At 40.7% G+C, this 144,179-nt stretch overlaps 2 protein-coding genes across 3 annotated transcripts in view; one reads left to right on the top strand and one right to left on the bottom strand.

The window, feature by feature from the left end:
- Window positions 1-24,816: 24,816 nt before the first annotated feature.
- Window positions 24,817-118,311, top strand: MTMR7 (myotubularin related protein 7). Its single transcript, XM_024760009.1, has 14 exons — window positions 24,817-24,977; window positions 62,716-62,838; window positions 64,049-64,211; window positions 71,256-71,413; window positions 79,704-79,832; window positions 86,184-86,318; window positions 95,218-95,350; window positions 107,890-107,999; window positions 109,078-109,203; window positions 111,020-111,069; window positions 113,076-113,276; window positions 114,910-115,050; window positions 116,401-116,527; window positions 117,244-118,311. The coding sequence occupies exons 1-14, from the start codon at window positions 24,954-24,956 to the stop codon at window positions 117,604-117,606; spliced, it is 1,983 nt and encodes a 660-aa protein (XP_024615777.1). The 5' UTR covers window positions 24,817-24,953; the 3' UTR covers window positions 117,607-118,311.
- A 7,540-nt stretch (window positions 118,312-125,851) lies between these two features.
- Window positions 125,852-144,179, bottom strand: part of VPS37A (VPS37A subunit of ESCRT-I) — a 38,493-nt gene continuing 20,165 nt past the window's right edge. For both annotated transcript variants that reach the window (XM_024759987.1, XM_024759988.1), the window contains exons 5-12: window positions 137,957-138,182; window positions 136,431-136,501; window positions 133,763-133,890; window positions 133,624-133,682; window positions 133,477-133,545; window positions 129,679-129,822; window positions 127,982-128,062; window positions 125,852-126,445 (exon numbers count right to left, since the gene is read on the bottom strand). In XM_024759987.1, coding sequence (XP_024615755.1) covers window positions 127,982-128,062; window positions 129,679-129,822; window positions 133,477-133,545; window positions 133,624-133,682; window positions 133,763-133,890; window positions 136,431-136,501; window positions 137,957-138,182 — 778 coding nt within the window. In that variant the 3' untranslated portion in view covers window positions 125,852-126,445. The remainder of the gene's footprint in view (window positions 126,446-127,981; window positions 128,063-129,678; window positions 129,823-133,476; window positions 133,546-133,623; window positions 133,683-133,762; window positions 133,891-136,430; window positions 136,502-137,956; window positions 138,183-144,179) is intronic.

Below are 144,179 nucleotides of genomic sequence, written 5' to 3' on the forward strand. Positions count from 1 at the left end.
AATCTGTATCTGTATCTCCTTCTCTTACTCAGATAATTTGGAAAATATTTAATTGCTATTGCCCACTGTGGTAGCCTGAGTTAAGGGAGCTAGAGCAGCAGAAGGCTAGGGATCTGACGTAGATAATACAGAGCCTGGTTCCCGGTGTTTTCCCTCAGCCCTGGTGTTCTGTCCTGGAGAGAAAATAAATCAGTGCTCTAATAATAAAAGCAATTCCCCAAAGAGCTGAATTCATAACGACATAATATTTGAAAACGAGGGTTTACATTCTGAAAGCTTTAGAAAGTGATCTGGTGCCTTTCTTTGGTGGTTTAGAGAGAAGGTGAGGAGATCGACGGGAGGGTGTTGGTTAAGGGTTTTGCTGGGGTAACAGACCCCCCGACCCCCTCCCCCGCACTTTTTTAAGTTCAAGGTATGAAGACACATCATCTCAGATCTTAGTGGGTGGGGGTGGGGAGGCATGAAATAACGGTGAGTCCATGCTTAGTGTCAGGGTTCAGATAATATTTAAAAGTTTATGGTAAGTTCATAAACATCTGGAATCTCCCAAACTGGCCTGGCTTGGTCACAAGAAAGGCTCTCACGAGATTTTTCAGAGTTACTTCCTGCTCTAATCAGGACGTACATGTATAAATATCTTTTCCCAGTACGTCATCACGTTTCCAGGTGAAATGGGATGTGTAGATGTGATCAGAATGCAAAATGAGAAAACATATTTCACATATTTTATTAATGGAGGATTGTTTCCATAGCTTCTATCGTAGGTCTTTAGTAGTCAATAAGGTCTCTCTGGTAATTTGTTTAAAATGTAATTTTAATCTCGCTACTTATGTCTACATTTGTACCTATATATGTATGTGTGTATTTATACACAAAAATATATATATATATACATATATAAACACACATATATACATATACACACAAACACACACATATTTACTTGTTTGTTTATGAAAAATAAGAGAGCAAGACATGGCGTTCTGGTGTTCAGAGACATAGATACACAAGTGCTACAATCCTTTTTTGTGTTTCAGGAGAAAATTGTGGTAGCACAATGTATGAGGAAATATGATTTTATCTTTAGTAAAATTCTCTGTAGGAAATTATAAGGCAAATTTTAGAGACTATTTTTCCTCTGTACCCAAAACCCAAATATATCAACTGGCTTAATAGAGGAAAATGTAGATAAAAATAACATTTTAAATTTCTGTATTTTTCTGTAGTAACATTTTAAATTTCTGTATTTTTCTGTAGTAGGGAGCAAATGCTTAGAACTATAGAAAATTGCAAATACTAATATTTGCAGTTTACAGGGAAAGTTCGAAACTTATACTAGAAGTTTCAAAGCCCAACTTCTGAGTGCTGAGCCTTTGCCAATATACAACATTTATTTTTGGCTCCATGCTTACAGAGTTTGCTTATACCAAGTTTTATGTAGCCTTTGATTTTTATCCAAAAGATTTGTTCAACACCCCTAATGAGCTTCCTTTTCAGGCAGGTTAGTGGCCTTTCTATAGGGGCTGAAATGTTTGCACCAATTTGGCTCATTTTAAATAAACATATAAAACCAATGATGGTAATGGAGAGAATACACAGGAACCCAGTGCTGGGACCTCATGTCACAGCAGGAATGATTCATCAGTAAGGCAGTCAGAGTTCCCAGGGTAAATGATTTCCATTTTACCACTGGACTAGAAGATAAGGATAGAGCTGTCTTTAAAAAAAAATTAAGTTTAAAATTTCTGACATCTTTTATTTGGTAATATCTTAGAAATACATATATATTAAACTTTATTCTTCCTAGTCCCTAAAATACTTGGGGTAGGGAGAGATCTTACGAGTAAAAGAAAACTCCCCAGGGCCAAGCATGAGGATAAGAGATTACAAAAACTTGATTATGAAGCCTAATCATATCTAGTTAATGGAGGACAAAGAAATTTCTTACGAAAAGGCAAAAATAATCAAGCTCTAATTTTATTTTATTTTAAATTTGCTGAGTCCAGTGATTCAATTTTTCTAGGGAGAAGTCTAAAAGACCCTTTACTTCTTGAATTCAATGAATAGTATGTTGTGGTTAATAATTTATTCAACAAACATATCAAAGAAGTTTGAAAACAAGCAACCATGCTAATTTAGTTTATTATCCAAAAAGTGTGGGGTTCAGTATTCAAGTAATGCTTTCAATTTAGCTAAGAATCAGATCTGAGAATGTGTAACCCATCTACTAGAGGTGAAGGGAGCTGCACAGAAGTTCTGGCCAATCATTCGATCATCAGCTATTAGTTATCTATTTCTATGGCAAGTACCATGCTAGGCAATGGATATATAGAAATGAAGAATCAAAACTGAGTCACTAAAAAAAAAAAAAAAAAACCTGAGTCACTGATGGTCCAGTGAGTATCTGAATGTGTAATAGATTATTGTAATATACCATGACAAGGGCCATGTCACTCTAAGTGCCATGTCACTCTAAGTGCTGGGTGCTCTAAGAAAACATGGGGGTCATAAGACAGCGATTGCCTCAAAGAACTGGGAAAGGCTTCAAGGATGAGGTGACCTCTGAGTTGGGTCTTGAAGGATGAGCAAGTGTGTTTCTGACGTGGGAGGAGCTGGTCATTCCAGGCAAGGGAACTGCCTGTACCAAGATGCAGAGTCTTAAATTTAGCAGATCTTTTAAGAAAGCTGAATGTTGCTAGAGTGTTTTCAGCTTGTACATGAGTACAAGGGCAGGGTATAGGATACATGGGTAAATTCTCCCATGGCTTTCCTGTATCATCCTTGCCTGTTCACTCACTTTATAAAATAAGACTGAATGATCCTTAAGGTTCAAAATTTTATGATCCTATGAAAGGGAAAAAATTCTGATCTGAGTTGGAAAAAAGAGCTTGGGGGTGAACAAGGGTGTGGGATTGTTTCTATGAAAGTGAAGATTTGCAGATGCTTCACACAAGTTACACTGAGTAAAGAGAAAAAAGAAAAAAAAAGACTTTTTTCTATTCTTAGTACGTTTTGACATGTGCCTCTAGCACTATTTGGAAAGAAGATGACAATTTTTCTTCCCAATAACAAATACTTCTTTTTTCATTTTCTTTTATTAGACTCCCTCGCCAAACGGAAAGTTTTTGTCCTGGTCTTGTTCTTAGACAGAAAAGTATGTATTTTAAAACTAGGCAATCTATGTCTAAGAACCAGTTTGTTGTCATTTACAGATAGGCACATGTGCAGGGAACCAGGGTCTAAGTTCTGGGCAGAGCTGCCCTGTAACGGTGTTCTTTGCAGACTTCAGACACCAAAACTGAACCTCAGGTTACTGGGATGAGAGAAACAACCTGTAAACCTGATAGGCTGTTGACAAATGAAAGAGAAACAGAAAACTATTTCCCATGTGGTACATAATCTCAATTAAAAACATAGAAGTTGAAAAAATAAGGTGTCTTATAAAAGACAAAGACATGGAATTTTTCTCACACATTCTATTGAAAATTACCATAAGCATTTATATTCATGGGGAAAGAAATGAATGTGTTGTTTATTTAAATAACTGAAATTTAACTCAAGAACACAGAGACTTAGTTTAAATTTAAACACTAGGAAAGGATAATTACTTTTCCAAATGATACTCTCTGAGAGTGTAGTTTTTACAAGTAAAGGAAATCAGAAAAAAATTTTCTGATTTTTTTAAAGCTTGAATTTTAGCTAATTTCTTTTATTTTAATATCCAAAGTCCTAAAGAGTACTTGAGGTGTTTTGCTACTTTGAGATTGGTAGTTAAAGACTACTGATTGCTCTGACATAAGTAGCTTGGCCCCAATACGCTTGTACTCTCAGACAGGAAACCTTTGAGTTTCCCTGTTCTCATGCCTTTCAGAGAAGCCTTCCTTCACATCTTCATCCACCCAAAGCTTCGCCACTTTTAAGATCAAATTCAAACCATCTCCCCTGTAAAATGTCCATTTGATCATCTCTGTTTGAATAGTTGCTTTCTGCTCAGAAAATCTTCACAACCTATTATCCATCACTTAACTGACAATTAATCCCGTGCTAGCTAAACAAGCAACCATGCTAATTTAGGATAATCCCGTTATTATCCTGAATCTTGTATTATTGACTCTCAGTAGGAGCAGGTGTTTGTGCCTAAACTCCTCGACAAGATCATTGCTCCTTGAGGACAGAGACCTTTTCTTCTTGGCGTCTTTACAGAGTTGAGTTCGGTAAATATTTGGTGATTTGTGTAATTGGTTAATTCAACAAACATTTACGAGGCAGCCACCATGTGAAATGAACTAACATAGACCCCGCGTCACAAAGGCTAACAGTAAATCTAGAGGAAATAAAATGTAAAAATCTTCAGCCCATCTTTAGGTGAGTCGCTAATTTCTGTAAGTTATTAAGTCAGGGGTCCAGACTTCTTTTTCGTTGGTGACTCCCTTGGGCCTCGCATGGACCCTCCAGGTTCACATTATTCTAATTTCCCAGCAGTCCTGCTGACGTTAGCAGTCTTTTCTCTACAGTCCCCACAAAAATCTCATTTCACTTGGTTGGTTCTGATTGGATGATGAGAAAGTTTCTACTCCCCCACCCAACCTCCGGCCCCATGTATGAGTGACGGGACAGGATGAAAGTGGATGGGTTAGGGTGGTGTTGACAGAAAAACAAGCCATTGTTCTGTTACCAGGACAAAAGTAAGTGAATGTTGAGTAACAAAAGAACATATATCGGCTGTAACTTTCTTGCTCACTATATAAAAGTTGATAGAAACGAATCTCTAATGTAATGAAATTAATTGATTTCCTTTAAAAAAGAATTTTCTTTTCTAAATTTTTGTCTTAGTCCTCACCAAAAAATCCCACAACAGGAATAAAAAAAAATGTGCCAGTTTTGAGATGCTCTCAAATACAGAATACAAAAATATTGGTGCTTCTTTTTGTAGCAATTTAATTTGTTTCTTAAACTTCACTCAGGGCAAAACGCTACCACCAATGGAAATGCAGATTGTTTCAAGATAGGTTAAAAAAATTTTGATACCATAGCCATTAGCCACATGTTACTATTCGAAGTAAAATTAAATACAGTTAAAAGTTCAATAACATTCACATTTGTCACAGTGCAGGTGTTCAGTGGTCACGTGTGGCTAACAGGTTGGACAGTGCAGATGAAGACTATTTCCATGGTGGCAGGACATTCTATGTGCAGCAATGATTTAAACTATGATATTTATTTCCAGAATTTTATCACAGATCAGATTTTGGAAACCATCTCACGCAGGACAACTTAATTAGACAGGTAAAAGCAAATTCTGAGGGAGTTACAAAGAACGCCTCATGCTTTGCACCTTTCTGTCCTTAATGTCTAGATGACTCCCAGTTTTATGAGGTTGGCTGGATGCCCTTCAGTGGCTGTTGTTAACTGTCCCATCCCAGTGCGGCAGTTGAGTCCTTCGTGGCTAGACCCTAGAGTCTCCAGTGAGCAGTCAGTATTCAGTCAGCTCCGTCTCCTACTGGAGTAGAACATGCCCTCAGCCTCAGCGCAGTTACTCATCTGCTGGCTGCAGCCGCCCTCTTGCACATGTCTGGCTGGAGCCAAAGCAGTTTGCTCCTTCCCACTGACCCCATGGCCAACCTTCCCATTGAATCTTTTTCTTTTTTATTGAGATATAATTTACATACAACATTGTGTAAGTTTAAGGTGTTCAATGTGATGGTTCGCTCCACGCCTATATTGTGAAATGCTTACCAATATAAGGACAGTTAACATATTCTTTACCTCACATAATTACCATCTTCTTGTCACGGTGAGAATATTAAAGCTCTCCTCCCACAGCAACTTTCAAGTATACAATACAGTGCTGTTAGCTGTAGCTACCAAGCTGTAACTTAGACACACAGAACTTGCTCGTCTTATAACCAGAAGTATGTGCCGTTTGACTAACATCTCCCCATTTCTCCACCCTTCAGCTCCTGGCAACTACTCTGTGTTTCTATGAGTTTGATGTTTTTGATTTCACAAAGAAGTGAGATCATACAGTATTTGTCTTTTTCTGTCTGACTTATTTCACTTACTATAATGCCCTCAAGGTCCATCTATGTTGTCTCAAATGGCAGGATTTCCTTCTTTATTATGGATGAGTAATATTCTACTGTGTCTATGTACCACGTTTTCTTTACCTATTCATTTATGAATGGACATTTAGGTTGTTTCCATGTCTTGTTTGCCCATTTTAAAACATTGCTTTCATAATACTGAGTTTTGAGAGTGTCATATAGAAGTCCTAGATACAAATCCCTTATCAGATATGTGATTTGTAAATATTTTCTTCCAGTCAGTGGCTTGTCTTTTCACCCTCTTGAGATGTCTTTCAATGAGCAGAAGTTTCTTGATTTTTGATAAAGTCCAATTTATGTTTGTTTTTTTTTAATGGATTGTTGTGCTTTTGGTGTTATATGTAAGAAAACTTCCGCTCAACCTGAGGTCACAAAGATTTTCTCCTATGTTTTCTACTAGAAGTTTTATAGTTTTACGTTTTACATTTAAATCTATAATCCATTTTCAGGTGAATGATGTGAAATATGAATCACAGTTTATTTTTGCATCTGGATATCCAATTTTTCTAGCACCGTTTGTGATTATCCTTTCGCCACAGAATTGCTTTTGTTCTTTTGTTGAAAATCAACTGACTATATATGTGTGGGTCTATTTCTCGATCCTGTATTTTGTTTACTCTTTTTGTCTATTCTTAAACTGATACATTGTTTTGATTATTTGCGGTTTTACAATTTTGAAGTTAAATACTATAAATCCTCCAAACTGGTTCTTATTTTTTAAAATTGTTTTGGCTGCTCTAGGTCCTTTGCATTTCCATGTGAATTGTAAAAGCAGTTTGTGAATTATACGAAAACAACCTGCTAGAATTTTGACTGGGATTGCTGTGAATCTATAAATACATTTGGGGAGAAACATTATAATAATATCAAGTCCTCCAATCCATGAAGACAGTATAACCCTCCATTTATCTAGGTCTTCTTTAATTTCCTTCGGCAATGTTTATAGTTCACAGTGTACAGGGGTTGCACATTTTTTTGGTTAGATTTATCCCTATTTAACATTTTAAATGTATTTTAAATGGTATTATTTTTAATTTCCAATTATTGGTTGCTAGCATGTAGAAATACAATTGATTTTTGTATTGATCTTCTATCCTTGCTAAGGATACTTGTACCAAGTACCCTTAGCATAATTGCTAAGCTTACTTGTTAGTTCTTATAGTTTTTTGTAGGTTCCATAGGATTTTCTGTGTATAAAATCATGTTGGTTGCAAATAAATAAGTTAACTTCTTCCTTTTCAATCTGGGCATCTTTTTTTTTGCGTTATGCGGGCCTCTCACTGTTGTGGCCTCTCCTGTTGCGGAGCACAGGCTCCGGAGGTGCAGGCTCAGCGGCCATGGCTCACGGGCCCAGCCGCTCCGCGGCATGTGGCATCTTCCTGGACCGGGGCACGAACCCGTGTCCCCTGCATTGGCAGGTGGACTCTCAACCACTGCGCCACCAGGGGAGCCCTAAATCTGGGCATCTTTGAATTCTTCTCCTTGCCTTATTGCACTGGCTAGAATCTCTAATACAATGGTGAACAACAGTGGTGAGAGTGCACATCCTTGACTTGCTTCTGATCTTAGGGAGAAAGCTTTCAGTCTTTCATCATCAAGTATGACATTAGCTGTAGTTTTTTGTAGACGCTCTTTGTCAAATGGAGGAAGTTCCCTTCCATTTCCAGTTTGCTGAGAGTTTTGTTGTTTTTAAATCAGGAATGGATGTTGGTTTCTGTCAAATGATTTTTCTGTATCTATTGAGATGACTATATGTGTTTTTTTCTAATAATACGATAAATTACATTGATCTTTCATTTAAAAAGAACTTGACTACCTGGGGAAAATAGAGTTTTTATTTATTTTTAATTTAATTTTTATTTTCTATTCGAGTATAGTTGATAAATAGGGTTTTTAAAACAGAGAAATCAAGTTGGATTTGAGTTTAATCTACTTGACTGCCTAGTTATCATAGCACAGTTTATTAACTTATGAAAGATTATTTTTCTAACTATGATTGTTTTCAAAAACTCTCAAAAGTTGTTAATTTTCAGAGTGAAATGATATTGAAATAGATAAAATTTGTAGTGATAATTGGATTACTAAGGTTAAATGCAATGTATTCTATTCTTTAGTCTTTTTATTTTTAAAATTATTTTTATTTATCTATTTATTTATTTTTTGTGGTACGCGGGCCTCTCACTGCTGTGGCCTCTCCCGTCGTGGAGCACAGGCTCCGGACGTGCAGGCTCGGTGGCCATGGCTCACGGGCCCAGCCACTCCGCGGCATGTGGGATCTTCCTGAACTGGGGCACGAACCCATGTCCCCTGCATCGGCAGGCGGACTCTCAACCAGTTTGCCACCAGGGAAGCCCTCTTTAGTCTTTTTAGTCTTTAGTCTTTATGATTGTGTTCAAAAACTCTCAAAAATTGTTAATTTTCAGAGTGAAATGATCTTGAAATAGATAAAATTTGTAATGCTAATTGGATTACCAAGGTTAAATGCAATGTGTTCTATTCTTTAGTCTTTTTAGAAATGAGAAAATATTTGATGTGTCTACTTTTCATGAGCTGTTAGGCATTTCCAAACACATTATTTTTCAGTGTAGGGTGAAGTGTTTTGTGTGGTTCCATCCATTTTCACAACTCTCTTTCCCCCTCTCTATTTTGTGAGAACATTGGTTGGGAACTATCATAAATCAACTCCCTGTTGGAGTCATTTTCCTCAGAGGAGGTTGCAGGAACACTGCTCCGGGTGACCCTGGTAGTCCACAAAGGGGGAACATGAAAGAATTAAACAATAATACCACCCATCAGCTACTGCTCCCAGAGAGATGCACAGGAAATGTTCCTGATCAAATTTCACTTGAAACTCAGAGCAGGAAATGACTGTTCCCATTAGAGGGGAATTAAAAGATTCCCTCAGGCCTCAAAGGCAGTGAGGTTGATTGTACCACTGAGCAAGTTACCAAATGACAAGGCAGATAATGAGCTCTCTGGCTGGAGACACAGAGCCCATCTGCCTTTTCATTAACCAGTAAATCAGGTGGAGCAGGCTGGAAGGAATCCAAGCCTTTGGAAGAAATGGCTGTGATCAAGACTTCATCCTCAAGGAAGTTAAGCAACTTCTTAAGCAAAGACTAGGAATATTGGCAATACAATGGCAGGATTTCAGAACAGGGAAGCAGGGTGCAAATATTGCCCGTACAATTTCCGACCTGTTTCCTTCTATTTTCTTTCTGAGCCTCCTTCAGTTTTCTTGTGTTATGGTTAGGTGACATCCATAAGGCAACTAGCTCGTTACTGGTACGTAGTTGTAAAAGGAGAAAGATGCCTTTCATAACCTGAGTGACTTCTAGGGATGGATTTTGCTCCGTGGAAAGATGCTTCATGTTACCTGAGACTTAACTGGCTTGTGTGTGATGGGATTAGGAGCTGGTGTTGACTTGCTCTGCATGTTGCAGAAGCAGAACTTGGAGTTCCCGAGGCAAACTGGGTGGAAAGGAACAGAGAAGTGAATGTGAGTAGAGAAATCCAGAAGGAAGAAGAAAGGCTGGGTGAAGGGCCAGTGAGAACCCCCAGAGTGAATGCCATGGTACTTCAACAGCAGGAATGCCTGTTCTGAGTAAAACTTGTATACACCTTCCTCATATAGTGCACAGATACGCGAAATTGGAACTTTCTTCATTTCTCTATACCTGAACTAAATTTTGAGTCCCCTTTTTAATGGGTAGCGACAAGATAATCTTCTGATTCAGTGTTAGCTCAGGTACTTAGGGTTGAAACTCCATAGATTATGGCTGTCACTTCAATCATTTCCTATTCTTCCTCAACTCTTTCCTCCTTTCTGCCCAGGAGGTAAGCTAAGTTCCAGAATGAAGTGACTTTAACAATCATCCAGGTCAGGGGAAGAGGATGTCTGGTCCTCAATCATCCCGTATCCATCTCTGGCAGCCCCTGAGCTGCACCTTCTCCCACCAGCCTCCGGATGCACCTTCTACTGCTTGTGCTGAAGTGACCACTGTCCTCCCAATAACCCTTCTGATGATCTGTTCAATGCAGGCCACTTCGGGTCCTGCTCACTGGGGCATAGATCCCAGATTCCTTCACACCCCCTGGCCTGAGTGTCACTCCCACCCCCCTTTCAGGGGCCACAATAAATTTGTGTTGCTGTCCCCATATCACCCTGGCGGCCCCTGAGGCTGCCCTTGGGCCAGCTGTCTGGGCAATTTTCAGATTTTGCTGGTGCCAGTTTCTCTAAGAGACTCGCAGACTTCCCATATTATGCTTTGAGAGGGAAGGTCTAGTCCTTTCCTGACTTGGGTTCTCTAAACCCATCTTGGATTTCCAGTTGTCTTCTCCACCTGGACTCAGCCTAGGCAGGGAGTGAGGCCAGGGTCCAGGAGCACCAAATACTCACAAACTCACACTCCCGCTCTTCTCTCCCCTTTGAAGTTCTTTCCCTCGACAAGAAAAGTCTTTCATCCTCTTCTTGTGTGGCTGAATATGGACTCTTCATCTTTCTCCTCCCCATATATTGTTTGAGGGTAAACTTTATGTCTTCCTCCCTCAGGCTTTGGATCTTAACAATTAAAGCTAAGTTTTTGGAATTGAGAAAACATTTTTTTCCAGGTATTGTGGCTCTCAGCTCTACTCTCTGCTACGCAAGGGCTTTTGGGGGTCTAGCTTTGATCTGACCTCCTCTTAAGAGCACATAAAGGATGTTATAGCTGCCTGAGTAGTCGGAAGAAAGATAATGGTAAAAGGAAATGTAAGGAAAGGGAACTTCAATTCATATTTCAAATAATATTCACTACAGTAATAGGTGTTTTCAAATTGGTAGTACTGTGCTGGGTGATGTGACATAAACAATCCTAAAAATTTAAAAAAATGTATCTTCAGTATTATCTACATATTCTCAAATATTTGGTTTGAGCTGTTTTATGTAGAAATACGGGAAAAACTGAGTTGTAAGTCTAAGATGACAAACCATGGAAGAGAGGCAACAGGACCCTAGAACCTGTGTTGACCTTCCTCCTCATGTAAAACTCTGCAGAAATGTGGATTTCATGGGGCCTGGACTGTGGGTTTAAGCTAATTTCATCTCAGAGTGAGTATGTCCCAGCTGACATCTGGGTGAAAGAGGAAACCGTCAGTAAAGGTTAGCTAATTACAGTTGTGGTGGAATTAGAAATCATGGTGGTAGGAATGTTCTTGAAGAAGCAGATACCCCTGTGCCAGTTGGGTGGGGAAAGAACAACACGGTGGAAGGTCAAAGCAGTTGGTATCCCCTTAGCTTGTTTAGAGTCCTAGGTGAGAGAAACCGAGACTAATACCCTAACCCACCTTGTATCTCCTACAAATCATTACCTACCACATAAAATAGTGTTCCAGAGGACCTTAGCATGGTCATCGATCCATGCTGGTTTGCTGACCTTGCAAGCAGGTGCTGTCTCTCTCTGAGCATCTGTTTAAGTTGCTATGATCAAGTACTTTTTGGTTGTCTGTAAGCTGCTAAGTGTATTAGTCATGGTTCTTCAGAGAAACAGAATCAATAGGAGATATATACAGAAAATATATAGAAGACATCATAGGCTATATATATCTATAATTATATATTTATTTTATCATCCTAATATCCTATATATATATTCTATTATCCTCTATCCTATTATCCTGTTAGGACATTCTATGATCCTCTATGTATTCTATGTATCTTTCATATCTATATCTATCTTCTCTCTATTTTTAGATCTAGATATGGATTGATTTATTTTGAGGAATTGGCTCATGTGATCATGGGGGCTAGAAGTCCAAAATCTGCAGGGCAGGCCAGCAGGCTGTAAATTCCAGCAGGAGTCGTTGCAGTCTTGAGTTCAAAGACAGCCTGGAGGCAGAATTCCTTCCTCTTTAGGGACCTCAGTCTTTCCTCTGAAGGCTTTCAATTAATTGGATGGATCCACCCACATTACGGAGAGTAATCTGCTTTACTCAAAGTCTACTGTAAACCACAGCTAAAAAAAAAAATTGCCTTCACAGCTCGTGTTTGACCTCACAACTGGGCAACTTAGCCTGGTCAAGCTGACACATAAAGTTAACTACCAAAATAAGGGTGTTTGCTTTTGTTTTCCCTAGAGGCAAGGACGGTGGAAATCATGACTGACACATTGTTTCATCACACAGGTTTGAGCACCAGTGGAAAGATGGGTGAGCCACTAACTAAAGGAGTTCATGAGAAATTCTGTGGACTCTGGACTCAAACAGAGCTGCTTTGCAATTCAGAAAAATGTGACCCAGAGCTGGGGAGAGAGGCATCCTGCCCACCTCTGTGAGAAACCCAGCATGGTTCCTGCCCTTCAAAATGGTCAGCCTGGAAGTGCCAGGAAACAACCCCCTTGGCATGACGTTAACCTTCTCATTGACGGTAGCAGTGGTGATGAGGACGTATCCGCTAGGTGGGGTTTTCATAAGACAGAAGCAGGAGTGGAGCTTGAGGAGAACAGGTGTTCCTGGGTGTATCCAGTAAGCCTCTAGGAATGTCTAGACATGCCTGGGGGTAACATTTCTGGAGACAGGAATCTCTGTCTGGGCAAATGGAGACAGTGAGCCCATGGAAGTCGCATCCACAGGCTAGGAAGACCCAGAGACTTCTGGCTTATATTCTTTTTACTTTACAGACTGAGAATTCAATTAGTCTTGATACACTTTTTGTGAATTCCATAGGAATTCTTACAGGTATTGTTATCTATATCTATCTACAAACTGTTTGAACTCTACCTGACCATTAAAGTCAAGAGTCCAGGGCTCAAGATGAGCAAAACCATCTCTGTTCAAGGTCTACCGTATAGACATAAAGATGAGTGTGTTAACGTTGCATAAAATCTGGTCTTTGGTCAAACTTATGGCGCTCTCTGAGGGTCAGCTGACTTAGTTGACTTAAAGCTGTAAGCTATCTAGCTGTTGAACAAGAGCACAAGATACGGGGTAAGAGAACCATGAATTCAAATTCTGATATCACCTTGACACGTCTGTGACCCAGATTAGTTATTTAATGATTAAATCTTCATTCCTTCCTCTCCTCATGGATCTGTTATAAGCTTTAGCGCATAATAAGGACTCAACAAATTGTAGTTGTTAATGTTACCATTGTCAGTTTCATCTACCATCCTTTCCATATTTTCCCCTTAAACTTCAGCTGACATCTGTGAAAGTAACTGGTAAGTATCTACTGTGGTTCTCAACCCAGGTGGGCATTTGGAACGAAGGGGCATTTGTAAATATTGCCGGGGAGGGGCACTGTGTTTGGATGTCACGATGACTGGGCATTCCGTGGGCATTTGGTGCCCAGGGATCAAGGACAACAAACGCTCTGTGGGTCAGTCTTGCACCATGAATTAATTGTCCCACTCCAAATACCCCTATAGTGCCCATTAGTGAGAAATGCTGTGTTTTCCTTTCTGCCTATTTTGAGTTAAAAAAGAGAAATGAAGTGGAAGAGGAGCTGGCCCCAAGAAGAGGGGTTCTCGAGGGCATAAGGTGAGAGGCACTGCTCCAATTGCTTTGAATTCACCACTCCCTGATTCCTTACAACAACCCAGTCATTAATTCCCATTTTACAGGTGAGCAAACTGAGGCACAGAGAGGTTAAGCATAGGAAGTGCTTATGCCCCTGGTAAGTGGAGAGCCTGAATTCAAGCCCAGGAGGGCTGGCCCTAGTGGCCCATGCTCTTAAGCACCCCATTATCATGCCTCTCAAGAAGGTAAAAGAAAGCAAAATCAAATTCAGCAAAAATAATCAAACAATACAAAACACTAGTGGTGCGTATAATTGGTTTTAGAGTTTTCTCTGCTAACTGAAAATTCTTTCTCTTTTAAGCTCAAAAAGATTCAAATGAAGTGATTTTCTTGGGTAGTGCCTCCCATCATGTTGTAGGAGAAACAATTTGAGGAAAGTATTAATAATCTCAGTGGCACCAAATGCACTTCTCTACAATTGGAAGTGAGCTCTCTTTTGGTGCAGAGAACACGTGTGTGCGTGCGTGTGTGTGTGTGTACATATATTTTTCTATCTTCTATTTATAGAGATAAATTTATATTGAGGTATTATTCACTCTCCATAGTATTCGAATGAAAAGTTTGATATTAAAATTTTTTCAGAAAATAGAATTATACTTTGTTACTTAAAGGATGAGGTGAAGGAGTGAAGAGAATACCTTGACTTACAAATAACCTACATGACTTTAAACAACCTGCGCTTTTGTATATTCCGTAACGATGACCCCAAGTTGCAGATTGTCAACTTTTCCTTAATGAGTGATGAACACACACTTAGAGGTGTCTCATGCTGACCCTGCTGGCCAGTTGGCATAGTATTTTATTTTACTTTTATTATTATTATTTTTTTTGTGGTACACAGGCCTCTCCCTGTTGTGGCCTCTCCCGTTGCGGAGCACAGGCTCCGGACGCGCAGGCTCAGCGGCCATGGCTCACGGGCCCAGCCACTCCGCGTCATGTGGGATCCTCCCGGACCGGGGCACGAACCCGCGTCCCCTGCATCGGCAGGCAGACTCTCAACCACTGCACCACCAGGGAAGCCCGGCATAGTATTTTAAACTGTGTTGTTTTCTTGGTTTGTCCAGGAGAGTTTGTACAATTATTTGAATATTTAATACATTTTGCCATTATTTTAAATAAGTAGTAGTAGAAAAATAATACTAGTGATATGACAATTGCAGCAGATGTAAGTAACTAGTCATGGTCAGGTGTTTAGCTGAGTTAGAAACATGGACTTTTGAAGTTAAGCCTATCAAGTATGTATTAAATAGTGAGTGAAAATGTAAAGAAATAAAATGTACAAAATGCTAGAAATAGGTTGTTGAAGCTCAGGACCGACAGTTGAAGGGCACTAATGGTAGAAATGGAAAATCTTTAAAATTAAAGATTGGAAATTAGATTGGAGACACTCCAGAGATCCGAAGGCCTAGGGAAGTTCCCAGAGCTTCTGCCAGCTGTTTCCTCCTTCAAAGCACAAAGAAGTCAGGTGTTCAGTTTTCACACAATAAATACTTCAGTAGAGTCAACGAACATCGTCACATTCTCTTGTTCAATCCTATGTGGTTTTTTTCCTAGTAAGCTTCTCTTCCTAAGAGTAAAAGAAATTGCTTTTGTTCCATGCTGATGCCACTTCAAGTAACTCGAGCAAACTAGAATTGAGATAAGAAATTACTTAAAAATTTTTTTTTGTCTCTATGTACTTGTCCTGCTTTTTGGTGTTTAGCATATGCGTTATGTATCCTGAAAAGAGACGAATGATAATTCATTTACACCACTATTAGGGAATTTTGTGATTTTTAAAACTTTCTAGTCAGGGAAGCTCTATTGTTTAGTCAATTGTGAGTCTGTGTCCTGCTTTGGTTTTCAGGGATCCTGGGCATACAAAGGTGGTCATTAATATAAGGTCATGGGAAATCATTGTTGCGTCAGTCCCTACCTCTCTCAACTCTCCTTTGTTCTTTAATTCAGACTTTTAGAGTTTAAACAGCGCTTTCAAAAGTTGGACCAGGATGCCATCAGTTAAAATAGAATAAGATCAATCTTTCTCAATTTTCAGGAAAAGGAATTATCTCTTTAAATTTTTTCTTCTATAAATGTTCTTAAAATCTTTTGTGTTTGCTATTCCCAAGACCAAAATGAATGAACAAATTGCTAACAAATATGACCATAAAATTTGGGAGCATTCTACAAAGCAGATCTTTTATTGACACATTATTGTGGTTGAGATATTCTATATATGACTGCAAAAATAGTCACACATAGAGTTATATATATGTAATCCTCTATCTATCCTGGTGGAATACTGTTTCATAGTCTGCAAAGACCACAGAACCTAAAGAGCTTTATGACTTCCAGGTGCTTGCTAACCTAATAATGTAAAGAGGAAAGAGTTGAGATATTGCTCTTCAAGAGAAGTCACTTCCATTGGCACCCCATCACTTAAGGCTGCTCTGGGGCTTGTGGAAGTAGCCCCTCCTGCTTCTAAGGTGGAGGGAGGAGGTCTATTCCTAAAATGCAATGTTCCTTATGCATTTTGATGTAAAGTCATACGTGGGAATTCAGTACAGTGTAAGTAACAGGACAACTAGTACCATTGTTTGCAGACCCTTCAGAGGAATGGCCCAGAAATTGTCATCGTTTGTGAAATCTGAGAACCAAACAACCTTCTTACAATGCGACTCTTGGACTATAATTCATTCCTAAGTTGGCGATTATTCATGCAGACTCCCTGAAAAATGACCAAACGATCAGGAACAAAACACTGAAAATAAATGTGATCTGTTCTACCTGCAGATGGTGGGGTTCCTATCTTGTGCCGTGTTCAAGCTCTCTAGGCTTGTCTTTGCCGTGGCAAGACAGTCAATCACATCTGCCAAATCCAAATGCAAACATAGGTGGTTCTCAGCAAGTTAGAGCCAGATCGAATCCGTGTTTAGTTCACCATCTTGCACAAATCTTGTTCACTGATTTTGTTTACAAAAATATCCTCTCTGCCAAAGAAGAGATGGAAAAATTCCCTTGCAGAGCCAGCATTCAAAATTAATCATTATCTCCACAAGAAACCCTAATGTAACCCAAGAACAACTTTTACATCTGTTTATGAAGAGTCTCAAATTGTCCCGGCTATGAGATTTATGTTCATATGTATTTTGCCAATACTTAGCATCTGCATCTAAATTTTAAAAAGAAGGGGATTAAGATAAAGTTTTATTAATTACGTATGACCCAAACACCAAAGATACATCTCAGAGTTTTTACTAAAAGTTAAAGTCAGTTAAGTAATTTTTTTATAGAACATTGGCTTTTAAGCACAGAACATTCCTCCAAGCTTGATTGTACTTCATAGAAAAATCTTTGGGGCTTTTTTTTTTTTTTTTTGGTTGTAAAAACAGCATTGCTAAAATCCTTACAAGTCAGGAGGGAGCACCCTCCTCTTTTCTTTTTCCAGCTATTGTTACACACTTGGGATATTGTTTTTATTGCTTCCTTATGGAAAATAATCTGGATTTTATGCTGAAAAATGATTACTTTTCAGAAAGATTATTTTTGACCTGAAATTTTAGGAAGTATACACTTAAAATTCTCTCAACTCTTCAGTAGTCTTTTTAAAAAAACAAATTCTTTCTCCACAAAAATATTTGCTTTGACTCTTGACACTATGATGCGATTATTATTACTTGTTTCTATTTGAAATTACGCATTCTTTGTAATTATTAAAATGTGCAATGTAAATATTTGTAAAATATAAAAAAACAAAATTATAATCACCACAAATCTACACCCAGATGTAATTGTTATGCCTGTGTTTTTTTCTTCTATTTTTTCTCTCTTTACTTTCACACGTACACATACACATTTTGAAACACAACTCAGATCGCACTGTATATACAGTTTAGTATCTGGCTTTTTGGCTTAAAATTTTGTTATGAGCATCTTTCTATGTCATTAAGTATCCTTTGGGAAAAAAACTTTCAAGCTCATACAGTATTTCACATACAGCCACGCCACATTTTATTTAAAAATTCTATTTATTTTAAAAGTTAATTAATTAATTTATTTTTGGCTGCGTTGGGTCTTTGTTGCTGCGCGCAGTCTTTCTCTAGTTGCAGCGAGCGGGGGCTACTCTTTGTTGCGGTGCACGGGCTTCTCAGTGTGGTGGCTTCTCTTGTCGTGGAGCACCGGCTCTAGGGGCACGGGCTTCAGTAGTTGTGGCACAGGGGCTCAGTAGTGTGGTGTGCTGGCTTAGTTGCTCCGTGGCATGTGGTATCTTCCCGGGCCAGGGCTTGAACCTGTGCCTCCTCCACTGGCAGGTGGATTCTTAACCACTGCACCACCAGGGAAGTCCAAAATTCTATTTATTTTTGATATTTATTGCTTCTAATGTTTCACCAACCAAAACGTGACAGGGAGTCTTGGGTGGACTGGAGCTAGAGCTCAGATGCTTCCAGATTGTTGGATTAGGCAGAATCCTGTCCCCTAGGGGTCCGTTGGAATACTGTTATTTTCACGGGAGCTGAAGAACATCCTGAATTTACAAAAACTTGAATGCTGCACAGATATTGGCGAAAATCTGAAGAATTAGGGAGCCTGTGATGATATCAACCTGCCCCACAAAACCTAACTCCATCCAAAGAGAGAGAAATTCATCACGACTGAAAACGGGATCAAAATAAAAGGTACGTCCTAGCATCAGGGCTTGATGTCGGAAAGGGAGTGTGGTGGTTCTGCGTCCAAGGTTCTGACTGATCTCAGAAACATTCCATTTCGGCGCCTGGTGGGAAACGGCAGTGTCCACGTATTGACAGATTGTGAACTCTGACACTTGGCAACCCAGGAGCTCTGCTTTGGACAAACCCTAAATGAGCTTCATAAGAAGGTCTTACCTTTCTTTCATTTCACAAGAATATCTGCCGTGGGCAGAGGTCCCGCGCTGGAGTGCGATAGCGGCTTCACAATCTCACAAACTTTGAGAAGAGCCTGTTTTCAGCAGTGTAGGTGTCGATGACCACAGAGTAGCAGTGTTGACAATGGCAGTGACGGACTACAAGAGGACGAAGTCTCAGTTGAGTATTGGCACTGAATGAAGCTGTCGAAGACCCAGAGTGGAACAATGGTGGGGAAAGGAAAAAACTCTTATACTCTGGAATACTGAACATCTTTGATGTGAGAAATCCTCCAAACTGAGTGCAAGTTTGATTTTTGAATCAGAAGATAGAGGCAGCATGACAGCTTCCCTGGCATCGAGAACAGCAGATTCCTGGCAGCAAGGGCAGCAGCATCTTTTGCCTCTCACTGCGTCTGCTGCAGCAGGATCCCGCCCTGGCTAGCAATGCAGCAGGGAGCCACCAGGACTGGCTGTGCATACACATTGGTTCCTCTGCAAGTATTAGGAAGAAGAGGACTCTATATAATGAAGATGGAGGCTTAGGGCTGTTGAGATTTTAGGTATTAATATTCATGTGATTGCCTTTATATTCCTAAGTTTCTGAAGCCTGAAATATTTACATTTCATAAATTATGTTGTTCTAAATATCTGTGGCAAGTTGGGATCAGTGCAAACCACTCTATGTATTTGTATTCATCAGCTTGAGTTGCCATAACAAAATACTACAGACTGAGTGGCTTGAACAACAGAAATTTATTTTTCATAGTTCTGGAGGCTGGAGAGTCCAAGATCAAGGTCCCCCAAGTTTTTGGTGAGAGCTCTCCTTCCTGGCTTGCAGATGACTGCTTTCTTGCTGTATCCTCATATGATAGAGAGGGAGAGAGAGAGAGAGAGAGAGAGAGAGAGAGAGAGAGAGAGAGAGAGAGCGATCTCTTCCGCTTCTTATAATGGCACCAGTTCTATTGGACTAGAGCCCTACCCTTATGACCTCATTTAATGTTTATCACCTCCTCGTATTTGGATCTGCTGGGGTCAAAAAGCCACTGTCATAGATCTGTTTCCACCACAACTCAAATCAGCTAGAGACCCTTTTCTTACCCAAGGCCCCAGTCAGAGCTGGTGGGCCTGATGGCCAACTCTGTAATAGGCTAGAGGGCCGCAAAGCAAAGCAACTTGCCTTTCATGCTGGAGAAGCTATTTCACCACTGCAGATCGTAGAAACTTCACTGAGATGGCAGGACCCTGAATTTCCCCAGAATGTATCTCCCATCCTCTGACACATGTGTGTTTTTCTTGGACATCTTGGACCCCTGCAACTTTCTGTTCATTCCATCCGACCAGCATGACATTGTCAGTGTAGTGACCCAGCGTGATTCTTGGAACAGGGGACTGATTAAGGTCCCCTGTGGATAAGTTGTGACAGAGATGCATAAAATTACACTTCCAGATGAAAATAAACTGCTTATGACCATCTCTGCTTATTGGAATGAACAGACAAGAGTTATTTTGGAAGAACTGCATTTGGAGGGAATGTTGAAGTGAATCTTGAAATGAACCTAGGGGATTTGATACACAGGAATAGTGTGAACAAAGACATAAAGGTAAGTAAATGCAGGATATAGAAAGTGATTGGTTGACTAAGTGATACATTCAAAAAATATTTATTGAGCACCTACTAAGTGCCAGTGACTTAACTTTGCTGAGTTTGTAAAAGAGAAAGAGAAAGGTAGGATGTGACTGGGCCTTAAATGACAGAATAAGGAGATGGTACTTAATTAAAAGGCAATTGTAAACCACCTGAAGGTGTTTAAGATGGAGAGTGATGATTAGAGTTGCTTTTCATGAGGATTGATCTAGCAGCAGAGGCTAATATTCCAGCCAGGAAGAAGCAATGAGGATCTTAGAGCAATGGCAGTGAGAAAGGAAGGGGAAGGATCAGCTGAGGAAAAGTTGTGGATGAGGAATCCGCATCTGTCTGGGTATGGGGGCCAGTGAGGGACATGAGCCAGAAACAACTCAAAGGCTCTGAACTTGAGTGATTGAGATTAACAAAAGAAATAATGACGTCAACAGGAGGTTTGGTATCAGGTAGAAGATAATGATAATAATAATAGTAGCTGATATTATTAGACAGAAGCACCTTGAGGGCAGGACTGTGATTGCTTTGGTTCACACTTTATCCTCGGTGCTTGGCTCACAGAGAACACTCAATAAATATTAGTCACAAAATATATGCTCGATCTCACTGAATTGTCACGTCCATCCCAAGAAGGAGGTGTAATTATGCCCCATTTTTTGCTATCAATTTTATTTTTTATTTTGGACTACCTCAGGCATATACAAATAAACAGGAAATAATGTAATAAACATCCATATACATATAGATAGATATCTCTCTCTCTATATATAGATATCTACTCCTCAGCTTGAGACAAAGAAAGTAATACAGATATTATCATTATCTCCCTTTTACAGGTAAGAAACCTGAGGCTGAGAGGGGTCAAAAACTTGTTCAAGGTCACACAGCTAGCCCATGCTGCAGCTGTGACTTGAATATAGGCCTGTCTGTTATACCTAGTTTGTGACATTGATGGGACATCCATGTGGAGGTACTCAACAGGTGGATGGAAATATCATATGTGAGGTATGGAGAGAATTTAGGATTAGAAATATTGACATGGGAATTGTCTGCATCAAAATGATGGCTGAAGGGACAGCAGTGGGAAGGGAATAAACAGTAAGTGCTCTGAGGATACAGACTTGTGTCTGAGTGATGTGCCTTCTTGGAGGGAGAACAAAATATGAGAGTCTGTTTTAAAACCTTGCCTGTTCATAGAGTAAGAGCTCCTTTTATGCTGGTCCAGAGTGTCCCCTTTGGTTTCTAGAAAAAGGGCAGAGCTGCCTGCAATCCACAGAGTGCTTATTCTCTCTGTCTGGCATAGGGCGAGGCCAAAGAAGACATTGGTATTTGGCATAATTGGCTTCATAAAAATCCTGGAGGTGAGGATGTTATTTTTTCTAGGCAGAACCCCAAATGCAGCTCTAACCCTATCCTATTGGGTAGCTAGCCTGCTTCTAGCTGAGGCTCGGCTTGTATAGAGACGGGTGCCCTCCTCCACTCATATCCTCGTGGACCGCTGAGGCTTAGCAGTGCTGAATAGGATTTTACTGAGTCTGTAATCGTTAGCAATACTACCCTCCTGAGGAAAGAGTTCTTGGCTTCACTCCAAATCAGAAGTTTTAGTTGCCTCAGGAGAAATGTAAGAATTCTAGAAAAAGTCTTGCAAGTGTTTGATCAGCATCCACATCTCCTCACGCCACTGAAGATCACAGCATTTGGGAACGTTCCCAGTGAATATCAAGTTTGGATATAAAAATTCCTATAGTAATATTATTTGCAACTAGACTATCTGTGTGATAAAAATTTCTTAAGGAGAGGTTCTGCAGAAGAAGTTTGGTAACACACAATAAAGTTGAGGTCTTGGCAGATGACGTGTCATCAGACCTCTTTAATGACATTATCAACCCCCTTGAGAAAAGATCAGAGACACAGGAGGTATATTATTTTGACTCTCAGAGTCCCTTCTTTAGAATGTCAGCATAGGCGAGGGTAGGTACAAAACTTAAACTCTAAACCTCAGTGGCTTCATGCAACGATCACCGCTACAAAAAGCTGTTCTTTTCACTCAAAAGAATCTGCTGTGACACTTCAGAGTAGCTCCCTTCCAAGTAATGACTTGGAGAAACAGCCTGTTTTTCTCTTCATGTCAATCTAATGCTGAATAGTTTGTGGCCACAGTCACGTTATATACTCAGAGTGAATTTATCATCATTATTTTCTCTATAATTTCAAGATAAGATCTCCAAAGAACAAGACAAGGGAAGAGAAAGCTGGAGGGCCACAGAGGTTTTGTAGAACTTTGGCTTCAAAATGACACAGGTCACTTTCCACAGCCCTGGTCCACGGTCCCACCCAACAGTAATAGAGTGGGGAAGCATAGTCTCCTGTGTGCCCATGAGGGAAAGGAGAATTAAATATCTACCATTTTCACAGAGGTAGAAAAGCACTGAAGCATGAGCACTAAAGATAAAGTGAGGGCAACTATATTGTGTGCTGTCAAGGGAAGAAGTAGTTTGACGAACATGCAGGTAACTAGGTCTTAACCTTATTGTCTGATGTTTTGCTTGATGGTGAAAATAGTTTTGTTGAATTTTCCATCCAGGATTCACAAATGCTAGCTTAAAAAACAAACAGCCATCTTCCAACCCACTGGGCAAAGTGACTCTGTAGTGTAAAAAGTAAATTGATGCAGTATAAATCTGGATGTGGATCCCTCTGCAAATTTTGTAGTGTTAGAAGAATACATTTTTTTCTACCCTTCTTACTTCTTGGTTCTGGTGCCAGATGGAGAGATTTCTGCTCTGTGAACACTCAGAGGTGCAACATTTATCCACATGACCCTTGGTTCATAACAAATGCAACAGCAGCAAACTTTAGGCATTAGGTATATGATCCCGAGTTCACCTATTATTTTCCATATAATTAACATGGAAAATGTAGGAAGCAGGTCAATCTCCTTGAGGCTACTTTTGGCATTTCCACATGCTCTGTTGCCATCTCACTGGTCTACTTTTCACTTCCTTGGTGTTATCCGTATCACTGTTATGGAACTTGGTATCCTCCTCCTCTGGGTCTCCCTTCCATTTCCCAGCATTTGCCATGGTACCTTGTGCATGACCGTCAGTAAATTAATATCAGTGATTCTTAACTAAGTGAATGGCTGGTTTCACTTTCTGCCCTACTTAGGATCACGTGTATTCTAGCTTCTCTCACTCCACTGCCCACCAGCTCTTGCTGCTTTGTTCAATCTCTTCTGCCCCACTGGGTGGTGGTTCAGAGAAGCAGTGAAACATGGGGGCATGAGGCAGTGCAGAGAAAGTGAGAAAGAGCAGAGTGGCTGTCTGGGGTCAACACAGCTTGCGATCTAATAAGCTGGATAGCGATCGGGGCTGGGGGTCAAGCCAAGGAGGATTCCTCAGAGAACTGTTAGATCAAACCCAAATGTTTACTTATAGAGATTTCTTTCCCTACTGTTATTTTATTTCTAGCTTATTCTATGTTAACTTATCCTAATAAGTGGAATGAGGTCAGAGGCTGAATTGGAACCAGAGTGCTCCTGACGCTATTCCTGGTGTTTTTTAGTAACAAGAAATTATACTCTGGGTCAGTTTTGCCATATGCAAACATCAGTTTACTGAACTTGTCCTAATTGCCTCCCAGAGTGGAAGGAGGATGAAATGATAAAAGATATGTGAAGGGGACCTGGAAATTAAAAAAATGCAATACTGTATTGATTAAATAAACATTTATTTGGAAGGTTGCAATGTGCCTACCATGGACTGGACAAAAAGAGATAAAAAAACCCCCAATGTCTACAGCCAAAGAATTTACAATCCAGGTAAAAGAGAGATGAGTAAGAGCTAGGAAAAAATTGGAGAGATATTATTCTAAGAACTACGAACAGTTTTATGAAATAATTAGTTATGGTAAACCTTTACACACAGGTTTGCAAGAAAAAAAGGCGGGGGTGGGTGGCGCGCATTTCTTCCCTTTGGCTTTTCCAAATGGCTTAGTACTAACAGTGGCAACAACTACTCTTAATATCATAAATGGAAGAATGATGCTTTATAATGGATGCTTTGTTATCTATATCTTCCAGTTCAGTTAGAGCTAAGTGAAGATGTCAAATGAGCATCCAGTACTGCGCAAGGGAAAGTGTCTCTTCCAACGGTAAAGTCACAGGTTGATGCGAGATGCCTGCCTTAACAGCACTTTCTCGGGCGCTAACACTGTTGCTATTTCCATCTTCATCCCAAATGCTCTGCCGCCTGTGGTGAAATATACAGACAGGGCCCAAGAGGCCACACTGGATCTGGAGTGTTTGTGGCAGCCTTTTTCCTGCCCCACCCTGAAGTCCCACCTATCCTGGGACGCTCTGGAAGGAAGCCCATGGGCGGTGTGGAGCAGCGCTTGGTCCCATCTCTCCTCCAAGAGGCCACACCCACCGCAAGGCCCCCATTGTGTCTCGGGGAACAGTAACCCGACAGTCTTACGCTGGCTGCCCTTCTTCAGAGGAAGCGAGCGGCTCTGGCTCCCGCGACCCCAGCCAGGCAGCCAGGCAAGGGGCGGGGCGGCAACAGGCGGTACAGGTGGCAGTGGCGCAGAGACGCGCGCTCTAGGGCCGCGCGGGCGCCCCGGGCCCCGCACGCCTGCCTCGCGCGGGCGCCGCCGCACCTGAGGGCGGAGCTAAGCCCGAGACCCGCCCGCTCCCGGGCGCGAAGCCCCCTCCCCGCATCCCTCCCGCCGCGCTGCAGACGCGCGCAGGTACGTGAGGCCTCACCCGCCCGGAACCAGCAGAGGCGGGCTCGCCATGGAGCACATCCGCACGCCTAAGGTTGGTGCTACGGGCGCGGGCGGAGGAGGGAGAGCGGGAGCAAGAGGAAGGATGCTGAGCCGGCTGGAGGCCCGGCTTCCCTGTCCGGCGCAGACCGAACTGGCACCGCGAGCGAGCGAGGGAGGAGGCGGCGCCGGAGCCTCTCCCGCTTCGCCGGGAGGCTGGGCTTCCTCTTGCTGCCTCACAGGCCTAGCCTGGGCTGCTGCTGGATCTAACCTCTTGTCCTTGGGGATGCTCAGTGGACAGAGGGCAGGACGGGAGGGAAGCCTAACTGCCAGTAGAGTAATGGGGCTGCTGATAGGCTGATAAACGCTCCCTTCTGGTCTAGCACTAGGTTGCTGCTTTAAAAAAATTTGTTTTTCTGTTGGCTGCTCTGAGCAGTTGAAAGAGAAACGAGCCTTCCTAATAACAGGTGCAAGGAAACGAGTTACGTGCAGGTGCGTTGAATGCACTCGGGAAGCTTGTTGAATCTAAGGGTTCGGACCCGCCCAACTGGCCCTTCTGCTTCTTGGTTCTCAGGCTATCAGCTGCAGTGGACCTTGCACCGAGCAGATGATCAGTGTTCGCTGTAGACTGAATATTATCAATCCTTCCATCTTCTTGCCTTTTCCAGTGGGTTGCAGCTTACAGATTCGTCCACTGGTCTGTTTTAAACAACACCAGATCTTGCCAACTCAACAAAAGCGTCTGGTCCCAGATCATTTCAGTTAAATAACACTGGAAACGTTGACCCCTGTACCAAACCTTACTGTTCATGGTTGTACTAGTAATAAAATTTAGAGCGAAAAAGGTGATCGACATTCCTGATAAAAACCCTAAATTAGTGACAAAACCTATTTCGGCAACCTATTGGCTGTCTCTTGTTACTACCACTATAGCGCCTTGCGTTTCCGGGATGATCTCCTGTTCAAAATCTAGGTCCTGACAGTGAAGTCAAAGCTGGGCCTGAGTGGGCGGAACTTAGGAGGCCCCAGGGATCGTATTCACCTTATGGGGCCATTGCTGTGCAGTAAGTCCAGTAAGAAAAATTCATTCCTAAATTCCGGAATGGTTTCTCTTAATAAAGGCAGCTTTACGATTGTCTTATGTCAGTGGAAGAATAAAATCTTTCAGTTTGCCACATAATGTGAGTTCCAACAGTAAAGTTAAGTTGTATTGATTTTGCACTATGGAATTAAATTGTTTCTTCACAATCGGGAAATTGTAAACTTAGAGGAGAGTGCCATAAACCGCAAGATAGGTGGCTCAGAGCTTTCAGGGTTTAAGTGGTGCTAAATAATTTATTCTGGAATGAGGAATTTAACTCATGAACTCCCTCTGCCCTTGCCAGGGGCATCCTTTCTTTGTCATGATGAAGGGGGCTCTTGATAAAAGTGATGTCTGATGTGAATGTCAGTAGTGATAGGGTGACATGACACTGAGTGCTTTTCTTCCTATGGAATATGAATTTGGGGAGTAAAGGCCTTTTCTCATCCTTATTCAAACTCATTCTCTACAAAGCTATGTGTGCAAACCTGAACATCAAGCAATATTCTCACTTGTTCTTAAAACCCGTTTTCATAAACACCCTGTACCATAAATCTTCTGTCAGGAAACAGAAGGAAATGGGGGGAAATGGATAATTGTCTGAAATTTCATTGAGTTGAGAGTCATGAACATTTAGGATAATGCAGGTGGAAAAAAATTAAAAGCTACAGAGATTGGGGGGGATCCAGTCCATTTATTCATTCATTTCATTCCACAAGCATTGGAGAACCTTTCCTGTGAGAAGCTCCTGTGTGAGCTCTGTGAAGCTCCAGACCAGGGAGCTCCTGGTCTGGAATGGAGGCAGTTGTAAATCTGGAGAGAGATGTGTACAAGGGACAGTGGGCAGAGAGGGCAATGGATGGAGGATCAGCTCTACCATAAAGGGTGAGGGAAGGCTTCTTAGAAGAGCTGAGTCTTTTTTTTTTTTAATTTTTTTTTTTTTGTGGCACATGGGCCTCTCACTGTTGCGGCCTCTCCCATTGCGGAGCACAGGCTCCGGACGCGCAGGCTCAGCGGCCATGGCTCACGGGCCCAGCCGCTCCGCGGCATGTGGGATCTTCCCGGACTGGGGCACGAACCCGTGTTCCCTGCATCAGCAGGCGAACTCCCAACCTCTGCGCCACCAGGGAAGCCCGAAGAGCTGAGTCTTAACACGCAGGAGCATTGGAGATGCTGTCAGGCAGTTGTGTAAATATGGTATATTGTAATAAATCATTACTCCCTCAAAGATGCTGAAAGCCTTAACAGCGATAAAGATAGAATTGATGACATGACATGATTCCTTGAGGTTAAACAATATAATTTTATTTTACATTTTTAAAACAATTAACAATTTTTTATTTTTCACTTCCAGTTTTATTGAGATAGAATCGACATACAGCTCTGGATAAGTTTAAGGTGTACAGCATAATGATTTGACTTACATACATCATAAAATGATTGCCACGATAAATTAATGACCATCCATCATCATTTAGATAGAAAATTAAAGAAATAGAAAAAAATTTTTTCTTGTGATGGGAACTCTTAGAATTTATTATCTTAACTTTCATGTATAACATACAGCAGTATAAATTATATGTATCATGTTATCCATTCCATCTCTAGTACTGATTTATCTTATAACTGGAAGTTTGTACCTTTTGACCACCTTCCTTCAGCCTGCCCCCCTGGTAACCACAAATTGGGTCTCTCTTTCTATGAGTTTGTTTGTTTTGATGTGTAATTGCCCTACATCACCGTGTTAGTTCTTGTTACACAACATAGTGATTCGATATTTTAAACAATTTCATTTTACATTTTTAAGTGCAATACTAATTTTCACAGTATAAATGAAAAGGGACCATACTACTTACAGAGCTTGTGTTGTAAAATGTATAATTTTTGATGGTCATATTCGTCTTTGTTTTGGGCTTCCATTATATTCTGGGGGTGCTGAGTAGATAGCTTGTCTTATATTGTACGATTTCATGTCTTAGGTGGCTTGTGAGGGGTATACACTCAAGTTTGAAGTGTATTTACCATGTGGCTGGCAGGGGTTTATTTTAAGAGGAAGGGAAATGCATGTGTAATGTACAGTTGTTTTCCTATTACAGTGAAGTCATTCATTTACTCTTTGTAAGCTGTGCGATATCCATCGCAGCCTCTGTACTCTGCTTCAGTCTCTGGAGTGCAGTGTAAGGAGGTAGATACCCATGTATAATCTGGATGCTTTGCACATCTTTCTTGCTGGTGTGTGTTGTGTGTGTGTGTGTGTGTGTGTGTGTGTGTGTGTGTGTGTGTTTAACAGAAGCGCCTTTAACAGAGCGTATACTAAGCAAGGTGTTTCTCTCCCGGAATGGTTCCCGTATAAGAAAAAGAAAATGTTCCAAGGAGGAGCTAGTTTGCAGTTGGGTTTAAGTTAGGACACCAAGCATTACCTGTATTGCATCACAGAGAACTTTTTGTTTCTACTTTTCTCTGTCTGGTTTTCTCTGCCACGCTGAAGACTTGCTGGTAAGAAAAAACCCTGCAAGAAGCTTAGGGATAATTTGGGTTCACGTGTTACTTAGTTATATATAAAGCCTTCAGGGCTTTTAGAAGTAACTTGAAGTGTTTTGTAGGGTTTGGGTTAGTATCGGATAGATGCTAATGTGTCTAGGAACTTGGTGAAGTAATCTCTACTTTTTATGTTTTGGTCTTTCTGGAAGACTTTTTTTCCCCACACATGTAAATTTGAGTTGTAAAAAAGAATATGTGATGACCTCCAAAACTCCAAATAGACCTTGAAAATGTCTTTTGTTCCTTTCCACCCCCATCCCTGGTCTGAGCCGTTACTCTCACAGCCGTTACTCTCACAGCCTCCTCTTTGCTTTTCTCCAATCCCTCCTCCACAGAGGGAGCCTGGGTGATGCTTTTATGACACAAATTGGTCATGTTACTTCCCTGCTGAAATTCTTGGGTGGCTTCCCTTTGTACCCAGGATATAGAGTGAGAATCCCCAGAGTGGCCTGCCTGGACAGACCCATGTTTACTTCTGAGCCTCATTCTGTGACAGTCGTCTTCTCACTCACCACCCTCTGATCACAGCTAGCCCTCGTGGGTTTCTCACATGTGACAGGTTCTTTTCTGCCTCAGGACTTCTGCACCTGCTGTTCCATCCGGAGGAGACTCTTATCCCCGCTCTTCACCTGCCTAAATCTCTCATCTTCATAGTTTCAGATTAAATATAATTTCCTCAGGAAGGAATTGCCCAATTCTCCATCTAAATCAGGGCTGCCTGTTACTGATATATTCTGTCATGGAACCCATATTTCACCTTATGCCCCTTGTTACATACATGTTTTATATATATGCAAGTGATTATTTGTTTCATGTCAAGCTCCCCTTTTAGGCCAGGAGCCCTGTGAAGGTGAGGGTCACATCTTGATCACCCCTGTATCCACAGCACCTAACATAGTTTCTGGCACCAAGTAAGCACACAGTAAATAAATTAATAATTGGATAATAGAAGGAATGAGTGATTCTTAATTTCAGCCCTTCAGTTTTTAATATTTTCTTTAGTAATCCAGGCCTTTTGTGCATTGTACCCATGCTAGGTACCATATTGTCAGTCTTCTAATAGTATTAAGTACTTGTGGATGTCAATATATTTTATAAAATATGTAGCATATATATAATGATATGTCTTTTGTCATTATATATTGTTTTAATGAGACAGAATTAAAATAACATAAAATTCACCATTTAGCCATTTTAAAGTGTACATTTCAGTGTTTGTGGCCTCTCCTGTTGCGGAGCACAGGCTCAGTGGCCATGGCTCACGGGCCCAGCCGCTCCGCGGCATGTGGGATCTTCCCAGACCGGGGCACGAACCCGTGTCCTCTGCATTGGCAGGCGGATTCTCAACCACTGTGCCACCAGGGAAGCCCCATTTCAGTGTTTTTTGGTATATTTGTATGTTGTGTACCTCTTACCACTATCTAACTGGGAACATTTTCATCACTCCCAAAGAAACCTAGTACCTATTAGTAGTCAGTCCTCATTCCCTACTCCAGCCCTTGGCAGCCACTAGTCTACTTCCTGTCTCTATTAGATTTGCCTATTCTGGACATCTCATATAGATGAGTAATATAATTTGTGGCCGTTTGTGACTTGCTTCATTTAGCATAACCCTTCCTAGGTTCATCCGACTTGTAGTAGGTGTTGGTGCTTCATTCCTTTTTTATTGCAGAATAATATTCCGTTTTGTGGATATACCACATTCTGTTTATCCTTTCATCGGTGGATGGGCATTTGGGTTATTTCCACTTTTTTGTTTATTATGAATAGCACTGCACATGAACACTCACTTGGTTTTTGGGAGAACATAACTTTCCATTTCTCTTGGGTGTATCTCTAGAAGTGGAATTACTGGGTCATATAGTAACTTTAATTTTTGAGGAAACTATGAGTACATCTTACATATTATACAACTAAATCTTTTTTCTTTATATATACATCTAATAATCTAGAATGATTTATGTAGTATTCAGAACCTAGGCACTTTAGGACTAATGGTTTAAATGGGTGAAGAGATAGGTTTACATCAAAAGGGAGTATAGGGCTTCCCTGGTGGCGCAGTGGTTGAGAGTCTGCCTGCTGATGCAGGGGACACAGGTTCGTGCCCTGGTCCGGGAAGATCCCACATGCTGCGGAGCGGCTGGGCCCGTGAGCCATGGCCGCTGAGCCTGCGCGTCCGGAGCCTGTGCTCCGCAACGGGAGAGGCCACAACAGGGAGAGGCCCGCGTACCGCAAAAAAAAAAAAAAGGGGAGTATAGATTTTTATTTTTATACATTTAAACAATTTCTTAGAAAAACAACCTAATGAGATGAAGTTATATTTACATCACTCCAAATTCAGTTCTAATTTGTGATAATATGCCCTTTTTATATAGTTGAAAATAGCATGCTTTATCTCTCTTATTGAATTTTTTGCCCACCATTATTTTGTATATATATTTTCTATTCAGATGTCATCTCCCTATTTATTGTTTTAATGGTTGCATATTATTCATTTGAGTAGGGTTTGCTTAAACTGTATCCACTCATAGGGATGTGGGTTTTGTGCCCCTAGGAAAATACCTGGTGCAGTTTTCTTAATTAATTATTGCCCAGAGTGGAATGATGAGAGTAGGAACACTCTTTATAAGGATTCTCATTACGTGATATCTTTCAGTATTGGAAAGCTTCTTTATGGTCCAGGGTTTAGAAAAACTCTTTATAGTCCCAGCGAGCAGAAGTGAAGGGACTGTGGAAGAGAAGGTCTTGGCTCCGTATAGAGAAGTTCTTTACCACAATTATACCTGTTATAGAAGAGAAATTAGTTTATCTCTTGAAGGATTACAGGTGTCTTAAGCAGAGTCTGGATGACTCTCGTTAGCAAAGACATGAACGTGTTTCAGGCATGTGAGGGGAGAATAGACTAGAATCCTGTTTGAATTTCCTCTGAGCGCAGTGCCCAGCTGGCCCGAGCTCCCTACTTCTGATGCTGAGAACTTGCTGTGTCCCTTGGCAATCCACGATGACCATGGACAGCTCTAGCCATTAGGAAGTTTTCCTTATATTGAGTCAAAATCTGGCTCACTGTAGTTTTTAGTAATTGTGTCTAGCTCTGTCCCCTGGAATGTTCCCCAATACATCAACCCTCCTTCCAGGAAATGGCCCTTCGAGGATTTCCTAGGATGCCACCACCTCCATAATCCTTCCCTCTCACCGAAGTAGTTGGGTTAGCCCTGCTTTTCTGGCAACCAACCAGTGGCTTGGTTTTAAGTCCCTTTATATCCTGGTTACTTTACTCAATGAGTTAAAAAAAGTATATGATTACTTCAGGTTTTGTTGAACTGGGAGAGAGTAAAGTTTGCTAACTATTTTTTAAATTTAAATATCCTCGAGCCACAGCTCAGTGGCCTTCTGGTGAGCTGACTGTGGAAGAGAGCCCTGAAGTGGTCTCCACACACTGAGCTGTGAAGTCAAGTCTCCCCTGCCTTTTCCTTGAATGATAGTATCTTACACTTAGCTTTTTTGAATGTTATCTCATTGGATTTAGCTTCTTGCTTAATCCCTAACACTGTTTTTGGATCCTGATATACATCTGCTATTCCTCTCAGTCGGGTACCATCCACTATTTAACAGCCTTGCCCTCTATTATTACCTCATCCATGATCTTATCCAGGGAAGAAACTAAGTTAGGCAGATGTGACTTCTTAGTAGCTTAAGTTCACTCTCTCTCTCAGGTTCTCCATCCTGATAACAGATACACGAGTTCCCTCAGCTTGGTGCCATTTACCGTTTAATAAACTTGGCTTCCATCACCTCTCCAAATAGCTCGTCAAAGAAAAAACTGAAGTAGCCTGCGAATGATTGAGTGAATCCTCCTGCTGACTGATAGTTTCCTTTTCTAGGTTCATACAAAATTCCATTAAAGAAGCCATTTTAGAATCTTGCCTAGATTTAATGTCAAACTCACCAGCTTATAATTCAAAATTCCATACCCCCATTTGAAAATAGTGATGTCATTTGCAAGATCTCTTTGTGATAGAGATCAATAGAGTCATGAGAAGATGGGCTTTCTCTGTGTCATTCACTGTCATTATACCATCGGCACTGTTATCTCTTTCATCTTTGTTTTAAAAAGTATACATTTTCAGGTTATAAAAGTATATTTACTTTTAATTCCTTAATAGGAAAAATATGGAAATTAACCACTGTTAATATGTGAGTATATTTCCTTCTGATTTTTTTTTCTTTGCATGAATACTCACACTTTTTATTTGCTTGTTTAGAAATTTAGGATCACCCAATTCAATTTTGTAGTGTGCTTCTTTTCACTTACCTTATTGTGGTCTTTGAAAACATGCTTTTAGAAGACTATGTGATTTTTTTATCCTATGGAAATGTCATTATCACATTAACCATTTCCCCATAAGGCTGTTCCAATAATATAATGAAGAATATCTTATTTATTAATTATTATTTGCATATAGGCTAGAGCCCTAGATGGAATTACTGTGTCATGGAAGATGAACAATTTTATGGTTGATAAATGTTGCCTAATGACTTTCCAAAAATATTACATCAATTTTCAGAAATAGGGCATAGTGTCTTTCTCACTGTACCATTGCTTAATTATTTGAAAAATATTTGTTAAAGGGGGGATAGCACTGTGTTATTTCATGGTACTTTTTTTTAATTTCTAGTGAGGTTGAAGCATTTTCAAAAATATGTTTATTGACTATTTTATTACTTTCCTCAATTATCTATTTATATCTTTCTCCATTTCAATAATTGTTTTTGTGTGTGTGTATAGTATGTATATATATTTGTATATATATTTAACTGCCAGACTGTTTTCTGGAAGTGACTATACTATTTTAAGATCCCACCAACAATGTGTGAAGGTTCCAGTTTTTTAGTATCCCTGCCAACACTTGTTATTGTCTGTCCTTTTTATTCATCCTAGTGGGTGTGAAGTGGTATTGATCATGCTTTTGGTTTGCATTTCCTTAATGACTGATTATTTTGAGCATCTTTTCATATGCTTAATGACCATTTGTATATTTTCTTTGGAGAGCTCTCTATTCAGATCCTTTGTTCATTTTTTAATTGGATTATTTGTCTTTTTAAATTATCGAGTTGCAAAAGTTCTTCATATATTATGGATATAAGTCCCTAATCAGATATATGACTTACAAATGTCTTCTCCCGTTCTGTCAGGTTTTTTTTCACTGTCTTCATGGTGTCCTTTGAAACACAAAAGTTTTGAATTTTGATGAAGTCCACCTTACCCAGTTTTTCTTTTGTCACTTGTGCTTTTGATGTCATATCCATGTATATTTTTTTAAAAGCCCTTTTTTTCTGATTAAAAAGGTAATGCATTACAGAAAATTTAGTTCAAAAAAGCAGAAAGAAAATAAAAGCCATACACAATCTCAATACCCAAGAAGAACTGCTGTTAACTTTGTATATTGTGAGCCCTTTTCTTTGTATAAAAATGGAAAAGTGTTATAAAACAAAATTACATTTGTTTTCCCTCTCTCTTTCTGTCTCTCTGTGCCTGTGTGTGTGTGTAATTTGGGGAGTGAGAGTCTGTGTTTTGTATGTCATAGTATACCATAAACATTTTTCTCACCTTATTAAACATTCTTCTGAAAAGTGATTCATTGTAACTACGTGGTCTCACATTGCGTGGATGCATTATAAGTTATTTAGTGTTGGAAGGCAGTTAATTCTCCGTGGGTCGTAAACATTTCTGTTCTTTTGTTCTGAAATTATCTTTTCAAGGGTGATTTTATAGTAAACAGCCTTGGAAGAGAGAAATAGTTTCTCCCTTGGGCAAAGGGCAGATTTGTTTGCTGTCCGGGTAATAAAGACAACATTTTCCTCGGGGCCAAAGGTTGGTCAGGGTTGCTAGCAGCCCTCTTATAAGATTGGCGTGTATGATGCTCTGAGCTCTGAGTTTCCTCATCTGGGACACAGAGCTGCTCTGAGTGCAGCATCCATTGGGCTGCTGTTTCCCCTCAGACTGGGGAGGTGGGGAGGGGTGGGTGTAGGCACCTGATGCAGACATGGAGCTCCTGCTTCCTGGTGTGCAGAGAGTAATGAAGTCCTTTGTTTCTGACCCAGGAGTCTTGTGTCTTCCCTCAGCAACCATGAAACTGCGGCAGGCTAACTTGTTAGGTTGCAAGCAGACTAAAATTTCAGGCATTTCACAGCTTTTAACCAAGTTTATTATGACTTACTATTTGATAGTTAATTTGCTTCCATTTCGTCACTAGAACAAATAACTGTGATAAACACCAGTGAATTTAAATTGTTGGGCAGATCTCTCTGTTGCCTCAGATTAAATTTCTAAAGTGTGATTTTGGGTTCCATTTCTATATATATCTTAAAGATTTTTGATATCTTCTGCTAGATTTTCCTCTAGAGTTGTGTCTGCTTTGCCAGTGTAGCAGAGGAACTTTTTTCCTTTATTCTTATGAGAATGATACGTGAAGTGTGGTTTCTCATTAATTTATATACTATAGCTTTGCTTATTGGTGAGATTGAATATACTTTTGGTGCCTGTTTGTAACAGTAGCAATATAATAATAGTACTGGTGAAAGAAAATCCTTCAGTAGCACTTGCTGTGTGCTAGGCACTCATTTCATTAGTCCTTGAAATAACTCTATTAGGTGTAAGTATTATTATTATCCCCATTTTGCAAATGAGGAAATGGAGGTGAAATAACTTAAAAGGGGCAGAGTGAGGTTGCAGAACCAGACAGTGTAGCTGCAAAGTTTGTTTTCTCAGCAGCTACGCCATCTTGTGTTTGGATGTTGAGAGTGGGAGAGAACGTGGTCTGGGTTCTCACTCCGGTCTGGCTTTACACTCCCAGGGCGAGGCCTTCTGCAGCCCTGCTCACATTCTTGCCTTGAGGCTGCCTCTGGATTATTAAACATGCCCCTTGTTTTTTCTTATTATTGCAGTTTGGTTTTATCGAAAGAACCAAGGTCAGCATTTTGTTTTGATTTAAGACAGATTATTGCCCAATTGTTAAAGTCTCTTCCGTTGCCCAATATTTGACAGTATTGGGGAGGTAGTCTGTGTAATCAAATACACTATCTCACTTCAAAAGCAAGGCTGATAAGTTCGTTACAGTGAAACACGCCACTAGCGTGTAACAGCGGCAGTTACCTTTTCTTTAGTTTTCCAAGTTGTGGTTAAGCAGGAGTTTTTTAAGCATTCCTCAAAGCCACCTGCATTTCTTGAAATCCTCACTTCTAGTAGGTTTAGCAAAAGTTTAGTTGAAGTCTGGTTGTTCGGGTGCGAGTTGGGTGTGGGTACAGAACACATGGTGTGTCACAGACCTTAAGAATCCCTATTCATTGTATACTGTGTAAATGCAGGTAGCTGCCAGGTAGCTTTCTAATTAGGGGATAGACACTGTGTGTGTGTGTGTGTGTGTGTGTGTGTGTGTGTGTGTGTGTGTGTGTGTGTGTGAGAGAGAGAGATGGAGAAAATTCTATGAAGAAAAATAGCAAAATTCAAGGAGAGGGATGTTGGTGGGAGTGAGTTAGGGTGGTTATTGATATATGCTGATAATACAGCCTTCCTGATAAAATGACACTTGAGCAGAGACCTAGAAGTGAGGGAGCAAGGCATCCGCTCACCTAAGGACAGCAGAGGGTCTGGAAGTAGGAATGTGCTTGGAGTCTTAAAGGAGGAACAGGAAGACAGGGTGGGTGAGGGGCAGGGATGGGGCAGTCGTGGGCAATGAGCTTTGAGGGGGACCAGGGACAGAGAACGTGCGGACTTTCACCTGGCTGTGAGGAGATCCCCAGGAGGAATCCGAGCTCGGAGTTAACATTTAGCAGGCTCTTGGGCACAAATAAACTGGGTGGAGGTAGGAGGGTAGGCAAAGCTGGAAAGAGTGGGTGGTGGGTAGCAGTGGAAGTGGAAATAAACAATGTATTTACAAGTAGAGTGCTAAGGATTTACTGACAGAGTAGAGATGAGAGGAGAGAAAAAGAGGAGTTAAGAACAGCGCCAAGGTTGTTTGCCCCCCGCCCTGGAAGGGTGGATTGCTGAGACAGGAACAGCTACAGGAGGGGAAGATGGGAAGCGAGGTGAGAGGGAACCCAGGCCTCAGTTTTGGACACACTGAGTTTGAGATGCCTGTTAAGACATACAAGCGATTTCCTTAATAGGATCAGGGAACCTCCTTAAGGAACTACAGAATGGCAATACAAGAGTGGCATACTTTTTTAATAGGACTTTCTTTTTTATCACTTTATAAAGGTCTCAAATCCTTTTGAAAATAGTCTGATGTAAATAAATTCAATCAATAAATATATATTCTGGAAAATTTTCTCATAAGCCATATGCTTGTAGTTAGGTCAGAGTTTCCTATGGATCTCGTTTTTAAGGAATAATTAACACTGAATTATTTTCAGTTGAATATTGAATTTTCTATCTTGTACATAAATAATATATTTACTCCCAATAGTTTAATTTTTGTTCTTTTCCACCTTGGCCTATCATGTATCAAGATGGACAGTAAACAAATACATTTCTCAGCATGAGAGGAATATAATATTTAAAGGTATGCTAGATTGTTCCTTTGTAATATGAAAGATTCTGCTTTGCTTTCTCTGGTTTCATCTGTTTTCACAAAGCAAACTAATACACTTATAACTCAACAATAACAAAAAAATCAAGGAGCTCAATTAAAAAGTGGGCAAAGGACTTGAGTAGGCATTTCTCCAAAGAAGATATACAAATGAAAGCATATGAAAAGATGTCCAACATCACTAGCTGTTAGGGAAATGCAAATCAAAACCACTCTGGACTACCACTTCATACCCATTAGGATAGCTCTTGTTAAATAAATAAATAAATAAATAAATAAATAAAAATAACAAGTGTTGGCAAGGATGTAGAGAAATTGGAACTCTCGGACGTGGCTGGTGGGAATGTTAGATGGTGCAGCTGCTATGGAAAACAGTTTGGCAGTCCCTCAACAACTTAAACATAGAATTACTGTATGATCTAGCAATTCTGCTCCTAGATACATGCCCAAAAGTATTAAAAACGGGGACACAAACAGATACTTGTATTCCTGTGTTCATAACTGCATTACTCACAATAGACAAAGAATGGAAACAATCCAAGTGTCCAGCGATAGAAGAATGGATAAACAAAATGTGGTATATACATATAATGGAATATTATGTAGCCATTAAAAGGAACAAAGTTCTGATATATACCACAGCATGCGTGAACCCTTGAGACATTTTGCTGAGTGAAATAAGTCAGACAAAAAGCTTCAAATATTGGGTGATTCCACTTCTATGAGATGTCTAGAATGGGCAGCTTCTTAGAGACAGAGGTAGAATAAAGGTTAACAGGGGCTAGGGTAAGGGAAAATGAAAGTTATTACTTAATAGATGTAAAGTTTCCATTTCAAGTGATGAAAAAGTTTGGGGATAACGGTGGTGGTTACACAGCACTTTGAATGTACTTAAAATGGTAAATTTTATGTTATGTGTATTTTGCCACAATAAAAAAAAAAAAAACAAGCAAAAACATTCCCTAACACATAACCAGTGCCGAATAAATAGTGAGTGAATTTGTTGAATGAATGAATGAATTCCACCTATGCTTAATTTGACAAATGAACATCAGCTGTTAGCGTGGTAGTGTGGGGGGGGTGACAGTGTGGCTCTGAAGTCAAGTGACCACAGTTTAAATTCTTACTCTGCCACTTCCTATGACTTTTTAAACTTTTGGCATAATTTTTAAAAATGAGAAGTAATTCACATAACCATAAAAGTCACACTTTTAAAGCGTACAGTTCAGTGGTTTTTGTTATATTCACAGTGTTGTGTAACCATCATTACTGTCTATCTAATTTCAGAACATTTTCATCACCCCCAAGAGGAACTTCATACCCATTATGAATACCCAGCTTCATACCCATCAATTCCAGTTTCTGTCTCCCCACACTCCTGCAAACACGAATGTACTTTTTCTTTCTACAGATTTGCCTATTCTGGACATTGTATATAAATGGAATGTTATAGTATATAGTCCATTATGACTGGCTTCTTTCACTTAGCATAACATTTTCAAGATTCATCCATATTGTAGCCTGTATCAGTGTGTCATTCCTTTTTATTGCTGAATAATATTCCATTGTGTATATTCACCCACATTTATTTATCCATTCATCAGTTGATAAATATTTGGGTTGTTTCCACTTGTTTATTATGAATAATGCTGCTATGAACACTTATATACAGGTTTTTTTTTTTTTTTTACCTGCATCGGCAGGCGGACTCTTAACCACTGCGGCACCAGGGAAGCCCTATATGTTTAATCTTTTGAGACTGTTTTCCAGAGAGGCTGCACCATTTTATAGTCCCAGCAGCGTTGTGTGAGGGTTCCAGTTTCTTTGCATCCTCACCAGCACTTGTTATTGTCTGTCTTTTTGATTATAGCTATCCTAGTGGGTGTGACATGGTCTCATATTGTTGTTTGATTTGCATTTCCTTGATGGCTAATGATGTTGAACATCTTTTTATGTGCTTATTGGCTATTTGTGTATCTTCCTTGGAGCAATATCTATTCAAATTCTTTCCTTTTTTAAAATACTTTTTTTTTTTTGGTGCAGTTTTAGGTTCACAGCAATATTGAGCAGAAAGTACAGAGATTTTTCATATACCCCTCCCCACCACATGCATAGCCTCCCCCGTAATCAGTATCCCTCACCAGAGTGGTCCATTTGTTATAATTGATAAACCTACATTGACACATCATTATCATCCAAAGCCCATAGGTTATTAGGGTTCAGTCTTGGTGTTGTACATTCTATGGGTTTGCACAGATTTATAATGACATGTATCCCTCAATGTAGTATCATCCAGAGTACCTTCACTGCCCTAGAAGTCCTCCGTGTCCCACGTATCCGTCCCTCCCTTCCCAACCCTTGGCAACCTCTGTTATTTTTGTGTCTCCATAATTTTATCTTTCAGAATGTCATATGGTTGAAATCATACATTATGTAGCCTTTTGAGATTGGCTTCTTTCACTTATAATATGCATTTAAGTTTCCTCCGTATCTTTTCATGGCTTGCTAGCTCATTTCTCTTTAGTGCCTGAATAATATGCCATTGTGTGGCTGTATCAGAGTTTATTCACTCACTTACTGAAGGACATCTTAGTTGCTTCCAAGTTTTGGCAATTAGGAATAAAGCTGTTATAGACACTTGTGTACAGGTTTTCAGCTCCTTTGAATAAATCCCAAAGAAAGTAATTGCTGGATTACATACTAAAATTGTATTTAGTTTTGCAAGAAGCTGCCACACTGACTTCCAAAGCGACTGTACCATTTTGCATTCCCACCAGCAATGAATGAGAGTTCCAGTTGCTTCACATCCCTGTCAGCATTTGGTGTTGTCAGTGTTTGGATTTTGGCTGTCCTTGTCAGTGTGTAGTGGTAACTCATCGTTGTTTTAATTTGCATTTCCCTGATGACACATGATGTAGAGCATATGCTTATTTTGCCATCTGTATGTTTTTGGTGAGGTGTCTCTGTTAACATCTTTGGCTCATTTTTTAATCGAGTTGTTTTTATCAGAAATGTCTTTTGCAAATGTTTTCTCCCAATCCGTGGCTTGTCTTTTCATTTTTTTGGCTGTGTTTTGCAAAGCAGAAGTTTTTAATTTTAATTAAGTCTGGCTAATCAGTTCTTTCTTTTGTAGATCACGCCTTCGCTGTTGTATTTAAAAAGTCATTGCCAAACCCATGATCATCAAGATTTTCTTCTGTGTTATATTATAGGTCTTTGTTCATTTTTAATTGTGCCATCTATAAGGGACCTCCTTCGTGGTCCAGTGGTTAAGACTCCGCACTTCCACTGCAGGGGGCATGGGTTTGATCCCTGGCTGGGGAGCTAAGATCCTGCATGCCTGGTGCCGTGTGGCCAAAAAAAAAAAAGCATACGTGCCATCTATATTTTTATTGTTGAGTTGTAAGTCTTTGTATATTCTGAATACCAGATCTTTCTCAGATATATGACTTGCAGATATTTGCTTCCATTCTGTGGGTCTTTTTTTCATTTTCTTGTTGTTCTTAGAAGCACAAAAGTTTTTAACTGTGATGAAGTCCAATTTATCTATTTTTTCTTTGGTTGCTTGTAGATCAGGTGCTATATCTAAGAAACCATCGCCTAATCCAAGATCACAAAGATTTTCACTGTGTAGGTCTTTGATCCATTTTGAATTAATTTTTGTATATGGTGTGAGAGAGCGGTCTACATTCATTCTTTTGCATGTGGGATTCCAGTTGTCCCAGCATCCTTTATCGAAGGACCTATACCCTTTAATTATCTCCACAACCTTGTGGAAAATTAATTCACTATAGTTGCACGGACCATAGATGCCTGGGTTTCTTACTGGCCTCTCAGTTCTATTCCTTTGATCTCCATATTTATCCTTAATTAGTACCACACAATCTTGATTACTGTAGCTACGTATATGGTCTTGAATGAGTCACTTGAGGTCTCCCAAAGCCTTGATTTTCTCATCTGTAACTCATTAGGAGACTAAATGAGAGAATACATTTAAAACACTTAATAATGTGGTATTTAGTAAACTTTAGCTGTTTTTCTTAATTTTATTACCATCATCATTGCAAAAGGAGGTGGTCACCAGTTTGTATGCTGGAAGAACTTCTATGAAATCTGAGAATAAAAATTTTTCTCTTTATCCAAACATTTCATTTGATTTACTCATCCATTTCCTCACTTTACAGTGGGGTTGACTAGTTTTTCCCCTGAGGGCACTCTACAAAGAGTCCCTTCCTGTCACCCAACTCTAGTTCACACCCATACTTGAGAGCATGTTTTTCTTTTATAAAAATGTTAATTTCATCCACTGCGTGAATTTTAGGTAAGGTGTCAAGTTTTGCTCAGGAAGCCTCTGTCGTGGCCTCCGTTCCCTGGAGAAGAAGCCTCCATGACATCATCCAGGATTCCAGAGGGAGAATCTTTTTGGAGTGGATGTGTGGGGAAGAAACTGAGAAAACGGTCTGATTTTTTTTTTTTTTTTCTTTTAGTGGATGAAAGTAACATGGTAACATTGGTGTCTGCATTAAAACTTTCAAAAGGGATACCATTAAGACATTTCATACCTTGAAATATTTGAATGCTTGTGAGGAATGATCAAGACATGAACGTGTAACCTCCTGCATATGTCCACTCTGGACATTTATTTATTTATTCGTGAATTTCAACATTTCTCACTTGAACTCACATTATTGACTGATTTGGTTTAGCTATCACTTCTGTCGTATCTCCACAGGCACACAGTGTCTGGAATGCTTGTTTTCACAGAACAGATGTGCATGTATTTTCTTATCCTTATTTAAAGTTTATTTTTATTGGTTTTTCCATTCTGAATGGGACAAGCTGTGAAGTATGCATGAAATTAAACCTCTTGACCACACACCCAGGGTTCCGTGACTCTGTCCCGTGTGATGGTTCCGTTTGTATTCTTCTGTTACACTCAGAGGGAGGCCGAGAACCTCATTTTGTACCATATTTCTTAGGCCAGGAACAGTGTAAACTGTTTTCTGGTGCCCTTTCCCCTGGTGGACAGCTAGTGGACAGCTAGTTGAAGCCTTTGGGAGTTAAAGTACTTCCCAGGACATAGGCCCAACCCTTCCTCCCTCAGCCATTTAAAATAGTTTAAAAATAACCCCACTTAACGTTTTGTGGCAGGCTGTGACAACTTTATAAAAATTGTGTGTTTACTTTTCTCCTCTTTTTCATGTATTAAAACACTGTTTATCACAGATTCCCGGAGAAAGAAATTTACTGCCAAGCTCTGAAAGAATTTCATTCCTCGGGGCATGTAGCAAAGCACAGATTATTTCGAGTGGTCAAGGTGGAGTTGACTTCCACATGGAAGCGAGCTGCTCAGCCTGCATGAGTAGTGGTGGTGTACCAAAGGGGTTCTGCCTTCTTGAGCTAAGCGGATCGATTCAAAGACCCTATTCGTGCATGTATTCTTTCACTTGGACCTTCAACAGCTCTTCCTTGAGTGCTTTCTGTAGGCCAGGTGCTGTTTTAGGCCTTGGAGATCCATCCAGTGGTGAACAAGACAGGCTCTTTAGTGGAACCTCTAATGGAACTTACGTTGTAGGGAAGAATCTAGCAAACAAAATATTCCAATATTGCAATATAGATATAATCACTGTAAGTCAAGACCTTGGAAAATCGTCCACTTTTAGAAGGTTTATCTGCCAAATCCTGCTACCTTTCTTCCCCTGTACACCTTCCAGTGTGGGCTTCTCAGCCCACTCAGAGTGAAAGGCAGTGAGTGTCCTAGCATCCTCTTGGAAGGCCTGACAGATGGCCCCAGCTGCCTGTGGCAACTCGTCCCCACTCTACACCAACTCTGGTCCAGACGTCCCACCTCCTTGTAGCCCCTTGAATTATTCAAAGATCTTCCTGTGCAAGGTCTTGCAATGGTTCCTTTGGGCCGGAATGCTGTTTTCCCAGATTGCCTTGTGGCCGGCTCTCTCAATTCCTTTGGTCTCTACTGAAATGTCCAGTCATTTAGTAGGAGAGGAAGTCCCTGGACATGTTGATGCCCCTCCCCACCCAACTGCTTATCTTGCTTCCGTTTCCTCCCTAGCACCTTCTGGCATGCATGCATATATGCTTGTTTGTTTGCTTTGCTTGTTTATTTGTCATTGCCTGTTCCCTTGCCCCCGCAGACAATGCCAGCTCCCCGTGGGCAGTGACGTTGTCTTGTCCACTGCTGTAGCCGCGGCATCCAGAGCACTCTGTGCCTGGCACAGAGGAGAGGTGCACAGTGAAGATTCCTTGAAGGAATGAATCAAGGAAATGGTTTAATGTGACTGGGTCCAAGCTTCACTATCTTTCAACAGCCTTCTTTCTTCTTCTTTTTTTTTGTGAAAAAATTTTTAATTGAGGAGTAAGAGACATATAGCAGTATTATTAGTTTCAGGTATACAACATAGCGATTCAGTATTTGTATACATAGTAAAATGATCACAATAAGTCTAGTTAACATCTGTCTTATTTTTTAACACAATTAAGCCAGTGTTCCCTGGTACTCTAGTGGTTCGGGTTCAGTGCTCTCACATGTATGCTAATATTTTATTAATTCAAAAGTACTTTACAAGAAAATATAAATATGGCTTCCAAAAAAATGTTATACCTGGATTTAGTACCAAGTTCACAGATTTTCGTCAGGCTCTAAAAAGTGAAGCAACATTGTAACCAAAACTTTAACCCCAAGGATTCTCGCAAAACATTACAAATGACAGCACGAAAAAAAATCTTGCCTGGTAACTCCAAATTTAGTTCTACAGTGTACCCAGAAACTGGCAAGACATGGTGTCTTGCACAGTCTCAACTTTTCAAATAAAGAATGTTACAAAGAGCTATATAGGGCTTCCCTGGTGGCGCAGTGGTTGACAGTCCGCCTGCCGATGCAGGGGACGCGGGTTCGTGCCGCGGTCTGGGAAGATCCCACATGCCGCGGAGTGGCTGGGCCCGTGAGCCATGGCCGCTGAGCCTGCGCGTCCGGAGCCTGTGCTCCGCAACGGGAGAGGCCACAGCAGTGAGAGGCCTGTGTACCGGAAAAAAAAAAAAAAAGATCTATATAATCACAGCAATCACATGAAGAGTTTATGACCTAAAGTTTCTTGAAACTTGTCAGCTTCTATACCACCTGGGTAACGTCTTCTCAGTGTGAAGACGAGTTTTATTTTGTTTTTTAAAAAATCTCTTATCTAGTTTAATGGTGCAGCTTTTGTTTTTACCTGCTGGCTTGTGTTCACAGCAGCTTTTGGAGACTGCTTGTTCAACCACAGCTGCATCCTGTACCCCAGCTATGGAGAAGAAGGTGAAACCTCTTAGTCCCACGGCACTTAGTTTTAGTTTTCACCTTTGCAGATGAAGTTTGGTGTTTTGTTTTGTTTTTTTGTTTGTCTTTATTCCTTGTTTCTTGTCCTTGCAACATCTTCCATCACTGAGTATTACTTACCTTGTCTGAAAATTCAAATTCAAAAATAGAGCATTCCTGGTTAATCATACCTGAATCTACCTATAAGCCCTCACATACTTTGTTTTTACCATAGTGCTGTTAACTTTCAGTCACTGGACGAATATTTTAGCACATGCGTGTGCTAAGCATTAGGGCACAAAGATGAAAAACACATAGTGCCCGTCCTCAAGGAGCTTCTCGTCGAGGGGTTGCCATGTTGCTCTGATATCATTGTAATGGTCCATCATTTCAGGATGCCAGTAAGCCAAGGACTGCATCTCCTTTTTCCTTCTTCCCACAGTTCTAATGTAAGTGTGGGCCTGCATTGTTCATGGTGTTGCAGGGAATATTGGAAATAAAAGAACCTTCTTTGAGAATATGCATTCTGGGAAACAATTAGAACGGTTCAGTAAAAATAGCATGTAATGGGGCTTCCCTGGTGGCGCAGTGGTTGGGAGTCTGCCTGCCAATGCAGGGGTCGCGGGTTCGTGCCCCATTCCGGGAAGATCCCACATGCCGCGGAGCGGCTGGGCCCGTGAGCCATGGCTGCTGGGCCTGCGTGTCCGGAGCCTGTGTTCCGCAACGGGAGAGCCCACAACAGCGAGAGGCCCGTGTACCGAAAAAAAAAAAAAAAAAAAAAGCATGTAATAAGGCAGTGCAGAATAAATGGGAAATAAATAGTAATGACCAGAAGTGCCACAGCAATTCCCAGTCCACAGAGAGGATGATCTCTGTGGACTGGGATGGTCAAAGGGAGGCAGTATTGAGGAGGCGGGTCTTGGGTATTAGGCTGGAGGGGATATGCTGTGCTGGGTGAGTGGTGTCCTCACGCTCCTGGGGACCTCAGAGCTCTTTGTGACAGGACAGTTGTGCAGTCTTTCTAATTGGGCCTCAGAAGAGGCTTCCACATCTTTGTGTCTGCACGGCATTCTGCTGTAAACTCATTTCCCAGAATGGGAATGATGGGCTCCCAAGGGGTGTCCTGTAAGATGAGAAAGGGGAAAATGTGGTGCCGATTATAGAGTTTGTCCTTGGGGGCTCGGAGCCCAGGGTGAGGCATGGGAATGTGTAAATGGGCTGGAAACTGGCCTTGCCCGCGTGGACAGGCTGTACCCCTTTGCCCTCTGGCACCGATACTTGCCAGGACACGGTGGGAGGGGCAGGGGGGTATACCACTCGGTTCTCTCTGTGCCCAGGCTGTCTCCTCTCTTTGGACCAGCAATGAGTTCCATTTGGCACAATTTGCCCTTGGAAAACTGGTTTCCCATAGTTTCCAAAGAGCTATGTAAGTAGACGGTTTAATCCTTTGCTCGTGGTGCCTTTGTCAAAAATATGTCAACTTCAGAAGCGTTTTAGAATTTTAGAAATATTTTTAGAGGAAAATCATCATCATAAGACAAGCCTTTGCCTTCTATATTGCCTCCTAGCTAGGTCTTATTCTCCCAATATTATTCTAGTTTTCAAAATACTATTGTTTTGAAGCCAGCTATCTTTAATAGGTTGTTCCATAGGTTTATTCTTTGAGTCACAATGGGCCCAGCATCTGTTCTTCATTTATTTTCCTCTTAATCTCTTTCTTCCTCTTTTTCTCTTATTTATGCTTGTTGAAAATGGTATTTTTGGTTGAGGTTATTTTAAGGTGGTGTTGAAATAAATCCTGAGACTGTCCTCTTGTCCAACAGCGCATGTTCTTTTAAGCCTACACATCCAGGGTCATCCTACCAAAATAAATTATATGGGCCCTGTGCAGAGCTCTCAACTGCCTGACTTTATTTATGAGCTTGGCTGCTGGCATAACGTTTATAGTTTCCCCTGAGCAAAAATGGGCTCCCTTTTCTTTTCTCTGTCTTTTCCAAGAATTGCTAGCAATCTTATTTCTTAAGTAGCTGTATAGGTCTGTGTCACTTACTATTTTAGCTTTATTGTCCCCCTCAGGGAATTTTAAAAATTTAGTTGAATGTCAGTCAAATCAACTGTTTTATTTATTTATTTGTTTATTTATTTATCTTCGGCTGCATTGGGTCTTCGTTGCTGTGCATGGGCTTTCTCTAGTTGTGGCGAGCGGGGGCTGCTCTTCATTGCGGTGCGTGGGCTCTAGGCGCGTGGGCTTCAGTAGTTGTGGCACATGGGCTCAGTAGTTGTGGCTTGCAGGCTGTAGAGCGCAGGCTCAGTAGTTGTGGTGCACGGGCTTAGTTGTTTCGCAGCATGTGTGATCTTCCCGGACCAGGGCTCAAACCCATGTCCCCCTGCACTGGCAGGCAGATTCTTAACCACTGCACCACCAGGGAAGTCCCAAATCAACTGTTTGAACAATTGTATAGGCAGATGGAACTCAACATTGTGCCCATTTATAGGCATTCAGGGCTATCTGAAATCATCAAGAGATTTCCTTTACGTTGGCTTAAGCTGGATAAAAATATCCTTTTGTTTTTATTTTTTTTAATCAAAAAATTCTTTTAATTTTGGCCGTGTCGCGTGGCTTGTGGCATCTTAGTTCCCAGGGATCGAACCTGGCCATGGCAGTGAAAGCGCCGAGTCCTAACCACTGGACCACCAGGGGATTCCCCAAAACATCCTTTTATATATAGGAAAGTTGACTGACTTTTTTCTTCTTTTAAAAGCAAATTTCCCACAACTTATATTTTTCAGAGTATAACCTTATTTATTGGAATTATTTGGAGATTTGTAGATCTGTACAAATCAGTGTGTCAAGTACCTATTTCTTGTGTGGAGAAAGGTCTTAAATTTTCCAGCCAATTGGGGAAATACGTAGATTCTTCACTTTGAAAGCTGACACACTAAACATCCTTATAACATGCATACAATTCAGAATCTTTATTTTCATTGTCCTTTTGTGCAACTAGCATAACAGAATATTCTGGATAAACCCATTCATTCTTTTACCTCTTACTTTTGAAAATTAGATCAAGGTTATCGGAATGAACTTTTCTACCAATAGCTACCCATGGGTGTGTCTAACTTCCTTGGATTATGAGTCTGTTTCAAACTGGGTTTTAGTCTTTCCAGATCTGAACCCTCCCACTTCAGTTAACCTGCCTGATACTGGCCCTGTCCGGACAGAAGTTGATGCTTGAGGGGGTAAGATTGAGGAGGTGGGCTCTGTAGGCTAGTAGATGCTGTCGGAGGAAGCAGCAGCATGGGGATTATCTGCGCATGTGCAGATTATGGTAGCTCAGTCTGTCTTTGGAGAATAATCAGTGGCCTCTATTATATGATGTTGGCGATGGTTTTAGGTATTAAGAAAGGAACCTGCTGAAAAGGTAAGGTGCTGCCAGGCTGTGGGAGGCCCTGATCAGTAGTACTGGGAGCACTGAGGCTTTGAACAGCGAGTGATGTGACAAAGGCGTGAAGTAGGATGACAAGCTGGGAACAGAGGGCGTGGTAGCCGTGGGCCGGGCTCTGGCTGCTCACTGTGCATTCTCCCGGGCTCACTGAGGGCCCACGCCTGCTCTGCCCACAGTTTGTGTGCTTTTGTGTGGCTCAAACCGGGCCACTCATCAGGTCATTCCTGTGACCACTGTGACTGGCTTAAGTGTAGGCGTAGGACCCAGTGAAATGCAGCGAGGCTGCATGGGCTGCGGGGAACGCATCCGGTGAGGCTGGGTTTCTGGAGCCATTGTGAGCAGAGAGCTGAGAGCCAGCAGAGCCGGAGGGACCCCTGCTGAGAGATGGGGGGGGCGGGGGGGGGTTGGGGGCTTTGAACCCCTGGCCAGTCTGATCGTTATGGTTAAATGCTTCATTAAAATCCCTTTTGGCTGCAGCCGTATGAAGTTGAGACTTCTGTCTCTTGCTCCTGGAAGAGTCCTGACAGAGGTGGAGTCACATAATCTGCGGGCAGTGTTACTAATTAGGAATCTCTGGGTAACCGGTCTGGGTCTCTGGCACAGAATAGACACTCAACAAATGAATAACATGAATTAATACATTAATTACATTAACAAAGGTTAAACTGATGGGTGGCAGCCATCTCAGGGATTTTTAATAGGTGCCTTGCTTTGTAGTATATCTGACTATTGACTAAGTTTTAGAGAATAATTTAGCTTCCTAGCGGGATACATTTTTAAAAGACTTAATTTTTCAGGCAGCTTGAAAATAGGATTATTTTCATGCAGTCTGAATGTGTGTATCCTACCCGCATCTCTCTCTGTGTTGTGTCAAAGATATTTTATAAATTTTATGAAGGGCAGGATGTCTTAAGTATTTCTTCTGGTTACATGCCATATATTTTCTTGGATTGTGTTTTGTGATTTTTGCCTTTCCCTCATTTCTTCTCCAATATCTGACCTCTGAATAAAATGGTCCTGGGAAAAGACTTTCATTAGTTTTATAGTTTTAAACAGATTAAATCTGCCTTTTGGGAGAAGGATTGGTGTTTCTGATTTTTCTACCAAACGGCTGGATTAGAAAACTCCTGAAGCTTCCTGACTACCCCCGTTTTTTTTTTTTAATAAATTTATTTATTTACTTATTTTTGGCTGCGTTGGGTCTTCGTTGCTGCACGCGGGCTTTCCCTAGTTGCAGTGAGAGGGGGCTACTCTTCATTGTGGTGCGCGGGCTTCTCATTGCGGTGGCTTCTCTCATTGCGGAGCATGGGCTCTAGGCTCGCGGGCTTCAGTAGTTGGCGCGAGGGCTCAGTAGTTGTGGCTCACGGGCTTAGTTGCTCCGCGGCATGTGGGATCTTCCCGGACCAGGGCTCGAACCCATGTCCCCTGCATTGGCAGGCGGATTCTTAACCACTGCGTCACCAGGGAAGTCCCTGACTACCCCCTTTTATGAGTTCAAGCAACTTTATGCAACTAGGAAAAATGTGTATCTCTTAATTTCTTTAATTAAATTTTTTTTTGCAAACGAGTTTATTATATGACATTTCACCATGCGATTTTATTTTATTTTTTTGATGTGGATCATTTTTAAAGTATTGAATTTGTTACAGTATTGCGTCTGTTTTATGTTTTGGTTTTTTTGGCCGCGAGGCACGTGGGATCTTGGCTCCCTGACCAGGGATCCAACCACACCCCCTGCATTGGAAGGCGAAGTCTTTACCGCTAGATCGCCAGGGAAGTCCCTACCATGTGATTTTATTTTTCCAGTTTTATTGAGATGTAATTGACATAGAACATTGTATTGGTTTAAGGTATGCAGTATAATGATTTGATATATGTGTATATTGCAAAATGATTACCACAGTGTTATTAGCACTCATCACTTCATATAGTTAACAATTTTTTTCTCGTGATGAGAATTTTTAAGATATACTCGCTTAGCAACTTTCAAATATACAATACAGTATTGAAAGTACTTTTTTTTTTTTCTGCAGTACACAGGCCTCTCACTGTTGTGGCCTCTCCCGTTGCGGAGCACAGGCTCTGGACGCGCAGGCTCCGTGGCATGTGGGATCCTCCTGGCCCGGGGCACAAACCCGTGTCCCCTGCATCAGCAGGCGGACTCCCAACCACTGCGCCACCAGGGAAGCCTGAAAGTACTTCTTTTTAAATTGGAAAAATCAGATGCTTGTTTTCCCTATTATAAGAGATTATGACAATTCCAAGTGGTCTGAAGAATGTTTTATTGCTTTACTTTTTCTTCATCTATGTCAAAATATTCTGCAACTATCATTGAGTAGCCCATCTTTTTTGCAAACTCTGTCATTACCACTACTGTAACAGGGGAAATGGAATCACAGACACGAGGTGAGCATTCAGTGAGAGCAAGAATGAAATCTCCGAAGTCCCTGTTATGAACTTGTTTGTCAGTAATTACAGTTTATTCATAACTACAGAGATGGACGCCTTTCCTCTTTCTCTCTCTCACACATGTAGTTACTCGCAGGTGGAATCATTCATTGTCCAGGAGCTCTGGGTTCAAAGTTAAAACATCCTACTTGGCTTTCCCTGGTGGTGCAGTGGTTAAGAATCCACCTGCCAATGCAGGGGACACGGGTTCGATCCCTGGTCTGGGAAGATCCCACATGCCATGGAGCAGCTAAGCCCACAAGCCACAGCTACTGAGCTCTCGTGCCACAACTACTAAAGCCTGTGCGCCTAGAGCCTGTGCTCCACAACAAGAGAAGCCACTGCAATGAGAAGCCCATGTACCGCAATGAAGAGTAGCCCCCGCTCGCCGCAACAAGAGAAAGCCCGCTTGCAGCAACGAAGACCCAATGCAGCCAAAAATAAATAAATAAAATAAATAAATTTATTAAAAAATAATCCTACTTAGTGCCACAGGGACATCTACCATAAATGAAACATTTCTAAAATTGATGCGTGGCTGGTGAGAAGTGCACCTCGATTCCTGACGTGGTTCTCCTGCTGCCAGAATGTCGTGGCACCTTATGATGTGAAACAGGCCAGAGCACCTGTCATGACTCTGGCCAGCTGATCTTGGGACTGATCACGTGGGAGCCAGGCTCCCCAGGCCTCCTCAGTGCCATGGCGGGCATGCACCCCTCCAGACCAGTGAAGTGACTAGACGGCGTTAACGTGGCCATTTTAACTTAATGCTCTACACCGAGTTATCAGTGCTTTAGCTTTAGTCAGAACTTTTTTTTTTTTTTTTTTTTTTTACATGGGCCTCTCACTGTTGTGGCGTCTCCCGCTGTGGAGCACAGGCTCCAGATGCGCAGGCTCAGCGGCCATGGCTCACGGGCCCAGCCGTTCCATGGCACGCGGGATCCTCCCGGACCGGGGCACGAACCCGTGTCCGCTGCACTGGCAGGCGGACTCCCAACTGCTGTGCCACTAGGGAAGCCCTAGTCAGAACTTTTTACGTGTTAACCGTGTAACTCTGTCATTGAAATTTTAGGGAAAATGGAGGATTTACAGTGTTAGGCTTGGACCGAGGGGGTAAAGTATGGGGGCACATCTAGGGAACAGGTGTGGGCGTCAGACACTTCTGGTCTGAAATCTGGCTCTGCTGCTTTCTAGCTGTGGGGCCCTGGGCAGTAGGTCTACGGGCTGCATGTGTATTTTATCATTTGTTCGGTGGGACCACTATGTCTAGTTTTCAGCCAGGGTTAGAAATAGTGTGCGGACAACACTTCGTACGACGCCTGACACTCAGCAGTTGCTCAGTTAATGTGAGTAGTGTTTTTGTAATTATTATTACCCTTCTTTCGTCCCTTCTGCTCAAGGGAGAAGTTGAGAGGAATCTTCCTCAATGGTGCTTCCTTCTTTACCTTCAGCTTTTCTAGAAGAGTCCTGGATTGGCCTGATTGTGATTCTCAGCAGTTCGTGAGTGAGTGAGGAGTGAGTGAGCAGGTAGTGGGCACCGCTTGAAGCCAGCACAGCCTCTGCACCCAAGACGGTGGATACCTGAGGCCGGGCTCTGCCCTCGGGGGCTTCTCTTCGTTGGGCCCCGAATGCTGGGCTGCAGTGCAGCCCCTGGGCCACTTTCAGAGAGTGTTGTGGCATCTGCCGTGGCCGAGGCTGGTGCTTCCTTTCCTTGGGAAATCGCGAGAGCTTTGTTGGCCAACCACGTTACCGAGGGGCTAAATTTCTTGAGATTTAATATTGAGTCATTATCCTGTGTATTTTCACAACTGCTGTTTTCTGGGTTTTCTAACGTCTCTCTGAAGCACCTCTGAGTTAACCTGTGCAAGTGTGGGAAAGCATTAAATACCTGTAGGTCCTTTACAGGAGTCAGAACCCAGACGGAGTCGCTCAGCTGCCTGCACCCAACGGTTCCCTTTCAAAACCAGAACCGGAACCAGAACCAGAGTCGAGGCCTCCTGCCTTGCAGACAAATATTTTACTTTTCATGTTGCTGGTCTTAGAAAATGTCATGATACCAAATTTAGCACGACAAACTGTTTATCTAGTTGCTTTTCTTAGATTAGAACATAAACTTGTCTTTGGTTTTGGCCGCTGCAGACATTTTGATTTTTCCCTGTTCGGCAGCCTCTGGATCTCTTCCCCCAGCTGACTGGCCGTGACCCTCAGCCTGCTTTATATGGGTTAGAGGACTCATCTTCAGCCCAAGCAAAACCGGTGGCCAGTGCCATTCATTTTCCTTTCTTTCATTAAAAGGTAACCCTACACTGCACTTTGGACTCCCTGTCCTACAGAGCAGCTTTTCTTTTCCAGATAGTCAGAGATGATTCTAGAATCCCAAAATGTTCAGTAGTCCAGTATTCAACCTGTAGGGTAGAAAGTAAAGACTTCTGTTCTATTTAGATTGAAATTAGAAGGTGGTGCAATGGAGAATGGCTGAGGAGAGGCTGTGTCTCCCTGTGATGGATGGGGGAAGGATGCAGCCATACTTGTGTCCTGTTTCAGGCCTGGCAGTGCCGTGCAGGGGCCCCATGTTTTCACTGAGGCTTTTCAGCCTCGGCCTAGAAAAGCTGATGAAAGCTTTTTTTCCTCTCAATCTAACCTCAGCAGAGCAAGGATGGGAATGAAAAGGCTGTTAAACTGGGGCACAGCCTTCTCCATTGAGTCTGTAAGATTCTTCAGGATGAGACAAAGACTCCATCCTATTCAGCCTTTTGTTCTTCCCAGAACCTAACACCGTGCTACACAAAGGCATTTTGTTGAGTGGAATTGGATGTTTACTGTTCTTTCTTTTGGTTCTGAGAATCCCGAACATGTCCTCGTGCCAACATTTGGGTTCCCGTAGCCCATTCCCAGACCTTTTGTCTTTGGGTTTATCTCAAAGAAGAATGTTCTCATAGCGGTTTGTGAATATAGTTTTACAATATAATTTTCTCTTAAATCATTCTGTTTTTTAAAAATTAATTAATTAATTTTTGGCTGCATTGGGTCTATCGTTGCTGCGCGTGGGCTTTCTCTAGTTGCGCCTAGCAGGGGTACTCTTCCTTGCGGTGCGCGGGCTTCTCATTGCAGTGGCTTCTCTTGTTGTGGAGCACGGGCTGTAGGTGTGCGGGTGCAGTAGTTGTGGGTCACGAGCTCTAGAGCGCAGGCTCAGTAGTTGTGGTGCACGGGCTTAGTTGCTCCGCGGCATGTGGGATCTTCCCGGACTAGGGCTCGAACCCGTGTCCCCTGCATTGGCAGGCGGACTCTTAACCACTGCGCCACCAGGGAAGTCCCAGCATTCTGTTTTCAAATACTAATTTCATGTATAAAGTTGCTTAAAATAATTGTTAACTGGTTATCCTAAACATATTAATTTTGGGTAACAGAACTAGAATGACCTCATAGGCATTCACCAGGGATCCACAGCCTCCATGACCTGTGAGCTTGGCCTTTGGAGCTGGATAGACCTTAGCTCCAAGCTGAGCCTTCCCATGTACTGCTCGTGTGACCTGGGAAGATTTGTCGGGTCTCTAAACGTAACAGTGAAATGAAGATTATGTGAGGACCTAACTCATGGGGTTATTGTGGGGATTAACTGAGGTCAGATATGCAGTGACAGCACAGTGCATGGCAGAGAGTAAGTACTCCAAAAATGTTTAATTGTTGTTTTTATTATTATTATTTTGGTAACTTTTACATGAGCCAACTGACGGCTGGGATTGGCCTGACCCATGCCATGTTGGTAGTTATTTTGAACACCTCCATTCTATTCCCTTCAGAATTCCAAAGCTCTTCCCAGAATTTCTGCCAGTTCCCTTGGATGTTTGCACTTTCACAGTCTCCTCTAGCATAATCTTCTGCTTCCACTGAATTAGTTCAGGTTATAGATTGTTTCACCATCCATTTAGGCACCTCTGGTCCATGACTCAGCTGTGTTGTATTAAAACCCGCCTCTTACTTAATTACACAGCCCTTGTCCAACCCATCAAGGCAGTACAGTATACAACCTACTCTCCTGAAGATTTGGAGCAAAGGAAAGGTTCAGTAAAGCAACGGCAGAGATTAGATTTTTCCTCCCCATCCCTGGGTTTCTTTCCCCTGGCACTTTGCCACGTAATCAAAAAAATGCTTAAATTAAGGTATAAATATTTTCTAAAATACACCGAAAGATTCACAGTGCTTGTGGTTTTTTTTTTTTGTTTTTTTTTGTTTTTTTTTTGTTTTTTTTTGTTTTTTTACGGTGCGTGGGCCTCTCACTGTTGTGGCCTCTTCCGTTGCGGAGCAGAGGCTCCGGACGTGCAGGCTCAGCGGCCATGGCTCACGGGCCCAGCTGCTCCGCGGCATGTGGGATCTTCCCGGACCGGGGCACGAACCCGTGTCCCCTGCATCGGCAGGCGGACTCTCAACCACTGCGCCACCAGGGAAGCCCGTGCTTTTGGTTTTTAAAAATATTTATTTATTTGTTTTTGGCTGAGTTGGGTCTTCGTTGTGGTGAGTGGGCTTCTCATTGCGGTGGCTTCTCTTGTTGCAGAGCATGGGCTCTAGGCGCATGGGCTTCAGGTGCTGTGGCACGTGGGCTCAGTAGTTGCGGCTCGCGGGCTCTAGAGTGTGGGCTCAGTAGTTGTGGCCCACGGGCTTAGTTGTTCCGCAGCATGTGGGATCTTCCTGGACTAGGGATTGAACCCGTGTCCCCTGCATTGGCAAGTGGATTCTTAACCACTGCGCCCAGGGAAGTCCCAGTGCTTGTGTTTCAATTATGGGCCTAGGGTGAGTTTCTTTCCCTCTTCTGTATTTCTGAATTTTTAAACATTGCATACATAAGCATGTTTCTTAATTTTTAAAAAGACCAGTTTTAAAAGCTGGAGGAGAAGCTTTGTAGGACTGGGGAGACTTCAGTACAAGCAGGATAAACAAATCCTTGCCCAGTGATCCTCATCTCCTTTTTCTAATCCTTTAAAACGTATTTCTCACAGTTTCCTCCGAATGGGAGTTACTTTATTTCCTGTGTGCATCACAGTGTGAGACGCCCCCTGGTTGGCAACCCTCATAGGCTGCTTTGTCTTGACCTGCCTGTTGCTTCTGGAAAGCTCTTTGCGTGCTTTGGTCTTTTGCTGCTCCGGGATGGAGTTTGAATGGTCAGGTTCCCAGCTCTGGCTTCTGCCCTCACTTCCACAAAGAGTAGAATCTCCACTTTCTCGGCTCTAATGAGTTCACTCCTCCAGCCGTTGTGTTACGGCTTCTGATCCCAGGGCTCCCACGACCCCTTCTGCATCTTCCGTGATGCTGAGTCCAATGGGCATTTTACGGTTCTTGGCCTTACTTGATTTCTCAGCAGCAATCGGCATAAACATTCTCCTTTTAAACCACTCCCTCTGCACCCTCTCCCCTGACAGCACGCTCTCCTGATTTTCCTCCTAACTGGCCATGCCTCCAAGTTTGCTTTTCTGATTCCTCCTCTTCCTTCAGAGCTTTAAGTGTTGGATGCCCTCAGGTCTTTCCTCTTGTCACTTTGCATGCTCTCCCGAGGTAACCTCTTTCAGTCCCATGATTTCCAATATAATTTATATGCCAGTGACTAATAACTGCATTTCAGCAAACCTAAGACATCAGTGATTGTAAAATGCACTGAGATTTTATTTACCACAGAGAAAGAAAAAGTGCTGCCAGTTAAATGCCACAGTGGCTTCTTACCACATTAATCATAAGATACATCCCATTTTTGGAAATGTCAGAAAGTGAAAAATGTACACTCAAGAGTTAATGATAATCGTGTAATATCTTTTGCATAGATGAATTGCCATTTGCAGAGCACGAATGCCAAGTGTGTCTTAAGCGTGGTGTTCCCAGGAACGTGCAAATGAATTGCAATAACTTTGTCTTAAGAAGTTGGTGGTTTCCTGGGCTTCCCTGGTGGCACACTGGTTAAGAATCCACCTGCCACTGCAGGGGACACGGGTTCAAGTCCTGGTCCAGGAAGATCCCACATGCCGTGGAGCAACGAAGCCCGTGCACCACAACTACTGAACCCACGTGCCACAACTACAGAAGCCCGTGAGCCTAGAGCCCGTGCTCCACAACAAGAGAAGACACCGCAATGAGAAGCCCACACACTGCAACGAAGAGTAGCCCCACTCACCACAGCTAGAGGAAGCCTGTGCGTAGCAACGAAGACCCAGCGCAGCCAAAAATAAATAAATAAAATTAATTTATATCTAAAAAAAAAGAAGCTGGTGGTTTCCTAAGAGTCATTATCTCTCTAAGTATGAAAGAAGCCTTATTACCATATAGTTTATTACATGTGTAGGTGAGGTAGAATTAAATCAGCTCGACAGTGAGGCAGAGTTATTGAACCAATGGGTCTTCATGATGGCGCCCAAACTCTTGAGATTTATTTCATTTTTTCTAGAATTGACTGACTCTAGCATCACAGTCAAGAATGTTCTGGCTGTCTTAGTGTAAACCACGTGGTGGTCCCAATTTTAGTGCTCTCATCTTCACAGAAATTCTCAGATTACGGGATTTTAATTTTTATTACTCATTTCTTTTATTACATCACTGGGAAATCATGCTGTTGGTGTTTCCCGCATTTTTTTTCCCCTCCCTCCCCTTCAGCCTTACTTTTGACAGCTGTGAGACCTGTGAGAACGATTGCCAAATCTTGAAATGTAATTTTCCTGCGGCAGCATCCAAAGTTAACAAAAAGACATGGAAAAATCTCATTAAGTGTTTTAACCTACCACCATCTGCAAACCTTCTTCTGTTCCACTGAGGTTTTCAAAAAATAATCTAAGTGGTATAGCTTTCTTCACTTCTATAGGGAGAATAATTCATACTAAATACTTTGGCTTCAAAATATTATCTTATGTTCAATGTGGTTACCCTAATAAAGTTTTGTTTCATTGGTTCTAAGTGCAGAGAGAATTATTTACATTCTGTTTTTAGATATTTTTAATTGGTATATCAATCCTGGACCTCTGGTTAATTTAGCTAGGTATATTTCAGCATGCAAATGAGTTTTTCCCCATAGGAATGTCCTAAATATAATATATCCCCTTGCTTTTCTCCTCCCACAGTCTCTTCCATTATATCTTTCTCATAGTCACTTCAGAATAGAATGTTTAATGACAAAAATTTAAATACCATAATCCAATCCCGTGGGAATTGAAAAATATTCTCTTTAAGAACTCTTGGGTCAAAGAAGAAATAAAGGGCTTCCCCGGTGGCGCAGTGGTTGAGAGTCCGCCTGCCGATGCAGGGGACACGGGTTCGTGCTCCGGTCCGCGAAGATCCCACATGCCGCGGAGCGGCTGGGCGCGTGAGCCATGGCCACTGAGCCTGAGCCTCCGGAGGCTGTGCTCTGCAGCGGGAGAGGCCACAACAGTGAGAGGCCTGCGTATTGCACACAAAAAAATAATTAATAAATAAATAAAAACAAAACACAAGACAGTTCATATTATTCCTCTGCTTAGAACTTTGCTCAGAACTTTGCTGTCATATCTGAGCTCACTGAGAGTGAGAGGCCCGCATACCGCAAAAAAAAAAAGAAGAAATAAAAACTGCAGTTATAAACTACCTAGAAAGTAATAAGAATGATAATACTGCAAACAAAACTCATAAGATGCAGCCAAAGATTTAGCTGGAGGAAAATGATTGGACTTAAAGCTTGTTATTAATCAAAAAGGATGAAAATTGATGAGCTATTAAACCCAAGAATTTAAAACTGAGCAAAGAGGGACTTCCCTGGTGGTCCAGTGGTTAAGACTCCATGCTTCCATGGCAGGGGATGCAGATTCGATCCCTGGTCGGGGAACTAAGATCCTACATGCCTCATGGCACAGCCAAAAAGAAAAAAAAAATTATAAAAAAAATTAAAGTGAACAAAGAAACAAAAACCACATGATATACTCAAGGAAAGCATGTTAAAACATTTATTAACAAACACAAGCAGAAAGTAATGATTGGAAAAGAGAAAAATTAACTTGATAAATCTAAGACCTGTTACTTAGAAGAAAAACATATGCATACCTAATCACAAAGAAATAAGAACATAGTTCACAATATTAGGAATGAGAGAAGGGGTAAGGAGAGAGGGATTTACGCACAGACAAGAATTAAAAGATTGTAAAGAATTTGAAAATCGGCAACAAGATAATTTGAAAAGAAAATAGATATCAAAATGAGATTTAGTAAAAAATAGAAACATTGAACAGATCTATAATTGCACAAAAAATTGAATGAATTATTAAAGTCTTGTTTCTGAATAAAGAAGTACCCATATTTCTTTCAAATAGTAATTTGTATGTTGAAAGCTTCCTAATTAATTTATGTAATTTTAACTGTAATGATTTCTTAAAAGCATAGATGCAAAAAAACCAAAAGGGAAAACAAGAATAAAACAATTATAGCAGATAAAATATAAGGAGTATTGAAACACTAACACACCGATTCCAAGTTGATCATATACCAAGATCCAGGACTTCTTTAAGGATTAGGAAATCTATTACTATTATTAATAGCACAGGACTAAAATAAAAAAGTAAATATTCATCCAAATATATATTTAAAAGGCATGATGTTCATTCCTCATTTTCAAAAATCAAAACTTTTATAGGAGTAGGTCACTTCCACTATGTGATTTTTAAAAAAATCAACATCAAACTCAAGAGTAAAAAATAGGAAGTGTTCCCATTAAAAACAGATGTGCACATGAAAAGATGTTAGCATCATTAACCATTAGGGAAATGCAACTAAAAGTCACAAGATACTATCTCATACCTACTAGGATGGCTATGATCAAAAAAAATTATTTAACAAGGGTTGGCAAAGACATGGAGAAATTAGAACCCTTTTAGATTGGTGGTGGGAATGTAAAATAATACAACCACTTTGGATTTGGAAAATAGTCTGGGAGTTCCTCAAAAGGTTAAACAAAGAGTTACATATGAACCGGCACAATTCTATTCCTAGGTGTATATACACCTAACATATGTCCTCATAAAAACTTGTATGAGAAAAAACTTGTATAAGAATGTTCATAGCAGCATTATTAATAATAACCAGGGCTTCCCTGGTGGCGCAGTGGTTGAGAATCTTCCTGCCAATGCAGGGCACACGGGTTCGAGCCCTGGTCTGGGAAGATCCCACATGCCGCGGAGCAGCTAGGCCCGTGAGCCACAAATACTGAGCCTACGCGTCCGGAGCCTGTGCTCCGCAACGAGAGAGGCCGCGATAGTGAGAGACCCGCACACCACAACGAAGAGTAGCCCTCGCTCGCCGCAACTAGAGAAAGCCCTCGCACAGAAACGAAGACCCAACACAGCCAAAAATAAATAAATAATTTAAAAAAATAATAGTAATAATAACCAAAGGTAGAAACAACCCTAATGTCCACCAGCTGACAAATAGATAAATTAAAATGTGGTATATCCATATAATGGAATATTTTTGACAGTAAAAATAAATGAAGTACTGACACATTCTACAAATGGATGAACTTTGATTGAAACACGGATTGAAAACATGATGCTAAGTGAAATAAACCAGTCACGGAGTACAACAGACTGTACGATTCAGTTCATATGAAGTGTCTGGAATAGGCAAATCCATAGAGACAGAAAGTCGATTAATGGTTGCCTAGCGCTGAGGTGGTTAGTGGGGAAAGAGGGCTGACTGCTACTGGGAACAGGGTTTCCTTCTCGGGTGATGAAAATGCTTTAACACTGACGGTAGTAGTGGTTGCACAATGATGATCTACACAGTGCTGTGAATATACTAAAAAGCGTTGAGTCGTATGCTCTTAATGGGTGAATTGTATGGTATCTGAATTCTGTCTCAATAAAACTGTTATTAAACCAATGAAAAGCAACACAAGAGTGTTGTCACCACTGTTATTTACTGTTATTCTGAAGGTTCTAGTTAATGCCATTAAACAAGGGGAATGAAGGTATAAATAATGGAAAGGAAGAGAGAAATTATTACAGAAAATATTCCTGTCTACTCGGAACATCCAAGAGACTTTGGTGAAAAAATTATTAGAACTAGTAAAAGAGTTTGGTAAAGACGCAGTTATAAAACATACAAATAACAATTAAGCCATAGGCTACTATCCTTACTATATAAACAGTTTTCATGAATGTATAAGAAATGATGACCACCTGGTATGAAAGTAAACCAATGATGTGAGGACCATTTACGAAAGAGACAGACTGATGAATAACCATGTGAAAGAATGTGGAGCCCTGTAGTAACAAAAGAAGTTTTTTTTTTTTTGCGGGACGCGGGCCTCTCACTGTTGCGGCCTCTACCGTTGCGGAGCACAGGTTCCGGACACGCAGGCCCAGCGGCCATGGCTCACGGGCCCAGCCGCTCCGCGGCGTGTGGGATCCTCCCAGACTGGGGCACGAACCCATGTCCCCTGCATTGGCAGGCGGACTCTCAACCACTGCGCCACCAGGGAAGCCCTCAAAAGAAGTATTTTTTAAAACCATAAGCTGGTAGGTTAAGAACACTGCTGTTGAATGACCATTCTTGATACACATAGACATTCACAAGGCCTCAGGAATGATGCAACCACCCCCCGCATAAATTGTATGCCCCCCAATTATAGTAAATACCTGATTCTTTATTTGCCTCATTAGGTCCCTGGAAATTGGGAAGAAGTGGGACAAGACGCTCAAGTACTATTCCCAGAAGTCTAGTTTGGTTCTAAGGGCTCAGAGGAAACTGAGGCAGTGGAATGTGTGGAGTGATGTTTGCCCTTGGAGTTGTCCTGACGGTCCTGAGGGGTGTCCATTCAGTCCGCTGTCCCCGCAGGGCTTCCTGGAGCGGTTGAGAAGCCTTGGGCTCTCCAACTGCATCAGCACAACAGCTTCTATATTAGACGAAAGAATGGAGCACATATGATTCACTAGTCTCTCAGCTGCCTCATGGAAGCAAGTCACCATCCTGATTTGAGGGATGAGGGTTGAGCCAGTGTCTTTTTTTTTTTTTTACATCTTTATTGGAGTATAATTGCTTTACAATGGTGTGTTAGTTTCTGCTTTATAACAAAGTGAATCAGTTATACATATACATATATCCCCATATCCCCTCCCTCTCGCGTCTCCCTCCCAGCCTCCCTATCCCACCCCTCTAGGTGGTCACAAAGCACCGAGGTGATCTCCCTGTGCTTTGCGGCTGCTTCCCACTAGCTGTCTACCTTACGTTTGGTAGTGTATCTTTTTGTAGATATCCTTGGCAGTAGTAAGTAGCATTGCTAAGCACTGCCATCATTACTAGAATGTTCATCGAGTGTTTGGGGTGGCTCTGCCTTATTGGAGTCGTCATTGCTGCTTTTTTCCTTTGTAGAAACTGTCTTGTCATTTCCTTTACATTTCATATTGAAATGACCCTGATGCACATATTCTTGAAATTACTCTACATTTCAGAGATGTATGCTTGATAAAAGTTGTTTCCAGAAGTCTCCTGTAGCAGTTTGAATTTTAGCTCAGGGGTGAGAATTCTATTTATTAGAAAGATTTTATTATAAATATTAGCATCTTAATTTGGTAGATTTTCTTGCTAAGCATTGCAGAACATTCTTCTGATACTTTTTGCTCCTGTATGTATATTTGTATTTCCTACTGGTTTATATGGAAGCAGATAACCTTGGGGCCATTTCTACAACTGAGAAACACATAGGAAAATACATTATTTTTTTAATAGAATGCTATTCATATATAGTTAATGTGTAAACTCAACTTTCATGTGTATGCTTCCTGCCTTAAAATTACATAATTACAGTGAAGTAAAAATGTTGACCTATTTAAAACACAGAAAGGGTATTCTTAAAGAATAGGATCTATACAAGGGGAGGGGGAAGGGTAAGCTGGGACAAAGTGAGAGAGTGGCATGGACATACATACACTACCAAATGTAAGGTAGATAGCTAGTGGGAAGCAGCCGCATAGCACTGGGAGATCAGCTCGGTGCTTTGTGACCACCTAGAGGGGTGGGATAGGGAGGGTGGGAGGGAGATGCAAGAGGGAGGGGATATGGGGATATATGCATACATATAGCTGATTCACTTTGTTATACAGCAGAAACTAACACAACATTGTAAAGCAATTATACTCCAGTAAAGATCTTGAAAAAAAAAATAGGGTCTATAACTCTTTTGTGGTACATTTAAGGAATTGGTGAATTTTTATCTTTTGATATACAGAATCATTGTGAGATCTAATTAAGAGGGAAAGTTTTGGTTTTTATTATTGGGAGAATTTTCAAAATCATATTTGGATTAAGCTCGAGATTACTTACTGATTGCTTTTTGTGAATAGCTTTTTTGCTCTCCTCTAACCCTGTCACATTGATTTCTCTAGGTTGAAAATGTCCGCTTGGTAGATCGAATATCTTCTAAAAAGGCAGCCCTTGGTACTTTGTATTTGACGGCTACTCATGTCATATTTGTGGAAAATGCACCTGACACAAGGAAAGAAACATGGGTATGCATTCCTTACTGTTGGCTTTATGTGTTTTCCATTGTTTTAAGTAACAAGTTTTGACCCCCTCTTTTTTTGTTTGTCCTTAGGGTGAGGAGGGTGGGATTTGGCGTCTGGGTGTTCAGAGAGGACTCTTCTTGGAACGTGGGTTTTGCCTTTTTTCTGTAAAGGGGCACATCCACTTGATCTGTTTACTCATTTTAAGCACCAATTATTTGAACATCATCAGAGACATAGAAATAGCCAGAGCTGTAAGTGCTTCGTGTCACAGCTGTCAAGTAGAAATTCAATAATGTTAGTGTACCAGATACAGCATTTCCACAGTGCTTTATTTGCAATCCACTTCATTTGTAGCATCCTGTAATGCAGGCCGTTTAGTCATCTTATGTTGTCTGCGGTTTTCTCATAACTTAAAAAAGAAAAAAAAGTCTAGGGAACAGTCCCATCATCAGGTATTTCTGCTACATAATAATGAGACCATTAGATAGTTCTTATTTTATATAGCCACCCAACCATGACATTATGACCAGAACCAGAGTCCCTGAGTTGTAGATTTTGCCTTTTCTGTAGTCTGTAGACTTTATCTTTTCAGCAGAAGGTGGCAGGCACTACTTAGTGGGGAGGAATTTAGAGAATGAAGTGTTGCCACTGAGGGCTGAGCAGAGAGAGACCCTCCTGAAACGCCTGAGCACTTCAGCATGATTTCCTTTCAAGTAAGTCTCTTCTGCAGCCTGCCTGACCACCAAGAGCTTTGAAAACAACAATCTCACGTTGCTGTTGAACTTGAGAGCATTCCATGTGGAATTGAGGAGCATGGTGGCACCTCCCCGCGGAGCTGTCTCTAACTTTTGTTGATTGCAAGGTTTACTTTACTAACTTCTCATGACCTTGTTTAATTTTAGCTACTCAGTGCATTTCAACATTTGACGGCCCAAATGTTCCCTTACCTGGACCTGTGCAGAATTGTATGCCGAATAGTTTGCTTCATATAATTAGTTTGGATATCAGAAAGCTTGGCACTGAAAAATAAAATGATAAATTCAGACAGTGGGCTCTTACCCCAAACACGTAGATTCTTGTCATCTGAGTGCAAGCCAGCTGAAGGTCAGGGAGTGTTTCTTGTCTATGTGTGTGGCTCAGAGATCTGTGTTACTTTTTGTCCTATGTATCTGTTATTTGTGCTTAGTTTACCCACATTAACTTTTGGTGGTAGATTCTTCACAGTCAGATTTCCACCATCGAGAAACAGGCGACAACGGCTACCGGGTGCCCTCTGCTCATTCGCTGCAAGAACTTTCAGCTCTTACAGCTCATCATCCCTCAGGAAAGGGACTGCCATGACGTTTACATCTCTCTCATCCGCCTTGCAAGGCCAGGTAGGGCAGAGCGGCTCGGCATTCAGCTTGGACCCACTCTTAAGACATTCACAGATTGTGTTGAAGAAATATGGATAATCCTTCATAATTACAGTACTTTAGGAATTATCCCAGCCTTCAGATGAGGCCAAGAAATCTGACTGATAGAGTTCCTTGTCTTTTGGGGGGCGCCTCTGTCTGAGTTACTTACTGTATGAGCTTCTTTCATTAGTCATAGTTTTTATGTTGGAGGGGGTTTTAGTTGTGCTTCACTTTCGGGGTGAAATCATCCCAAAGTATGCCCTTCTGATACTGTGGTAGTCAAGCCACCTTGACTGAGCCCTAACACAAAACCCACAAATGGTTTTGTGTGGAAAACATTGATATCAAACAGGTCTAGGGCAGTTTTCCCTATTTGGGGGCTTTTAAGGTTTGGTTTCTGTTGCTTTTTGATAGTGATATGTATTTCCCAAGCTTGGCATAACTAGACCTTTGTTAGCATCAGTGAATGTTCGGGGTATGTATATGTTGATTCTCCTAAACAAAACCTCCTTAAGTGTTGTGGGAAGAATGGCTGATTTGAAAAATATATGCTATCAGTTACTCTCTGGTTATATATCCCTCAACGTAGGGTCTTTAGAATTATAGCTTATTATGCTTTAAGTCTAAGAAATTTATAGCTTACTATGCTCTAAATGTATGAAAATCTACACAGGTGTTTCTTGTGTACGTGGCTTGTGTGAACTGTAGGGTTCCTTTGTTCAGTGTCTTGGAAGTATACAGTGAAAGGAGATCATTTGTATAAGAGTAACATCCATGGTAGTGTTTACCCAGAAGTCATTAATAAGGGAGATAGGACATGTGCTTATAGTTACTTTACTAAATGCTTTTTGATTCAGGACAAGAAGTTTGATTGTAAACTCTTCAAAGCATTTGGTTGGGTCCTCAGATTCCTATGATACAACTGTATTGTCTGTTGAGAGCTGAGAGCTAAAGTTACGTGATGGGAACATCAGAATCTGATCGTTATGAACTTGACTTTGCTCCCCTTTCAAGTCAGCCCGTTGAGGCTTTTTCATCTCAGTGTGTTGAAAAGAACTGCCGAGTTAGCCAGAAAAGCAGTTGAACTTTTTGGAGGGCGCACTATAATTGGAACAGAAGTTCTGGGAAGATGTACGTGAGGTTGCGTGTAGCAGAGAATGCGAGGGGAATTGCGCGCCAGCAGTTTCTGTGTCACTGATTAATGGATGTACTGGATGATAAATGTGCTCTGACCGGATTAATGGGATTTAGGAATAGCCCAGAGAACTGGGAAAGGGCTGAGGCACTGGAAGAGTAGATCACAGTGGCGGTGAGGGCTCTGGCCCCAGATGACAGTGAGTGCCCAGATTCACATTGCGAGGGTCCCCAGGGAGGAAAATCACTGTGTTCCCCTGCTTTTAAAAATATACACTTTTTCTTAAAGATGAAGTTTTGGGAGTTCAGTATTAGCTGTAGCCAGAGACCAAAGAAAGAAATTATAGTCATTAATTGAATTAAAGCCATTACCTTAGAAGATTTTTTAAAAAGCCACCAGCATTGTGAAACATTGGAATTAGAAATGCCAGTTTATGTGAAACCTAGTACTTTCATGAGTATGGGAAGAGGAAATAGAATCCAAGCAGCTTCACAGTTTAATGCTAAAGGCAGTGCTAAAATTAGGACATATTACAGCCTGTCACCTTGGAAGCAGGGTGTTGAATCTGGGTGGAGGTGAGGCAAGGTGGAGGGAGTTTCCACCAGGAGTGTGGTGGCTTCTCAGACCATCCCAGGACCTTTTACAAATTACAGCTTTGCACTCCTCAGTGTATTTCAGGAGAGGGGTGTGTGTGCGTGTGTGCGTGTGTGTGTGCGTGTGTGTGTGTGTGTGTGTGTTTGGTGGGGAAATGACTTTGAATTCCAGCAGCATAATATCCATCTCTGGGGTTATTGTGCTTGGTCACCAGCACAAATCATGTGTTTTCAGCTCCTTATGGGCACAGCTAAGGTCCTGTAGAGGACACTTTTTTTTTTTTAACAAAAGAAGAAATGTTTGGGAGTCCATTTCAGTCAAGGCCTGTGATAGCTTCATAGCTCTTGCGAGTCTGTCTTCACCGAATTACGATTTCTGGGATAAGGGTAAATCAAATGACTAAAAAATTTGTCTACATATTATTGGTTTGTCTTTCATATGAATTCAGATTGGTCAGAATTTGGTCATGGACTCTAAAAGATCCCAGCCAAAAAATAACGTAGCCAAATCCAGTAAGCTCCTTAATTCTCCGTAAAGAGATAAGTTAAAATAGGGCTGTGGCCCAAATGAGAAAAGAAATTAATGCTGTAGATCTCATGTACTAATAAGGTTATACATTTTTCTGATTGGAAGACCCCTGTTTCTCAGAGGGCTTCCATTTTCCCCATGTTCTTTCTTTTCTCCTCCCTCTAATTAGCCTCCTGCTGTTTATTTTTTTGTATCAATTATCTTTCCCTCTGTAGCATTCTTGGGTCCTTTAATATTTAAGCCATCTCTTTTGTTTATTTTCCCACTTTTATTAAATTGCAGTATTTTTTCAGCCCATCTTAGTCCCTAATTCTTCAGCATATTTACTGTGATTTTTAAAAATCTCAGGATTGATATAGTCTAATTTGCCTAATTTAACTTTTTACTGTTCTTATCTCAGTCAGTGCCACTCAAGCAATTTTTACAGTAACAATTTCCTTTTTATTGATGATACTAATCTCCGGGTCCCATAGCCCTTTTTTACTATGTGTTAGCTTCCACAATCCGGATGTTTAATTTGAGCACTTGTTTGTTCAAAATAGACAAGAAAGTTCTCATTTTACTTTGGGTTCTAAAACCTCTGTGTTCTTCCAGTGACTGCTGGTGACTTTTCCCTTTCCTTCCTCATCCTTCACATTCTGCTGATGCTAATTCATGTTTGTGTTTCCTTTCGAGTTTTAAAAAAATTTGCATAACAGTCCATAATGTAATTGGATTATTCAGGTTTTACATTGGTTGTTACAAGTTTCCTTTAGGTTTTTTTTTTTTTTTTGTGGTTTGCGGGCCTCTCACCGTTGTGGCCTCTCCCGTTGCGGAGCACAGGCTCCAGACGCGTAGGCTCAGCGGCCATGGCTTACGGGCCCAGCCGCTCCGCAGCATGTGGGATCTTCCCGGACCGGGGCACGAACCCGTGTCCCCTGCATCGGCAGGCGGACTCTCAACCACGGCGCCACCAGGGAAGCCCTCGATTTTTAAAGTACTTTTGATTTTAGTATAAATTACCTTCGGTTTTTCCCAGTTAGTCAATAATAAGAGAGAATGCCCCCATGTTTTCTTTTCTGTTTTCCTAACTGCTTTGTTCTGCCCGAAGGCTCTCTTACTTGGTGGAATGAACACGCTTTCCTTTCTTACGGGAGGAAGGAGCAGAGGTTAAATGCCGAGACAAGGCCATTTGTAGGCTTGGTGCTTCCAGGTTGAAAGAGTTTCCACTTGATGGCCCATGTCTTCTCCAGGAGTAGAAAGGGGGATTATCTGAGCGGGAAGGAATTGATGAGAGCAGTAGGTATCGAATCGATTGCAGCCACACATGCATGCTGCCCTGTGTTAAGGCGTGCGCTGAAACAATGATGCTAAAATAAGATAAGGTCAGTCCCATCTGTGTGTCTCTGTGCTTGGGTGGAGCTCATGCGCCTCTGCTTAGTCCTGAAACACTGACTTGACCTTCTTAGAACCACAGACAAAATGCTACTCATTCTTAGTTTAATGTAGTATTTGAGAAATGGCCATTTTTCTTTCTAAATAGAAGTCTGCCCTTGTTTAGCAGTTATATGATTTAGGTAGGTAAGTAAAGGAAGTGCTAGAATGATTTCCACATAAGCTTTTCTGAAAATTTTTTTAATTAGAGGTGCACATTCCGTTTACTCCCCCCCACCCCATCCAAAGGCATGCTGAGGGTTTGCTTCTCGTTGGAGGAGCTCTTTTGCCCTCCTAGTCATGAGGCCCCAAGGGGCAAAGCCTTCAATGCATCCCCTGTTGAAGGTGCCAGGCCACGATCAGCAAAAGGCGTTTTATGTTGGATGTGATGGCCTAGACTTTGCGACGTGAAAAGCCAGTGGAGTATTTAACGTGTTTGTTTTAAGAGTGGGTGGAAAATCAGGGATTTGGCCTTCCCAAAGCACATAAGTATTTTCTCCCAGTTCAGATTCTGTAAGGACCGGAGATTTCTCAAAGCCCTACTTTGGTTGTTGTTGGTTTTAATTTACCTACCTTACTTAACTTATCTTAATAATGTTGATTACTAAACATTCTGCTATGTATTTTGCAAGAGATGGAGATGAGGGGAACAAAACCTTATGAATGGGAAATATTCAGTAAAATTTACAACTTTGTTAATGGTATTTTTAAATTTCTCAGAGTAGACAGTTCTTAGCTGAGGGCTTCTCCTGAGCTGGCCTCTGGGTAAGAAGCTTGCCCACATTAACAAGACTGAGCTTTGACTGACAAAAATGTGTTTCTCTGCCCGCATGTAGAATTTTAGGTAAATTGGGCCAAAGGTATGGTTGATCACCCTTTTCCTTAAAAATAACTGAAAGAGAGGGCTTCCCTGGTGGTGCGGTGGTTGAGAGTCCGCCTGCCGATGCAGGGGACATGGGTTTGTGCCCCGGTCCGGGAGGATCCCACATGCCGCGGAGCGGCTGGGCCCATGAGCCATGGCCACTGAGCCTGCGCATCCGGAGCCTTTGCTCCGCAACGGGAGAGGCCACAACGGTGAGAGACCCGCGAACCCCGCCCCCCAAAAAATTAACTGAAAGAGAAAATTTCATTATTTCAGTGGCAACCCATTCTGATGTCTCCCAATTCAAGAGTGATCTTCTTAATGTCAGTGACAAGTTATTCTTGCATTAATTTATGTGCAGTTTCCTCACCTTTTCCCAATGACAGCAAGAATGAGCCCATACATAGAAAACTATCTGCAGTCATAGAACGGTTTTCTTCTACCTTTAAACCTATTTGTAGGCATTTAGCAAATGGAATTTAACTTCCATTATTACCCCATCTTCCTTAGCTCTTCTTTCACTGAAGGAACTGAGGCTTTCTCAAGAGATTCTCTTGGCATCTTAAACAAATTGCATTTGTGGTTAACATTATGATATCAGAAGCCTGAGTCATGAAAATGGTACTTAGAGATGGAAAACATATGTCAGTGTTGAGCCGACCATTCCCAGAACAGGATGTCAATTTAATATGCTGTCTGTCCAATTTGCTAAGATGACAAGAAACCGTTTTTACTGGAAGTGTCTGTGCTGTGTGTGTGTGTGTGTGTGCGTGTACGTGTACCTGTATGTGTGCATTTTCTTCGTTGAAATCTCAGTATGCTCAATTTTCAAATTTAGAAATATGACATCGAGAGAGAATGAAATAGACATAGCTTATCTCACTGATAAACCCCAGTCTTCTCGCTTCTTTTTTACAAGAAAGAGTGCATGTCTAATTCAAAAGTCTGGTACTTAAAATATGACCCTTATCTTATCATTCTAGTAGATGAGTCATTTCAGTAGTAATCAAAGGAAGCTGGAAACTTGAGTTTTGACCTTAGGCTGCCTGTGTATTATTGCAGCCTTTTGCTGGTGGTGAGATGCTTTGTTGGTCCTCCAGACACACATTTAGGAGCACTGAAGTGTCCATGCTGAACGCCATTGACAGATGAAGGAACAAATGGGATGATCCAAGAAAGCTGTAAGGAGGAAAAATTCTGTTAAAAAAAAAAAGAAGATTAGGGGGATGGTTGGAAAGAAAATATACAAAAGCGGCCTGTCTGGGGAGAAGAGAGAAGGGTCTGCCTTGGAGCGGGGGCAGAGTGCGTGGTGGTGAACGCCAGACTCCCTCCCGCCTAGCTGTGTGACCCTGGGATCGCTGCAAAACACCCCTTTGCCTCAGATTTCTCTCCTGTGCAAGGAGACCTGTCATGATGCTTACTAGATGGGTCAGTACATTTAATCAGAACAGAATCTGGAATGAAACAAGGGTTCACTGAGTATCAACCGCGATTTATTATCACCAGAAATGCTTTGATTTGCACGGTCCAGTAGGTAGCTCCTAGCCGTACATAAACAAATTTGAGTTCTGGTTTTCTAAGGAATATATATGTTCTTTTTTTTTTTCTTTTTTTTAAAATTGAACTATAGTCGATTTACAATATTGTGTTAGTTTCAGGAGTTCAGCAAAGTTATGCGTATATATTCTTTTTCAGATTCTTTTCCATTATAGCTTATTACAGGATATTGAATATGGTTCCCTGTGCTATACAGGAAATCCTTATTGTTTATTTTATATATAGTGGTGTGTATCTGTTAATCCCATACTCCTAATTTCTGCACCCCCCTTCGCCTTTGGTAACCATAAGTTTGTTTTCTATGTCTGTTTCTGTTTCATAAATAAGTTAATTTGTATTATTTTTTAGAATCCACATAAGAGTGATATCATATATTTGTCTTTGTCTGACTTACTTCACTTAGTATGGTAATCTCTAGGTCCATTCATGTTGCTGCAAATGGCAATATTTCATTCTTATGGCTGAGTAATACTCTATTGTATGTATATATATATATACACACACACACATATATATCTCACATCTTCTTTATCCATTCATCTGTTGATGGACACTTAGGTTACTTCTGTGTCTTAGCTATTGTAAGCACACATATATTCTTAATTACTTTTTAATCTCCATATTTTATGTGGTCTGAAAATATATTCGCTTTCAGAAGCAACTCAAAAAAAAAAAAAACAAAACAAGATGGGGAAGGCCATGCTCCTGAAAGAAAAGAAGTTCTTGTGAAGTTGAGTTCAGTTGTCCTGAGGTCTTGTCGTTGTTGGGAAGAGGTGGGTTCACCCACCTCAGAGACAGGGTACCCTGGGAGAGCCCCGAGGGGTGAGAAGCTGGGCTGGCCTCTCCAGCCCAGACAGAATGCATTTGGGGAAATTTGATTCTGGCTTTAACTTGGCTTGATTTGGCTTTATTCTCCCCCTTTCTTTTTTTGCAGTGAAATATGAGGAGTTATACTGCTTTTCATTCAACCCCAAGCTGGATAGAGAAGAAAGGGAACAAGGCTGGATGCTGATCGATCTCAGTGAAGAGTACAAGCGAATGGGCCTCCCTAATAATTACTGGCAGCTCAGCGATGTGAACAGAGATTACAGAGTGAGTGGAGGCATTTGGTGAAATGCAGATACTTAATCCAGATGAAACCATGATTTCACATAGTTTAGCATGACTTCTGTTTGATCTCCTTCAACTTTGATAGCTCTTTGTGGGTACAGATGTGTGGATTCCCAAGTCTCCCTTGGTTATTGCCGGCTCTGTTTCCTACTTGCACCTAGAATCAGAAAGTGTGAACAGGGTCACCCCAGAGAACATCTCCTCTAATGGATGAGGGAGTGGAAACCCGGAGAGGCCCAGTGGTGGGCCTCAGGGCCAGCACCTCCCTTCTCCCAGCCAGTCTTTTTATAGCTCAGTGAGTGATGGCTGGGGAATCACAGAGGCTCTGCTGGCAGCTTGGCATGAGCTCTCTGTGCTCACTGAACTCTTGATTGGTACACAGGGTCACCAAGAGCCTTCCCTAGAGAAATGAGGAGAAATATGTCTGCACTTACAGAAGGGAATGGGCGATGCAGCGAAGCAGGAGGGGCAGGGCCAATTCCATATTCTCCCTGAGGGTGGACTTACAAATCAGTGTTGGTTTCCCTGTGAATTTTTAAAGTGTTTTCAGTAATAAAAGTACATAAGAACATTGCAGAGAATTTACAAAAGAGAAGAGAGCCGGCATCGCATTGCCCTAACATTCTTCTAGAAGGTTTTAAATTTTTTCTTAATTTTTTTCTCATCTGCATAGTCCAATAACTTTTTTCTTACATGAGTAATGCATTTCATTGTTTGGAAAATGTCAGGGCAAAGGAACCGTTCAAATATATACAACAAAAATGGAATCATACTACATATGCCTTGTGTTTTGCTTTTCTTCACATAGCATATTGTGAGTGTTATCCTGTCAATAAATATATTTTATATCATTTTAAAACATTATATAATATGACATAGTATGGCTATGTCATATTCTATCTGTCTAATCTCTAATTTTTAGACATTTAGGTTATTATTATTTTTCACTATTTTAAATAACATAGTGAGAACATTCTGGTAACTGTACCTTTGCCCATGTTAAAAGTCTTTTTTTTAAAGACAGATTCCTAAAGGTGGAATTTGTATGTCAAAAGGTTTACTCAAATTTTTGTACATATTATCAAAAAGAACTGCAGGGCTTCCCTGGCGGTGCGGTGGTTGAGAGTGCGCCTGCCGATGCAGGGGACGCGGGTTCGTGCCCCGGTCCGGGAAGATCCCACATGCCGCGAGTGGCTGGGCCCGTGAGCAATGGCCGCTGAGCCTGCGCGTTTGGAGCCTGTGCTCCGCCACGGGAGAGGCCGCAACAGTGAGAGGCCCGCGTACCGCCAAAAAAAAAAAAAAGATTGTACCAATTTATATAAATTCTCAACAGTTGTGTAGGAGAATGCTTGAGTCTTTGTACCTTCACCATTAAAGAGTTTATTTCTTAAAAATCTTTTGACAGCTTGATAGTGGGTTAAGTGATTTCTCAACTTAATCTTCACACCTTCATCTCTTGAATTGTAGTTTCGTACATGCTGACCATTTATATCTTGTCCGCTCTTAACTGACCATTTCTGGACGCATATTTTGAATCCTGATTACTTTCTTCACCTTACCATATGGATTTTCTATATTGTGACAGTATTCGTATCAGTAATTAAATGACTGTGTAACATTCCATCAAGTGAATGTACCATAATATACTTAAATATTTCCCTATTATTAGACATTTAGATTACTCATAATTTTTGCCATATGAATAGTTCTGGGAGTAATATCTTTGTTCGTGTGATTTTCCCCGTATTTTTAATTATTTTCTAAGGATAAATTCCCAGGACCAATTACAAGGCATAAGAGGCTTAAATCTTTTTTTTTAGTTTTCAAGCAGGCAGGCCATTGATGGTTTTGCTTTTGATCAGTATTTAGTTGTTAATTTCTGTTCCCTTGTATAGCAAGCAGTATATGTGACCTGTAAGATTTGAACTTTGGGGATTTTTTGAAGATTTATGTCTTCATAAAATACCCAATATTTGATTAATTATCAATATTTGTTTTTGTCAATGTTTTGAGTCTGGAAAAAATGTGTATTCTCTGTTATTTGGGTATAAAATTCTGTCTCCATCTAAATTAAGTTTCTTATGTTATTTTGGTCCCTTTGCTCACTTGATTTCTGACAGAGGTATGTAAAAATTTCCCATTATGATTGTTGATTGGACGTTTTCTCCTTACATTTCTAAAGTGTTTGCAGTATATATTTTTGAAGTTATGTTGTCCAGCACATAATGGTTTAGGACATCTGTTTGGTGTGCTTTTTATCAACTTAAAATATCCTTTTTTCCTGTGAATGCTTTGAATTCTATATTGTATTATTATGTTTCTACTGTTTTCTTCTTCTTGTCAGAATTTGCCTGGTAGAGCTCTACTTATCCCGTTACTTTCAGTGATCCTATATGAATGTTTTGTCCTTTTAAAAAATATCTAACAGTGGGAATTCCCTGGCGGTCCAGTGGTTAGGACTTGGCACTTTAACTGCTGAGGCCCAGGTTCAATCTCTGGTCAGGGAACTAAGATCCCGCATGCGGCAGGAAAATAATAATAATAATAATCTAACAGTAGTTACCTTTGGGTTGTGAGGGTGGAATGTGTTGTTTTTTCTCAAATTAGGTATGGTTAGATTTTGATTTTGCAGTAACTGATATCTATGACATTGTTCTAGATACTATGGTTTGTGGTTTTACTAGTCATGTTTTTCCCCTTTTCATATGTATAGCTAGATAGTTTTTTTCTTGTATTTGCCTGTAATAATTTTGGAAATATACATCTTACTGCTTTCTTCCATTGATTATTCTTCATTTTAAAACAGCTGTTTATTTATTATGCCACTCTTCCAACATACACAAAACTTTGAAAATTAATGAAATGAACAGCAGGGAGCTGCATACTATGTAAGAACAAACATGGCCAATGCTGTTAAACCTCCTTAATATTCCCTCCAAATCACTTCCTGCTCCAGGGTCACTGACTGCAATTTGGTGTTGTCATTCCTTTCTATTTATAACGTTTCTACGTTTGTAAGTAGCAGCATGTCGTATTTTTTCGTGCGTTTTTTTACACTTTCTGTATGCGGTATCGTGCTGAATGTTGCTTACTGAAACTTGACTTTTCACTCAAGTTGTATTTGTGAGATTCATTTCATTTAACAAACACATGTATAATAGTTACCACATGCCAGGCTATGTTCTAGAAGCTTAAAAAATGTTAGCAGTCCTGTGTGGTAGGTGTTGTTATTATCCCTGCTTTCAAATGGAGAAACTCAGGCAGAGATGGATTAAGTAACTGTCCAAGATGTAAAGAAGTTAGTAACTGTTGAAACTTATAGCTCTTATTTACTCATTCTTCACTATTGTCTTATACTCCATTTTACAAATATACCATAGTTTAAACTTTTATTTATTCTTTTTATTTCTCTCTTTTGTTTTACCATCTCAAATAAAGCCGTTATCTGGCTTATATATGACTCATAGTACATTTTGAGTTTCTACCTAGGAGTAGAATTTCTGAGTTAGAGGGTATGTGGATTTTAGCCTTACTAGATATTGCCAGATTCTTTTTTTTTTTTTTTGACGTGGACCATTTTTAAAGTTTTTATTGAATATGTTACAGTACTGCTTCCGTTGTATGTTTTGGTCCTTTGACCGCGAAGCATGTGGGATCCTAGCTCCCTGACCAGGGATTGAACCTGGACTCCCCACATTGGAAGGCGAAGTCTTAAGCACGGGACTGCCAGGGAAGTCCCATTGTTGCCAGATTCTTTTCCAAAGTGTTTGCATGGACTTACACATCTAAGATATGATTTCTCATTACCCCACAGACTTACCAACAGTTGGTATTTACAGGGTTTGGTGGTATCCCTACTTATTGACCCAACAGTCTTCTGGGAATTTCTTCTAAAGAGTTAGCATAAACGCACAGTGACGTACACAGTTATTTATTGAAGCATTGTTTATCAAAGCATGTATTAGAAGAAACCCAAATTTCTTTAATAGAGGACCAGTTAAATAATTTTGGGTCGATTCGTATAATTAAATTTGTGTGTAGCCATTAAAAACATGTAGAATATTTCCATGTACTGATAAGGAAAGATCGCTGAAGTATATTGTTAGGTTCAAAAAAGCAATGCACAGTATCGTGAATATAGTGTGATACCTTTTATTTTATAAAAGAGGGAGAAAAATAAGACTTGTTCATATGGATGTGTAATTGCCCCAAAGTGATAACCTAGAAAGTAGGTGGGAATGGGATGAATAGAACACAAGGGTGAGGCTGTGCACCTTTTTGTATTGTTTTATTTTTTTTATAACCATGTGAATTTATTAACTAATCAAAACGTTAAATTTGAGAAAATGCCAGTTGAATTGGTGTGAAATAGATCTCAGTGTGGTTTTCTTTACATTGCCCTGTTGTCATTTATAGCTGTTGCAAATATCTCCTCTTGGGAGATATTTATGTACTGTGCCTGGAGTATCTTTTAATCCTCAGAAGTTTTGAGTTGTCAATGTTTCCTAGTTTGTTTCATGGTTTTAGCATATTGTTTAAGAAAAAATCCTGGTCTATTCGCTAACCTTTGTCCCAGTTTACACTGTGTAATTTCCATAGTTACGTTTTCACTAATTATGATTATTATAGCTTTATAGTAAATCTTGATATTGTGCAAGTCAGGTCCTTCCACATCCTTCTTCTGGATATATTGAATGTACAGATTATTTGCGATAGAATGGCCACTTTCATGATACTGAATTTTCTTTGTAATTACCCTTAAATCTAACGATCATAATCTTACACTGTGAGTGGACATTTGGGTCCTTTTTGTCTCAATCATTATAAAGTATCTGGCTAATGTAATAGTTTGTTCCCGTGCTAAAGCCAACCTTTGCAGTGAATTTCTAGCCTTGAAATGAAAGGCAGGAAAATCCAAGTTTAGTAAAGAAAATAGGATATCCTTTTACAATTAAAAAAAAATATGACACACCCTTGGGTGGGGAAGAAAATGAGGCTAAGGCACGTCTTGTGGAATAATATTTTCTTGAAAACACAGGTTCTTGTTATTTTTGATGAGGTTTCCTTCTAGACTTAGCACCACAAACATGACTCACGTTTAGTCACTTAAGTCCTACAGTATAGAGACTGCAAAACTTGAGTTACTCAGCATTTTTTTCCCAAAAGTAATACACAGCAAACCCAAACTAACAATCAACAAACTGTGTTGAAACAGAAAAGGTGAAAACCTAGGGGATTTTCTGATTTTACAAATATCATTGAAATAGCGAGAAAGGTGATGAACCCTCATTTATTACCAGTTAAAAATATAATAAAAGTTGGTTCTATCAAACTATTTCTGACTGTTAGTCCGTCGGGAAGATTATGTCATCATCCGTTACTTTTGCTTTTAACCTCATGGTTGAGAAAAACCTCTACTTTTTCCTCCCTTCTTTTGTAAGAGTTATTTCTTTCTTTTCGCAAGTTATTTGATGTAAGTGGGGCTAGTGATGTCATCGGATGGAGAAGAAGCTTTTGTCATTGGTGGAAATAACACCATACATAGCGCACAGAGACTTAGGTTCCAGAACCGGCGCTGCCCTTTTCTCTCCATGTGGTCTTGGGCAGGCTAATTATTATTATCATAATCACCTCTATCAGCATTACTATTATCCCTGTTTATAAGACACTCGCTTCTGGTAATCTAACTCTCTAAGCTAAGATTTCCTTTCTGTACCTAACTCTTAAAATTGTCTTTCTTTAAATAAAATAATTGGCATTCATTACTAGGTTAAATTTTTAATCTATTTCTCTTGGAATAAAATTGAAAGTATAACCCAAACCAGTAATTTTTTAAAATCTTGTTTATTTCAGTTCTCTACAGCTATAGTTCATGTATTATGTATTATTTTATTTTATGTATATACAAATCATTTCATGCTGTTCATACCCCTTTTCTTCTCCCCATTACATCATAAATTCCTTGAAATAAATTTTAGGTCTTAAATGTTGAAGAAGACCGTTGTCTTTATAGATATATCTCAGTTCCTGACAACTAACCCTTGTCCTAAAGTGCTCAACTGAGTGACGGGTCCTCAATAAATACAGAGCCTTGGCTGGCCCTCAGATGGATACTATGTTGCAGTGGTAAATACATGTATTGGGAGGTTGTAACCAGGGCAACAGAGATCAAAGATTCCTGGGAATGTGAACTCCTTGAGACCAGTAAATCTTTTGTTATTCATCACTGCTCTAGCACCTAACCTAATGCCTGACACATAATAAGTATTCAGTAAAAATTTGTTGATAGACACCAGTATTCTATGATAATCATCACACTTCTAAGAAACTAGAACTTAATGATTCCAGCCACTAAACAGAATGGATGATTATGTAACATGATAGAGGTGCTAATTGTCACTACAACGGCAATTGTATTACAATGTACAAATGTATCAAATTAATATGTTTTATAATTTAAATTATACAGTGTTATATGTTATGTGTTAAATATATTTCAGTTAAAAAAAAAAAACTTGTTGAATGAATGAAAGAATTACCAAAAAAGGTTCCTCTTGGCCAGGGGAACCAAGACATGCAGGCACTCCCGGCGGGCTTATTTAGCGGAGGACAAAGAAAATCGTTCCCTTATTAATTAAAAAAAATTACGCAGGACTTGTTTTAACTTACTGAACTTACTGAAACTTAGTGAACTTACTGAAAACCTACCAATTTCCTTTTTAAAACTGCTATTTTAAGAAAATGTTGTTAAGTCTGGTGCAATGACTACGTCTCTTGAACTCAGACGCGCAGGTGTGGTCTGTGTAGTAATGTTCTGGCTGCCTGACTCCAGAGAGGTCCTGACAGCAGATTTGCAGGGAAGCAAGTGTAGTGTCTGTGGGCAGTAATTCCAGTAAAATCTCAGGTTCCAAGTAGCTTGGACCATCTGTTCTTGGTCTGGGATTTTTGTCTCAGTGCCAGAGCCCACGTTGACGTCTTTGGTAATCTTGCCTAAAATGCCGTTGGGGAAATGCTCTGGGCCTGGGAACTTCACTTCTGTGGCCCATCTGTCTCCTTCTCAATGCGGTGCCCAGGCTGGAAGCAGACAAGGTAGGCAGGAGGGCAGGCGAGGGAGGCGTCATCACAGAACAACTGATGTGAGCTTTGTGACGGGTTCTCGTTCCCTTCGGTCCCGTGAGTGGTAAGGACGGGCGGGATGGTTAGAGGACGTGCAGACACACATTTCCCCTGCTGCTATACCTGCTTGAGGACTCTTCTTGAAGCGCCCAAGGACGTGCTTGACTTCTAGGAAATAGACAAAGTTCAGGAACTGCCATCTAAACGGTCCTCGTGTTGCAAAAGGATGGATTGGCTGCCATCAAAGCAAAATATGTCAAGCAAGAAGTCGACTACTATTACTGTGGCCACCATTCCCATTTCTGTCAGGATTAATGGTTGATGAAGAGCCTCGTCATAGGTGTCCTTGTATCAGCCCCGGGGGATGTCATTTCTGTTCCGCGTCAGTTTTAGAGAATAGCAAGTGCTCAGTAGTTTGACTTCTTGAAGGTCGTGAAGTTGGCAAGTTGGAGCTAGGTTTTAAACCCCTGATTTCTGACAATTGCTGGACCATTCCGAGGCGCCAGAGCTTCCACTGGGGGAAATCAGTGCCAGGGATGCGCAGAAAGGGTAAATCATTTCTTACCACTTCTAAAATTGTCACGTAAGAAACAAAAAGTTGTCGTAGTGTGTGTTGAAGGGTGGAAGCGCAGGGGAGAGGAATTGGGTCGGCCCCCCCCGAAGAGTGGGTGGGCTTTGGGAAGATGTCTGGGGAGGGTGTTGGCTTGACCGTCACCTCAGATAGGAGCGCACAGAGGGTGTGCCAGGGACAGGAAGGTGCCCTAGGAGGTCACCACTGGTGCTGACATTTTAGGACATTGTCTCCCAGTGTCAGGCTGTCTTAAACAGGCAGCTGAAGTTTTCCCAGTTGCCAGGATGCAGAATTGCAGTTTGTCCCTTTTCGATGAAAGAAATGCTCGCTTGTCACTGTCTTACCTCCCACCAAGAGCCCTTGGAGAGAAGGGGCAACGCCTGAGGGCAGGATGATGAAGAGTGTCTTGCTTTGCTTCCCTGTGATTTCTTAGAACCAGCACTCTACTTCTCTGAAGTGGCTCTGTAACTTGGTTAAGAACACTTAAATATGCAACCTGTAAGCCCAGTGAAGTGGAATTTCTGGTGGCAGTTTGTAAAGCATGACTAGATTGCCTAAAACATGCCCTTGTGCTTTCCACAACAGGTCTGTGACTCTTACCCTACGGAGCTGTACGTTCCCAGAACGGCCACGGCACACATCATCGTGGGGAGTTCCAAATTCCGGAGCCGACGGCGATTTCCTGTCCTTTCTTACTACCGTAAAGATAACCACGTAAGTCTCAAGGCATGCTTTTGTTTCATGCTTTGCTTTTCTTCTTTTATCATAAACAGGCCTTATCCAGGGAATTCTGCTGTGTGTGTGTGTGGGTTTGAATTCTTTTTAAAGTATGCGGATATTGCTGTGTGTGTGGTACGACATGACACAACACAACTGTGCTTAAACCCTTATCTCCTGTAGAAGTTGACCTTCCGTGTTTCTTTGACTATAAAGGAATGGGAAAAAAAAAAAGATCATCTGAGTGAGCGCCGTCCTCTCTTCTAACTGGTCACCTTGGGAGGCTCTGTACTGAAGAGCCTTTGGAATGCCTATTTTAGAAAAGCCCCTAAAAGCCATGGCACGTTTTTTTTTCTTCTTTTTTTAAATGCAACATAAATATGTTTTTTCAATATCTTCAGTATAAGAAATCTTTCTTTATGGAGAGTGAGTTTCAGTTTTTAAAATAATATTGGTAAAAGCTAGAATTAGGTTTGTCTGCAACTAAGAGAGACCATAAGTAACCGTGGCTTAAATAGGATAGAATTTTATTTTCTCTCACATAAAACTTCCCAGGTAGGCAGTCGGCCTGGTGTCCTGGTTCTGCCCCACTTAACCCTCAGGGACCCGAGCTCCTCGCACCTTTCTGATCTGCCAGCCCTGGGGTGTCGCCCCCATCACGTGGCGTGAGAGGTGACTTTAGTTCCAGCCGTGACCTCCGCGCGGCAGCAGATGGAAGGGGGCGCAGTGGTGCCCTCGCTGCTTTCGGAGGGAGGCTCCCAAACCTGCCATGTGACAGCGCTGCTCCTATCCTGTTGATCAGAACTGCACAGGGCCTGTGGGAAAAGACAGTCCTGTGGGTAACCGTGGAAATCACAGCTAAAAGCTGTGATTCCATTTCTGTGGAGGATGAGAAGACAAATCTGGGGAGACAAGAATGATCTTCGTTACCTGCTTTAGAGGTCATGTGACTTCAGCCGGGCGAAAACGTTTGGTTTTCAAGTGAGATAACATAGTCTCATCTGACTTTAATCCCAAACTATAAACAATCGCAACAGATGTGTGTGAGTGTGTGCAGTGCATGCACCTATAGGCAGGGCGTGGGACAGGATCTGTGTCCGCTCTTAAAAGGAGGCTTCCAGAAATACACTGAGCAGTGCCAGCTTGGCCAGAGTAAAGCATATGCCTTCTGTGGTGCCCTACTTTGAAGGGAGATATTCACTCAGCCGTGTAATGTCCGTTAATTGAAAGGATATAAATGGTCTTATTTTCAGTTACTGCTCTGAAATGGCCTAAAGAAGGCAGGTATTTCATTAATATCCTGTATTATTTGACTCCAAATATATCTCAGCCTACACAGAGCTGGCCTGATGGTGAGAGGCAAAGGAAGATGTGAATCTCTTTTTAAAAAAAAAATGATGGGATGAAAAGGGATGTGGAATTTCATGATGTTGTATTTGAATTTAGGATGCCAGGAACATTTACTTTTGTTTTGTAGCATCCATTGATAAAGAAGTAAGAGAGGAGAGGGAAGGAGAATCTTTGATTGTTAATGTCAGAGGCGGGGATGGACCGGGTATTTAGAAAGTGAGCTTAGGCCTGATCCTACTTCTTTTCCTTCTGTTTTGATTTTCTTGAGAAAAGGAATTTTTTTGTCAGTGTGAGTATTATAAAGGGCAAACATGTAATGTCTGAGGATAGGATAGAATTTTTAGCAGTTAGGCCACAGAGACCAGCTTCTTTGCCTCTTGACGTCAGACCCTCATCACCCCATTCCCGCTCTCGTGCTCTGTTCTTTACTTGATCTCCAAGCCTGGAAATGAACTCACACAGACATCAGTTATGGTTAAAAATAATTGATTTCCTGTACTTAAAATTTTAAAGCAAACAGTACTTTAAGTTTTAGCTCTTCTTACAAGATAGAGAAGGTTTCTAAGCATTGCTAAGAAACCATTCCTGGTTGCCCAGGGAAATACTTCATGTACATGCATGCCCACCCTCCCACACCCACGACCTAAAATCTCTGCTGCAGGTAGAATACGATCAAATTTGTGGTTTTGTAGCAACGCTCAAGTTTTAATATCCAGGTTAATTATTTAAATGCTTCCAAGGTGACCAGGGGTTTTTATAGTGGGAGATATCATTAGCGAAGGTGGATTTCTGTGGTTCGGTGGGAGACACAGGAAATATCAGTGCAGTATTTCATGCTGTTGCTTAGAAAAACCCACACATAAACCAGGCATCTTCCGTGAAAAGTAAACAGCTATAAAGTACCTAAGTTTGCGGACCTTTCTTTCTTCCTTTTTGTGATTTTAGACTTTTTAGACTTGAGTATGTATTCCTGCCCCAGTAGAACTCAGGCTTGGGAATAAGAATATCACATTTTCTGGTTAAATTCTGTCCCTCACATAGCCCCTTGTTCCCAAGGAGCACTGAAGATTTGGGTGGTGAGATGAGTTGGCCGGTGTTGGGTAGTGGGAATTGGTGATTAGATTAAGAAAAGGCTTGGCATGTACCTCATGTCGTGAACAGGAAGCCCCGTTGAGACCCCTTTGATATAAATCCCCCCGCTGATGGTACATAATTACCTTTGGACCGGCTTTTATCATACATGGTGTTGTAATCACTTCCTGTTCACCCGTTGGTGAGGTCAGGATTCCTGCCCTAGGGTTTACTGGGCTGACTGAACACATGACATGTGACACTGGACAAATGAGGTTTATTAGTTACATATGCCTATTGCCCAGGGGAGGAAGGCACTGCATGGCAGGCAGGGCTGCAGGAAGGTTGCACTCAGGAATCAGGGGAGCATGCGATTGGCTGGTTTGAGTAATTCCATGGGCTGGCAGGGAACGAAACCCACTACTCTGGGGTGAGAAGGGGCTGCATCTGGTCCTTTGGGAGAAGGGTTGCTTAGCTGGGGACTTCATCCACGGAAGCAGAGTATGGAGGGGAGCTTGCTGCTGACCATTTGAGGCCCTGCTGATTTTATCAGCTGTTCAGGGCAGCACTTAACGTTAATTTCAGGCCTTAAACCACACACGAGTTACATAGAGCCTCCAGAATCCTTTTGGATATTGAACGGTTCAACAGCTTTGTAGATCACAGTTAGAGATGTATCTGTGTCACTTGTGTTTGGAAGCCGCGGTATCCTTTGTTCTTTCTTACTAAATATTTTAATTACTTTTAAGAAAGCAGTTCTGCTTTAAATCATTAATAGCATGGTATCCCCAAATCACAGTACAAATCTTTGGGAAGCCCAAGTCTGAAAGATTTCCAAAGAGGCAATTTTCCTTAAGAAAAATACAGACCTTCTTGCCCTTCTTTTATAAATAATGTTTATTGAAACTTACTATGTGTTAGGCATAGTTCTAGGAGTGTTATATACCTCATCACACTCTGTAGTTTTGATATTATTATTATCCCTGTATTAAAGATGAGAAAAACCAAGGTTCAGAGATGATAGGTAAATTACCTAAGATTATATAGGAAGTGAGAACACACCTTGGATTAAAAGCCAGATCTTTTTGAATCCTGCCTCTTAATTCTGTCTCATGCTTCTTGACTTATTTACACACATGGGCGCTATATTATGTTGGTTCAGAATCCAGGTTCAGGAAGTATTTTGCCTGGATTCAACTCCTAGCTCTGTGACATTGGGCAAGTTCCTTTACCTCTCTGTGCTGTGGTTGTCTCATCTATAAAATGGGACAAATAATAGATCTTACCGTATATGGTAGTTGGGAAGATTAAATAAAAATACGCAGAGTTCTTCTAATAGTGCCTACCACATAATAAGCGTTCAAAAAATATTGGCTTTTTTATACATTATCAGTAGCCTTTATAAATGAGGCTCTCATGACAGTTTACCATTGAGGAGTCTTATCTCTGCTCTCAGGTGGCTGACATCAGTAAAAAATGCTGCCAGGTAATGGTGCAATTCTCTCAACAGTCCTGACTCTCTGAGGTGTGTATAGGGTGGACAGGGCACTTAGAGACTACTCACTGCTCTTTACAAAGCGGACAGCTCTATGCCAGCAATCACTGAGTCAGTGATGAATTCTGTTTGGAGCCTATCTATAGATTATTAAGAAAATGTAACTACAAAATATTAACATTTAATATATCTGGTTTAATTTATCGACTACATTTCATAGTGTAACTCTGTTCTGACTTAACCCTTCACTGAAAACTGCTCTCAGCCTGAAGGTAAGTAGTAATAGTTGTCACTAGTTGGCTTCATTTCATGATTGGACCTACACTAGTTGAGTTTAGGTGTGCCGTATGCTTCCTTGGACAAATTCTCCCCGTTGAGATATGGTCTCTTCCCCGTCTAGCTCTTCTGATAGGATCTAAGAAATTGCCTGATGGTAGCTGTCCTTAATTAGTATTTCTTTAGCCCAGACAAAGCCAGCTCAGAATTGTTTTCTGCTCCAGTCAGAGCGGCTGACGTGACCCCTCTGCACATCACAGGAGACGGGAGCCTGGACGAGCGCAGTGAGAGCATCTGCGGCGCTTTACTCTCTGTCCATCCACTGCAGCTTGCCTTTTGTCCCCAAGCCCCCTCTGGTCCCTGCCGTCACTTTGCCTTGCTGCTGGCCGTCCCCTCGCTGGCCGGCCTCCCATCCACGGTCAGACCCCCGGGGCCCTTTCTCCTCCACTCTGTGGTTGGACTTCTGCTGCCAACAGCTCGAGAATTCAGCAGCCCTGGAGCCCCTCTCTTGCCCCTTTGCTTTGCTTCCCACTCCACAGGCACCGGCCCCCTGAATTCTGGCTGCAGGCACAGAGTTCCTGGAGCGCCTCAGCAATTGCCCCTCTCTGTCACAGAAGGTACTGGAACCCTCGGGCGGTTGCCCGGTTACTTGTCTGCAGTTCTCGGTCCTGCCGGGAGCTTCTCTGCTGGAGGATCATATGGTTAGTGAGAACCATCCCTGCCTTCCCCAGCGAGGAGTGCCAAAGCTCACCAAACCCTGGCTAAGGAGTGCTGGCATGGGCTTTAAGGACAGTTAGGCTGTGCTTGGACTCAGAGCTGGAGTGGCTTCCAGGATGAAGCCCTGCATGCAGGCGCCCTGAACGAGCTGGGCCACGGCTGTTTTCAGGGGAGGTTTCCCTGCTCAGCCTGCCCCGAGCCGGGGGGCTACCTGCATCCTCTTACACAGGGGGCGCCTGGGCTCAGTTCTTCAGAAGAGTCATTCCTAGATTGTATTTGGTGATTTGAGTTCAATTTAAATGTTATAAATCTAAATCCATAAAAAGTACTTTGCCACAAAAGTGTAAGTTTTACAGCTGTGAGGTTGTGGCTATACTCACCTATTAATAACTCAGGGAAATGTTTATGCTGTTATGTATATTGTTTATGCTGTTGTGTATATATTATTTATTCATTTATTTATTTAGTTTTGGCTGCGTTGGCTCTTTGTTGCTGCGCGTGGGCTTTCTCTAGTTGCAGCGAGCAGGGGCTACTCTTCGTTGTGGTGCGCGGGCTTCATCGCGGAGGCTTCTCTCGTTGCGGAGCATGGGCTCTAGGCGCGCAGGCTTCAGTAGTTGTAGCATGTGGGCTCAGTAGTTGTGGCTCGCAAGCTCTAGAGTACAGGCCCAGTAGCTGTGGCACACGGGCCCAGCTGCTCCGCGGCATGTGGGACCTTGCTGGACCAGGGCTTGAAGCCGTGTCCCCTGCATTGGTAGGCGATTCTCAACCGCTGCGTCACCAGGGCAGTGGTGTCGTGTACTCTTCGAATCGCAGAGTAGAGAAATTGAAGAATAGAATGCAGATCAATTCCCCGGAAAGACCTTGCTTCTAACTTACCTGGTCAGCCCAGGTCCATACCTGCTGTCCTTAGAAGCTAGCAGCAGCCTGGGCTTCATCACTGTGAAAACTCCCCCATTTAGGATTAGAATTGTTTTTTTTTTTTTTTTTTTTTTGGGAATTGGTTTTTGGTATTTGTGTTGTTTCTAAATGGGCTAGTAAATGATGGAAACACTAAAGAAGTCACTTTTATAATTTTTATAAGTTTTACTAGAATAGTTACTTACTGTATATTTCTACTTTGGCAGGAAGATGAAACAGTAGTGGTGAAGAGGAAAGTAGGATATTTAACTGGCTTTACGTTTCATAATTTGGGTCCCACCTAAACATCCTTACACATTCCTGATTTCTTACGCAGAGAAACTTTTTGCACTGCTTGCCCATATAGTGGTTTCTTGACTTGAATTAGAAAGAAAGCAACCTCGGTTTCTAGAAGGCATCGATACTTTTACGAGCTAGTGGTGGGCGTCAGCGAACTGGGGGGCCTTGTGAGGGTGGTCTTGAGGGTTCTGGGGAGGTGCCGTCACACTGCTTCCTCATGCTGCCACGTTGCTTCCCCCCAGGTCTCCATCTGCCGGAGCAGCCAGCCCCTGTCTGGCTTCAGTGCCCGGTGCCTGGAGGACGAGCAGATGCTCCAGGCCATCAGGAAGGCCAGTCCGGGAAGTGACTTCATTTACGTTGTGGACACTCGGCCTAAAGTAGGTGTCACCACGCTGGTGTGTGTCTTTGCCGCTGTGAATCATGGAATGGGAGATGAGGCCATGCTCCCTGACCACCCTCACCCGCTCAGGGAGCTCCATCTGCAGAGGCGCTGTTTCCCTTTGCACAGTCGTGCGTGGCTGCCCTGCTCAGCTGTCTCTGTCTCTGGGGCCCCTGAGGTCGGCAGGTACTTCTGATATTTCCCTTGCTCTGAGCATTGTGCTTGGTACATAGTGCACACAATGAAAGTGTGGTTTCGTGTTGGAGATTACTCTCCTAAATATACCACATTATTTTTTTGGTTTGTTTATAAAAGGACCGTTTCATCTCTGACAGTATGAAATTTACTGTGGAATTCCTACAGTTCAGTTTTTGTGAGATATTCACCTCTTCTATTGCAAATTCCACTTGTAGTGCTCTGTAGCTATGACTTGGAAAGATTTACAAAATGTAATGTTAAGTAAAAAAAGAAAAGTCACAAATTAAAGTGTATACTACTGTGTCTGTGGAAAAAACCAAACTATAGGTAGGTAAAAGTTTAAATTAAAATAGAAAAAGATCTGGAAGGATAAACACTAACCTATTAAAATTGCATGGAGAAGGGGGGAGGCTTGAGGGAGGTAGAGAACTTTCTACTTACCTCGTTTGAAAATATTATTTTATAATTATGCAGGTATTCATATATTAATTTTATAATTGAATAGAACAAGCAACAGGAAATAATCTAGTTATCAATGGGTAGACCAAGCCCATCTTAATGCTTACCACCCACTCAGCTTTATATGTTCTTGACACTAGTCAGGGTCAGGTCAAGTATAATTTATAATTTCACTCCTTAGACCCATTTCTTTGTAAACAAGCCAACACATGGAGTCCTCAAAGGTATGTGCCATTGAATACATGGAAACAAAATCACATACAGGGGCATGGAATATATGGGACAAAATGAGGTGACAGAGAGAAATGGCCTTTATTCAACATATTTGGCATAGGAATTTCTTACCAGTTATGAAAATAGACCTGGACCTATGACTGTGAGAGAGAGCTGCGTGTTCTTTCTCCACGTGGGTGGAACAGTGTCCAAGATAGACCGTGAAGCAGCAAGAGTGAACTACAGAAAATCTGTAATGCCATGTATGTAATAATAATTAAATTATAAAAATTATACATTGTTCTATAGTTTTTTCATTGAAAAAAGTTTGAAGGTATGTAGAGTAAACTGTTAACAGTGGCTTTTCTTGTGAGGTGAGAGGAGGATTTTAAGAAACCTTTATTTTATAAATTACAGTGTGAGAGAATTTTTAATCATAAAAAGGTTGAAAGAACATAAGGACTTCAAAATGTTACACATAAAAGTTACCATGTGACCCAGTAATTCCACTCCTAATTTAAGAAAAATGAAAACATATGTCCACACAGAAACTTCTAAGTGAATATCATTGTTAATAATAGCCCCAAAGTAGAAACAACCAAGTTCCATCAACTGAGAATGGATTAATAAAATATGGTATATCCATTCCCTGGAATATTTTTTGGCTATTATTACTAAAGGAATGAAGTACTGATAGGTGCTGCAACATGGATGGACCTTGAAAGTGTTAGGCTAAGTGAAGTCAGCCACAGAGGATTACATATTGTGTGATTCCATTTACATGAAATGTCTCTGTGACAAATCCGTAGAGACATCAGGCAGGGTGGTGGTTGCCTAGGGCTAGGGGAATGGGAGGCGACACAGAGGGTTTCTTTTTGGGGTGATGAAAATGTTCTAAAAATAGATTGTGGTGACATGGTATATTCACAGTTCTGTGAATATACCAAACACCATTGAACTGTATACTTTACATGGATAGATTGTATGGCATGTGAATTCTATGTCAAAGAAACTATCAAAAAAAAAAAAAAGGACATAGAAACATTAGAACAGGAAGGAGGAAATATGACCAACGGCCCAAGTCACTTCAAAGTCTACACTGATGTTAGGAGTGGGTAATTACAGATAGGGTCTATACTCGTGGCCGATAAGAGAAATCATGGAAACTGGATGCTATCCATTGTGTAGCCACTCAGACTGGCAATCTCGCTGCTTCTCTGAGCCCTATTTCATTAAATATTGTGATTCATGGTCTCGATCACTAAGTTTGATGTCTTCCCAGTGTAAGATCACTCACATCACTGCCCTCAGAACAGTCCCTTCCTCTCTAACGGGAGGGTAGCTGTGGGATGGCCGTGGAGGGGTGGGCAGTGAGGATGAGTTACTCTCAGATACCAGATCAGCAGACCAGCCATGCAACTCAGGGACAAAACATGTTGCAGCTGGATCACATTCTAGTAGATGACACGTAAAGGAGTCCCTTCCTTTTGGACAGATTTTCAAAGCACAGCAGGGAAGAGCTTCAGACTGGGGAAGAAATAGTTTCTCTGCTTGAAGGTTTTCACTCGAAAGATGCCAGGCTCCGACTCTTATTCTCTCTTTCGATTTGTGCTTTCTCTCTGCTTCATCCTTCTCGCATTGACTGTTTCCCTCCTGTCATCGTGCCTTTTGCGTCGGGACAGTGGAGCTGCTCTGAATTTCCTAACAGTCAGAGACAACTGAATGCATGCCTGTCCTAGACACACGTACTGAAGACAAGATAAGAAAAGGACGGGAAGACAGGGCCTTTAAAGTGAATTGGGGTGCCCTTCTCCGATCCCATTTTCCTAGGTTTAAATAAAGGCAGACAGGTTCGCCTGCTGCTTTAAGGGCCAATGACCCAAGCGTGTACTACGCTATGCAGACCTTCCGGGAAATGTGGCAGCTGTTGGGCCAGGCATAGTCCAGACGTAACATAAATTAATCCAGAGGATTTGATTTGAAGGCTATATTTAGCACTGAGTGCGTTTGCTCTTGGCCGTAAGAAGTTGGATGCTAATCCCTTAAAGAAAATTGGTGTCTCATACAAGTCATGCCCTCTACCTATTTCCCAGGCACACACACCTTCGCAGGAGTCTTCACCTGTTTGCTTAGAGCTCTCATTCTTTTAAAGATCTCGTCCGTTGATTTTTATTCCTCGGTAGCCGGGAGACCCGGTCCATGTTTGCTGTGGGTGGTGGACAGACAGGTGGGCCCTGGCCAGGTTTGCTCACAGGTTTACTGAAAAGGAGAAAGGCTAGAAGTCATTCTTGTCCTTGGAGCAAGGCTCGCCCCGGATGCTGCCTGTTCAGATGAAAGCCTCTGCATTACTTGTTGATGTTAAAATCTCAGGAGGCAAAGGCAGTGAGGGCCTCAGCATGAACTGAGTATCTGTTAAGAAAAATCATACCCTCGAGGTCATATGTTACTGCTAGAATTTGGTGCATTAAGAAGATAGGAGATCATGTTGATGCCATAGTTGTTGGATTTTAAAATGATATCGAACTCCTTCTATCTCAGCCTCGCTCATGACCTTAACATTACTTTGTTCTAGGACTTTGCTGAGCTTGTAAAAATGCCAGGCACTTTCCCATTCAGTTCTTATTATAATCCTGCAAATTAGGAGCTGTTCTTTTCTGTTTATGGGTAAGGTCTCAGATTGAGAGAGGTTCAGTCATGTGTCCAAGGTCAAGCCATTCAAATCTAGGGTTATCTGACGCCCGAGCCCATGCTACTTCTGTTTGATCACGGTCTGTTGACAGCGATATCCAGGGGAGCCTTGGGTCCACTGTCAGGTTCCACAGGGTTCCCCTTCTGAGCACATTTGCAGGGAGGCTGGAAACTCAGAGCTGAAGGACCAACCACAGGCTCGTACACGCTCAGGCCGGGGCAAGAGGTGTGAGCAGGCCTGTGAGCCAGGCTCTGACGCTGGCGGCCTGGGAGGGGTGCCGGGCCGTGGAGGGAAGGGGTGAGCAGGCCGGCCGGGGGCTCAGCTCACGCCCGGCCCCTTGTCCTGGCTCTTCCTCCAAAGACAGCTTAGTGGTTAAACGGCCTCTGATTTCACCTTGTGAGCGATTCTTTAGCTGTGAGACAGGAGGTCATGTTGGAAGTTTTCCTGTGTCTCTGGAATCAGTAATTAGGTGGTTTCCACTCACTGAATCCTGTGAGGGGGGGATCTGGGAGGATCTGTTGTAGAGATCGGGGTGCGTGACAGAGGGGCAGCTAGGAGGTCACTTCGGCTTGGGATGTGTGGCCGACCTGTTCCACTGCGGCAGTGAGCAGGGGAGGGGGAGCCGCGGGCGTTTAGTGGCAGTGGGGCATCTGCTCTCCCTCTTTGGCAGGACAGGGATGGAGGGAGGACCTGTGGGTCCAGTGGACACTGAGAAAGAAACTTGTATGTGAGCCATCTTGCTGAGGCCCGGCTTCCACCCCCAACTGGAGGTTCCCAGCTGCAGCCGACTGTGGGGTACGTGCTGGGGAGGGAAGCCGGGGGCCTCGGAAGAGGCTCAAGCCAAGGTGGGTCTCATGTCAGCGAGCTGTGTACCTCCTCCTCCCGGGAGCCCATGGACTTGCCCTAGGATTTGGACACTTAATGCCAGAGAGGGCAGTGCTGGTCAGCCAGTGTTAACCGGAAAAGCAGTGATGACCAATGGAGGGAGAACAGCAGCCTCGTCCAGCTTTACAAAGAGATACTTGCCTCCTCTTTTATCCCCCTCCCCAATATAAAGATAGAGCCTAGAAGAAGGAGGAAAAGGAAAGTACCAGAGCAGACCCCTCACCAGTCCAAACAGCCTATAATAAGAGAAGGAGAAAATTTTGCATCATATATGGGGTTGGGATTTTAAGTTGAGCTGGACGGTGATTTAAAAGTTATTAATTCTTCCTTCGGGGGTAGGAAAGGAGGATTTTGATTAGCACAGTTGTAGACAGTAGTTGCAAGAAATAAAATCATCTCTTATTCTCATGTGTATATCACAAGATAAGATTCTTCATTTCACCAGATACAGATGTAGGGAGAGAAAAGGACCATTAATTGACACCACAGGCTAGAACGTGGTCCAGGCCTCCTTCTGCCAAGACCAACTTCAATTCTCATTTTTCAGCCACGTCAGGTCAGGTCCTGGCATTCAGGTACAGAATGTGCTCTGCTGAAATGCTAGACTCCGGGACTGAGATGCTGACCGGCTGACCTTGAACTTGACATGCAGATTGTGGTCGACTGCGTTTCCATGATTTCGATGTGTCTGATGGATGATTTAAGATTGCGGGGCAAAGAATCTGATTCTGTTCTTGTTTTAACGTTCTTGGCCTGCTCACCTCTCAGCCTCACTCTGTTAACACATTCATTTGGTTGGTCAGCCCGTCAGTAAATCTTCCCCGAGTGCCTGCTCTGTGCCAGCTTGATGCATAGGGTCCTGGCCATAAATGAGACCAGCCGCCTTTCTGTGCAGCTCACGTCCTCTGCCCCACTCCAGTGGATCTTCTCTGTCATGGATACTAAATCTCAAATGTTTCATTTAATCCTGCTCAGAAGCCTTCAGTGGCTCTCTACTGCCACAGATAATCTCAAGTCCTCCTTCCATCATGAAACGTTACCCCTGAGGCCCGAGGCCACGTGGGGCTGTTCCAGATTCTAACTACTGCCACCGCCTCCACCAGGCTCTCAGCTCCTGCCCAGTCCTGGTGGGTGTTATCTGTCGTTATTTGGTGTTGTGTGCTCGCACTTCCATACTTGATGGTAAGCTTGTGGTGGCTGGGACTACTTCTTATTCACGTTTTTATTCTATTCAGTGCCTGGCACACAGTAGGCGTTCGTTAAGTGTTTGTTGAGAATGAGTGGATTTTTTTGTTTCACTTATGAGTTTTTTTGCACCCAAAGATGCTGAGATGATCAAATAGCAGAGTGACCTTGGATTAGGAAACAGGGCACTTTTTCCAGTACCACTTTTCAGTTGTCCGTTGTGTTCTTTAAGCATAGGTTGAAACTGGAATGCTGTTACCCCCATTGTTTTATCTGTTTGAGAATTTCTTTTCTAAATTAGACTTTCTATGTTGAGATAATTGTAGATTCACATGCAGTTGTAGGAAATAATACAGAAGGATGCCTTGTACATTTTACCCACTTTCCCCCAGTGGTAACATCTTGCAAAGCTGTGTACAGCATTGCAACCAGGATATTGACATTGATAAAATCCACCAATCTTGTTCCGTTTTTCCCAGTTTTACTGTAGTCGTGTGTGTGTGTGTGTGTGTGTGTTTAGTCTATATAGTCTTATCACATATGTATGTTTGTATATTCAGTACCACAGTCAAGATAGAGAACAATTACATCACCACAAATAACCACTAATCTGTTCTCCACCTCTATAAGCTTGTCATTTCAAGCACGTTCTGTAATTGAAAACATATAGTATGTGACCTTTTGAGGTTGTTTTTTTTTCACTATTTGAGAACTTTTAGGGGCCGAAATGAACAGCTTTTTCTTTGCCTGTGAAATGGAGTTCTCAGCCTAAGGGACAGGGCACCAAACTAGACTTAGTGTTTTATTTATATAAGAGATACTCTAACTGAATGAATATACCTATAGGTCCAAGATAGCTTCTGAATTTCTTATTAATTATGAAACTGTATTTTCTGCTTTGAAGGGTCAGCTAGTGCCCCATTTTCCTGACAGGGCCTGTAAAATATGTGGAAACCTTGAGAAAGTACACTTCGGATGGTAGATTAAATATTGCCACCTTCTGTTCATCATGAGAAGTACCGTTGACTTTTAAGAGGCCATCTTGTGTGGCTCCTTTGCTTTTAAAGAAGACCATCGATAAATTCTCCTAGGTCATAGGTAATCAACTACTAAAAAATGTGAACATTGGGTCCTAATTATAGATTAAAATAATAATAGTGTTTTGGTTTTTATTCACTGCACTGTTTAAAAAGAGTATGGTATGTGGTGAGAAGGCTTAACTTGAATTATTCAAGATACAGAATAAACATAAGGTTCATGTAACATAAAGATACTTGCACATATCCTATTAACCATTTTATTTATGAAGCTTATAAAGAATAAGCCAGCAACTTTGGGAAATAATTATACAAACCAGTGATACTTTTATAATAGTATGTTTCAAAAGAACAATGTCTATAGGTAATTTTAGAAAAATTTTCCTCTTAAAATACTTTTAAAATTTAAAGCATGAACATCAGTTGTCTTAAAAATAACACTATTTTTATATTTTTTTCTTTATTGAGACCAAACCCTTTATCCTTCTCATAGCATGCCTGGGAGAAAGGGGATGATCTTTTCGTAAGTGGGAAACAGGGTAGTGGGGCGTGCCCCAGCTGATGTCACGTGAGCTGAATCACGGAGCAGGAAAGTGAGGGGCCTGCCATATGTTTTTTTCTGTTATTTAAATTACAAACCCACTATATCTGGTTTGTAACAAAGCCTGGAGGAGCATCTGGAGTAGTATTGGCAGCCGCTCCCCACACGTGCCGCCTCTGTCTGTCTGCTGCAACAGCTGCAAAATTGGTATAGCCTTCCATTCATTTCTATTCTGCTTACCCCAGCATGCATAAACGTAAATGCATGTCTGTAGGTCGGCTTGTTTTACAAAAAATGGGATAACTGTATGAATATTATTCTGGAGCTTACTCTTTTCACTTCACATGTCATGGCCCAGTATCTCCTCTCTTCTCCCCTCCCTCCCCACCCCTCTTTTATTTCTTTCCCTCCTCCCTCCCTCTCCCCGCAATATCTAGACATTTATATATCTGTCTATCTCTATCTCTGTGTCTCTACTTGAGCCTATTAGAAGTCCAGGGTATGAATATACCATAATTCATCCAATCATGGCCCTATGGAGATATTCATAGGTTTTCCGTTTTTTTACTCTCAACTATTAAAAAAAAAAAAAGATTGCGGTAAACATCCTTGGACATCTGTCTTTATGTGCTGGTATTTTTATAGTGTCAGATTCTCACACATAGGAAATCTGGGTCAAAAAATACGTATGCTTTTAACTTAACTTGGCTTCTTAAGCTTAGATTTTTAAAAAGTATGAATATCCCCCCGAGTGCTGCATTGTGGTCCTAAAAATGGATATGTTTTTGGTAATGAGTTCTCTGCCTGGGCTAGCCCTTCTGCCCTTTGTGGGCAGAGGAAGAGAATGGTCAGTGCATATTGGTGTCTAGGATGTGATGGCCGGCTTAGCTGAACAGCAAGAATGGAGTATTCACAATAATACATTCATTCTAGAAATCTGTGTATTTCTCAGCTAAGGCAGGACTTGTCCGCTTCTTGATTTTAGTTACACAGGAATAAGGCAGAAGTTTGCATATCATAAATTTCTTCTTCAAAGTCCATCACCATTTAACCCAGTTTGCATTAGGAACCGTGACTTTTATAGATGAAATTATGATAATGAATGTGATAGAAAAAAATCCTCTCTGGAGATTTAAATAGGGTGGCCAAGGACATGTCTTGCCCTCTCTCTGTTTTGTTCAGCATTTCCTGCTCAAAGTTGAACTGGGTACCTGAGGGATTCTTGTAGGCAAATTAGAATGACGTAACTATTCCTATACGTTGATGTGTTTGTTGGCATTCTAATACTGGAAGATATAATACTTTAACTTACAGAGCTTTATGTTGCCAACTGTATCTGCAGATATTCTTCTGCCAACCTAAGGCTGTCATGTTTGGTATTAAATTGGGGCGACTTGGCTCTGTACAGAATCCCACATTGGATTTGGCATCTCTGACAGGGAACGTCTCCAAAAGGGCTTATCTCTAGGATGCTTCCAGCTCAGAAAATGTTGCCACATCGACAAACTGATGATGTTGAACGTAAGCTCAGCACGAGTGTCTGTAGCTACCTAGCCCAGCGCGGTGTTCCCGGGGTTTAAAGCATGTTTCTGCACATCATGTTGAATGTTCTAATGGATATTAGCCGTGAAGTGTTGTGATTGTTTCATGAATATCACTGGTGACTGTTCTGTTTTGCTGCCCACTGCAGCTTAATGCGATGGCAAATCGTGCTGCAGGGAAAGGCTATGAGAACGAAGACAATTATTCCAATATCAAGTTTCAGTTTATCGGGATAGAGAACATCCATGTCATGAGGAACAGTCTGCAAAAAATGCTGGAAGGTAAACCATTTCCTTATGCACAGCATTTAAAAAATGCAGTTAAATGTTTTAATGCCAAGACGGAATAAGATGGTCTGTTGATGTGAAAACTGTGCTTTACTTCGATGTTGTTTGCAAGGGTGGGATCAGTTGGGAAGAGTATCAAAATGCAGGGACTCTTTAAACATGTAACAGCTTTTCTCTTCGTTTCTGGTGTCATCGTGGAGTGGTTTTGTCACGTGGTATTAGCTGCCGGCCTCTCTCCGGTGGTACCTAACACCTGAGATAAAAGTGCACGGGGATATTTTTTCTTTTCTCTCTCATAATTGTAGTTTGACCCATATTCAAGACCATTGGGAGATAAAGCAGTCCGACGTCGAAACCGCCAGTTGTCCATGTGTGGACGTGAGGCTCATAAACTGAACCCGAGCGGCTGAATGGCCATGAGAAGGATGTTGGGGGGTCCTGGTTCTCCCTTCCATCAGCAGCTACTGCTGCAGTGCGCTCCCTCCACCCACCCCACCCAGCGAGCACCACGAGACGCGTACGCCCAGGCTTCTGTACTCACAGGGAGAGCAGGTCGCAAAGCTGGGTTATGCAACGTAGAGGAGTTATTCATGTGGCCACACCAGCCGTAAACTAATTGCCAGGAATCACATATTCCAAGCAAAACCAGCCTCGTTTACTGCTTATGCTCTCGCGATTGTCAAGGCCCAAGGAGGAGTCTGTTGTTATCTCCACCACTTCTCCCTCTTGTGGGAACTGAAGAGAAAGAGGATGCATAACCCAGGGCTTTGTGCCTCTGGACCAGGGGAGGCTGTAAATGCTGGGCTCGCACTTCTGGGGGGAAGCCCTGGGGAGGCGGCGCTGTGTGCCAGGGAAGTGGGCAATCCGGTCTGAACCGGAAATGCGGGGTCTGTAGTGAAGAGGGACAAAGTGCCGAATTCCCTTTTTCTCGGGATACACGTTTGCTCTCAGTAACCCGTGCAGTTCAGTGCTTAATCAGAGCAGGATGTAGTGAGACGCTAGCGGTGGGGCTGGAGGAACTTGAGTGTCACAGACAAGCCTGATTGCCATTCTCCTTCCTGGATTCCCGGGGTCATCTCAGTCATTATGAGACTTTGAACACGTCATGTACCTTCTTTGGGGCTCTGTTACCTGCTGTAAATGGAGAGGATTGGACTAATAATTTCTGTGGACCTATCCAGCCCTGACAGTCTGTGAGTCCACACTTTGATGCCCCTGATTGCAAATAGTTTAAAATTGAGGGTTTGAATGGTTAGACGAAACCTCTTCCTGCATTTAAAAAAAAAATAGTAATAACGGCCCCAGAGCTGTCTATCTCCATCTTACCTCCACGTGACATTTGCCATGTCTCAGGGGACAGGAGGATGCCTTGGGCATTAAACTTCGTAAACTTTGGGAGATTATCATGGGCGGTGTGGCTCTCCCTGCTATAAGCTGTGCTTTTTAGACATTGAAAAACTGGACTAGCTTGGTACTGTAACTGAACGGGTAGTCTAGTTTTAGTGTGAAGAGTGTTCAGTATCAGAATCATTAAAACATTTGCATGCTTTATAGTTTTCATTTGGTAATTTCATAAGCTGACTTTTGAGAATATATATTTTCTTCTATGCGGAAGGCGGCTCCCAGGAGTGCTTGGAACATGGCGATTTGGCTTTTGTTTTAAAATTAGCATTTACTTGGTTTCTTATTAGGAACCATGTCTGCTGCCCTCATACCTTTGGTCTGACTCGCTATTTCTAAAGGACCAGCAAACGGACCAAGTTCCAGAGGGAGGGCAGCCCGTGTTTCATAAGGGATCGTGGTTCTTCTGCATCACTTTTTCAGCTCTGTGTCAGTGCAATAAGCAAGGACAACTTTCTGGATGCCTTTCAGGGGACTTGACCAATGTTTGACTATCTGTTTTTACCAAGTAAATTATAAACTGCTCGTGGAAGCTCAGCTGATGAACTGATGCAATCCGACCCACCTTCTGAGGCTTTTATCCTTCAGACAGCTGTCTTGGCATCAAAGCGATCAGAAGGTTTGTACTGCTGGTCACTTGGTAGGCAGTGGAATAATGCGTTCCTTTCACGATTATTATTTTTTTTTTCAAAATTTCTCTTATCAGGGATATTGGTATTATCAGGAGAGATTCTGAATAACAGAAATGAAAAACTGTTCGCATTCTGGCCCGAAATAGCCCTGTCTGTGAGCAACAGCTGCAGGATATTTCATCAGAAACTGAAATCTAGGACCAAGTTCACATCCGGTGTAGGTCCTTTTATGGAGCTGATTGATTGCATGACTTTGGTTTCTAAGTTCTAAACCAAACTATTTTGTGGCATTCACACCTCCCAGTGAGATAATAATGAAGCCTTTCAGTTATGTAGCAATTGTGTGATTTATTAAGTGCTTTCCACAGAGCCTTTCCTCTTGATCATATAAATAATGGTTTTTCCCTCAAATAATAAAAGGATGCCCTATATTTTCTTTCTTTTGTTGTTGTTGAAACAGGCAGTGGAAGAACCTGGAATAGGCTCTTTCCGTGGCTGAGGAAATTGTTATCAGATGTGGAAATAAAAACCTCCTAGGGCATCCTTGATCTGGGGGGAGGAAATCAGTTAGAGGGAGGGAGAGAGGGGCACATGGAATTACCTGACATCCGGGCTTTGAGATTGAGCCGCACTGTCGCGCCTCTTCGTAAATAAATACCTGTTTTCGAGGTAGGCGGGTGTTTATGGGAAAGACATGATGGCAGTGACACCTTCCTGTTTTTCAGTCAGCCTGCTCCACCTTTTGTATGTTGCTCAGAAAATTGACCTTTCTCCCCACCACTAGTTTTGGCGTGTCTGGATTCTACATGAATCTTAGATTAATATTGTATAGTATAGTTCTGTATAACTGACCCCTTATTCATTGATTTGTGCATTTCACTAAAAACAGAGCACCTGCTATGTGCCGGGCTTCCTCAGTATTTTTACTTAAATGATTCACGAATGGGCAGACCTTGAAGATATCACAGGTTCGGTTCCAGACCACCTCAGTAAAATGAATACCGCTATAAAGTGAGTCGCACGGACTTTTTGGTTTCCCAGTGCACGTGAAAGTTAGGCTCACCCTATCCTGTAGTCTATTCAGTGTGCAATAGCATTACGTCTAAAAAAGCACTGTGCGTACCTTAGTTTAAAAATATTTGATTGCTTAAAAGATGTAACCATCATCTGAGCTTTCAGAGAGTTGTAATCTTTTCACTGGTGGAGGGTTTGAAATATTTCGAGAATTAGCAAAATGTGGTACAGAGGTATGAATTGAGCAAATACTGTTGGGAAAATGGTGCCGATAGACTTGCTCGATGCAGGGTTGCCACAGACCTTCAACCTATACAACACACAATATCTGGGAAGTACAGTAAAATGAGGTCTGCCTGTATTTGATCTCACAGCAATAGTGTGCTGTGCGTAATATTATCTGCACTTTATAGATGAAGAAAGTGTCTCAGTGAAGTTAGGCAACTCAACCTAATTCTTTAAAGAAAAATAAGTTGAAACAAACATAGAAAAACATTTAAACTTGCTCTGATAATTAAAGAAATGTAGTTAAGGGGCTTCCCTGGTGGCGCAGTGGTTGAGAGTCCGCCTGCTGATGCAGGGGACACAGGTTCGTGCCCCGGTCCAGGAAGATCCCACATGCCGCGGAGCGGCTGGGCCCGTGAGCCATGGCCACTGAGCCTGCACGTCCGGAGCTTGTGCTCCGCAGCGGGAGAGGCCATAACAGTGAGAGGCCCGCATACCGCAAAAAAAAAAAAAAAGAAAGAAAAATGTAGTTAAAACCTCAAAGTACCATTTTTCACTTAAAAAATTTTTTTAATTTAAATAAAATTAAATTTATTTAAATATTTAAATTCAAATACATTAAAATATTCAATACTGAAAAGAATGTGGTAAAACTAGTACTTTAAATATTTCTAGTATCATTGAAATTGGCAAGAGATACCTAATATATTTTGTTCTGAGATACATGTTTTTACCAGATTAGTTCCCCTTAGGGACTAATCCAAAATATGGTTTAAAAAAAGAAAGACATATAATGCCTGTTTTAATAGTAGTGTTTTATTTATAATAATAGAATTTTGGAAGCCTCAGGAATGTTCAACAAAAGTAGACTGACTAAACACTCTACCTTTTGATACAAAATTTTGCCTCCATTAAAAATGATAAATGTGAAAAATGTATTACTAACATGGGAGAACGTGTATAATCTAAGTGAAAATTCCAGGTTGTAAAATTGTATACATACTCTGATTCACTATACAGTAAACCATATTTATGAAGAATTTCCAGAATGATAATTGGATTAGAATGAGAGGACGATGGGTGAATTTTTTCTTTTTCCTTCTTTATTTACAAAATTATCTATGGTTGGTACATTACATGGAACACAAACAATACACACTTATCGGGTCACAGTTTCTGAGGGTCACAAGTCTGGGCATTTCTCATGTGTCAATGGGAAGCCAGGATCCCTCTGCCCAGGATCTTACAAGGCTGCAGTCAAGGTGCTAGCCGGACCGTGTCCTTGTCTGGAAACCTGGATGAGGCAGAATCTGCTTCCAGGCTGATTCAGGTTATTGGTTGCATTCAACTGAGGGCCCTGAGCGCTGTCAGCTGGCGGTCACCCTTAGGTCCTAGAGTTCTCTGCCATGTTGGACCTCCACATAAGCTGTTCACAGCACGACAGGTTATTCTTCAAGACTAGTAGGAGCGCCTCTCTCCAGTTACAAAGTCTGGTGTATTACATTTTTAATTAAAAAGTTTTTAAAGACATACCCTTCTTGGTATCATATAACAAAGGAAGAACTGAGCCTAGTACTTTCCATCATTTTACCATGATCCTCGCTGATTTGTGGTTCTTTTATTAGACAGGCTCACAGATAACCACCCACATGGTAATGATGATATAACATTTACGGGTGATTATTATGTACTGGACACTGTTAATTTTTTTAATATACTTATTTTTTGGCTGCGTTGGGTCTTCGTTGCTGTGCGCAGGCTTTCTCTAGTTGTGGCGAGCGGGGGCTACTCTTTGTTGCGGTGCACGGGCTTCTCATTGCAGTGGCTTCTCTTGTTGCGGAGCCCGGGCTCTAGGCGCACGGGCTTCAGTAGTTGTGGCATGTGGGCTCAGTAGTTGTGGCTCATGGGCTGTAGAGCGCAGGCTCAGTAGTTGTGGCGCACGGGCTTAGTTGCTCTGTGGCATGTGCGATCTTCCCGGGCCAGGGCTCGAATCCGTGTCCCCTGCATAGGCAGGTGGATTCTTAACCACTGCGCCACCAGGGAAGTCCCAGACACCATGCTCTTAACCACTTTGCTTTACAGTCTCTCTAGGTGGTGGCTTGGGTAGAAAGTGCCCTGGCCTAAGTGTCTGAAGATCTGGGTTTGGGTTCTTGCCTTAGTCTCTTAGTAAACATGAACAAACTTCATTTCCTGTATTTGTAAAAAAGCAATATATCATTGCTGTCTAACTCACAGATTTGTTCACAAAGATTCCTTGCAAACTGTAAAGTGCTTTCCCGTATAAGGTGCATTATGCTTTTTCTTGGGAAGCAGTACAGTAGTTTAAAATAAGTACTGCCTAAAATGGATAAGCTAATGGACTGTAGATTAATCCAGGCAGCTAGGCAGGTATTTGATAGGTCCCCTGCTTTCTTATGGGTGACTTTCCTTAATTTTTTTTTTCAAGAGACATGGCGTAAGCACAGTTTCAGAGGCATGGAAGTGCTTGCCTCGTGATATGGTCTGTGTCCACCCAGCACAAGTTCACCAAAAATAATTGAATAAACCCCATGCCAGGCCTGGTGGGTGTTTTCTCAGCAAGTTGTCTGACAGAGATACAAACCTCAGCCTGACAGCCGATCAGATGGGAGCAGGTCCAGAGCACAGGAACAAAGGCCCGGTGCCCATTCAGCAGTTTGGACAATACTACAGTGAAGGGCTGTTTGTAAGATTCAACTGGAAAGATTGGAATCTTTTTAGCAGGCCCCAAGAGGTAACCACTTCTATCGTTTCCCCTAGAATTGGGAACAGTGATGATGGTGAAAGTTCTGTGGTAAAGTCAGGAGGCCCCAGAGATATGTGACCTGTGCTCGTGTGTGAAGGTTGTGAGGCCCGATTGTTCAGAACCTTTGTTGGGTGTAGAAGGGACAGGTAAAAGCAGAGAACTTCGAGTGTGTCATGGGAGGCACCACGGCCATGGGTGCTGTGCTCGTGTGACGACTCCCTGCTCTGGCGTCCCTGCCCGGTGCTCTCGGGTGCACCAAGGTCTAGAAGGGGACAGTCCCTAACACACCTGGCTCCGAGGTTCCCATGAAGTATTTTTCTCTGCTCAGAGGTAAGGTTGTAACTCTCAGTCCCAGTGTCCTTTTTATTTGATTCTTTCTTCCTCACCTCATTACTTTATGTGGCGATGGCTAAGTAAGCCTGGAAGAAATGGAAGAGTTCAACCCTTTATAGTCACATTTAAGTTTTTCATTTCAAAGTGAGTTTTTCCTGTAACATGGCCTACAAGTTTATGCTATGAGGTTCTACCAGCTATGAGCTAATGAAAAGCTATAAAGGTTGATCTTTTTTCAGTTCTCGATCTTCTGACTTTCCCCATTATTAATTTCCTGAGATTACTAACCTATTAGACGAGACAGCCAATAAGACCTGGCTGAAAATCTGGTCACTGTCCCTCAAAATTTAGCACATGGCATGGGTTTCCACACAGAAAACCTACTTTCCCATTAAAGTGGACTGGATAGCTCCACCTAGCGGTAAGATTTTTTAATAAGTGTTCTACTAGAGCAACAGGTCTCTTTGTCAGGCTCCACTAGTTATCAATTCATGGTCACTTGGAAGAAAGAAATGCATCAAGAGTGTGTACCCGGCTCTCTCTTTGTTGTAAGAGGATGTAAAATATGGCTGGATGGTGTCGCCTGATCTAGACTGAGATCTAATGCTCTAAGCACTGAGGCAGAGAGGAAAGAGCGTGAGCTTTGGGGCGTATGTGTTGTGGCCGGGACTCCAGCTCAGTTATTTGCTGGCCGAGTAACCATGGATGACTTAGTAAACTCTTTTTTTTTTTTTTTTTTGGTTCGCGGGCCTCTCACTGTTGTGGCCTCTCCCATTGCGGAGCACAGGCTCCGGACGCAAAGGCTCAGCGGCCATGGTTCATGGGCCCAGCCGCCCCGCGGCACGTGGGATCTTCCCGGACCGGGGCACGAACCTGTGTCCCCTGCATCGTTAGGCGGACTCCCAACCACTGTGCCACCAGGGAAGCCCGACTTAGTAAACTCTTTAAGCCACACTGGCTAATCTGAAAATTGGGAGTAAATACATGCTGCATGGTAGATAATGGATGTAGAGGAAGTCACTGGGAGCTACATAGTTATTTTAGACAGTCATCTGTACATCAGACAGTTCTTGAGAGTTTTCTATACGCTGGGCATTGCATAGAAAAAGGCTTTATTTATTAATACAAAGTGACGTTACTGATCTTGATGTAGGGCAGAAAATCCTGGCGGGAAGAGAAGATGATGCTTTCTCATAAGTGATCTTCCTGAGGGCTGTGCTTGGGTAGATCAGATGGTTGAATGTTTTAATTGGATGTCAAAGCCAAAGACCTCATCTCTGGGTGATTTTAGCAAAGGAGAGGACAAGAGAAAACAAAGATTTAATGGGAGAAGAATGGCTGTTTTTTATTCTAATTGTGCTGTATCTTGATGTTCCTTGGGACAATTCAAAGATCAAAAAATTTCACCCTCAGAATTGTTTTCATTTTATTAATCATGACAGCTAGTTTTTGCATACCTAGGACATTTACAAAAGGAGCACTTATAGAAGAACGTGTCTCCCATAAAACTAAAGATAGATATCACTCATATTAGCCACAGGGTGAGCAGTTTTCCCATAAGGCTGCAGGTGGGATGGGGCAGTTCAGTATCTGCTTGCCAGTGACAGTGTGGCCTCAGATTCGATGGGTGCATTGGTCCTGCAGCTTTGCTCAGCCGATGTGATGAGCGTGGAATGCTTTTCCACCAGTTACGTCCCCAGCCACGTGTACTGCTTCTTTCACCACTTCTGTTATTTGCTGCCAACATCTTAATCTCACATGATTCTCGGCCTTCTCTCCAGCATTTGCCACTGATACCTTACATCCACCCCGACGTCACAGGCTCTCAGCACCCCTTCCTTCTCGCAGACTAGACTTTTCTGTTTTCATCTGCCTTACGTTTCCTATTTAGACTTGCTCATTCCTTAAGCCCTGTCTTTGGTTGAGTTCCTGTTCACTGAGAGAAAATGACCAACTCCCAAGCCTTATATATGGTAAATGTAACATAAATGGGCATATGTATCTTAAAATTTATTTGTGGCAAATTGTGTCTTTAGACACAAAACTCATATGCAAAGCTAATAAATGCTAATACGGCATTCTTTTCTGAACCAGCTGCTTGATTTTCTTTAGGTCAGTGGTAATCAGTATTACTGGAATGTGTGTGTGTATACATGCATTTACACACATACATGTTTATTAGTAGCTCGACACAGACACATACTCACGCCCATGTGTGTTTGCATATAGTTACCTATGCTGCTAATGCAAGCAGTGCTAGCACAGGTGTACAGAATTTCGGCTGGATCGCAACTTACCATTTGATATTAGCATCGAATTCTTTAGAGGACGACAAGGCTATTCAAAAATGGCTTTCATGGCATTGTTAATTGTGTGGAGATTCCGGAAAATAGCATCACAAACAAAGCTGGAATCTTATTGGTGTCCAGTAATATGCAGATCTCTCCAATTGATGTAAAGGCCTCTATAAAGAGGGTCCACGTCAGTCGGCAGGGGTGGTAGGGAGGACGGCGGCACTGACATCCACGGGCTGAGTACACGTCACTGCAGAGTTTATTCTGCCACCAGGGTGGGCTCTAAGTAAAAAAGGGAGACTACAGGGCAGGCGCTACCAAACACTTCTGTTGTACAGGCCGTAATTAAGTCCTCTTTGAGTGGTATCGCCTGCTGGGATGTTCAGTTGAGGGAGATTACCATCATTTTGCTAGTTCTTTGAAGGCCGTTTCACTGGGCTTGGGTTTTTGACTCCAGGATTGGGAAGGAGACAGATCAAACATGAGGAGAGCTCAGGTATGTGTCTGGCTGGCAAGTAAGGGAGGGCCATGTACCTTCCAACCTTAGATCTTAGACACAAGAAAGACCGATCCCACAGGGTTCAGATGGAGACTTTGCACCCTCACTGATCCCCATCCAGTCACTGTGTAGGAAGAAATGAGCTTGGTATAGGAAATAGCTAAGGAGGATCATGGGAGGTTAATTTTCTTCCAAATAAATTTCCTATTTCCTCAGGTGCCGTAATTATCGATCTTTTTTTACGTGTTGTTTTTTATGTTTGTGGGATATAGTTGCCCTGTTATGTAAAACAAATGTCACTAGACCCAGGCATTAAACTCCAGGTTAGTATAAGTCGTCTGGTTCTCTGTGACCTGTGGCTGACGCCTCTGAGGTCAGCTGAAATGAACTTTGTTCAGCAAAATGGTTTGTAAATATTGGTTCAGCTTTGGCAACAAGGGTGAACCGATCAGTACTTCTGCCTTATCCTGAGTTTATCCAAACAAACCCACCAGTTTTATATTTAAAAATCCAGGTGCTAATTCTTGGAGTCTCAAGTGTACCCCCATCTGTCCATGTGTCTTCATCACCTGTGGGCTGATTGCTCTTAACAATGGCCACTCAGCACGTGAGGGGAAACACTCAGCCGTTACCTTGCGTGAAACCTCGGGAGGCTATTTTATTGAATGTACCCAGTTTTAATGTTCCTGAAAGTAGATGTGTTAAACAAGGAGCCATCCTCCGTGTGGAAGGAAGGGAGCTGACCTGGGAGAGATGCGGCAGCTGGTCCCCTGGGCCGTGAGCCAGCGAAGAGGGTGGCCTGGGCATCCTCTCCACAGCACCTTTTAGGGCCTTGTTCTGTGAGCTGGCCGGTCCCCTCTTGCCACTGGCACAGGCTACCTCCCAATTTGCTGGAGAGCCTGGCGTCTGTATTTTTAAACTTGCTGTCATTTCCACACCGGGTGAGAAGAGAAGGCAAAAGGGATCATTTGTCCTTGGACTGAGCTTCTGAGCTTGGATGCCAAGATATCCCTGTAGCTCCCTGGACTTTTTGAAATGAAGGAGGATGCCAGCTAGCCCTGAGCCCGATCATGACCACCAGAAATTTGGGCTAGTTCAGTGGGAAAAAAAAAACCCCACAAAAAACTGTGTGCAAGTCAGTATTATCTGCGGAAGATTGAAAGGACTCAGTGGGTCCAGAGACTCTACGTGGTGGAATGTGTGTATTTTAGGATTAAGTTGAACGGTCTGGGTCACGGCCGGGGTTGGACAGAAAGACCAAACAGCAGGCACCCGCAGGAGAGGCCGCAGCACAGAGGGTGCGGGGATTGCGTCATGTGCGCTGCACGGAGGGCCTGGGCAGCACCGCGGCCAGCCCGTCCCCGTCCGCCTCCCCGAGGACAGAGCCACGCCCGGCCCAGTTTCTCACCACGGCTGGCATTTTTCAGTTGCAGCGGATTGTGTCTGTCTTCACACTGAGTACGTACACCCCGAGGTCACGGGAAGAGTTTCCCAGGGGCGCCCTGGCTGGATGGCTTTATGGCACTGACTTCTGCAAGTGCTCCTTCCTAAAACTGCCTCACCTGCCTTAGAGATGCTCCCCCGTCCAGGTGTGAACCAGCCATCCTTTCCCACCTCCCGTAACGAACTGTCCTTTTACCACCTTACAGACGGCGAACCCACCTTCAGTCTTATTATGGTGCGTTATTCCAGGGTGCCTGAGAAGGGTACATAGTTTTGTTTTTCAGTGTTCATAAAGTTTTTTTTTTTTTTTTAACATCTTTATTGGAGTATAATTGCTTTACAATGGTGTGTTAGTTTCTGCTTTATAACAAAGTGAATCAGTTATACATATACATATTTTCCCATATCTCTTCCCTCTTGCATCTCCCTCCCTCCCACCCTCCCTATCCAGCACCGAGCTGATCTCCCTGTGCTATGGGTACATAGTTTTAAAAATCAGTGGAGGGGCACACGTGCAAAAACGTTTGAAGACTGCAAATCAGGTTGATCTTCCTGGAACAATCTAAATTGCTGCTGGTGGGGAGCCGGTAGCACTGTGACCTCAAAGGGACAGTGTCCTGAACCAGGGCAATGCTGGAGAGAACTCAGTTCTCCAGCTGGGCTTCCAGCTCAGGGCAAGCTTTTGGAAGGAAGAGTTTGGACTCTTGCCTGAACATATTCACAATATGGTTTTTTCTTAAGAAGGGCCTTAAAAGCTGGGAATCTCGGTGTTATTTTCTTCCTCGCTGCTGCCGTCTGTGACTCAGAATTGAACTACTTGTGCTTTTTTTGTGTGGCTCTTACGTTGCGGGAAATACGACTGAATCCTCTGTTATCTGGCATATTTGAGGGAAGGGCATCTGATAAATTAAACGTTGTCAACTGTTTTTATGTATTGCAAATGCTCAATGCTTTCATAGACTTAAAGTTGAATCTGGGAGTACAGAGTTGGAAGGGCACTTAGATATAATTTAGTACACCTTCCCTGTTTTAAACGTGAACAAATCAAGGCCCAAACTAACACTTTAAACAAAGAAAATCTATGGAACATTATTTAATTTTCATTGATTAATTTATAAGATTCCTCAAAAGGGATGAACCCCATGAACTTTGGAATGTCATATTTGTGATATGTAGTCAGAACGCTGAGGCCTAAAGTTTTTTCATGCTTAACTAAAAGATAAGCTCTCGAGATGAAATTGTTTGTGATAATATTATAGAAGTGTTTACACACCTGCCTTAGTTTTGTAAAATACTGGAATTTTTGGAATCCTGGATTATCTTCATTTGCAACCAAAGGGAAAGCCCCTAACCTGATGCTCTAGAAGCATTCGGAAGTGCAGGGCCTCATGTTTAAGTTCACACGCTTTGCTCCCTTTGGGTAGGATTGTTGGTAGCAGGAGTTCGATCATTTCCATTTAAGACTTCTAGGACAGCTCTGTTTCGTATTTTTACAGCAGTCCGCAACTGCAGTGCTCAGGTGGTGGAGTTCTAGTTGGGAAAGTGCTGGAGTTCGTTATAGGAGTCTTTTCCTCCAGGGCACTCTTACTCAAGTGCTTCTTGGTGGCACATTTTGAATATCTTTGCTGGAAGAATAAATAAATCTTATTTTTACTATGGTAACATTCAATGATGTTCATTTATTGGGGTTTAAACTTTACTAATATAATACTCCTAAACAGATGCAGTGTCCCCTGTGACCAAAGAAGATAGAAAAGCCTTACTTGGAACTGTCCAGTAGAATGAGTAAGCTTGGGCGTCTATCTTGACTCAAGTCTTCCAGAAAATACTACAGTGAAGGAATCATTAACGAACTGCCTGCAAATATGATCACATGTAAAATGAGAGATTTTCTGTATTTTGTTTCTGTAACACGATTTATCTTGCAGTGTGTGAACTTAAATCTCCCTCCATGAGTGATTTTCTTTGGGGACTGGAGAACTCTGGCTGGTTGAGGCATATTAAGGCCATCATGGATGCAGGAATCTTCATTGCAAAGGTATGCGAACGCAGAGAACAGAAATTATGGGGCAGAGCAGCCAGTGTACTCTGACTTCAGAATGGAGATCTTGTTGCCTCGCGTGAGCTCCTCTGTACTAAACTGGGTGATACCAAACGGGGAGCTGGCTTTGCAGACCTCCATGAAGTCTGCCCTCTGAAGATGGGATTTTGTGAGAGGATGGTGTTCAGTTGACAGTGTATCATCAAGGCGATCAAGTGGTTAAAATACTTTCAGAATGGTCTCTCTTCAGTTAGGCTTGGTCCTGGGTGGAGGAAAGAATTTTCTATAGGAGGGTACATCCAAATGTGAGTCACCTGAGTGACCGAGGCCCGAAGCTTCCATCTTAGCAAGCAGCTCCCCCTTTTCAGTGATGGCAGAAGCAAGTCATGTTCCTGAACCTGGCAGGTAGATTCTGTTCTGCCAGAGGAAGATTTTGCTGCAACTTTCACATAAGTTGCTTTTGAATGCATTGTCTATTTTGTTGTTCAGTGCGTTTTTTAAAAAAAGTAAATTCCCCTCAGATTTATACCTAAAGCCAACCATATCTTTTCTGATGACATGGTATGCTCCCCTTTATTAGATAATTCATTTATTTAACAAATATTTATTCAGTGCTGGGCACTTTCACTTGGCTCTTTTCCTTTTATCTCTAATTTCATAGTTTCACAATTTATAATTTTTGTCTTTTCCGTTTTGAAAATGATTGCAGCCAGCAGCAGCTCCAGAATTTCATTTGGAAAGGCTTAAGGTGGAAACCCGGCGGGGAGGAAGCGGGTTGAAGGTGGGCTAGGAGACGTTCACACAGGAAGCCTGCTTGTATATGGTACAGAAGCCGGGCTCGTGGCTCCTGGATATAAGGGAAGGGAAGTGACGCTTCAGTTACCGGCACCAAACCTCTCCTTGGCTCCGCCCTAACTACACGGGGGCGTGAACACTCAATAAATGAAGGAGCAGGTTTTGGTATTGATTTTTTGCCTGTAAATCTTTTTTTGATTCTTTCTGCGAGTACAAAGCCAAAGCTAATTCTGATGATGTTTCCTGTTGATAGCCATCCTTTGCCCATCCTGTTTTTCAGGCAGTTTCAGAGGAAGGGGCAAGTGTGCTTGTTCATTGTTCCGATGGCTGGGACAGGACTGCTCAGGTGTGCTCGGTGGCCAGCCTCCTGCTGGACCCTCACTACCGGACTCTGAAGGGCTTCATGGTGAGTGTGGCCGCTTGGCCACTGTGCCATTAACGCAGTGCCTGGACAGAATGGACCTCTCTTCTGACAACTGTTGGCAACTTTTCCCCCTCCTCCTCAACATTATTTTTCTCTTAGTAGATCAGCATGATTAATTAAAGGGGGAAAGGGAAATAGGCTTGGAATAAGAAGGGGAATTTCTGGGATTTTGGAAACAATTCAAATCAATGCTATTAAAGGTGAATTTGGGGGCAAATATAAAATATCTACTTAGTTTGTAAAATAGTTTTATACCTCATTTGTATTTCAAGTTTGATATATATTTCTAGTTTATATATTTGATTTATATATATATTGATATATATATTTCAAGTTTGATATATATTTTCAAGTTTGAGGTAACATGATTATAAAACAGAAAACACTTTCCAGAAAAAACATTTGGAGAAAAACCTTTCTATAGGAAAAAGTGTTTTCACTTACAGCTTTTATATTTTAAATTGTCCTTCACAACTCTGGATATCCAGAGAATACTGAAAACTTGACAGTGTTTTTGCATTCTTTGCTGAAATTATGGGTACATCCTCTCCTAGACTTTGCACCTTTTAGATGTGCATCAAAACTTGACATGTTGCTTCCAACTGCAGAATATCTGTGTTAGTTGCCTGGAAGGGTGAAGCTTTGGCTAAGCCAGAACCAAAATCTTAAAGTGACTGCAGGGACTTCCTAGCGGCTGGGAGGTTACCTGGTTCCTGCCTCTTGAACCATGATTTGGTAGAAAGTGCTTCAGAGGATCCTGAATCCATGCTTGGGATCCTTTATCGAGTATTATCAGCTGACACTGTGGGGACAAGAGAGAAGTGGCAGGCTTCCGCTCTTGGGCTTTTTCTTTCCTTTTGTTTTGAATGCGTCAGACAACTTCCTATCACCTGTGACAGCACTGAGACTTCAGGGTGACATTCCTGCTTCAGACCCCTCCCCTGGACTGAGGTTAGGGGCTGGAGTCCTTCATTTATGTCTGGAGAGTGGGGAGGCTGAGTCACACACCACCGGGCAGTTTGTCAAGGCCAAACTTCAACCAATCCTTACTTTCTTTAAGGGAAAAGCTCTGGCTGTTTTAGAGCATTGGTGATATTGATGGTACTATCCTACAGTATTTGATTAAAAAGTTTTTTGTTTTTTTAATCCAGACAATTTGAGAGTATAAACTCATGTTACTCCTAACTCCAAAGCAGGGCTGAAACTTCTAATATGTTCCAGACCCTCATCATTCTAGAATTCTTCTAAAGTATACTGAAGATCACTGGAAAACATCCCTAATTGTTTCTTGTAAAACGGTTAATATTTGCTATTATATTGACAAGCAGCATTGCCTGTTGGTTGAGAGTTGGGCTAGATGGGCTGTGGTGGTTTCTGGAGCTCGGTTACGAGGTGGCATCCACCACTTGCCAGTAGCGTGATCTTCGGTGAGTATTTAACCTCTCTTTTAGTTTCCCCCTCTCTAAAATGAGAGTGATAATACCTACCCCACGATGAAATGAGATCATACATGAAGCAATATGAACAGTGCTCACTGAAAGCACTCAGTGGGTGGTGGCATTACATCTTCCTATGTCCGCTCTTGTTTATTTTTCCTATGGAAGGCTTTCAACTTTGCCCTCTGACATGCATCTCTATAGGGGTGGACAGTGAGTGTTTGTTCATGTGCAGGTTATGGAGGAGAGTGACTTCTGCTCCAAGAACCTCTGAATTCAGAATCCTTCAGAATTATTCGTGCTAGTCTCTTGTTTTCCTTCATTTGCTTCTCTCCATGATATTTATATTCTATCTTGTATAGGTATTAATTGAAAAGGACTGGATTTCCTTTGGTCATAAGTTTAATCACAGGTAAGAAATATTTTAAAACCTGTTGTAGTGAATGTTTAGGATAAAAAAGATAATCTGTTTCTGAAGTTCTCAATTGAGTGGGGGAAAATAGCCTTGTTTTCAGAGTTTCCTTGTGTACCTTATTCAGGAAGTTAAAATTTTGTTGAATATGTGTATCACAGATAAAGAAGTTCTAACTCGAGAACGGTTGATATTTACTGAGCAGAACTAATATTAAGTTCTTCCAGAAGAGACAGAAGCTTGTTCATTCATCGACCTAGAAAGGATGGACTCTCCCTTCCTTCCACACACATTTGATTTACTAAATTATTCCATTTTTGAAGTGCAAACATTCATTTTAAGCTGCACGTTGTGAAATGCCCGTGGAACAGTTTCTCTTTGATCTTCCACAAGGGGAGTTAAATTGGGCTTATCCTGCGGCATTTGTGTCCCAGGCGTCTCTGGAGAGCTAATGTAGGACAGTGGCCCAGGCTTTGAGCCCAACAGATCCAGCCTCAAATCCAGGCTGTGGCATTTACTGTGTGGCCTTGGGCATCTGTCCTCTCTGAGCATTCGCCTCCCGTCTGTTTAACGGGGAGACCCTCCCTAATCCACGGGGTTATAGCAAGGCTTTTAAAACCGTATATGTGAACAGCCCAGCTCCTTGCCTACTAGCCCATCTACTGGGCTTTCAGTAAACAGAAGCTACTGGCCTCATTTGGTTAGTGTGGATGGTAATGTCTGACGGGTGTTCTGGTGTCTCTGATCCCTGAGTGTTACGTGTTGTAGCTGGTATGGTCTCGTCTTTTAGAGGTAAAATTTAAATTTAGGCAGCATGCTGATAATAATTTAGAGATTGTGATATACATTTTTGATTGAATGTTTTCCTAATATAAATTCTCAATTTATGGAACTGCCCATATTTATTTTTGTAAGTTTTTGCATTTAGCATTAGTTGAGCATTTATTATGTGGTTTTCTGGAATTCTATTTTTATAATTAATTGTCTTCCCCGGAAAGCACAGTGATTCGATTTTACAAATGAGAAAATTAAAGCCCCCAAACAATTAAGTAACCTTACGATCAATTGTTATTTTCAATTTTGGGGGTTCCACCGACCGTCTGATAGGCACTTAGGATCTCTGAGGTAGAGGATCTGTGGCAGAAAGAATATAGAAATGGCTAATGTGTCTTGTGAGGAAAGAACATATTGGGCAGCCCCTTTTTAAAGCGACCAAAGGTGAGTGGAACTAAACCTTTTGAGACGTTTCCAGGCAGTTTCTAATGTTTCCACCCTGGAAAAAACTACTAAACCGATCGTTATTCTGTATTTGATGGCACCCAAATCGCCCTTCTGGATTCTTTCTGAAATTCACATAATAGTGTAAAGGACGAGGCAGTCTTCGTTTAAAAATCAGTACAAACATGAGGGAGGAGATTCCTGATGTACTCTTGAGAACAGTGATACGAGAGCTATAAAGGTATATGGGAATCTGGTCACGTGGAAATAAATTGACAAGTTTTAACACTGGTCTAGAAATGGAAATATCCCTAGAAACTTGGGCAACCAGTTTTTTTAAAGCTGTCTCTCTTCCTCTTTTCTTCCCAACAAAACCATGCAAAAACGAAAAACTCTGAAGTTGCTTAGGCATTTCTTCCCATTCTCCCCTGGTCACTAATTAAAGTGGAAGATTTATTTCAGAAGTTCTGATGTACTTCGCACGTTTGAATGAAAGGTTGCTCCCTCCATGGAAAGACTCCTTGAATGCACTAACACTTCTTTTGTAATTATAACGTCAACATGTCCCTTCTCTGCCCAGACCTTCACTACAAAGTTTCTTTTGACATTAGAATTTAAGAAGTTAAATCCACTTCTTCTGCATTCCAGGTTTATAAGATAAGATGTTTAGGAACTAGGGTTGCTTCTATGATTGTTTTTGCATTTATAGGTTTCGAGTTAAAAAAAACAAACAAAAAAAGAAACCCCAAAAAACCCTGCCGTAACGTCTCTCATACTTTGTTTTACAGATATGGCAACCTAGATGGTGATCCCAAAGAAATCTCTCCAGTTATTGACCAGTTCATTGAGTGCGTCTGGCAGTTAATGGAACAATTTCCCTGTGCCTTTGAGTTTAATGAGAGGTTTTTGATTCATATTCAACACCACATCTATTCCTGCCAGTTTGGAAACTTCCTATGTAACAGCCAGAAGGAGAGACAAGAACTCAAGTAAGTGTTTCAGTGTTTAATTTTTATCGAAAGAGTTTGTGACTGAGAATTTCAATGGCCTTCCACAGTTTTGAAGACTGTTTTATCCACACATCTATACTGACAGAGTAAAGTTATTTTCTTTTTCCTGACGTCACTTTAACAGTTTAATGCCATCAGCTGACAAAGATAGGTACAAGTCCATTTTGCCCAGTTCCTGCCTAGCGTCCACAGACAGGTAGGTAGACTTCACGTACTGATAATGGAAAGGAAGCTTCTTGGAGCCAGAGAAAGCAATTTTTGCACTTAAAAGGAAAGAGTTAGACATCTTTGGCCGATATACTGTCATAAGAATTACAAGTACAGTAGTCCCCCTTATCCATGGTTTCGATTTCCATAATTTCAGTTATCCAAGGTCAACTGTGGTCCGAAAATATTAAATGGAAAATTCCAGAAAAAAACCGATTCATAAGTTTTAAATTGTGAGCCATTCTGAGTAGCACAATGAAATCTTGTGCTGCCCCTCTCCATCCTGCCTGGGACCACCTGTTACTTAGTAGCTGTCTCGGTTATCTGATTAACTGTCGAGGTCTCGGTTATCTGATTGACTATCGAGGTTAACACAGTGCTTGTGTTCAAGTAACCCCTATCTTACTTAATAATGGCCCCAAAGTTCAAGAGTAGTGATGCTGGCATTTTGGATATTCTTATTATGCCTAATTTATAAATGAAACTGTATCATAGGTGTGTATGTATAGGAAAACACAGTATACACAGGGCTCAGTACTGTCCACAGTTTCAGGCATCCACTGGGGGTCTTGGAACATATATCCCATGGACAAAGGTGGACTACTGTATAACTGGGAAAGTAAATTAGAAACTCAGGTCACTCTCTTATTCAGATTAAAACTGGATTGCTTTTATTGAGAGGGAAAAAGTAGATGAAATGTGGACGTTTTATAAAGTCAAAAACGTAACACAAAGTGACTTAAGAGCTGCAAATCAAAGAACATTTTTGAAATTTTTATAAAATAAAATGACTTTAAGTGTGGTATATATAATATTGGATTTAATTTTGGAAATGATCAGTTCAAATAAAAGACTCTACTAGTTTATAGAGCCTGAATGGAAAGAAAATGACTTTTTCCAGTAGGTACTAGTTGATATTTTCTCCAAGGAACTTTAATTCCAATAAATCGTAATGATTTAAAAGTAGCCGAGTACATCCTTTAAGCTCACCTGTTTTCCTAGGTAGTTTTGTGATTTGTTGGGCCAGATTAGCAAAAGGGACAAATGTCATAGGAATTCAGTGAGGATTAAATGAGAGAAAATATGTGAAGCATTTAAATAGTACCTGGCAAATAATAAAAATCCAACGACTATTTGGGGGAAAATTCTTGTGGTTTTATTTTACACTCACTCAGAGGGGTCAAGCATCTTGCTGAGGCCAGTACGGACAGCAGAGGAGTCGAGACTGTTACAGAGCTCTCCTGCTGCACCATGAAGACACAGGTTGCAAATTTCCCTGCTAGAGAACAGGGACACCTGATGTTCAGATAACAGTTTTTGATCCCTTTCCAGCTTTAATATTACATGTCTACTATTTGTAAGAATGAAGATAAGCTATATTCAAGGCTTATTTTCTTTTTAACAGAATTCAAGAAAGAACATACTCTTTATGGGCTCACCTGTGGAAGAATCGGGGTGACTACCTGAACCCTCTATTTAGAGATGATCCCAGTCAGACCCAGGGAACCCTCCATCTCCCCACGACACCATGCAACTTCATGTACAAGTATGTAAACCTCTAGGACTTTAACAAGTATGGCTATGAACTTAGATTCTGGCATTTTTTACCATTTGGAAGTTGAAGTGTATGAGCTTCAAGGCTTTTTTGGATGCAAACACACTGAAGGAAGATGCTTAAATATCTCATCTGGCATTTTTACCAATGTCTCCTCTCTTTCTCTCTCTTTTCCCCCCTAAATGTGGAATTCTCTTTAGAAGTCAATGTTTTGTAGTAATGATATCCTAAAAATGTAAGTTCCAGTCTGTTTAAAAGTGAAGGAGGGAGGGAGGGAGGGAGGGAGAGAGGACTTTAGAAGTTAAATGTGGAATCACAGGTTTAGGTAGTGATCATGACACAGCTTACCTTCAGAAATACTGTGGCTTTGGTTCCCGACCACTGCGAGAGAGTGAATACCACAATAACGAGTCACATCAATTTTTTAGTTTCCCAGTGCATATAAAAGTTATGTTTACACTATACGGTAGTCTATTAAGTGTGCAACAGCATTACGTCTAAAAAAACAATGTAACCGTGTTATATACCTTAATTTAAAAACACTTTATTGCTAAAAAATGCTAACCATCATCTGAGCCTTCAGTGAGGAGTAGTAGTAACATCAAAGATCACTGATCACCATAGCAAAGAAAATAATACTGAAAAGTCTTGAAATATTCTGAGAATTACCCAGATGTGACACAGAGACACAAAATGAGCAAATGCGGTTAGAGAAATTGTGCTGATAGACTTGCTTGGCACAAGGTTGCCACAAACCTCCAATTTGTAAAAAAACGCCATCTCCACAAAGCACAGTAAAGCAAAGTGCACCTGTATGCTCATTTGCATTCCAGTATGCTTTACTGTGTAGGATAAAAAAGGGAGGATTTACTGTAAATCTAAATTTTTGGTGGTTGTGATTAAAAACAAGCGAAAACCCTCAAATTTAAAAGACTCCCTTTGTGGCTGAAAGATTCTGCATGTTAATACAAACACTCATTTTCCAAGTTGACTTCCAAACTAAGAGCCATTTTCTTAAGCCCAAAAAAGAAAGAAAATGGTAACATGTACTACCTTCAGTCTGTTTTAGAAAAATATGTTATGTGCCTACGAATTCAGTACCATCTGTACAAGTAGACTTCATGAATTTATTCTCCCCGAAAGAAGTCTACTGATTCAAGAAAATGAAAACATCAACATGAAGTTATCACCTTAGTAAAGGGGCTTTTTTGAGCCTGTGCTTTGCATTTGGTTATTATTAGGACGGTGGGACTGTGGGTTGAAAGGTTCCTTGGAAGACTCGAGGATGTGGATATACAGATTGTGACCTGGTGTTTCATGAAGCGCTGCTGTCCTCTCTAGATTTTGGAGTGGAATGTATAACCGCTTTGAAAAGGGACTGCAGCCCCGACAGTCGGTCACAGATTACCTTATGGCTGTGAAGGAGGAAACCCAGCAGCTGGAGGAAGAACTCGAGGCCCTAGAAGAAGTAAGACACACTTGCTCTTGTTAACCGTATTTTGTGATGATCACTGCTCTGGGAAAGCCTCTCATGACTCGGGATGTGTGAAATGTAGCAACAGAGCCATTTCACATTTTTAGCTGGTGGGTAACAGGAAACACAGCCCCCAAAGGTGAGCACTTACCTATAGGCACTTGATACGTTTCAGACATCTGGCTTGGCTCGCTTCCTTGGTTTGCTTCGGGGATGATGAAAATATTAGGGAACTAGATGGTAGTGAATGGTTGTGTACCCTTGTGAATATACTAAAAAACCACTGAACTGTACACTTTAAGAGGGTGAGCTACTTATATCTTAATTTAAAAAATTAGATAATGAACACCTCACTCCTAATTTTAAAAAAATGTATTTTGAGTTCACAGGATGAAAATCATTATGTAAAACCAGATAGATACAGAAAGAAGGATGCCAGGTGCTCTACCTATGCTACGATTTCTGCATTTTATAGAAAACCTGTGCTAAGGCAGTGCCATCCTTACGTTAGAGATGAAGAAAGCAAGCCTCACAGAATCGCTAATTATTTTGTCCAAAGTCATGAAGTCTAGTTTTCAACCCATGTCCGTCTAAATCCCATGTTCTTAACATTATACCCAGCTGGAAGGTAATGAATACCTTTAGGCATGCATATAAAAAAAAGATACATGATTTATGATCGTTCCCTGAAATTGTTGTTTCTTTTTTAGAGGCTGGAAAAGATTCAGAAAGTCCAGTTAAATCGCACTCAAGTGAAGAGTAAGCAAAGTGAACCCAGCAGACACTCAGGGTTTTCTACCTCAGACAACAGCACAGCCAACACTCCCCAGGATTACAGCGGGAATATGAAATCATTTCCATCCAGGAGCCCTTCACAGGGCGATGAAGATTCTGCTTTGATTCTAACCCAAGACAATTTGAAAAGCTCAGACCCAGATCTGTCAGCCAACAGTGACCAAGAGTCTGGGGTGGAGGATCTGAGCTGCCGCTCCCCCAGCGGCGGGGAATGTGTGCCGAGTGAGGACAGCGGCAAGGACCGGGATTCGGACGAGGCCGTATTTCTCACGGCCTGAAGGTCCCCCGTGGGGGGACACACAGAAACACGTTCCAGAAATAAGGGAACAGTGCAATTTCAAATGACAAAGTAGCCCAACAAATGATATAGGTCCTTGAGAATTATAAAATGTAGCAGTGAAAAGAAAAAAGCCCAACTTTTAGTTCCTTCAGGTGTTGAAGAACAGAAAGTAGCCATTTCTTTTATCAAACAAGTATAAGGAAAATGATTCCCCATTTTGAAAATCATTCTAGACTGTGGAAGAAGTTTCATTCACTACAGAGCAATGACCTCTCCCATCACCTGAGGTTATCAATGCAAATCTTCCTTGATAGCCTGCAGCTGGTCAGAAAGTGCCCTGACCTCTTCACACTTATCACTTCAGTCTTTCCCCTTATTTCACTTCCAGATGCATATTCTGTTTCCTGAAATATTTTGTTGCCTTCCTTCCTGACTCTGTTATCAGTATTTCTAATAATGGAACACATTATGGCTAATAGACATATTTCTGTAACTGATGAGCTCTGTAACTGCTCTTAAGCTTATCATTCAGGTTTATTGTTCACTTTAACTTTCTCTTAGGTAATATATTTTAAATCGTTATAATAATTTCGTTGCCTTTTCCTGGAATTTCATATTGCTCCTTATTTAAAAAACGCTAAGACTTACAACACACTTTTCTCTAACACCAGTGTACCACCTAATAAAGTAGAAACAACATTTACTCTCTGGTTCTTAAATATGAATTTGGATCATATTAACTTCTTTTTTAATAACAACCTTTTATTACTACTCCAGAGGCCACATCACCAGGACAGGGTGGGTCAACCACCAGCCTGATCCCTGAAGTATGACTGACTGTATAAAGTCACAGGGCACCATTTCAATGAGAGAAGATGTCACGTAAGAACTAGAGAATTTGGTTTTCATGTCTGTTTACCACGTGGAGTAAGTTCTGTCATTTGTTACCTTAGGAACCATGTGACTGGTTAGTATTGTTTGATCGACGTTCTGCCTGCAGAGCCCACACAGCTGTCTCAGCCAGCAGCCCCGTTCATCAACAGAGTCCGGTCGGTCGGTGGTGCAGTCTGACCAGAGAATGCAACAAGGCGCCGGTTTGCCTAGCTTGGGCTCCCGAGGGGACGTGCTGCTGGCCCTGGAGTCCAGTCTGCCCACGCCCAGGCAGAAGAGCTGAGCCATGGCGCCTCTGCTGTAAACTGTGGCTCCTGGCCCCTACTGACCAGAAAGCCTGTTCAGGAAGATTTGGGAGCTGCCTGAAATGGGCCTTCTCAGTCCTCCCCCGGCCGGAGACAGAGAGCCCCACCCGATAGGGAGGGGTGGTGAGAACACCTGGAAGCTGCATACCCCAGCAGCGCTTGAGCTGAGAAGCGGGTGGGCAGAGCTGACTGCCCTGAGAGCAAAGCCAGTGGCCCTGTTTGGCCAGGGAACCTGGGGCACAGGTTGACTTGAGACCACGAACAAACAGCGTTAGTGACCTTCGAGCTGCTTCTCCCACGGTGCCTGAGCAGGGAAACTCATCTGTAGCCCCACTTATTGCTGAAAACATGCATCAGCCTGCCTGACCAGGGAGCTTTACCAGAACACACGGGAAACTGCATAACCCATCCAACAGCCCCGTTTACAGTGGCAGTTGAACAGAGAGCACAGCCTGTGACTTTCCCTGTCTGCAGAGCAAGACTGGTGGCCTGCACCTTCAGTGCACACTCCTGCCTGATTCAGGTTCCCAAACAATGAGCTGTGCAGGCCTTGTGTCCCATCCTGCTGCACCACCAGGGCAGGGAAGCTAATTTCATAGCCCCACCTAATGCTGAGTATAGTATCCAGTCTCAACTGTCTAGTAACATCACAGAATCCAAGCAACCACGAAGCCCATCCTACAGCCTCACTTGGGTGGGAGGGGAACCAAGCCAGCAGTCCTACCAGGCTATCTCAGCCAATGACCGTTGCCTCCCCCTCAGTGCTCAAACAGATGCCCTGCCCCAAAATAGATCACCTAAGTACATAAAGCAAAAACTAGCAGAGCTAAAAGGAGAAATAAAAGCAATAAAATAATAGTTGGGGACTTTAATACCCCACTCTAGACAATGGGTAGATCATCCAGGGAGAGAATCAATAAGGAAATAGCAAATTCGAACCACACTATATACCAAATGTACTAACAGACCTATACAGAACATTCTGTTCATCAACGGCAGAATACACATTCTTAAATGGACATGAACATTTTCTAGGATACACCATGTTAGGCCACAGAACAAGCCAGTATATTCAAGAAGACTGAAATCATACCAGGTATCTTCTCTGACCACAATGGTATGAAACTAGAAATCAATAACAAGAGGAAAACTGGAAAAGTCACAAACATACGGAATGAAAACTCTCATGAACAACCAATGGATCAAAGAAGAAATTAAAGGGGATAGAGTATCTTGAGACGAATGAAAATGGAAACACAACAAAACAAAACTTATGGGATGCATCAAAAGCAATTCTAAGAGGGAAGTTCACAGCAATAAATGCCTACATTAAGCAGCAAGAAAGATCCCATATAAACATCCTAACTCTACGCCTTGGGGAACTAGAAAAAGAAGAGCTGAGCCTAAAGTTAGCAGAAGGAAATAGCAAAGATTAGAGCAGAAATAAATAAGAGAATACGAAAACAACAGAAAAGATTAACCAAACTAAGACTTGGTCCTTTGAAAAGGTAAACCAAGGAAAAAAGAAAGGACCCAAATCAACAAAATTGTAAATGAAAAAGGAGACATTACAACTGATAGCACAGAAATAAAGAATTGTAAGAGGCTACTATGAAAAACTATATGCCAACAAACTGGACACCCTAGAAGAAATGCAAAATTCTTAGAAACATACTATCAAGAGTGAATCAGGACAAAATAGAAAGTCTGAATAGACCAATTATAGTAAAGAGATTGAATTAGTAATCAAAAATCTCTCACGGAGGAAAAGCCCAGGACCAGAGGGCGTTAACTGGTGAATTTCACAAAACATCTTAAAAATTAATGCCAATCTTTCCCAAAAAATTGAAGAGGAGGGAACACTCCCAAAACTCATTTTATGAGGCCAGCATCACTGATAGCAAAGCTGGAAAAGAACATTACCAAAAAAGGAAACTACAGACCAATATCCCTGATGAATAGAGATGTAAAAATTTGCAATAAAATACTAGCAAATTGAAATCAGCAGCACATTAAAAGGATCATTCACCATGATCAACTGGGATTTATACCTGGCATGCAAGGATGGTTCAACATACACAAATCAATGTGATAAATCATATTAATCAAACGAAGGAAAAAAATATCTGATTAGATGCAGAAAAAGCATTTGACAAAGTTCAACATTCATTCATGATAAAAACTCTCAACAAATTAGGTATACAAGGAATATACTTCAACATAATAAAGGCCACAAGGGATAAGCCCACAGCTAATATCATACTCACTGTTGAAAAGGCTGAAAGCTTTTCCACTAATTTCAAGAACAAGATAAGGGTGCCCACTCTGACCACTTCTACTCAACAAAGTAGACCACAAAGTAGACCAAAGTAGAAGGAAAAGAAACAAAAGGTATCAGAATTGGAAAGGAAGAAGTAAAACTGTCTCTGTATGTAGATGACATGTTTTTATACATAGAAAATTCTAAAGGCTCCACGAAAAAAATCTGTTAGATCTAATTAACAAATTCAGTAAAGTTGTAGGATACAAAAGTAACGTAAAAAGTCAATGGCATTTCTATATACTAATAATGAAATTATCTGAAAAAGAAATAAAATGATCCCATTTACAAGAGCATCAAAAACAATAAAATACTTAGGAATAAACCTAACCAAGGAGGTGAAACATCTCTACTCTGAAAACTACAAGACACTGATGAAAGAAATCAAAGACACAAATAAATGGAAAGGCATCCTGTGTTCTTGGATTGGAAGAATATTGTTAAAATGATCATACTACCAAAAGCCATTTATACATTCAGTGCAATTCCCATCAAGATTCCAGTAGCATTTTTTAAAGCAGTAAAAACAATCCTAAAATTTATATGGAACCACAAAAGACACGGAATAACCAAAGCAATACTGAGAAAGGAGAACAAAGCGGGAGGCATCACAATTCCCGATTTCAAGCTATCCTATAAAGCTGTAGTAATCAAAACAGTATGGTACTGGTATAAAAACAAATAGATCAATGGAACAAAATTATGAGCCCAGAAATGAACCCAAGCATATATGGTCAACTAATATTTGACAAGGGAACCAAGAATACTCAGTGGAGAAAAGATGGTCTCTTCCATAAATGGTGCTGCAAAAATTGGATAGTCATATGTAAAAGAATGAAACGACCACTATCTTATACCACTCCCCAAAATGAACTCAAAATGATTAAGACCTAAATGTACAACCTGAAACCATGAAACTCCTAGAAGAAAACAGAAAAAAGGCTCACTGGAATGTGTCCCGGCAGTGATTTTTGGATATGACATCTAAAGCACAAGCAACAAAATAAATAAGTAGAACTACATCACACTAAAAAGCTTCTGCACAGCCAAAGAATAATCGACAAAGTGAAAAGACAACATATGGAATGGAAAAACATATTTGCAAACCATATTATCTGACAAGGGGATAATATTCAAACTATATAAAAAACTCATACAATTCTACAGCAAAAAAAAAAAAATCCAATTAAAAAATGGGTAAAAGACTTGAGTAGACATTTTTCTCAAAGAAGATATATAAAAGGGTCAAAGGTATATGGAAAGTGCTCAGCATCACTGGTCATTAGGGAAATGCAAATCAAAACCAAACCATAATGAGATATCACCTCACATCTGGTAGGATGGCCAACATCAAAAAGACAAGCAATACGAAATGCTGGTGATAATGTGAATTTAAGAGAACTTTTGTGTACTGTTAATGGGATCATAAACTGGTACAGCTACTATGGAAAACAGTACGGAGGACCCTCAAAAAATTAAAAATAGGACTACCATATGATCCAGAAATTCTACTTGTGGGAATACAAAGGAAATGAAAACACTAATTCGAAAAGGTAACCTGTACCCTTTCATGTTCATAGCAGCATTATTTAAAATAGCCAAGACATGGAAACAACCTAACTGTCCACCAGCAGATGAATGAATAAAGAAGCACACACACCATGGAATAGTATTCAGACATAAAAAATGAGGAAATTCTGCCTTTTGCGACAATGTGAATGGGCCTTGAGGGCATTATGCTAAGTCAAAGAAAAACAAATACTGTATGATTTCACTTATATGTGTAATCTAAAACAAACGAACAAACCAAAGTTAGAGAAAAAGAGATCAGATTTGTGGTTAACCTGAGGTGGAGGTGGGGTTGGGGAATTGGAGAAAGGTGGTCAAAAGGTACAAACTTTCTGTAGCAGGGAATACCTTGTTAATGATACTTAGGATAAGTTGTAATAGCTTTTGCATTTTTATAACATAACTCACTTCATACCACTCTTGTAGTTGATTATTAACTCTTAGAAACTTCTTTGCCTCGTGTTGAGGATGAGACTTTAATTTCTTCCATTTGGCAGTATACATCTACAAAAATAAATAACAAATTAAAAAAAAAAACACAGTAACTATACCAAACAGAATTATGCATTTATTTTGAAAAGCAAATACTATAAATCCTTGATATTTTAAAATTTAGTTCTTTAATGTGATGATTTCCACATCAGACACAAAATTTTTTTTCAGCCCCACACCAAATATTTTACAAAACATAATTTAGACTACTTAAAAGTTAACCTAACACTGAAATTTATTTTAAAAAGGTTAGCTTTATTGCTTATTAAAACTTTATTGTGCTGGACAGAGCCTTAAAAGAGCATGGCCAATCCAACAAGGCTAAAATCTCTAACAGTATATTCTCATTTTAAATCAAACATCAAGGAACTGTTTTATTTAGAGCAGTTGGTTTAAACCAATGTAAAACTGACTCAAGACAGATTACTTCCCAACTAGTAATATTTAGAGCTCAAGTGATTTATTATTGATTTTCTGGAAAATTTAATAATATGAAGTAGGTAAGCATTTTGATCATGACTCAGCAGTCAACAAAGGAACTTTTTTAGAATAAAGGAAGGTGAAGAGAAGGGAAAACCTGGCATAGGTTTTTATTCTTTAAGAGCACATGATTACTTTCTTTCCCTAAAAATGAATCTGAGCTGTCCTTCAATTTAAGCACATACGAATTATGATCAGACTTACCTGTCAATCTCTATTTCAATATAAATTTCCTAGTCTAGAATTATTCCTAGAAAATCTTCCAACTTTGAAACATTATGTTTAGCATGTATCGCATTTTAGAAAACTCTTCTATTTTTGAGATGTTAGCCTTTAAATTTCTACCCATAACAAACCCCTACTCTGAATAATAACTCCTAAGCTTTTCTGTACTATTGTGACGTCCATCTAGTCTTCTATTATGTGTTAAAGTAAAATCAGAATCTCTGCTTTGGCAGGCTTTTTTTTCTTCCTCTGGCACTGTTTCTCCAATATAGCCAATTTTAAGAAGAAAATAATATATCCATAAGATTAAAGAAAAGCCACTAAAATTTTTATTGTAGTAACAGAACCAAAATTCATACATATTCAAATGCAGACTATTGTCCATCCTGGATGACTTATATGACCTATTATCTGAACTGATTTGTCGGTTAAATGTAGGTAAAGATGATCAGACTCCTCTTATTAATGACTGGGTTGTAAGGAGGTTATCTAAAAAATTAATTTTAAAAGGAGAAACCAAGGTATGTTAACTGGTACAGAATGAAACTGGGATCGTTCAATTTTAAAGAATAAAAAACATTGAGATGAATTACTTATGCGATTATGTAGAAGAGATCTACTATATAAGAAAATGACTTTTTTTCTTTTTTTGGTGGAGGAAAAGGTAGATAAGTACCTAAACACCTAGACCATGTTTGAGTCATCATTGTATAGTATTTCCACAGTGCCTCATTCTTGGTAGGGGCTTAATAAAATTAGATCAAATGAATTAATGGCTGTGGTCTGCTGGCCTCTTGTTCTGGGCTCGGCCTGGTTTCTCAGAAAGCTTCCCGATTGTTTGCAGAAGATCGGGACTACCGTGTCCTCCACTGTGGTGACTGCTGGGAAAGCTGAAGCTTCTGTGACCACTACAGTAAGGAAAGGTTCCTGAATACCCAGACGACTGCCACAAATTTGAAACACTTACCTCAGTTATCTCGTCTACACATCCATAATAATAATACCTTCCTCATCTGGTCATTTTGAAGATTAAATGGCATGCCCTTAGCACAGTACCAGGAAGACAGGTGATTAAAAAAAGTTAATTTCTTTACCCAAATTATATCTTTATAGTCCGTGTGAATACTTGCCCTTCCACACACATAGACTAAGTATTATTCAAGTCTAAGAAAATTTTGTTTTTCCTAAAGTGCTATTGCTAAAACATGTATAGAAAGAAGAATAAAGAAAAGAAAAAAACTGTACCATATGCTGGTGTTTGGAATGGCAATCATACTGTGATGAAGTTTAAATTAAAATTGTCATTAGGTCGTTCTGTGATCTGGATACTCTACCAAGCCTCAGATATCTAGTTCAAGATTTTCTACTTAATTAGCTTTCACAGCTACCCATAAAATATATTCATTCTGTAACGTAGTATAAAAGCAAACTGTTTAACACAGTACAAGTTAAAGCGAAAATCCAATTAAATTAATTAAAAACTAGACTGCCTAAAAATTATTAATTTTATTTATTATTAAAGCTTTTCTGTTATGAAAAGCTAACACAGTAAAGGTCAGAAAAATTCACTGACTTTTGTGTGTTTAAATTTACTATTTATTAACAAAAATATTGTTTTAAACTTCAACATGAGGAACTTAGAGAGCATATCCTTATCTAACCACAAACCCAGCAGATACTTATACTTACAAAGTTAGCATGAGGCAACTCCCTGGTGGTCCAGTGGTTAGGACTCTGCGCTTTCACTGCTGAGGATGTGGGTTCAATCCCTGATTGGGGAACTAAGATCCTGCGAGCCACGCGGTGTGGCCAAAAAAAAAAAAAAATAAGAGTTACTATTAAAGTTTATGTTGGACTATTTTAAATGAAACAGTTTTTTCTATTAGGTAAAATATTTATTTACCTGTATTGCCTCTTAAGTGCAACTTTAATTTTAAAAATAAGACAATAAGTAAAAAACGCTGGTTTACTCTTTTAATTTATTGTATGAATTAAAAGTTACTTCCTTGAGACGGCACATTGGCAGGTTTGGTGTTTCCTGACACTGTGAATATTTAAAAACAAATTATTTCTGAAAGTTTTATCATACAGAAAGAAACAGGAAGAATAACAGTTTTTCTACAGTTGAAATGGTAATTTTTCAAAAAAGGTTGAGGAAAAAATCGAAACCATTCTTGATAAAGCAATGAGGCAGTTTCAAATTAAATTACAAATTTAAATGAAGTAATTTTATAAAATATTGAAACTAGCTAAAATTACATGCATAGGTATTTAATCAATAGTAAGAGAGGAACAGCAGTGGAACTAAATATGATAGGATTTATCAACAATAAATAAACATTTTTAGTGCAAATAGTGCAGAAAAATTTCTCAAAGCAAAGATCATAGCAATCATTCTAATCTGTACAAAATCAGTCTCAGTTCTGTATACAATCTATATAGTATATCTATGAATTCAGCCACTGTAATGAAATGCCAATTTGCAAATCATAAATATAAATGTGCTTAGTCTTGTGTCCCATTCCTCTCTTGGCAGTTCATGTTTTCAGGAAAATCTGAAAAGAAAAGAAAATCGAAACCTAAGATTTAATTTAAGATGATAAATGAAGATTTACCTATAAGAAGATAATCTATGAGGGAAAAGAGGTAGGGAAAGGATTCTAGCATGCTCATGTCAGTAAGCAATTACTCAGTGCGCATTTACTTCTCAACCTTGAGAAATGCATAGTTGATACTGAAAATCAACCCTTACCCTCAGGGATTAACAGGCTGATTTGTAAAATAAAACAATTCAACGTTGCTACTAATGTTAAGGAGAACTAGATTGAGAAAAGGGGCAGAGAGTTTGAATGGGGTTGAGAAATGCCTGTCACTTCCCTCCCTGTAGCCTGATCCCTTTTAAGGGAACCTCCCATGCTCCCTTCTCAAAGTCTACTCCTTTAGCCCAGCAGAGCGGGCAGATGAACACAGGACACCAATCTCTAGGTCAGACTGCTGAGGTCAGGATGCACACTGTCTATGCAGGGCCAGTCTCTTTCCCTGAATTTGTGGTGAGACCCTTGTCAGTCTCCACTGGCTGTTTGGACTGTCATGATATGATCAAGCCTGTGGGTAGCAAAGAAAGCTCTTTGAAGAGCAAGTGAGAAAGCACATGGGAGTGAGAGACAGAAAAGAAGAGAGATGCAAAAATGAAAAACAAGCAGTCGTGGGAAGGGTCTAAGAGGAGCTGCTTTGGTTACTGATGGCCTCATGTCGTGTTTTCACTCCCAGGTGACTGAGGTGTACTTTTCTGCATTTTGGCTCTGTTTCCCTGCGTTATCCAGTAACACAAGCTTTTAAAGTTGTTGAGGTGGGAGCTAGTCTTTGCCACCAGATCATTCCTAAAACAAGATAGATGGAGAGGAAAACAGAAGAGTGTCCTGAGATCAGGTGAGAGCATGAACAAAGATATGGTGGTAGAAAAAACAACATGACATGAGAGAACATAAGGGGAAAATGGAAAATTAAAATGGATGATCTAAAATATAAGCGAGAGAAATTTAGCATTTCTCATCCCTAGGGGTTCATTGCAGGTCCTGGAGCAGAGAAATGTTATCACAGAGTGGTATTTTAGGAAGATCATTCTGTCAGTGCTGAGCAGGAAGGAGAAACCCTAAAGTCAGAGGACTGGTCAGAAAGTTATTGGAATAATCCTGATGTGAGATGGAAAAGAGACAGAGCAGAAATTCATTTTAAAGGAAGAAATGACAAAAGAGACTACTGAGAAATATGTCAACTAATATGGTATACTCCCCACACCAGCTGAGAGAAAGGAACTAATTACAGTTTAAACTCTACATAAGTAGCTATCAAATACTGAAAAAAAATTCATTTAAGCCAATATCATACTGAGAAAATATGCAAACAATTTCTACTGGTTATATGCTTAGGTATAAAACATTATGCTTAATATATTCTACATGTTATATAGCACAATAGCTATAATGACAGTATTATGCTTAAAGCTGGCTGAACAAACACTAGTAAGAACACTTCATTAAAAATAGCCATGCAATAGCCTGAAGACTCAAACCTTCTAGAATACAATTTACCTATAGTGGAGCATGAAATTGGCTGTGCATTGCTATCACTTGTTGAAGTTTTTCTTCCTTGGCTCTTCTACAGTGGCAAATCTAGAAGACAAATTATTTAAAATACCAGTCACTTCTCCAGTAATCTTCCTACTACTAGCTAAATTTGACAGAATTCTAAGTAAGAATCTTTTAACTTGTTGACATTATTTAAACTGTGGATGTCTGAGGTAGAGCAGAATTTAAGAATCAAAAAGAAAAAAATTTTAATTTTGTTTGGAAGATAATCTTTGTAAACTTCCAGAATGTAAAACACACTCTGATCCTTTATACCAGTTCTCTGATTATACAATTTCAAATATCTGTGTTTTAAAAATATGAAAATAAATCCTATTGTTACCCAGGAAGCTTAACAAATAAAAACTTCAGGGCTTCCCTGGTGGCACTGTGGTTAAGAATCCGCCTACCAATGCAGGGGACACGGGTTTGAGCCCTGGTCCGGGAAGATCCCACATGCCGCAGAGCAACTAAGCCCGTGAATCACAACTACTGATCCTGAGCTCTAGAGCCCATGACCCACAACTACTGAAGTCTGCGTGCCTAGAGCCCGTGCTCCGCAACAAAGAGTAGCCCCACTTGCCACAACTAGAGAAAGCCTCCGCACAGCAACGAAGACCCAACGCAGCTAAAAATAAATCAATTAAAACAAAAACAAAAAAAACTTCAAGATACAGTTATACAGTACTGAAGAGAAATGGACCCAAAATCGACACTTCACTAATGCTATAACCATAGTCATTAATATCTCTGTACTTCAAATTTTCTCATGGAAAACAGGGATAATAAAATCTGCCACACTTTCCTTAACAGTTCATATATATATATATATGGCACATCTGTTTTATAAAATTTATTAACAAGAGGTTGTTTTTAAACTGATGTTTCAGAGAAATCAGGTAAATATTTAGGACTCTATCAAAGGACAAGATACTGCTAAGCAGACTTAAAATTTTTTTCTTTAAATATAATGGAGGGCTTCCCTGGTGGCACAGTGGTTGAGAGTCTGACTGCGGATGCAGGGGACGTGGGTTCGTGCCCCGGTCTGGGAGGATCCCACATAAAAATATATATATATATATATATATATATATATAAAATGGAAATACTAGAACAGAAATTATCCCCAGAATGTTCTCAGTAATATTAAAAACAAAAAAATTAAAAAAATCTGTATAGGGAATTCCCTGGTGGTGCGGCTGTTAGGACTCGGCACTTTCACAATAGTGGCCTGGGTTCAAACCCTGGTCAGTGAACTAAGATCCTGCAAGCCGTGCGGCACAGCCAAACAAACAAACTAACAAAGACACTATATAGGTTATTCTCTTTTTAAACAACTTGTGAAACAGGTTATTCAGGAGTATATTAGAACTATTAAGACGAGACTTAAGCTAATTTACTAGCTTTACTACAGAACGATACAGATACTATCATTTCTGAAACAGAACCATTATGTGATTTACCTGCTTGTGTACTCACAACAAGCAGGTTTAAAGTGATAGCAGGATGTTGCTATCATTCTCAATAGAGGCTCTTCAGTTTCCTCTCACGGCACTCAAAACTCCAGCTCAGTAATGTGCTAAGGTTTTTTTACTCATGAATATACATAAGTTATTTGATATTACGCTGTCACTTGTCCTCAACTGAAGAGTATTACATACTGTTCTCTTTTCCATGAAGCTACTGAGAAAATCATCTATATCAGTTTTTCCCTCCAAGAAATCTTCTGCAATATTATCAGAGTCTTCCTCAGCTTCATGTGCAGCTACTTTCAATCTTGCCTGTAGGGCACTCGCACTACAGCTCTGAAAAAGAAAATCAAGTATATTAGTTTCTAATGCTCAGAAAAACTCCTTAGAGGGAAGGAAAATGGAGTAGAGGTAGAGGTAGGGAGAAGCAATTCATTATGTGCCTTACAAAGCTGCTTTTTGAGGAAATCTGGTCCCATCTAAGTCCTCACCTTTTGGATATGAGATGGCTACCTAACACAATAGAAACCAATGCATTGCCTAGAAGCTATTGAGTGAGAGAAACTGGGCAGATCACTGTCCTCTCTTGGGAATTTAGGAATCAGATCATTGTGGTAGGCACCCTCTAAGATGATCCCCAATGATTCTCCTCTCCTGGTATTCCTGCTCTTGTATAATCCCCTCCCCTTGAGTGTGGTCTGGACCTAGTGACTTGCTTCTAATGAACAGAATATGGCAAAGGTGATGGAATTAAATTTAACCAAAGTGGTGAAGGACACCGAAAACTACAAAACATTGCTGAAAGAAATTAAAGAAGACATAAATAAGTAGAAAGACACCCTGTGTTCATGGATCAGAAGACTTAATACTGTTAAGACAATACTACCCAAAGTGATCTCCAGAGTCTATGTAATCCCTATCAAAATGTCAACAGCATTTTTTGCAGAAATAGAAAAATCCACCCTAAAATTCAGAGAATCTCAAGAGACCCCCAAATAGTCAAAACGATCTTGAAAAAGAAGAACAAAGTTGGAGGATTCATACTTATTGGTTTCAAAACTTAGTATAAAGCTACAGTAATCAAAACAGTATGGTACTGGCAATCAGAAGAGACATAGAGAGCAATGAAATAACAAACACTCATACATATGGCCAAATATTTTCAAAAGTGTGCCAAGACCATTCAATTGGGAAAGGACAGTCTTGGACAACTATTGCTAGGAAAACTGGATATCCATGTTTAGAATTAAGTTGCACCCTTACCTTACCTCATACACAAAATTTAACTCAAAATGGATTAAAGATCTAAATGTAGGAACTAAAACTGTTTTTATTAATAGTCATCCTAGTGGGTGTGAGATGGTATCTCACTGTGATACATCACATACAGGTATATATAGAAATACACCATTTTTAATCACCTTTACCTACACTGGTTATCTATCCTTACAAGTCTCGCTCACACAATGTAATTTTCCTTATTAGTGTAAGGTTAAGCATCTTTTCAAATGTTTCCATTTACTTACTCATTAAATATTTATTGAGTACGTACCATGTGCCAAGCACTGGACCAAGGTATTGGGTATACAGGGGGAAAAAAACAGGACAGGTTCCTGCACTAATGGCACCAACAGTCTAGTGAAGTGGTTTCCATACTTTAGAGTATAGAAGAGTCATCATCTTCAGAGGTTCTGAGTGAGCACATCTATAGAGACAATCCTAGGAATCAAGGATTTTTTTAAACATTTCAAGAAGTCAGAATAATTGCTATATCAGAATGTTTATTGGACCTTCATATTTCTCCTTTTGTGAGTTTCCTGTTCTTCCCTTTGCCTGTATGTAAGGTTTCTTTATGGACCATTGGCATTAATATTTGTTATATCTGCTACAAATATCTGTCCCCTTTACTTCACTTTTGATTTTATGATCTTCAATGTATACAAAGTTTAAATTTATATATAGCTTAAATCATCAGTTTTTTATTTTATGCTTCTGCCTATTGTCATAATGCTTAGAAAGGATTTTCCCATCATAATCCTAAAAAAAAACTCTAGCAGATAGTTGTCTCTCATAATTTTATGGTTTCCACCTAAATACTTACTATATCTAGAGTAGTATTCTGTGTATGCTATGATATAAGGATCTAACTTTTTTCTAAATGGACTGCCTTTATTAAATTCTCATTCTTTTCTAACCAATTACTCATATATATGTCTGTTTCTGAACTGCAGAATCTGTTCCATAGAACTATTTTTTGCTTCCTACAAGGCTACTCTACTGTTTTAAATAAAGAGTTTTTATAGTGTATGTTGATATTGGGAAAGGGTTTCTTTTTGCTCAAGCTCTTCTTGACTAGTTTAACCTGTTTAGTTTTTCAGAAGAACTTTAGAATAAATCTGTTTAAATTAAAAAAAATACTCTTGGGATTTTGATTGGAAGTATAGAAGATTTTTAAGTTATTTTGGGAAGAATGAAATCTTTATAATACTGTATCTTTCAGTCCATGAACATTCTGTTACTCTATTTCTTCAAGTCTTCTTTTGTGTCATTCAGTAAAGTTTCCTAACTTACTTCATTGGGTTCAGTTCTAAATTTTTTACAGTTTTGTTTATATTGTAAATGAGTTTTTTTCTTCTACTTCATTTTGCACTGGTAGTTGCGAGATATCTAGAAGAAAACCTTCTCAATTTGCTAGGATTTTTACTTGTTTGGTTTTGGTTAACAACCGTTTCATCTTTTCTTTTACATTATACCTCTTTTCCTTTTCTTGTCTTCTTACAGTGGCCAGAACCTCCCAAGCAATGTTATATAGCAGTGATACTGGGGCATCACTGTCTCATTCCTAACATTAAAGGGATCCTGGAAATGTTGAGTCATTAGGTATGATGTTTGCTGTTGGTTTCCTTATTAAATTAAGGAATTAATTTTATCTTAGTTTACTAAGAGTTTGTCTAAGGAATGATGCTGATTATTGTGAATAGCTTCTTCAGCATCTACTAAGCTTTAATAAGCATCTACAGGTATCTTAGTTGACTCTGTCAGATTTTCCAGTTAAGTGAGGGAGGACTGCTTACATGTGACTCCTGACTCTGATACTTTCTATTTACATGACCTCAGGGATGTTATTGAATATCCATGTGCCTCAGTTTCCTCATCTGCAAAATGGATAAACAGTAACATCTACCTCATAGGGTTTTGGGTGGAATGGGCAATATATGTAAATAGCTTAGTGCAATACAAAAGATACAACAATTGTACAATGTCAGCTACTATTATTTTATTCTAAAGAATGATCATCTGAAATCTATTATAAATTTATATTCTCCTTTACCATCATTTTTTTTTGCTGTTGTCTTATTTCTATTTTATGTTTTACTAAATTGGCTTTACCTTCTAGAATTCCTGATTTTAAAGGAAACAGAATAGTATGATTGGGTTACTGACATTTATTTTAATTTTTAAAATGATTTTTGCCCTTTTTATTTTTAAAGATTTGTTTTTTTAGGAACATGGGTTGAATTTTATGAAGTTTTTGATTTTTCACATATTTCTAGCATAAAATCTATTATTTGTGGTGAATTATACTTTATACATTTTATATATTATATTTTTCAATTTGCTAACTTTTCATTTAAGATACTCGTATATAGGCTTACAAGTAGGCTAAAATTTAAATTTCTGTTCGTAGCTTTTATTAGAAGAGTTAAACTGCCTTTATAATAACTCTCCCAGAAGAGTTCTTTATGGGGCTTTTTATTTTTCTATTTTGGAACTAAATGCTCTTGCATGAGCACAACTGATTTACAATGGCTTATAACTGACAGCTGTTCATCTGCGTACCTTAGAGCTGTTTATCATGACTTATAAACAGATAAGATAAACTCAGATACCTAATAAGTGCTTTCTGGTAATAATGAATTTAAGAATGTGGCACATGCACATTAAGATGAAAAATTCTTATGGTAAAAGAAAAGAGCTAAACAATCTTACCTCGCTAAGTTCATGCTGCCTTTGCATCTTCTTTTCAAAAGTTGATTTCATTTGTGTAAGTAATTCATACTAAAAGAGAAAATTAAAATGCTATTTAATTCTATTTTAAAATTGTATGGATTTCTTAAAAAATGATAACTAACTCACCTTATCTAAAACAGTTTGCCTTTTGGCTTCCAAGCTGGGCTCCAAAAGGAGATTTTTTCCTGTAAGATAAATTTTTAGTTTATTGCTAGGTAAAGATCACATTTTTCTTAGGAAATTTAATAAGTAAGGAAAGACATACTTGCTAGCTCCTCAATACTTTTCATTAAGTCATCCTTGTCAGTAATAATTTGTTTTAGTTGAGGCAAAGTCAGAAACTGTTCTAGTAATACCTCCTCTTGGTCATTCATATCTGTAAGTTGTGATACACTAGAAACACAACAGAAAAAAATGTTAATGAATATCAGTCATCTAGTTTTTTCCATAATAAATATTCACCATTTTTCAGTTTTATTCAGCTGATAGAGTTCTAAATAATTTTTGACATATATATTTTTATATAGACACAGAAGAAGGCAAATTATAACCTTAAAAGCAAATAAAACATCAATCACAATAGAACAAAAAGTAAATACAGTACAGTGTCAAGTCACTACAGGACTATGAAGACGAGGGTTTATGAACAGCCCTAATAACCTACCAATTTTAACCTCTGAGTCTATTTACCTAATAGGTATGTGGCTGTCACAATAAATGATACATGTATATGTGTCTGTGTACATATAGTCATAAAAATGTTTTTAAAAAGCAATCATGGAAGGCCAATCCCAGAACAAAAATCATATCCAGAGAGTGAAAGAGGGAACTGGATGGGTGGGATAGGGAGGGAGGGAAACCTTTCTGAACCTATCTTTCAGTTTTGACTACATATAGATCCATATAAATGCATTATATAATTAAAAAACAAAATTAAAAAAGAAAATGCAGTGTCTAAAATTCAAAGCAAATGGAAATAAATGAACCTGGTCTTTTTTCCTAAGTTATATAATCATCCAGAGAAATTTTACTGTAAAGACTTTAAAAAATAGTATTTGGCTGTACATCTCTGGTGTGCTATATCCTAAAGACAAAAGAAGTGTAAAAAACAAAACAAATAAAAACTTATCCTGCTTTTAATAATCACTACTGATATTGTTATTTTATTAGTATTGTTATTTTGAAATAGAACAAGTGCCTTTCAGAGAAATGGCTGGCTTCAGGTCAGGGAAAAAAAAATGTTCATGTTGAGCCCATGACATCTTTGTTTTGCCAGAGTTTCCTATTAACGAAAGAAAGAACTGTTTAAGCAGCAAAAAGAATAATGTTTGAATGGACTGAAACACAAATTTCTTTTTTAATTTATGAGTTTATAATAACTCAAAAACAACCATAAAAAAAAACAAAAAAAACTCGCCTATCAGAACTTTTGCAGCTAGCTTATGCATCAACTCATTATTCTCAAAATCAATAAACTAAGAGGAAAAAAATCAAGTATATATCTTGTCTTTCTGTATGAAGTATATTTCAATATAACTAAACTTTCCTTTTCTATGAAGGAAAGTCTTCATAGACTTCTGGCTAATTCTGGCAGTAGGAAATCACATTTGCAATCCTTAATGAAATAATGCACAGTCAGTGATTTCAACCTGTTTCAATCCTAATGTCACTAAAAAAAAGGCAACCAGACATCATTGCTGCCGTATGTGATGTAATAGGAAATATGCACTTACTATGATGTAAATATTCTTGCCAAAAGAATTAAACCTTAATTTTCCCCCCAGTTTTCTTGAGACATTGTCTAAGTTTAAGGTGTACAATGTAATGATTTGACAAAAAAAACTGAACCTACATCTAATCAAAACTCTGTATCTAGCCACCAGTAGAAGGAAATATGAGAAACAGAGGAACACCCTCAATGGAACCACAAGGATGCAATCAGGCAACAGGGTATGGGAAATTCTATAGGACAAATAACCAGTTTCTTACATAAATATTTAATAATATGTGTATAATTTACTCTCTATGTGTTTATATGTGTATGTATATATATGCATGCATATGTGTGTATATATGTGTGTGTATATGTACATACATATTAATAAACGTGGGAGAAATGGTTCATGATTAAAAGAACTATAAAAGATAACAGTATTCAAATGCAATAGGTAGATATTATTTTGAACCCTGATTCAAATAAACTACCAACCAAAAGATTTAATTATTAAGACCCTGGGGAAATAAGATAATATCAAAGAATTAAAGAATGAGCATTCATATTGTGAGGTATGATGATGATGTGGATTGGGATTACGGCAAAGGAAAAGTCTTTACCTGGTGGAGAGATTTAGTGAAGAACTTATAGGTAAAAATAACAGAATATTTGGGATTTGGTTTAAAATAATCCTGACCTATACCCATACTTCCTGAAAAAAGCTGGAAGATGGCAAAGAGGTTCACCTTTTTGTATTTTTGACGTTTTCATAATAATGTTTTTAAAGGGAAGGAAGAAAGGAAAGGAGGAGGAGAATGCTCTATAACACGGCAACAATAACAGCCCCTACTTCACGGGTTGCTGCAAGCATTACTCCGTGTATGACTGCTTTAACGTGTACGTGCTGCGTGTAAACTTCCTTAATTATTAGCAGAGAATAACACATCACCATTTCCTACAAGTGACTGTAAAACACTGGATCAAATAAAGCTAAACCTTTTTAAACTAGGATTTCTCACAGACCAGTAACTCAATAAATATAACCTACAAGACATACGACTGATTCATAGAACTTTCCCACTAAGACAACCACAATATAGGAAGAGTGATGACTTAAAAGTTTTTTTTAACTTAATATGGATATGAAAATGATGATGTGGTTTCTATTTACAAATTAAATAGACAACAAACACCAATGTTACTCTCCTAGTTTTTTTACCTTAGTTCTGAGAGTTCTGGAAATACATCAGGGATATCAGGCATCTTGTAACCAAAACCATTTTGGCTTATCTAAAGAGAGTGTGAAATGGTGTTAAATTTCAGCCATCTTTTTGACTGCTCCTATTTGGTTATAAAAGTAATTTTTAATGTACTGCATCCCATAACTGTTTTCATTATCACACTTAATCTTTGCACTTTACATTGTCCTTACCCTCCCCTTCTTCCTTCACTGTTTTTTCAGTGTATCTTTATACATATAGGGTTACTTTTTTTTTTTAATGGGGATCACGTGAGTACCTGTGTTTAGCCCTTGGACAAGTACACGGTTGTAAAATAAATCTCCTAAGTGTATCTGTGACATATGTGGAGAATTATCTCTGGGTTTCATTGATGTATATGAATGTTTGTCTCAAAGTGAAAGGCATTAAGTATAGAAAAATTAGTAAGTTGGCAAAAATCTGAATAGTTACCTAAGTTCCATGAGAGAGTAGGGTAGATAAGGAATAGAGTATACATTGTTTGAATATAGATGACATTTTAAAATCAAGGACCCATGAAAAGTTCTCTTGTAATTTTATTTATACTAATTATAATTTGTTCATAATATTCATTAATACAATGATGAAAGGTTTTGGAAAAATGAAGTCTACTTGGGTCTATATTCTAATGGGTCTATATTCTAAATTATTACAAACACTAAAATTAGTAAAGTTGATTATAATATTTTTTTAATATTTGAGTATTACTATGGGTGATATTCACTAAGGGTTAAAAATGAAGGTTTTAAAATCCCTTTAATATGTTTAATGCACAGTCTGTCCCTCAGTAACATCCCACATGGCAGCAGATACCAGCTTAACTTAAGAACACACAATTTTTTACACCAATGAGACACTGGATTAAAAGTCCTCAGTATGCTAGAGCAGACCCTCCATAAGCTGATACATGCTTCTCCTATACGATCCTTCTCATATCTTTGCCTGTGTCCTATATGACAACCAGAGGGCTCTGTAACAGGCAGCTTCACAAATATGCCATCTGGTTTATGCTCCCAAATCTTTGTCAATGCTGTTGTCTCTTCACAGAATTGCCTTATGTGACCCCTTATCATCCTGGCAAATTCATTACCATCTATCAAAATTTGGCCCCAAGTGTAAATCCATTCATTCATCTGTCTCATTTTGAATGAGCACCTACTATATGCATCAGGCATGCTTTGAGGCACCAAGGATAAAGTGGTTTAAGAAAAAGAATTGCATCTTTTATAAAGTTATCTTTCTAGCTCTACGATGGTCCCTGGGAGCACTGACTATTCCCTTAACTGTGTCTTTGCCATAGCTCTAGACTATCTCTTCTACTTACAATTATTTAATTATCTGCTGGTTACCTCTTTGAAATTGTTACTTAAGTTGAAAATGTGATTTAATCTTTTTATCTTTTGTGCCATGGTGGCTGGCACACTGGAGGGATATAATGTATGTTGACTGAATATTTCAAGGGTACAAACTACTATCTGATACCAACCGGTGCTGAAGTGTCTGTTGTGGGAACAGGCAGTGGCAGATTTGAAAGGATACCAAATGAAGGAGCAGCAGGTTTGGCTGCTGTATGACTTGTCGCTGAAGAAGAAACAGTGTCAGCAACAGATAAAGAACTGACAGTCCTCGTAGCTTCTTGTGGGGGATATGGAGGAAGAAATGGAAAACCCGGAGAAGCACAAGGAGGCGTCCCACCCGCTTTACTGTACAGGCTGAAGAGAAAGAGACGAAAAACATGAGGTTAGATTTTAGCGGTAAGTTTGTAAAAGTATTCCTAAATTGTTCTAAATAACAGTGGTTATGCAGTACAGATGGCAGGTGCCATCAGTCATTATAATTATATAAGTGAATCAGACATCATATAAATTGATAAAATATGAACACCCCTCAAGAGAAAATTTTCGTTTCTTTCCATGAAAAAGAAAAATGTTTTAGAAAATATACAATTCAACTGGTCACACTGGAAGTGAACAGAATGCTCAAAACTCAAATATGGCCTTTCTGTTGGCATCAATGTGTATCTTCATAGAAGAAATGGAGAACATTTAAGTCCAGGAAATGTATTCAAGTGTAGCTTGAATAAATTCGTAACTTTCATTATATCTGGCAAAATCTGACTGCAAGTCAAGACTGCTTTTCTGGAAAATTTCAAAGAAAAATTAAATATATAGATGAGCTGCTAAAAATGTTAAAACATAAAAAAGATGCATATAAAAACTATGTATATATTAGAAAAAGCGGCACAGCAGTATGTACTCAAGATATAATCAGAAAATAATTTATTTTTGCAAGGTAATAAATATTGGGTTCTGGATCAAATGGTGACATAGGAAGATCCTGAATTCACCTTCTCCCACAGAAATACTGAATCAACAGCTACACAGGGAACAATTTCCTCTGAAAAAAACCCTAAAAACTAGCTGAGCAGCTCCTACACATTGGGCAAACAAGAAGAAAATGACATCTAAGCTGGTAGAAGAAGCTGAGACACAATCTCACCATAAACTGCACCCTCAGCAGGACAACCCACAAGCTGAAGAAAACTCAAAACCCACAGCTTTTCTCTGGGGAGTTAAGGGTTGAGTTTGAACCTGAGAGACAAGCCCCCAAACATCTAGCTCTGAAGACCAAAAGAGCTCATGTCCCCGAGACGCGAACTAAGAAACAATTCTTACAGGGCTCGTACTCTTGGACTCCCCTGCCTTAGGGCCAAATGCAGAAGAGGACCTGACTTAATGTGAAAGAGGCTCACTTGCCAATCTTAAGCATCAGCTCCAGGCAGCAGGCATCTAACTTAACACACATCTAGGGGTCCACTGAGATACTTTCTGGGGATGGTGGCTGGTGGGCGACATCTTGTTTCCCATCTGCTGTGCTCCAGAGACCCAGTACCACCCAGAGGGAGCTCCTATATGCATCTGGTGCTCTGGTTTCTGCAGCTCCTGCACAGGGAACATCCCTTGATTGCTTGACTCTGGATGCCAGGCAGGCTAATGTTCCCGGGTCTCTCAGGATTGTAACCATCAGAGAGAAGGTTCTTGGTAGACTATGACCCCCAGGACACTGCACAGACAGCAGACAGAAGCAACCCCCAGTCTTTCTGTGAAAGAGGCCTATGTGCTTGTCCAGGGGCTTTGACATTGAGGCACCCACGGAGATGCTCTCAGGGAATGGAGGCCAGTGGACGTCATCTCCGCACTCTCCCTCTGCCTCACTCCAGCTCACCAGTTTCTTAGAGAAAGGAGCTTATACCCTTGTTTTTGCAGTGGCAACCAGAGGACACCACAACATTGTCTGAATCTGACAGCCAGCTGGGCTCACACTCACAGAAATGGAGAACAAGTTCTTAATCAGCTACCCTCCCAGGGGAACAGCATGAGACAACAGGAGCTCAGTCTTTCTGCTGAAAGAGGCCTATTAGCTTTTTATCATAGCTATAGCCTGAGGGGCAGGCTTCTAATTAAACACAACTCTAAGGACTGAATGTAATCCTTCCACAGACTCCAGAGGGCGGGCTCTACTATATTTGTGCTCTCCCTCTGCATGTTCCGGAATGCCAGCATGTCTTGCAGGGGAGATCTTACGTGTGTTTGGTGTCCCAGTTTTGTATTTGGTGCTCTGGTTTTTGTGGCTGCCAACCAGGGAATGCCCCTTACTTACCTAGCTCTGGTGGCCAGGGGGGCTGACATTCCTGGGTCCCATGAGACTGTAACAGTTGTAGACAGTTCTTGGCAGGCTACCACACCAGGGCACTGCAGATAGCACACTTAAACACACCCACAGTCTTAATGTGAAACAGGCCTATTTGCTTATCCTGAAGCTTCAGTCTGAGGGGTGGGCTTCAGGCTTGGAATCCATGCATGTTAAGGCCTACGGAAGTGCCTTCAGGGAACAGGCCAATGGACACCATGTTTTCATTCTCATCACCTGGCTTAGGTGGCTAGCAGGACTTAATAAGCTTGTGGTCCCACAGAACTGTATATATTTGCATACATTAAAAGCTGCCGCCTGAGGGTCTTGCTTCCCATCAGCCTAAATCTAGGTATGGATATCCTCCCCTGTGGGGCAACGACAGGTCTTGACACACCCTTAATTCCTGGGAGCTATTAAAATATAATAGGTTGCTTGGACAATCACAAAGGCTTGAGAGACAGTCAAGAGCCAGGGTAGGGTTGAATGATAAGGTTCATCTCCTAGTCCTGTCCTCAAAACTGGGAGAGGTAACTGTTTTATCTTACACAGAGTCAAGCAAAAAGAAGAAACAAAGAAATATGTTCCAAATAAAAGTACAGGATAAAACCTCAGAAAAAAAACCTTAATGAAATGAAATGAAGATACATAATTTACCTGATAAAGAGTTCAGAGTAAAGGTCATAAAAATGCTCCCTGAACATAGAAAGAACCTCAACAAAGAGAAAGAAAATACAAGAAAGAAGCAAAGCTGGAGAATACAACAACTGAACTGAAAAATATACTATAGAGGGATTCAATAGCAGACTGGATGAAGCAGAGTGAGAAATGGAATATTTCCTGCCATATCAGTAAACAAAGGATGTCACACTCATCAGCCAGAAGAAATGATCAGTGAACTCAAGACAGGGCAGTGGAACTCACAAAATCAGAGCAGAGAAAAAAAGGAAAAAAAGTGAAGATAGCTTAAGGAACTTACGGTTTGTATTATAGGGGTACCAGCAGGAGAAGAGACAGAGAAAGGGGCAGAAAACTTATCTGAAGAAATAATGGCTGAAAACTTCTCTAACGTAGGAAAGGAAACTGGCATCCAGATCCAGGAAAGCCAGGAAGTCCCAAACAAGATGAACCAAGACACATTTTTTTTTGGCGGTATGTGGGCCTCTCACTGTTATGGCCTCTCCCGCTGCGGAGCACAGGCTCCAGACGCGCAGGCTCAGTGGCCATGGCTCACGGGCCCAGCCGCTCCGCGGCATGTGGGATCCTCCCGGACCAGGGCACGAACCTGTGTCCCCTGCATCGGCAGGCGGACTCTTAACCACTGTGCCACCAGGGGAGCCCCAAGACACATTTTAATTAAAATGTCAAAAGTTAAAGACAAGGCAAGGATCTTAAAAGCAGCAAGAGAAAAACAACTTGTTAGGTACAAGGGAACCCCCATAAAACTACCAGCAGATTTTTCAGCTGAAACTTTGCAGGCCAGAAGGCAGGGGAATGACATATTTAGAGTACCAAAAGAAAAACACTTTCAAGAATACTCTACATAGCAAAGTTCTCATTCAGAATTGAAGCAGAGGTAGAGTTTTCCAGACAAGCAAAAGCCAAAGGAGTTATCACCACTAAACCAACCTTACAAGAAATGTTAAAGGGACTTCTTTATGCTGATATTACATGCAAATAGAAACCAAAAGAAAGCTGGGGTAGCTATACTTATATCAGACAAAACAGACTTTAAAACAAAGACTGTAATAAGAGACAAAGAAGAGCGTTACATAATGGTAAAGGGGTCAATCCAACAAGAGGATATAACAATTATAAATATTTATGCACCCAAGAGAGGAGCACCTAAATATATAAAGCAAATATAAACAGACCTAAAAGGATAAATAGAGAGCAATAAAATAAGAATAGGGGACTTGGGACTTCCCTGGTGGTGCAGTGGTTAAGAATCTGCCTGCCAGTGCAGGGGACACGGGTTCGATCCCTGATCCAGGAAGATCTCACATGCCGAGGAGCAACTAAGCCTGTGCGCCACAACTACTGAGCCTGTGCTCTAGAGCCCACATGCCACAACTACCGAAGCCTGCGTGCCTAGAGCCCGTGCTCCGCAACAGAAGCCACTGCAATGAGAAGCCCACACACTGCAACAAAGACCCAATGTGGCCAGAAATAAATACATACATACATTTATTTAAAAAAAATAGGGGACTTTAATACCTCACTTATAAAACTAAACAAATGGGACTACATCAAACTAAAAAGCTTCTGCACAGCAAAGGAAACCATCAACAAAATGAAAAGGTAACCTACGGAATGGGAGAAAATATTTGCAAACCATCTATCTGACAAGGGATTAATATCCAAAATATATAAAGAACCCATACAACTCAACAGCAAAAAAACAAATAATATGATTTAAAAATGGGAATCTGAATAGATATTTTTCCAAAGAAGACATACAGATGGCCAACAGGTACAAGAAAAGATGCTAATTCTTTGATAATTAGATTACTAACTATCAAACTTGTTGGAATGACTATTATCAAAAAGATAAGAAATAACAAGCATTGGTGAGACTATGGAGAAAAGTGAATGCTTGTACACTGCTGGTAGAAATGTAAATTGGTATAGCCACTATGGAAAACAGGATGGAGGCTCCTCAAAATAGAACTACCATATGATCCAGCAATTCCACTTCTGGGTATTTATGTGAAGAAAATGAAGACACTAACTCAAAAAGATGTCTGCTCCCCTATGTTCATTGCAGCATTATTTACAATAGACAAGAGATGGAAACAACCTAGTGTCCATCAGTAGATGATTAAAGAAAAGGTGGTGTATATATACATCGAATTATTCAGCCATAAAAACAAAGAAAATCTTGCCATTCAAAACAATATGGATGTACCCTGAGGGTATTATGCTATGTGAAATATGTCAGACAGAGAAAGGCAAATACCATATGCTCTCATTTATGTGTAGAATTTAAAAACGAAAAACAAAAACAAAAAACACTAAGCTCATAAATACAGAAAAGAGATTGGTGTTTGCCAGAGGCAGGTGATGGGCAGCAGTAGGCAAAATGTGTGAACATGGTCAAAAGGTACAGACTTTCAGTTATAAAATAAATAAGTCATGGGGAGGTAATATACAGCATCATTATGGTTAATAATACTATACTACATAGTTGAAAGCTGCTAAGAGTAAATCTTAAACATTCTCATCACAAGAAAAAATTTTGTAACTATGTATGGCGATGGGTGTTAACTAGACTTATCGTGATAATTTTGTAATATAAATTACTATTGAATCATTCTGTTGTACACGTTACATGTCAATTATACCTAAAAAAGATATTTTACATTTAACTTTTTTTTCTTTTAGAGCAGTTCAAAGAGAACCACACTCTAAAATAATTAGTGTAATTTAGGCCGAAATGCAGATGAGAATTATCTAAATACCAATACTTAAATTAATATAGTTAAGTTTAAATGGGTCAGTCACTCTTGTATAAAAGATTAAAAGACTTTTTAAAAAAATAAAATACTAAATACTTTACTTTGTATTTGTGGTATAATAAGAAACATATTTGTCTTTGACCAGGTTCTAGACAAAGTGTTCCTAAAATCCTGGTAAGTTTCTACATGATAGGACCCTTGTTTGTTATTTGTAACATCTGAGTTTATGCTAATGAGGTGACTTAGGCTGAGTCCCTATATAGTCTGAGGACGGGGTTGGTCACCAAAAAGACCAACTGACAGAAAGTCGGAACTTTCAGCCCCACCCATCGATCTCAGGGAAGATGGGGGCTGCTGAATAAGCTCTAAAAAACCCTTGAACAATAAGATTTGACAAGCTTCTTGTTGATGAATGTATCCATATGGTAGGAGGGTGGTGCATCCCAGTTCATGGGGACAAAAGCTCCTGTGCTTGCAGCTCTCCTAGATCTTGCCCTGCCCTATGTACCTCTTCATCTGGCTATTCATCTGTATCCTTTATAATATCCTTTATAATCAACT

Source organism: Neophocaena asiaeorientalis, unplaced genomic scaffold (assembly GCF_003031525.2).
Source record: "Neophocaena asiaeorientalis asiaeorientalis breed wild unplaced genomic scaffold, Neophocaena_asiaeorientalis_V1.1 scaffold521, whole genome shotgun sequence".
Classification (NCBI taxonomy): domain Eukaryota; kingdom Metazoa; phylum Chordata; class Mammalia; order Artiodactyla; family Phocoenidae; genus Neophocaena; species Neophocaena asiaeorientalis.

What these genes read in the sequence shown, in the direction of transcription:
- MTMR7 (XM_024760009.1), top strand. Translation starts at nt 24,954, where the DNA reads ATGGAGCACATCCGCACGCCTAAG. An exon ending in ACACAAGGAAAGAAACATGG is followed by an intron (nt 62,839 to 64,048) that starts GTATGCATTCCT and finishes TTTTGGTGGTAG; the next exon opens with ATTCTTCACAGTCAGATTTC. An exon ending in TCTGCAAAAAATGCTGGAAG is followed by an intron (nt 95,351 to 107,889) that starts GTAAACCATTTC and finishes TTTATCTTGCAG; the next exon opens with TGTGTGAACTTAAATCTCCC.